This window comes from Contarinia nasturtii, unplaced genomic scaffold, assembly GCF_009176525.2.
Source record: "Contarinia nasturtii isolate CC-2019 unplaced genomic scaffold, AAFC_CNas_1.1 Cnas_scaffold_187, whole genome shotgun sequence".
NCBI classification, from domain to species: Eukaryota; Metazoa; Arthropoda; class Insecta; order Diptera; family Cecidomyiidae; genus Contarinia; species Contarinia nasturtii.
The window spans coordinates 690940-827364 of NW_022197544.1; the positions used below are offsets into that span (position 1 = coordinate 690940).

General features: G+C 33.3%; 19 protein-coding genes and 2 long non-coding RNA genes across 40 annotated transcripts in view; 13 read left to right on the top strand and 8 right to left on the bottom strand.

Moving 5' to 3' along the window:
* Nucleotides 1–5033: 5033 nt before the first annotated feature.
* Nucleotides 5034–10140, top strand: LOC116352291 (RNA-binding protein 1). Of its 2 annotated transcripts, XR_004202279.1 has the most exons (5): nucleotides 5034–5172; nucleotides 5625–5847; nucleotides 5917–6027; nucleotides 6858–8767; nucleotides 9767–10140. XR_004202279.1 is itself a non-coding variant. In XM_031784776.1 (4 exons), the coding sequence occupies exons 2-4, from the start codon at nucleotides 5639–5641 to the stop codon at nucleotides 9852–9854; spliced, it is 408 nt and encodes a 135-aa protein (XP_031640636.1). In that variant the 5' UTR covers nucleotides 5038–5172; nucleotides 5625–5638; the 3' UTR covers nucleotides 9855–10140. The 2 variants fall into 2 exon arrangements, 1 of the variants encoding a protein (XP_031640636.1); XM_031784776.1 differs by lacking the exon at nucleotides 6858–8767 and having other exon boundaries at nucleotides 5038–5172.
* Nucleotides 10141–10727: 587 nt separating this feature from the next.
* Nucleotides 10728–11656, bottom strand: LOC116352538 (anaphase-promoting complex subunit 15). The gene is made up of 3 exons (XM_031785219.1): nucleotides 11397–11656; nucleotides 11239–11329; nucleotides 10728–11116 (listed from the first exon to the last, which is right to left on the bottom strand). The coding sequence occupies exons 1-3, from the start codon at nucleotides 11520–11522 to the stop codon at nucleotides 10965–10967; spliced, it is 369 nt and encodes a 122-aa protein (XP_031641079.1). The 5' UTR covers nucleotides 11523–11656; the 3' UTR covers nucleotides 10728–10964.
* Nucleotides 11657–13783: 2127 nt separating this feature from the next.
* On the bottom strand, nucleotides 13784–23881 carry LOC116352239. 3 transcript variants are annotated; one of them, XM_031784668.1, is made up of 8 exons: nucleotides 23640–23881; nucleotides 22111–22130; nucleotides 19534–19656; nucleotides 18014–18203; nucleotides 17858–17915; nucleotides 17612–17775; nucleotides 17276–17543; nucleotides 13784–16942 (listed from the first exon to the last, which is right to left on the bottom strand). In XM_031784668.1, the coding sequence occupies exons 3-8, from the start codon at nucleotides 19610–19612 to the stop codon at nucleotides 16715–16717; spliced, it is 987 nt and encodes a 328-aa protein (XP_031640528.1). In that variant the 5' UTR covers nucleotides 19613–19656; nucleotides 22111–22130; nucleotides 23640–23881; the 3' UTR covers nucleotides 13784–16714. The 3 variants fall into 3 exon arrangements, with proteins under 3 accessions (XP_031640528.1, XP_031640529.1, XP_031640530.1); XM_031784669.1 differs by lacking the exon at nucleotides 22111–22130; XM_031784670.1 differs by lacking the exons at nucleotides 22111–22130; nucleotides 23640–23881 and adding an exon at nucleotides 21805–21829.
* Nucleotides 23882–24078: 197 nt separating this feature from the next.
* LOC116352238 lies at nucleotides 24079–28875 on the top strand. 2 transcript variants are annotated; one of them, XM_031784667.1, is made up of 11 exons: nucleotides 24079–24182; nucleotides 24622–24927; nucleotides 25023–25605; nucleotides 25685–26332; nucleotides 26427–26568; nucleotides 26629–26882; nucleotides 26996–27773; nucleotides 27900–27984; nucleotides 28055–28244; nucleotides 28334–28608; nucleotides 28690–28875. In XM_031784667.1, exons 2-11 carry the CDS (start codon nucleotides 24777–24779, stop codon nucleotides 28809–28811), a joined length of 3228 nt encoding a protein of 1075 aa, XP_031640527.1. In that variant the 5' UTR covers nucleotides 24079–24182; nucleotides 24622–24776; the 3' UTR covers nucleotides 28812–28875. The 2 variants fall into 2 exon arrangements, with proteins under 2 accessions (XP_031640527.1, XP_031640526.1); XM_031784666.1 differs by lacking the exon at nucleotides 24079–24182 and adding an exon at nucleotides 24235–24477.
* Nucleotides 28876–29248: 373 nt separating this feature from the next.
* On the top strand, nucleotides 29249–31812 carry LOC116352299. The gene is made up of 5 exons (XM_031784785.1): nucleotides 29249–29693; nucleotides 29793–30227; nucleotides 30310–30391; nucleotides 31054–31175; nucleotides 31259–31812. Exons 1-5 carry the CDS (start codon nucleotides 29373–29375, stop codon nucleotides 31463–31465), a joined length of 1167 nt encoding a protein of 388 aa, XP_031640645.1. The 5' UTR covers nucleotides 29249–29372; the 3' UTR covers nucleotides 31466–31812.
* Nucleotides 31813–32829: 1017 nt separating this feature from the next.
* On the top strand, nucleotides 32830–43259 carry LOC116352430 (large neutral amino acids transporter small subunit 2). Of its 8 annotated transcripts, none has more exons than XM_031785018.1 (11): nucleotides 32830–32854; nucleotides 35586–36221; nucleotides 36966–37212; nucleotides 38760–38885; nucleotides 39501–39594; nucleotides 39770–39984; nucleotides 40461–40484; nucleotides 40567–40772; nucleotides 40845–41097; nucleotides 41262–41326; nucleotides 41851–43259. In XM_031785018.1, the coding sequence occupies exons 2-11, from the start codon at nucleotides 35952–35954 to the stop codon at nucleotides 41851–41853; spliced, it is 1503 nt and encodes a 500-aa protein (XP_031640878.1). In that variant the 5' UTR covers nucleotides 32830–32854; nucleotides 35586–35951; the 3' UTR covers nucleotides 41854–43259. The 8 variants fall into 8 exon arrangements, with proteins under 8 accessions (XP_031640878.1, XP_031640876.1, XP_031640875.1 ...); XM_031785016.1 differs by lacking the exon at nucleotides 32830–32854 and adding an exon at nucleotides 33802–34053; XM_031785015.1 differs by lacking the exon at nucleotides 32830–32854 and adding an exon at nucleotides 33802–33970.
* Nucleotides 43260–43926: 667 nt separating this feature from the next.
* LOC116352119 (G protein-coupled receptor kinase 2) lies at nucleotides 43927–52631 on the top strand. 5 transcript variants are annotated; one of them, XM_031784426.1, is made up of 13 exons: nucleotides 43927–43943; nucleotides 47995–48266; nucleotides 48417–48512; nucleotides 48634–48754; nucleotides 49255–49703; nucleotides 49952–50051; nucleotides 50302–50407; nucleotides 50530–50719; nucleotides 50785–51033; nucleotides 51100–51257; nucleotides 51335–51538; nucleotides 51611–51874; nucleotides 51944–52631. In XM_031784426.1, exons 2-13 carry the CDS (start codon nucleotides 48215–48217, stop codon nucleotides 52034–52036), a joined length of 2082 nt encoding a protein of 693 aa, XP_031640286.1. In that variant the 5' UTR covers nucleotides 43927–43943; nucleotides 47995–48214; the 3' UTR covers nucleotides 52037–52631. The 5 variants fall into 5 exon arrangements, with proteins under 5 accessions (XP_031640286.1, XP_031640282.1, XP_031640284.1 ...); XM_031784422.1 differs by lacking the exon at nucleotides 43927–43943 and adding an exon at nucleotides 44341–44684; XM_031784424.1 differs by lacking the exon at nucleotides 43927–43943 and adding an exon at nucleotides 44682–44783.
* Nucleotides 52632–57718: 5087 nt separating this feature from the next.
* Nucleotides 57719–61665, top strand: LOC116352121 (lysyl oxidase homolog 2). Its single transcript, XM_031784427.1, has 5 exons — nucleotides 57719–58286; nucleotides 59778–59924; nucleotides 60062–60315; nucleotides 60404–61106; nucleotides 61204–61665. The coding sequence occupies exons 1-5, from the start codon at nucleotides 58100–58102 to the stop codon at nucleotides 61419–61421; spliced, it is 1509 nt and encodes a 502-aa protein (XP_031640287.1). The 5' UTR covers nucleotides 57719–58099; the 3' UTR covers nucleotides 61422–61665.
* Nucleotides 61666–64547: 2882 nt separating this feature from the next.
* Nucleotides 64548–78818, top strand: LOC116352588 (cGMP-specific 3',5'-cyclic phosphodiesterase). Of its 3 annotated transcripts, none has more exons than XM_031785305.1 (16): nucleotides 64548–65007; nucleotides 65112–65520; nucleotides 70343–71063; nucleotides 71226–71475; nucleotides 71615–71863; nucleotides 72084–72349; nucleotides 72464–72571; nucleotides 72741–73028; nucleotides 73162–73405; nucleotides 74674–74765; nucleotides 75954–76277; nucleotides 76770–76923; nucleotides 77068–77227; nucleotides 77327–77494; nucleotides 77577–77629; nucleotides 77723–78818. In XM_031785305.1, the coding sequence occupies exons 3-16, from the start codon at nucleotides 70569–70571 to the stop codon at nucleotides 78097–78099; spliced, it is 3228 nt and encodes a 1075-aa protein (XP_031641165.1). In that variant the 5' UTR covers nucleotides 64548–65007; nucleotides 65112–65520; nucleotides 70343–70568; the 3' UTR covers nucleotides 78100–78818. The 3 variants fall into 3 exon arrangements, with proteins under 3 accessions (XP_031641165.1, XP_031641166.1, XP_031641164.1); XM_031785306.1 differs by having other exon boundaries at nucleotides 65116–65520; XM_031785304.1 differs by having other exon boundaries at nucleotides 64639–64657; nucleotides 64795–65520.
* Nucleotides 78819–81727: 2909 nt separating this feature from the next.
* LOC116336717 lies at nucleotides 81728–83596 on the bottom strand. The gene has a single exon (XM_031760782.1). It carries the CDS (start codon nucleotides 83594–83596, stop codon nucleotides 81728–81730), a length of 1869 nt encoding a protein of 622 aa, XP_031616642.1.
* A 791-nt stretch (nucleotides 83597–84387) lies between these two features.
* LOC116352392 (dystroglycan-like) lies at nucleotides 84388–87516 on the top strand. 3 transcript variants are annotated; one of them, XM_031784948.1, is made up of 6 exons: nucleotides 84388–84455; nucleotides 84651–84728; nucleotides 85115–85428; nucleotides 85504–86065; nucleotides 86152–86765; nucleotides 87086–87516. In XM_031784948.1, exons 1-5 carry the CDS (start codon nucleotides 84444–84446, stop codon nucleotides 86338–86340), a joined length of 1155 nt encoding a protein of 384 aa, XP_031640808.1. In that variant the 5' UTR covers nucleotides 84388–84443; the 3' UTR covers nucleotides 86341–86765; nucleotides 87086–87516. The 3 variants fall into 3 exon arrangements, with proteins under 3 accessions (XP_031640808.1, XP_031640810.1, XP_031640809.1); XM_031784950.1 differs by lacking the exon at nucleotides 84388–84455 and having other exon boundaries at nucleotides 84677–84749; XM_031784949.1 differs by lacking the exons at nucleotides 84388–84455; nucleotides 84651–84728 and adding an exon at nucleotides 84837–85057.
* A 16-nt stretch (nucleotides 87517–87532) lies between these two features.
* On the top strand, nucleotides 87533–87870 carry LOC116352394. The gene is made up of 3 exons (XR_004202285.1): nucleotides 87533–87635; nucleotides 87707–87797; nucleotides 87853–87870. It is a non-coding gene; the product is annotated as an uncharacterized LOC116352394 (long non-coding RNA).
* A 78-nt stretch (nucleotides 87871–87948) lies between these two features.
* Nucleotides 87949–88355, top strand: LOC116336718. Its single transcript, XM_031760783.1, has 2 exons — nucleotides 87949–88118; nucleotides 88184–88355. Exons 1-2 carry the CDS (start codon nucleotides 87949–87951, stop codon nucleotides 88353–88355), a joined length of 342 nt encoding a protein of 113 aa, XP_031616643.1.
* A 1730-nt stretch (nucleotides 88356–90085) lies between these two features.
* LOC116336607 (ectonucleoside triphosphate diphosphohydrolase 5-like) lies at nucleotides 90086–92214 on the bottom strand. Its single transcript, XM_031760557.1, has 9 exons — nucleotides 92087–92214; nucleotides 92001–92028; nucleotides 91766–91920; nucleotides 91440–91701; nucleotides 91058–91367; nucleotides 90821–90993; nucleotides 90586–90749; nucleotides 90352–90451; nucleotides 90086–90279 (listed from the first exon to the last, which is right to left on the bottom strand). Exons 1-9 carry the CDS (start codon nucleotides 92126–92128, stop codon nucleotides 90200–90202), a joined length of 1314 nt encoding a protein of 437 aa, XP_031616417.1. The 5' UTR covers nucleotides 92129–92214; the 3' UTR covers nucleotides 90086–90199.
* A 1901-nt stretch (nucleotides 92215–94115) lies between these two features.
* Nucleotides 94116–95902, bottom strand: LOC116352557. The gene is made up of 2 exons (XM_031785253.1): nucleotides 95758–95902; nucleotides 94116–95688 (listed from the first exon to the last, which is right to left on the bottom strand). The coding sequence occupies exons 1-2, from the start codon at nucleotides 95822–95824 to the stop codon at nucleotides 94577–94579; spliced, it is 1179 nt and encodes a 392-aa protein (XP_031641113.1). The 5' UTR covers nucleotides 95825–95902; the 3' UTR covers nucleotides 94116–94576.
* Nucleotides 95903–96941: 1039 nt separating this feature from the next.
* LOC116352216 (protein C12orf4 homolog) lies at nucleotides 96942–98710 on the bottom strand. The gene has a single exon (XM_031784629.1). The coding sequence runs from the start codon at nucleotides 98600–98602 to the stop codon at nucleotides 97043–97045; it is 1560 nt and encodes a 519-aa protein (XP_031640489.1). The 5' UTR covers nucleotides 98603–98710; the 3' UTR covers nucleotides 96942–97042.
* A 134-nt stretch (nucleotides 98711–98844) lies between these two features.
* LOC116352217 lies at nucleotides 98845–99991 on the bottom strand. Its single transcript, XM_031784630.1, has one exon. It carries the CDS (start codon nucleotides 99892–99894, stop codon nucleotides 99013–99015), a length of 882 nt encoding a protein of 293 aa, XP_031640490.1. The 5' UTR covers nucleotides 99895–99991; the 3' UTR covers nucleotides 98845–99012.
* Nucleotides 99992–100345: 354 nt separating this feature from the next.
* LOC116352594 (AFG3-like protein spg-7) lies at nucleotides 100346–103566 on the top strand. Its single transcript, XM_031785313.1, has 8 exons — nucleotides 100346–100364; nucleotides 100438–100655; nucleotides 100720–101153; nucleotides 101219–101309; nucleotides 101382–101674; nucleotides 101824–101951; nucleotides 102029–102276; nucleotides 102358–103566. Exons 2-8 carry the CDS (start codon nucleotides 100563–100565, stop codon nucleotides 103480–103482), a joined length of 2412 nt encoding a protein of 803 aa, XP_031641173.1. The 5' UTR covers nucleotides 100346–100364; nucleotides 100438–100562; the 3' UTR covers nucleotides 103483–103566.
* A 208-nt stretch (nucleotides 103567–103774) lies between these two features.
* Nucleotides 103775–104986, top strand: LOC116336610. Its single transcript, XR_004200717.1, has 3 exons — nucleotides 103775–104463; nucleotides 104540–104835; nucleotides 104905–104986. It is a non-coding gene; the product is annotated as an uncharacterized LOC116336610 (long non-coding RNA).
* A 4106-nt stretch (nucleotides 104987–109092) lies between these two features.
* LOC116336591 (probable serine/threonine-protein kinase DDB_G0282963) lies at nucleotides 109093–118278 on the bottom strand. The gene is made up of 7 exons (XM_031760530.1): nucleotides 117977–118278; nucleotides 113005–114734; nucleotides 112222–112534; nucleotides 111293–112081; nucleotides 110577–111130; nucleotides 110473–110500; nucleotides 109093–110371 (listed from the first exon to the last, which is right to left on the bottom strand). Exons 2-7 carry the CDS (start codon nucleotides 113149–113151, stop codon nucleotides 110061–110063), a joined length of 2142 nt encoding a protein of 713 aa, XP_031616390.1. The 5' UTR covers nucleotides 113152–114734; nucleotides 117977–118278; the 3' UTR covers nucleotides 109093–110060.
* An 11960-nt stretch (nucleotides 118279–130238) lies between these two features.
* LOC116352294 (zinc finger and SCAN domain-containing protein 21) overlaps nucleotides 130239–136425 on the top strand; it is a 9093-nt gene continuing 2906 nt past the window's right edge. Inside the window, exon 1 of the mRNA XM_031784780.1 lies at nucleotides 130239–131204. Coding sequence (XP_031640640.1) covers nucleotides 130760–131204 — 445 coding nt within the window. The 5' untranslated portion in view covers nucleotides 130239–130759. The remainder of the gene's footprint in view (nucleotides 131205–136425) is intronic.

Sequence of the window (136425 nt, forward strand, 5' to 3'; positions counted from 1 at the left end):
CAGTTCAAGTTGTACGATGTCATCGACAGCGTGATTCAAAGACGCAGATTTATTCGGTCATTCTCAATACCTTTTGTGTATCGTATACGATACATGTGGAGAGCACATCACGCGCATAAATGACACTCAACATAATGAAAGTGCTTAGTGTTGTGGTTGTTGTTGTTGTATTTTTTCGGTTGAAAACCTTGATTTTCGTTCACTTTTTTGCCTTTGATTTTATTATTATGTCAATCATGGGCAACCGAAAACCCATTCAACTAAAAAAAACGGTTGATATAGCCTCTCTTGAACCACGTGTGCATGTGCAGGTTTGTAAGTTGCGCCAATCAAATAATTACTATTGACAACCGATGATAAATGGAATGAACAATTTTTAATAAAATCAGAGAGAAAAAGAAACATAATTATGAGACAATTCTTTTACGGTATATCCATTGGCCGTTTTTTTTTTGTTTTAAATGAAGTGACGCACATAGGTTTCTGTACCGTAAAGACCTTTTTTTATTAATATATAATAATTTTTAGTTCTCTGGCCGCACTTACAAGGAGCTCAAAAAAGGAATTTTTGATAGTGTACTGTTGCTACTGCCGCTGCTGTAGGGTTTTTATTAACATTCAAGTTTTAGTTGATATTTTCATTGTTCATGGCCATCTCATATTTTTGAGAGTGTAGTAAGAAACGAAAAAAAAAATCGGAGGATTTTTCGCACACCGGAGTTGCGAGTTTGATGAACTTTGTCAAGATTAATGTATTCGATTAACATTGATCATACATGAATAATATGTAAAAAAAAAAAAAATGAAAAACATGACATTTGATCAAGGCACGATAAGCATTCATGGTTCATTTTGAAAAAAATAATTTTATTTGAATTAGATATGGAGGCCGGTTTCAAATCAGCAGCAAAAGTAACTGTACGGATCATGTAAGATAGAAAATCATAAACGGTGTAGATAATTGAAGTCGATTCGACATCGTAAGTAATCGTAAATATGACAGAAATCTTCAAAATCCGAGTGTGGTTGATATGACCTCAGTGACATTTTCCATTGAACATATTCATTTAATTATGGTTATGGTCATCTTTATCTTTAATTATTAAATATCAAGAATAAAACTCCGATTGTCATTTTTTTTTAAATCTCTTGACTTTCTTTCTAACATCACCGGTGCTGAAACCGTTGCATTTTGTAGTGTAAGTAATTTCATCATGGTCCAAATACGCTTATATTTTGGCCGACGATTTTATCAGTGCAGTAATAAAGAAATGATCAATTTATGTATAATTACTTATCTTTTTCTTCTTCTTTTTCAGCCGATTTTTTTTTCTCTGTTCAATCACAACGTGTGTGTGTGTATGTCGCACAAATGTTCAATTTGCACACATGAGAGGCACGAAAAATGCATATGTTGAGTGCATTTTTATGTAACAAAAGTGCAGAGCACAGTGAAGAATAGGTTCAGAAAGCAAATCTCGCAAAAAGATGCACATTTTTACGTGTTTTGTTTTGCTTTGTTGTTGTTGATGTTTTTTTTTCTTCGTAAAGGCGAGTAAGTGTATGAAATAAACGTACACACAGTCATATTAGATCGGCCAATGGCCACTACTGAAAGGTGAACGAACGCTAGACCCTACACACACAAATACACACTCTTCATGCAACATACCATAGCACAGAGAGACGATATGCAGTGCTTGTCTTGGCAAAAAGAGAGAAAAAAAAACCGCCAGCAACTTACACTTTTGTGCTTTTGGTTTTATTTGTGCGCGCTCTGTTTTGTTTTTGCGAACATTAACGTTTTTCTTTTCATTTTTCTTCGCTGGTCCGTTTCATTTCTTTCTCTTCACTCATATCATTTTCCCGCGTGTCAAATGCTCTCTTCGCAACCAAACGAATAAGCGAAATGAGCGCGAGCGCACACCGCCTCACTCGCTCATACCGGCGTGCATACGATTTTACAATATTACTGCATTCAATTGCATTGTCATCCAGCTACAGTATGATTATTTATTATTAGCGCGCGCCACACATATACCGATATGCATTACAGCAAAGCTCTATCTCCCCATTCTCGCTCTTCGTTTGATTGAGACTATGAAAATGTAAACATATATGCAATATCTGAAGATCGGATCTATGCACACAAAGACACACACACACATGGCAAAAAGATATTGCATAACAGCGAATTTCGACTAAAGGCCAGTTAATTGAATTAGCTCAACGCGCTTAAATGCGTGCATACAAAACGGACTGTCTCGAGTTCATCATATTTAAATATGACATCAAACACCATGTGGCCATTTCGGTCATTCAGGACGGTACTTTGTTTTTTATTCTTTCACTCTTTCTCTTGTCGCAGTCGCCGATTTTGGATTGGAAAATGGATTTCCAACGAAATGTTTGTTTGTTTGTTTTTTTTTCTTTCATTTCGAATGAAGAATAACACAAATATACACAATTGATTTCACACTCGACATCAAATCAATGAAAGACATAAAGAAGATTTTACTGCACATTTTTATTTCCTACACAAAGCAAATGCATCTTTTCTATAATTAATCTCAAATCAGTTCCGCACTCAAAAATGAAATTCGAAGTAAAAAAAATTAATGTGCACACTGCACATATTAACAATGGGAAAATGGATGAGTTATTAACATTTTTTTTCGTACCTCTTCAAAATAATTTTATATTATTTATTCAAAATGATTATAAAAAAAAAACATAAACAAAATGCACAACAACACATTTGCAGTGATTTCCTATTCGATCGCGCGCACGCTCTCTTTGGTTCCGAATCGGTGCAGAGTGTGTATGTTTATTTCTCGCGTATCTCTCTCTCTCTTTCTCTCTCTCTCTCTCTCTCTCTCTCTCTCTCTCTCTCTCTCTTCAATTTCGTTCAGCTCGCACTCGAAAATTCACTTTTGTTTTGTGCACTTTTTACAGTTTGCTTTTGCATTTGGTTCGGATCATTATTTATGTCTGCAATGGTTTTTTTGTGTATACACGCGCTCATACACACGATATTTGTACATTTGTTTTTCTCTTGATGCTACTTTATTTGCCTATTTCTTCACGCCTTCTTATCATTTGCCGTTTTTGTTGCCGTTGCCGCGTTTCTCTCTCTCTCTCTCTCTCTCTCTCTCGCTCTATTCACTTTATTTAAAAAGTTTAATGAACTATCAATTGTCTTTGATTATATTGGATCGATTGTGGTTGCTGTTGTTTTTTTTTTTTTGTATTCATTGGCAATGATTTAATGCTGCACAACGCTATTATTTAATTGAGTATTCATAATCGGATCGCTTTTATTTTACAATACCTACAATTTAATTATTTGGTGAGCGAACGTATTTTAATTTTTTCTATCAGTTTTCTTTCGTTCATTGTCAGAAGCGACACACACCGAATCTTTTCCCTTGATTCATTCATGATTTTTGCAATTTATAATGATCATAAAAATGAATTCATCTCATGCACATTTCGGCTATTAGACATTTAAATTGCAATTAATTATTAATTATGATATTATTAAAATGGCTGAAAATTGCGGCAGCAAACAATTGAAATTTAAATATGAAAGAGAAATAAATTAAATTCAAAGGAATTCGCTTCATTCATCTGATCATTTCAATGAATTACTATTATTATTTGTCTTAAGTCTTCTAATTTTAAGCGACAATAAAATTTCAACGTCTTAAAATTGGCTATCGAATCGTAAGGGAGGTTAATTTTTTTCTTCTTTTCATTCATTCAATTTGTGTTCAACATGTGATCGCACACTTTTTTCCGATACTCGAGTTAAATGAATTAAGTGTCTTTTCCAAATTTTTAATAGAAGTTACGAATGAAAACAGTTGTTCAAACAATTCAAATAGACTGTTTATTTTAAATTATAAATTCCACAAAAGTTATAGTAGATCCATAGATCCCCTACCAGTTATCATTCAAAATAAACACTTTTCAACAAAGTTGTGGATATTTTTAAATTTGAACTTTTATAGGTAAAATATTTCAATTAATAGATGAAAATTAAAAATATATTTGGAAAATGTAATAATCTTTGGCGAAAAAGCGCTGTACAGTAGCATTTGAAATTTGCGGTTAGCACGAATCAATTGTACCTAAAGTGTACTTTTATGGACATTTTTATTTTTCAAAAATCAACTTTTTCATAGGTGTACCGATATAATTTCCGGACATTTTAATTTTTGTCCGTAAGAATGACATTGATGATTTATATAAATTTAAATAAAAACCGGTAACATAAGTTGAATTTTGAAAATTAATTATTTGCATGCAAAAAAGAAAAAAAAACTATCTTAAAACAGGAAAAAGTAAAATTAATTGATTTTCAAAAGTTGTTTTTTTTTCTTCTACAAATTCTATCTGCTTCCTATGCAAGAGAAAAAACATCACGGAATCGTTTCCAATACATAAAATAAAACTTATTTGAATATAAATAAATATTTTCAAATTTGGATCGTGAATATTATAAAAAAGTAAGTTGAATTCACAAGTTAGATGCAAAATAAATGGTTGTCACCGTAAAAATAATCCGACAGAAAATTAAAAGAAAAAATGGCGGGAAATATTCAAGAAATTCTGCATAGACATTAAAATATATTTTAAACAAGTGAAATTGTTTGTGGCATTGCGAACAATAATGAAACTGCATTATGAGTGAAATGTATGACTCATATAAACCGACCTTCGTCTAATCCATTCAGTAATTTTTATTTAACATTTCACGGCGGCAATGTTTTTTTTTTTTTCAATTTCATTGATTTATTTCAAAATCTGGTTGATGATTAAAATTGTGATAAAAATAAAATCACAGTAAAAAAAATTGAAATGAATTCGTTATTCACTAAACGACCTCACAATAGTTCAATGGCAATGTTTCAAACCATTGTGTTGAATTTATTGGTGGCGCCAGTGTGTGCTCATCAAACTAAAATGTGTACTTTAGATTTGGAGATGCTCAATGGCATGCATTCTGCCATATTTCAGAAGAAGAAAAAAAAAACTAGCGCAGTCGTGCTTTTTCGATGAAACATTAACATTCATTATCTCATTATCAACATTATTTTTTTGTTCATCTGTGTAATACAGTGTGAATCTATTATTTGGTTTATTTATTATTATTCAAGCTGACTAAAGGTAAATTCTACGTTAAAATTCTTTGCTTATTAAAAACCGATGCGAACCGCATGTAAATCGGAGAAACATATTTTTTTAGAAAAAGTTATTTTTGTAGTGCGTATTCTCCGAAATGTGTGAAGCGTTGACGCCATTTTTATTCTACACCACCAATTAGTGTGAATATTGTTTTTGATGAATAGAAACGTTTTTAAAGTCTTTTTTTTATCTATTTTGGTTCAATAAAATCGTTACAATTTCATTTAAAATCAAAAAATCGTCAAACTATATTTTTTCTAACGAAAAGAATAGAAATTTAGCGAACGTTCAAAAGATATTTCTTCATTTGCCGAGAGTGCATGTGCATGTGTGTGTGTGCCTCATTTTATATAATGTCAATAATAGGCAACCATAACCAAACATATTCTTTTCAACTGAACTATATATGTTTTTTTTTTTCTATTTCATTGCAGTAATTAAAGACGATATGTCACGTTATCGTGAATGGGATTTGCAATGTAAAGTTTACGTTGGGAATCTCGGCTCTTCGGCGTCAAAACATGAAATTGAAAATGCATTCAGTAAATATGGCCCATTGAGAAATGTATGGGTTGCACGAAATCCACCCGGCTTTGCATTTGTCGAATTTGAAGATCGCCGTGATGCCGAAGACGCGGTCCGTGGTCTTGATGGATCGTAAGTTAAATAATACATTGAAAATAGTCAAAATATCTCAAAATTTTATATTATTTTCGATGATTGTAGACGTTGTTGTGGAACGAGAATTCGTGTAGAAATGTCATCCGGCCGATCACGACGAGATGATCGCAAACGAGGTGGTGGCGGCGGAGGCGGTGGTGGCCGTAATCGTTATAGGTATGTTTCAATATTATTTAAACTAATAATTTCTTAATATCGATTGAATATACGAAAACAAAAAAACATTTGTAGAAATCATTCATGGTAATGGAAGTATTTAAGTTTGAATTTTTGTTTCGTTTCGAATCAAAATATTTTCTCTATTAATTTTGTTGTTGTTGTCCTTTTCGAAAAAAAAAAACAATTCCATTTTTTATTTATTAATTTATTGAAATAATAATTAAATTATAATTGTTTGCTTCAAAATGAATATTCTGTGATGCGCGAAAGAACTTAAAATGTGATACGCTTTGTAGCAACATTTTCTTTTTATTCTCCCGTTTTTTTGTTCAATTTTTTTTTTGTTTATTCTTTATTTTCGTTTTATGATTAGCTCAAAATCATACACATGAAAATTGCAAAGCGTCAAAAAGTTCTTTCGACTGATAATTTCATTTTCTTGGTGTGATTTATTTTCAAGTGCCTACGTTTCAAACCAAATTGAAACAGGAAAATTTACTTGTACATCGTGACCCAATCGATACGATGTTGTACAATTGCAATGTGTTGTCAATGTAATTGTTGTTGCTCTTTTTTTAATAATTCAGATACATATACATATCTATGAATATATATTTTATTGATGATGAGTAAAAAAAACCATTGAATCGTGTGATGAGAATCATTTAATTATTTTATAAATTACGTTTGTTAAGTTGTTGGGACGTTTTTGTTTCGTTCTTTATAAAAACAAAACAAATTTTTTTGTATATTTAATTTTTTTTTAAAACACAACAAAAAACCCAAAACAAAAATTTATAAATTAAAATCGAGTGTGGTTATTTCAGGGTCTTAGCTTCTCTCATCTTGAATCATCACTTCAATCATACTACACATCCACTACTACTATCTACTACTCTATGTCTACAAACCGTATTATTCGCCATCTTCGTCTTTCTTCTTCCAATTCGTAGTTTTTGTCGGGATAAAATGGGCAAATCTCATCTCGACTTTGGATCGGCCAACAATTTTAATTTATTGTGCGTTCGCAAGCATTTTATCTTCACTTGAACCACATACACTTCCCAAGGGCCGAGCTACACAATCGCCCGTATATGGTTCATTTCTTTATCAGATCTGAAAGAATCGGTCAAACATTTTGGAAAAATGTGACGGACAGAGTTCAGACGGAATTTCGAATTCAAATGGAACAATATAGCACTTCGTTCGCACTGAACATTTGTTGTTGTTGTTGTTCTGATATGTTTATGCAGAGCAATTCAATTTAATCTACCCACTGACTGTGGATCAATCTTCAACATTTTATGGAGTTTTCACCAAATTTTCGACACTTCAATAAATTCCTGAAAGTAAAATCAAATTTCCATCATCGCTTAAGAGCTCCAATTTGGACCAGTCGATTATTTTTCAACCATCGTTTTGTATTACGACCATTTTTGTGTTTCGGAACATTCCCAGCTCACGAATTTAATGTTAGCCTTCATTAATGTAAAAATGTGATTCCTCACGAATGATGGTTCACGATAGCCATTGCACGATAGCGAACGCACACGCACGCGCACACACACACGTTTGATCACTTTTCAAACCACCGTCTGACACGTATGTGGGAATAGATGAAGTTGGTATAGAATAAGAAGAAGAAAGCCCTTTCCTATTCTCAACAATAAAATGCTTCCTGAAACGAAAAAAAAAAAACTCCAATAGAACAAAACAAAAAAATTTACCGAACCTGAGTTTAGAAAACCCAAAACAAAACAAAATATGGCACTGTTAAAAACACAAAACAAATGATATGATGTTTGTTGCTACTAAATTCATCCGCTGTGCTTCGACTGCCACAACGAGATCAAACCAAATAAAAAAATCCACAAAACAACCAACATCAAAAACTGCACGCCTTCATATCTAAAAAATATATAAAAAAAAACTATAACCCCGATCGCCAACGAAAACAAGTCAACCCATCATACACAGTGGCGTGATTCTTCTCTTCCATCAAAGCTTCTTCGCTTCCATCAAGCAGAAAACAAAATGCAACATTTTTCAGCCCTGCCGCTAAATATCAATTAAAAAACCAAAAACCGAACACATTTTTATGACAAATTAACTCAACATTTTCGGCGTCACAATGACCAGCAAACATCGCCTGCGCCAGATTCCGCTAAAGTGCTTTCACTCAACATAAACCAAAAAAAAAAATTTATGACACAACCACATCGAACTAACCAACATACACAAACACACACACAACCCACACACAAACTACGCGCATATTGAATTTAAAATCAAATAATCGATAAATAAACAGCCAACCAATCTGAATCTGCACGCACGCTTCACGTATTTAATATCGTAGGCACTTAAATCAGTCAAAAATCAGCAGCGCTCGAATTTCCAAAACCAAAAAATCCGGTCACACCTATTAAATGGTACTCCCAAAAAAAAATCGAAATGCCAATCTGCTCAGCTTCACACAATACACACACACATATATAACCCAATTTAAATTTTGAAAGAAAAAGACACACAATACGAATACCCGTTTAGAGTAGGATAGACATCTCAACCGTCTTGTAACTACTACTACCTCTGCTCAACAGCGAATAGAGTTGCCTCAAAATCACAAACCAATCAAAAGAACTAGTTTAAAAAAAACTTAAAATCCAAATATAACCAAAAAAAATCGACACTCCACACCGACCACCACATCGATCAACCACGTCATCGTTTAGTGGTTTGTTTATTCTTTCATTATTTAATTTTTACATTTTAATAAATTAAAATGCGAACAGAAAATATATCATACTATATATACTTTTAAATGCCAATTTTCCAAACAGTTTTTATCCATTTTTTTTTCAAAACAACTGAATTATCTGTTACCGTCGATTTATTGCTTGTTTTATATTAAACATTCAATTGGAAATTTCACGATTTTTTTAGAGGCAACAGAACGAATTTCAGAAAATATAATTTGAGTATTTCATTCAAAAAAAAAAATCGAATTGCGATTTCATAACCATAGTGCGCGATGTCACATCACAAAGCATCGCTCATTTTCGTAGAAATCGTAGATGAAAATCGCATTACAATCGCAAATATTGCTTTATTCGGTAAATGGAATAAAGCGTTCAATTGATTGTATTGTACAATATTCTGAACACAAAAATAAATAAATTGAAATGTTTGAATAAAAAAAATGAAGAAATTGGCAGAAGAAATGCAAATATTTGAAGAAGAAAAATATGGTAAATTTTCGGATTCGAATTTTGCCCCGTTGAAATTTCCAATTTAATGTTAAACATAAATTTCAAAATGACAAACAAAAAAAAATCGATCTATATTTAAAGAAGTGTTTTTCCACTCAGAATAGATGGAAAAAGCTACACTTCTTTAAATATATTCGTTTTGGCAACCAAAAAAAAAAGTAAATCATGAAGTGTGTATATTGTTAGGGATAAATTAAAAACGTAATCAATTGAATTTTCGTTTCCAGAACATTTTAGCTTTTTTTCTGTGCATAGTCAGTGTAGTAAATAGATAAATTTTTAGATTGTAATTTTTAAAAAACTGAAAACATAGATTTTTTTTGTATATTTTATTTTCAGTTAGGAGAAGGAACGAACCATCCTTCTGCCATATTGTTCTATTACTTATTTGTTTATTTATTTATTTCAAATGTTTCTTCAATAATGTTTAACTAAAATTGATTTGTTTGCTTTACGATTCACAGATCACGTTCACCCCGGCGCACCCGATCACGCTCTCGTAGCTTGTCACGTGATAGACGCAGTCGATCCGACTCACGTGATCGCTATTAGAAAACAGACACATAAAAACTCGATCAAATTTGCACTTGGTTTTTGCTAATTACAAAGAAAGAACACAAACACTTCGGTTTTAACTCAACTTTTATTTTTTTTAACGGAGCGATAAAATAGAAAGGTGGAAAGAGACAAAAACAGAGTTACAAAATTATATCGACATACATTTTCCATGTCATTTTATTCAGTTGTTCATATTTAATTTCCTTATTACATCTTCTTTTTTTTTCACTTGTAGAATTACGCAGAATTCAAAAATAACATTTAAATTTAGTTAACCAGAGTTACAAGTTTTTTTTTCTGAACGAAAATCACAAGATATACATATATTCAATAAAACTAGATATTAAAAAAAGATCAAATAAAATTCAGCGTAGTTTCTTTTTTTAGCGTTTACAAATTTGTGGCAGCAACACAGTTGGGTGCAGAATGCAAAAATCTTGTATTTGTTTCAGATATTTTCAATAATTCGAAAAAAATAAGGTGAGTAAAAACAACGTTTCCCAAAAAAACTTTTTCCTGAAGAGTCTAAATTTCGGAGCAACATCTCTTCTCGAAATACCAATTTCACGTCATTCAAATTGCCGAGTGGTTGCAGGTTGCACAGATACGACAAAAATAGGATTTTAAATAGGAAGGTTGTCTCTTGAATTTAAACAATTTCATTAAGATAAAGAATATTATAGCGTTTTTTAACGTTGTTCTGCTCTTCGTCTTTACAATCGAAGCCGGTTAATTTCAGTGCTTCTTTATTTTAAAGTTTTTCGAAGTTTTTTTTTATATCTGTATTATTCAAGAAACAATTCTTGAAAAAAGACTTGTGAAACAAGTTAAGCGCTGAAAAATGTATAAATAATAAAAAAGAAATTCTACAATTATTCTTTTTTATTTCCTTGGTAAATTTAATTTTTTTCTATCTCAATGACACAAATATATTTTAAAGCCACAATTGGCGTATGGTATCAAACTTAATTTTATATCAGTTAATCGACCTCAACGGGCACCCGTTTTTTATTGTACTAACGAGCAAGTTATAGATAAAGCCACAGGTGCATACCAATTCAAGATTATTTCCTTCTTTAATGGCTTAATAGAAATTAAAACTAATTAATTGAAAATATCTGGTGACGATGTATCTATTGTATCTAGTGTGGCAGCACTATTAATATTTGGCGTTTGATTTGCATCGATGGCATCCATTTCATCTTCTTCCTCTTCTTCGTCACGACTTTCTGAATCTTCACTGTCATCGTTTCCAGCTACACACGGAAAGGATTAGAATAAAAGAATAAATTAATTTGATGCATTTTCTCGGAACATTTATTTACACCTCAACAATGGGAGGTGTAAGACGTTTATACATAGAAATTGTATGAGTTACCTTCATCGTCCGTATCAGCACCATCAGGGCCTGATGGTGGCACTTTTCCAAACGGTGCAAGATCGAATGCAGTTTGTTGAATTGATTTAAGCTACTCAAAAAATTCAATACATTACCCACATGAATAGTAGTAGCAGAAAATAACATATGAATCTTACCCATGCAACATGCTCCTTTTCAATTTCCCGTAATTCAGATTCCTCGTCACATGGTGTATCGGCATCTATGCAAATACTACTTCCAACTGTTGGTCTGAGTGAAGGAAACATTGGTATCATCGACATGATTTTTGACTTTTGTTTCTATCGAATGTCCAATTATTGTTGTTTGTGGTATTTTCTTTCAATATTGTTATACTGAGCTTCGTTTCATTGAATAAACGTTGATTCACAAATATTGACAAACAAAATAAATTTGACAGCTTAAATAAAGTATGCGACTTCATATTCTAGTACTTGGTCGCATTCAAGGCCGTTTGCATATTCATGAAATACCATTGTCAATCGTACTTTATTTAAGCGATTGTATGTATTTAAGTGACATACAATTTTCTTGATTTTAATCGTTGCATTTAATGCAAATGTCTTCTGTTTTTGTTTTTTAATAAAGAGTGAAAAATTTCAAGTCAAAAGATATTTGTTTACCAAATTTTCTAAATATTGGGATTAAAACTTAATAACGGGAATTTGACGCTAGTTGTCACTACTTGTAATTGTGTCGTAGTATATCAATGAAATATATGTCATTTGAAAGTGTCATTCAACAGCTGTCAAAACAGTAAAAACAAATATTTTATCTTGAGCAGACGTTTTTTTTTTTCAACTATGGAAAATTTTGAAAACTGGAGAAAAGAACAGCATTTGCGGGAAGTTTTACTCAGCTATTTTTTCGCAAAGAAAACTGCTGCTGACAGTCATAATTTGCTTGTGAAAACCTATGGCAAAAATGCTCTATCGGAAACACGGTGTTACGAATGGTTTCAACGCTTTGAAAGTAATGATTTTGATATCAGTGACAAAGAACGCCCAGGTCAGCCGAAAAAGTTTGAAGATGAAGAATTGGATACATTACTTGGAGAGACGTTGGAAGACGATTTTTCACGTGCGAACAGCTGCTCCAAAGACAGAAAAGGAAAGAAAAGAAAAATCTTCGAAAACACTTCGGATGAAGGTGAAAAAGGGCGAAAAAAAAAATCTTCGAAAACACTTCGGATGAAGGTGAAAAAGGGCGCCAAATTTAAATAAAATATTGAGCTAATAACTCATGAGTCAACAAAATATCGGATATTGAATAAAAAACCGTCTTCGATTTACTTTCGCATTGAATTTTTCATTTATTTAAAACAATATAAAGCACATATCTGTTTTTTTTAATGTGTTCTTTGTGTTTGTTTTGTATGTACTAGAAGAATTGGTACTAAATTTCTTTTGGTTTCATAAATTTTTGTTTTCAGTTAGCACATAAATTCTGACAGTGTTTTGTGTAATAATAAATTAATTTTCTTGTATTGATTTAACGATACAATAATTTTATGTTTTGTTTTTATCTTAGATGTATTCCATTTTTTGGTTTAGTTTTTCAGAGAAACATTTTGAATAAATTTGTGAAGAAAAAACGAACAAAAAAAATGTGATAAAAATTGTTAAACAAGATGGTCTTTGTTATTAATTAATTAATTTTTTGTTTGAGTATATCACTTAATTTAATTCTTTATGTGGGAGGGGATGGCTGTGAATAAGGATTAAGGAGAAAATAGTTTTCTTTTTCTTTAAAGGTCAATTGTTTTGTTGAATTTTATGCAATTTTGCAGTAACGGTTTTGATAGACAGACTTTTAATTTTAAAAAAATACATGTAGCTATCAATTTATATCGCCCGCAATTTCATTCCGTCATTCAAATGACACGTGATTGAGGTGTTTCGATAATATATCATAATAATATAATAAATCATAATTATTTTAAAAATAAATTTCAATGAAACTGTGTTTGTCTTTTTGTGTTTTGATTAAGTTCGCCTTATTCAAAAATTGGTTGCACTATTTCCAATTCTTTTTGTTTATATACATTCCGTTATTGATTCTTTCTATTTCATTCTAGTTGAATATTCTTCATCATTTTTTATTTCAGTCCAAAAAATGTAAACCTACATCAATTTTCATTTGGCTTTGAGTTATATTTTATATAATTCAAAAAAAAAAAAAAAAAAAATCCCGAAAAAAGTATGGGAACATCGATAAAATGTTTCTGTTCTAGGTAAAAATCAGACAATATATTGAACTAACTGCTCAGTTGGGCTGACAGTACGTTAGCCAGCTAAATGGGATAAAACAATAGACGTTAATGTTTTAATGATGAATCACTTCTCTTGTTTTAATAGAAGTGATTGTTCATTATAACAATAACTTCTAATGTTTCAGCTCATTTAGCTGGCTAACGTACTGTCAGCTCAACTGACCAGTTAATTCAATATATTGTCTGGTAAAAATAGACAAAAAATGTCGAATGAATTGAATTGAGATGGAAATGAACAACATTATGAATATTATACTAACAAATTGACTGCAATGAATGGCATATTGATTTGAAAGGTTGATTTCATGATAATGAAATAGATCAAGTCTTTGTTCGTTCAGAAAAAAAATTGTTGTCTTTAAAAACATACCCGTACAATGTTTAATTAAAAATATAAGTGTTTTTTTTTTCGGTTTTCTTTACAAAATGATTGCCGAAATCACATTTGGCCCATTGTTGTTCTAATATTTTTTTCTCACAAAATTACTATTGTATATTTATCGTTGATGAAAACATTTATGAAATAAGTATGCTGAATGAATCAAGGAAACCATTTTTGTCGATAATAATGAAATCGATTTGAGTACTGGATTTCTTTTGCTATGAAAATGTGCATTTTCATTTCTTTGGAGCGGGAAAATAGGAAAGTCAAGGGGTTGAAAGGACGGTTTATGATTAAATTTGATACGTTCAAAGGCGCAGATATTCTTCGTTTTATTTTTCTTTCACAATTTGTTTCAATCGAAGCTTTAACGAGTACTATCGTTTCTATCATGGCAACTAAATAAATTTCAATCATCATTTTGACGATTAAAGTCTATGATGAAAGTTAGTTTTTCACCAAAAAAAATGTATATCCTCGCAACAGCTCGATAAAAAAAATGGTCGGAAAAGAAATTGTTTGAAAAGAGATCGCTGCTATATATCGTGCTTTCATTTCAGTTTTTATAATTTTCTACGTCTTCAATAATTATTTATTTTAATTCGAACTAACAATTGGCAAAGTTATTTGTTGTTCTTTCTGTTCAATGTTTCTCTTTTCTTTTATTTTGGTGAGAACGAATTGATTTTGGATTATATTTAGTGCTTTTTAATTTGTTTGCTTCGATTTTTTTTAAATATTACAATACATTTAGATTAGAAAGTGGATTTTCATTTTTTTTTAATTTCATTTTAAATTAGAACTCTCATTTGTTTCGAAATAGAATTCAATAATTGCTTACAATCAGTCGAAAATATTCTATACATGTATTTTTTTTTGTTTCTTTTCATCGTACTGACAATGTCTCTCAGTACAATTGCTAATGAATGAGTTTTGTTGAATGATGCAAAAAAAGGTAAATGAATTATGACACACACATACATCCATCGTTACAAATCCACTTGTGAATACGTGAATGATTTACTAAATGAGTGTGATGATACATTGGCGATGAAATTTTAGAATTGGCATTTTCTTTATATTTTAAGCTTTTAAAAATAGAAACAATCAAATCCAGTCAGCAGAAGGCTCTCTATTGCTTATGAGTGGAAGTTGTGATAAAAATATTGTTTCTGATTAGATTTTTTTTCCACTCCTTATTTGATTTTTAATACAACTGTTTTTAGATGAGAATAAAGAAAAAAAAGGTGAATGTGTTCACAATATTTGTCATCGTTTTCACCTTGGATTACAATACAATAAGGTTTCTTCTTCTTTTGTTCAATTCATTTCAATTTTATTTTTGCATTTTTTGCCATCTTTTTCCATTGAAATCTATCATTATTTGTATTCGATTCAATTAGATATTGTACTGAAAACCATTGCATACATACCCATAAATATCATTTTCAATTCAGGTCATATAACATAATCATAGGTTCAATTTATATATTGCAATTAAGCCAGAACATTTAACACATTCAACGCATTTGGTTTTATTTCAAACCAATCATAACTTTATTCTTGCAATTTTAATTTTACGGGCACAGCATTTGCAGAAATATTAGCCACATTTTGACTTTATACAAGCAGATATTTAAAAAAAAAAAACATGTTGGACGAAAAATCTTCCAAGATTTATAGTTTTTATTAACTCCATTAAATACTTTAGCCCATCTTGGAGTAAAAGGAGCTCAATCAAACAAAGAATTTTCCAAAAGTTGAAGTTATATGTTACAATGTGAGTATTTATTGTAGTGTTTTTTAAATTTTGACCCGATCGTAAGGTACTTGTCAATCATAAGCATGCAATTTGTTTAAACTCATTTCATCAAGTCTTTTATTCCATTTCGAAAGTCTATGGAACTTTTCTTAACTTTAAAAAATTCCAAATGATAACATGTTGGCTTCCACGTTATGGTGAGCACACAGTAGATTTCTTCAACCATCAAAAGAGTTCAAGAGTTTTCAAAAAATATTTCTATGGATAACAAATGTTTAAACATGAATTTAATCACAAACTCTTTCAGATACTGAAATCAATAAACTGCAAAGTTGTCCTTGAAATTTCCTGTACTCATAGAAAATACGACAATTTCGTTTTTCGATTATATCATGTTTTATATGTTAGTTTTATTCTGTCCTATTTCAAACAGAAAAAAATGCTAAATCCTCCAAAAGGTTTGATCGATTGATTGGTATGTGTGTGGGGGTCGAGTGGAAAAATATACAGGTTAAATTGCAATATAAAATCTCTCATCAACAGTGATTTACACTCGAATTTGTTCTTCTTTTTTTTAATCAAACGACTATAGAAGTCAATAATATTTCGCATTTTCTCTGATTTCCTTTACATTTTTCTCTATCTGCAATCCATTTTTGCAAAATGTTTCAATTTTTCCATTATGTTCACTTTTAAATCGGTATGTGTGTGAGTGCATTTTTACTACATTCCAAAAAATCCATTCTTCTTCTTCAGTTATTTTTGGTTGGAATTTCATTTGTATTTTGGTAAATTTATTTTCAATATTCATTTTTGTTCACTTTAAATATTTGTTTTTTTAAATATATATTTATATATACTCAGATCGCTTAAGGACTGGACAATCTAAACTACAAATTTAAACATCTATTTTTTTAGCATTTTTGTTTTCATCTGTTTTCACTTAAACATGGATTTTCAGTAATAAATTATTATTTATTATTATTATTAATATTAATGAATTTTTTAAATAAATAATTTCAGACTAGTAATCCAAATATCACGATAATTCTTGAGAGAACTGTGTTTCAAGGGTGGGACGTCGTGTTGGTTGACGTGGTTGTGTACGCATCGGTGGGGGTCCCGGACCATAACCAGCTGCATATAATTGCGGACATGAATCTTTGATCAGTTCTTGAGTTTCACGGATTTGTCGCTGTACTTGCGGATTTAGGCGCTGTACACTGATTGCTGGCGGAAAACGCGGCTCGGGCTGCATTTGCGGAACCTGTACATTTACAAAAATACACGCACAATTATTATGATTGTCTTTCAATTTGTTGCATTTTATATCAAGTTTTGTAGAAGAAAAAAAAATGTATTTTATCTAATGTCAGCATAGCTTCTGACCAGTGAACCAAATAATTCAAAGAGTTCGAATAACGGATTTCAATTAAAAATTCAGTCAACTATTTTCGAATTACTATCGAGCTCTTCATCAAATAAATTTGGCACAAGAATAGTGTTGTTTAAGTGTGTTTTGGATAATTTTTTCGCATTTTTTAACGCATAGAATTGAAATAAAAATGTACACATGTTGTTGATGATGTGTATATTTTACCTGCATTGGATGTAAAACATCGTTAAAGTATGAAGTTTGAGGTGCTGAGTGTGTATAATATGAAATTGGAACATGTTGTGGTAACATGTTACCTACAATATTGGGATTATTTGTGGCGATGCCAACATTTGTGTTGGCAACATTGACGGTGGCAGGTCTTTGTCGGTTACTCGCATTCATGGCACTTAAGCGAACTGATGCAATACCACATTGCTGTTGCTGAAGTTGATGTTGTTGTTGTAGTTGGAGTTGTTGCTGGTCTTGAGGCCTGAACGTAAAAAAATGCATATTCGAGTAAAAGCAAATGCCAAAAATGTTATTTAATTAAACAAATACCTCATAGCGGTTTGACGAACGGGCGTTCCTTGCAGTGATCTACTTGCTGACGAACATAGCGATGATGCCGTTAAACTGGCCGATTCCCAATGTTGAACTAACGCATTTAGGCGCGCTTCTTCTAGTGCCATTTCGGTTTCACTCGATGAATCATAATCAGGACCCTATCGAAAGGAGGCAAATCCAAAAAACATTTATGTTATTTTTCGCATTTATAAATTCGAACCATGGTCACATTTTACATACGTCTTCGATCTTTTGGTCCAACATTCGAAAAAAGTTCTGTTGGCTGGACGAAATCTCTCTGTGAAAATTGAATGGAGACACAAAAATTGTTGAATTATTCCATAAAACGATTGAATGTTTTGAATGTGTAATGCATTATAAAAACATGATATTTACTGGCTTTGCAGCAATGACAAATTTTTTGCGCGTAACAGTGATATGGAAATTTCATTATTTGGCTGCTCTGGAGATCCTTGTTCATCTGACAATGTATCATCTTCAATTCGTTCTTTGTCCTTGTTTATCTCTTTTTCATTTTCATTGGAAATATGTCCCTCTTCTTCGTCCGCATCAGCGTCTGGATCAGCTGAATCGAGAAAAAAAATGGAATGAATTAATAATATTATTAATTACAATCGCAAAGAGAGGCGTAATTAAATATTCTCAAAATGCCGGTTCGAATTAAATATGGTTTTTTGTTTGTTTCTATCATTCATTCATTCGCATTTCCATTGCATGTTTGCTGCAGAAAGTTTGAATAACACACACCCACGCACATATATATACGCGCGCTCACTCACAAAATTGTGAAAATAGTATGCAGAGTGCGAGTTTTGCTGCAGAATTGGAGCAATAAAGTTTTTGAAAATTGGATTGACAATGAATGTGTCTATGTTGCCATGTTTGTGTTTTGCTACTTGAGGCTCTTCATTCCATTGCTACATGTTTTTTTTCTTCTTCATCTTCGGCTGCTGCAGCTTCTTTGCAGCACGTAAAACGCAATGTACACTTCATCACTGTGCATACATGCACCATAGGCTTTTCATCATTGATGTGCAATGGAATGAAATGAAGATATTTTTATTCACTCAACTCATTCATACAATGCGAAGTCAGTGTGATGGCTCGACGATGCTGCAAAGCAATGTCATTTCATGTTGTTGTTGTCGTTGTCGTCGTCGTCCTTTTTTACTCTTTTTCATTTTGAAAAGCAAATGCATATTCATGGGATTTCAGCTCGAAATGCTTTATCAATCAAGCATCTTATTATGATGTGCCCTCTTGTTTTAGATATTGCACGTCTCGTTTTTCTCAAGTGCATATCCACCATCACCACCACCGTCGCCGCCGACGACGACTACAACAAAGTTTCCAACGTTATTATAGCTCTCTCTAGCCTATGTTGAATTGGCAAAATATGAATTCATCGTCTTGTTTATAAATTATTCAACTCGCTGTGAGTTGGTATGCGTCCCTCTCTTGTCTCTTTCACACGTAAATTGGCACATCCGGAATCACTTAGGTCGTTTATAACGAGAAAATCATTCGAGGGGATAAAAATGTCGAGAGAACATCATTCTTTTGCAAAATGAAGAAAAACAAAAACGGCAACAACGTCGGAAATGTGCACGCAAATATATGAACAAATATACTTTACTTTTCTCTCCCTTTCTCTTTCTGGGACTTTTTTGATTTTACATTTACGGCTTATCACCACTGACTCGGAATTTCTTGATATATATAATTTTTTTTTCTTCAAATAGTTGTGACAGAAAAAATTCTCTTTTTGTCCCTTTTTTGTTGCTATTGTGAGCGTATGTGTGATGTGTGTGTTTGTTTGTTTTGCAGCGCAAAATTAAAAGAAGCAACGATACAAAATTAAAATGAAATTATCTCTTTATGTATTATACACTTACTGTGTCCGCTTTTCTTTCCATTTGTTTTGCTTTTCGATTTTCTCGGGTACAAATGTATTTTACTTTGACCACATCCCATAACTGACTACGTCTCTGTGCTCCTTTTAGTTCCGTTAACTATTGCTGTGTATATATTTACTTGATTATTATTATTGTTTGTTGATGTATGTTATAAAATTCAATAGATTCAGTTCAATTTACACTCAATCATTCACACAAGATTTTTATTTTTCATCGCACATTCAAAATGAAATGTTTCAAAAGGCGATATCTTCGATCTGACAGTTTTGTGACTGTTGTCTCTTTTTTTCGGTTTGCTATTACATTTGAAAATTTAAATTTATTTCACGATTTCATCTTTCGGCAAATTGATCTGCGAATAGACAAATTGAATAGACATTTGATTTTCAATTATTGGTACGTATTAATTTGGACATTTTCATTCGATTTATAGCGCGTAGGTGTGTCAAATTAGGAAATGTCCATCGTTTAATATCGATTTTTTTTCAGATATATAAATTGCTTGTAATGATTCAATCTGCCCGAAAAAGGTGATGAATGTAATCAAAAATCGAATTGAGTTAACCCCATGTATTTACAGTTATTGTTCGTTATCAACAGTGCCTGCAACATGTTGCCCCATTTCTGAACATTAACAAAGGGCATGTGATGATTTATGTGATATTGGCATTTGATTTTAATCAACATTTCGAGACGAACCACATCGAAATTGCTTTCAGACAACAATCAAACGAAAAAAATAAAAATAAAATCAATGAACTTTCGGTCAAAAATATCGTAGAGTACTATTTTCGTTTAACAATGTGCAGAATCACGTCATGGATAAAAGCGTTGTAAGCACACGCCATCTATGACCATTATTAAATAAATTTCTAGTTTATATGTGCCAAGCCAATAATTTCTAACTTAAAATATATACAAGTTTCAATCTTTCCACTGTGATTACAGCACATTTATACAGTGGAGCCCATAATCTTGTAAGTATTTTTGACTATAAGTCACCAATGACCACTGAACTATCTGAACTCGTATTTTGTTGCAAAATAACAGATCCATATATATATAGGAAGGGAAAAGGATAAAAATCGCATACATAGTGCAGTTAGTTATTGCATCAGAGTCAAGAATGTCATACAACAATTGTAAATCGCGTAAAACGGAAGTTTAAATCAGATAATCCTTTCATTTGTCATTTACTATATAAATTGTAAAGGATCTCTTTTCATATCGTTCGCTGTATTGTCTCGCGACAATGAAAATCGAGTGAACCAATTGACTTTTGTTGGCCCCAACCAAGTCTCACTCTCTCCACCTCTTAGTATCTCTCTGTCTCTATTCTAATGCGATTAATGATCTTGTCGTAAACACATTTTTCTATCATATTCTCAATCATTCACTCATTCGATACAAAAACACACCGCAAACATAATACTGAATGTATACAATACGTATATCAAATAAAAATATATTATATATTATGCATCTATTTTTAGTATGGCTTTTTGTTTTGAAATAAAAATATATATAAAAAATAGAAATCAAATCACACACACACAAAATAGCACACAAATAAAATAGAGAGTTTAACGAAAATAATGAAATTAAACAAGAGCGCGTATATATATAGGAGTCCCATTATCCACACACATATATGACATGAACCATTGGTTACGCGCGCGCGAAAACGAGAGAGCGCGAGTATAATATCATCGTTATGTCGCGTGTATGGCGCATATATAAAACCGTGTCTTTCTATCTCTCTTCTGTTCTATGTTCTTATTGGGGGGATTCCGTTCGATTATCAGAGATATGCATTCGATATAAAAACTTTTCAGAAAATGTTACTGTATGTGCTGTGTATTGTCAAAGAGAGGAAAAATGTTTCGTACAACAACTTTTTTTCTTCTTCTTTTACTTTTATTCGCATCATCTACTTATTCGTTTTCTCGGTGTCACTGTTTAATGGAACGAAATTGTACACTAGAATTTGATGTGGTCATTTTTATACACTTGATTTTTCCTTGTATATTAAGGATAATGATTCAAAAAGGTAATTTTTCTTTGCACTCTATCTCGTGATAGAGCTGGATTGCTTACTGTAGCTACTCAATTTTGTCTATTCACAGCGTCAAATGCCTTTTGATTACAGAGGGTGCAATTTTCACCATCCGTCAAACATTCACATATATAATATACACACACATAATAATCCACACTTTCGAAGCAGGAAAAAATCGAAATGAAACACACTTTTTGCTGATTACACTAATTGCATTTTTGTCGATGTTTGTTTCATTTACAACCATTTGCTCTTTTATCATCTTTCTTTCGCTTTATTTTCTATTCACATCGATTTCTCATTTCAAACATTTACTTTTTTTTCTCTCTCTCTCTCTCTCTCTCACACGTCATTTTCTTCTTATTTGTACACTTCACTTAATCAAATGATTATGTTCATTTTCGTTTGAAGACTACCGAGACGAAAAATCCTCACCGATAAAGAACAAGTCAGATATATGTATATAAAAAAATGTTATGAATTAAATATATACGTACTTGCGACCGATTTCGTTTAACTGCAAATATTTATTGAATGTATGAAGTGCCGTTGAGCGAATAAGCAAGAGCAACACAGCGAAGAAGAAGAAAAAAAATAAAATAAAATTCTTTTCTTAAGAAAATTTATCTTCTGAATAGATTTTTACGCAGATTCATAACCGAATATCACCACACAATAACTGAAAACTGATATTTAAACAAACTAAAAACGACAACAACTGAAAACAGCAGCAACACCACCACCACCACAAGCAGTAGCAGAAGACGAAGAGAAGAGAAAAAAAAAACAGTTAATATATATTGAAAAATTTTACTGGTTCAACGGATTAGAGATTTATTTGATTTTTCTTTCACTCTATCGTAATTATTTTCTTCTTTTTCTCTCTTTCTCTCTCTTTTGATTCCTTTCGTGTACACTTTAATATACAATTCTACTTTGCGTTTATTCTGTGGAGTTTTTGTGTGTGCGAAACGATATCAACATGATTCTCGAAGGAAAACTGAAAATGCGAAGAGTCGCGATGTGAAAAGGGCTTATTCGAGCCAGCGTAAAAGAAGAAAATTGTAGTAGCAATACATACAAACAAACAAGTTCATATATTTTGTATCGAATGAAAAAGGATGGCGTTAAGAGTAAGCATGCGTTGAATAGAGAACGATGTACAACGATGAAATAGACGCCTTTCAATATATACATATGTATTTTCAATAAAAAAATAAAATAAAATTTCGCTTCGTGTGTTCGTTTCACTTCTGATAAAATATACGCGCGCGGACGAAACAGACGACACACCGAATGTAATGATATGAAGGAAAAGTTGCTGCTAAAGAGCTTGCGTACACATTGATTTGGGAAAATTCGCTCGTTTATCTATCTTCTTGTTGTGCGAGCGCAACTGCTTTCCCAACTGAGCGAATGAGTAAGTTAGTTTTTGTGTGTGCGTTTGTGTGTATGTGTGTAAGACCAAGGAAAGCGACAACAAATGGTGTGCACATTATATGAGCCTCGTGTGTATTGTTAACCACATACACACACACTCCGTATGTTTCAAAGCACTAGCCAAGTGTCATCGTACATACTACCAAGGGTTTTTCACATTGTCGACATTTTTTTGCGTATCATTGTGCGTACACATGACAAAAAGAGAAAGAGAGAGCGAGTGATAACTCGCTGTTTACCTTGTGTGCTTTGTTTTCTTTTTCATTTCTCTTTGAGTGTGAAAAAAAAACTGTATGCTACGGCGCTTCGTTCCTTTTTTTATTGTTAATAATTACTTATTGAATTTGGATGTACATAAATGCTTAGGCACGTTCAATACACAAAAAGATCGATCGGTTGATTGAAAACAGTTTCGAAAATCTCGACCGACGCACACGTTTTTCTTTTTGGTCCTCATTTTCCTTGTGATGATGAATCACATTGACTAAAGGCACAACAATTTTAACCGAAAGCCTTAAGACAGTTGGATTAAATTATCATCCCCATATGAAAAAAAAAAAGATTAATTTTTTTCTCTTCCACTTACCGGGTGTTTATTTGTGCAATTGAAAAAAATAACTGACAAATATGCTGTAATTTTAGCCAAAAAAAAGTGTTGATTCATTTGTCAATTCATTTAAACTACAATCGTTGATTTCAGAAACGACGATTTATCGAAACGTCAATTTATTTGATTGCATAAATATCAAATTAAAAACAAAAAATAATAATAATATGGGAATATCTCTTATGTTGGAATAACACATATACTCGAATTGGAAACACTGTGCGATGTCATTTTTACTTTTCACTTTGCCGAACACAAACAAAGTACAAATGTACTTAATACACGAAAAGCAGAAAAATGATTGACATTTGAGTACTTAAACCTCAAATTACTTTCTACTTTATTCATTTTGATTAACGATGGTGTATTGTTTACCTGCGAACAAACACGAAAAGAGAGAAAACAGTTTGTTGCTATAATTGTTGCTGCTGTTGTTGTTTCTCTTACTACGTTCAAGTCATCGTTGGTGTTAAAACTTGGCTGCATGGTGGGAATGCCACTTATTCACACTATTTGTTGAAGGTGAACGTCATGCGAGAAACAGACAGAAAAGAAAGAAAACATTTTAAATGAAGTAGTAATAGAGAAAACAAACATACTCTTTGCTAGCGAAGAAAAAATGTAGCCTCACATTTTTTTATCTTACTTCACCATTACTGAAATTCATTTATTTATTTTTCCACTTTTTATTGTTGTTGTTGTTCAAATAGCCGAATATTTATTGTTTATTTTAAAAGTTATATTAATTTGTTATCGTTAAATATGAATCGAATATATATAATTTTAACAGTTTTATTTTGGCACTTTCACTTCCAAGGTTAGTCCGGTGCATAGAGATAAAAATGATTAATATTTGTTACGATATTTGGCACACAATGCAATATTATGCTCATGCATTTGTTTGGTTTTTATTTTTGAAAACAAAAAATCTCTCTTTTTCTTTTGAATTTTGAAACGATAGTGAATTGTGTGCAACTAGTGGCGTATATTTCACAACATGGATTACACGGTGAATTCCATTTTAATCAGAGAAATGATAATTCGTTTGAAATTCGATCAAAACTTGAGACCACCTTGCAGTATCCCGATCAACTGTGGAGTTGGGGAATTCATGAAATGCCCACTGATTATCGAGAAGTTCGAGCAGATCAAAGATGTCATACGTCAAAAGTTGGACAGAAATTAATCGAATTTGATGATCATTTGGGTTATTTACAATTGCCCGGAAATGAATCGACAACGTGGGAAATTTCACAAGTGATTAGCAGTGAGTAATAGTGATGATGTTTTATCAACCATCAGTATACAATATTAATCGTTATTCAAATTGAAATGAAATTATCTCTCTGTGTGTTTTCATAGAAAAACAAATGATTTGGGGTAAATCGTTAGTGTTGCAAAATTTAGACAGTGGATCATATGCATGTGCGACAATTGTAACAATTGAAGATAATATCGATCATTTGGCCGAAGCAAGATTCCATTCACCGATTGCCGGTTCGATCTATTTCCATTGGCTTACGGCCAAGGATACAATGCATCGATTAAATATGATCACATCAAATTTATTTCATGTGGACAATACAAGTGATCGTTCACCATTCACGACACACTCATGGAAAATCTTTGTAACCGATATCTTTGAAACGAATGCGGAAAAATCACAAATCAATTGTAATGTCTTGCAATTGATATACGATCCACAAAATATGGGCGCTGGAAAATCATTGGGCGATATTGATGGTCGTGTTGGTGAGATAAAAGTGGCCAAAGATGTTTACAGACAAGAAATAAAGCAAGTATTCAATGACAATGAATTAATTTTAATTCCAAGTGATTTGACGGGACCGCATCGGCAATTATTTGTGGTGGTTTATGATCATTTGCATGAAAATCGATTTTTGGCATGTGCCAAAATTCGAAATCTCCGGACACGTATTGCAAAGTGAGTACTGCATGGATTTTTTTAAAGTTTAGATTCATTCAAATGAAGCATGCATGTGTAATATATATACATCTTTTAGGTCGATCTTCAATTCGAATGGTGTAAAGGGTGAAGTGACCATACATCAACGTTCACCATTTGAACCGACTTGGTTAAATTTTACCGTTCATTCGGCCAAGAATGAATTGAGAGAGAATACAGAGTATTTACGTGATTTGGCTGGATTTCAAATAAAAAATTTACCGCCCAATCCAACAATGGCCAATTTGCATACATTTTGTGATAGCACTGGTGATATTTACAATCCAAGCGATATTGAAAATGATAAAAAACCACCGGCCGGCTATGGAACCCAAGATCAGTATCCGGTGGGTGATTTATCGGGAAAATTACAAATGCGTAACAATGAATATCCACATAATTATCTGTTACCAATTACACCGGGCAATGAATTGAATGGCATTTATTGGGATGTATTTTTACCAATGCAAGGTTGGTATAGCATTGTACATCGTGGTTTAACCATCGAACGATATAATCGAACCGATGCAGCAAATACGACACGATCGAACTGGGTTTGTGGCACTTTAACGCTTTATCAAGAAAATCGACAATATCAATTGCCAATGGTCACCGCACAAGTTCTATTTCGTTATCCGATTGTGGGAAAAATTTTATTCAGACAACCAAGAGACGATCCATTGCACGAAACAACAATTATTATTGAGTAAGAAATTCTGGATTTGATTTTTAATAATTTTCTTTTTTGGTCGTTCCAAACTTCTAAATTACGATGTACATATGATTTTTCTTCAAATTAGATATTTGATTCATGCAGATGGCTCATCATTGAATACAACCAAAGATCATCGCTGGGCAATTCACAGTAATCCGCCGGGAAAAGATTTTTATGATTGGCAAAATCGGTGTGTGAGCACAAATCAAATACACAATCCTTATAAGGTACGAAATGCTCGAGAAAATCATGATAAGACATTACTAACCGATAACAATGGCTTTTAGGTGTCATTCAATCCAGATGATCCATCTCGTACGTGTTCAAAAGAGTATGCAACAAGTTGCCGTTTGGGCGATTTGACTCATCGCATTGCTTCGCTTACGATTGCCGGAAGTAAAAAGATGAGGTCATTGACACGTTCTATTTTTACCGATACCACGTTATCACTTAGTGGATATAATAGCATATTTGGAAAATCAATTGTTATTTATGATGATTTTGGACCAAAGGCACGAGGTGATCGACTCGCCTGCACAACGTAAGTAGTCGATTTCTTTCATTTTCTATAACAGTGCCTTTTCATCTAGCATCTCTTACTTTTGTCCACTATAATTAGTTTCTAACTTAATGTCTGATGTCATTTTGTTTTAGCATTGAAAGACACTTTCCACGGAAAGTGGTTGCCAGCGATTGGTATGGTAATGGAGTTTCGATAAGCGTTAAAGGAAAATTGGAATTGTATCAACAGTCAGAGTATGAAATAACCAATATTGATGTAAACCTCAAAGGATTGAATGCAACAAGTGGCTATCATGTTCATGAAGTGTCTGTCCAAGAGAATTTATTGTTTCCATGTGAAGCTACAACAATTTACGATCATTGGAATCCACGTGGTGTGAATGCAAAAACATCACCGATGCCCCGTGAGGGTTCATCGGATCTCTATGAAATGGGCGATTTAAGTGGAAAATTTGGCACATTAGATCGCCTTACCGAGTACATGGCCAGCTTTAATGATACAAACATTCCATTATTTGGATATGAAACGGTATTGGGACGATCGATTGTCATTCATAAAAAGCAGAAAAATGTACGATGGGCATGCTCAACATTGGAACGTGGATATAGTCCACAGGAGTCACGTGAAATTCGAGCAATTGCATCGTTTCATCATCCAAAAGGTTATGCATATGGATATATGAGATTTACACAATTGATTCACAATGATGGCAGCAAAAGTGACACAACGATCGAAGTGAATTTAAGACATCCGGGACAAAATGATCGAAATATGACTCGACATCACCATTGGAAAATCTTTGTCAATCCGATTGGCGTTGATGCCGTTGTACAACAGACCATTACACGATGCGTTGCTGGTGGCTACGTATGGAATCCATACTACACACAGTTGGCCGATCCACTTAATGTAAGCCATTCATTCTTGTTTGCACAGAGCAATTATAGGCAGCGTTAAGGTGCGGCCCGCACTTTTCCGGTGCCAATAACGTTTCGAGTTTACATTTATTGTCAACTAAATAGCTTTATTTTTTAGACAAATTTGTATGAAGAGGAATGTGGAGCAGATAATCCGTTGCGATGTTATGTTGGTGATGTTTCATTTCGCACAAATACTATCGGTACATTTCCGTACATTCGATTTTAAAGTGATGATTTTCATGTATAATGCTTCAAATATTTTCTAACTAGATATCGGCGATAAGCGTGTTATATTAACCGATCAAAATTTCCCATTGGAAGGTGATCAAAGTGCGCTGGGTCGTTCGATAGTACTGTTTGGACCGAATTATTCGCACGAACGATTTGCCTGCGCAAACATCGAACCAGATCATGACATCATTAAATATGTGAATCTTCAACGCCCACCGAAATTCGTTGTGTAAGTTATCTCGCAGTGGTGACACTATATTGCATGAAACACTGGTGACACTGAATGAAATACAAAAAATTTAACAACATATTTTGCAGTGCACAATTTTTGGAAGAAGTTCGACATGTAATGGGCGTACCGGAATGGTTTTTAAGTGTTGATTCTCGTAAAATTACAATTTTACATGGTGGCGCCTGTATACAAATGTTGATCCATTTTAAAGGACCGTTGGCCCATCAAATGGAACTTGATTTGTCGCGTTTAATTGCTGGAGGTCGGCTCGATTCGCCAACATTGAACATTGTCGGTTATGCGATGCCAAAACGAAAGAAAGTTTTAGCGCATAGAGTTTGTGATCCAAATGAGAAAAGTGGTAAAAACAATATTTTCTTTCATCATAAATGTTGATTCTCATTAAGTTATACTTCTATATTTGTTTTGTTTTTCTTTATAGGAAGAAAAACCAGATATGGAGGCAGCCCAACTAGCGGCGTCGGCATGAATGCGAAAATTTCATTAAATTTCATATTGTTACTCCCAGTTTTCGTAGTTACATTGCTGTGTAAATTTTTGTAAATAAATACGTTAGGCTACTTTCAAATAAAAATAGTCACATTTTGTACCAAAAAACAAAAATAAAACTGACAATTATATTTAAACGTTTGTGTAAATAAATCATTATTTTTTTGGTGAACATTAAAAAAATCCTACTTATTATGCGTGCAGACTCACACGATGGCTCTTATCCTCGTTAAAAGTGTTTGTTTGCCATTAATGTACTTTATAGTACTTTATCGTTTAACGTTGATACTTGCGACCATTCAATATTAAACGCCCCTTTTGAAATATATGCAAATATGCGTATTCTTATGTGTGTGTGTGCTCACACTGTACTGGAACTGAAGGTAAATTGTCAAAAAAGTCGGTTAAACATTTCTGATGCGCATGCGTTACACTAATACTAAATATTTACGTGGTATTGGAATTGATTTTTCCATCAGTCATAATCCTTGTTGAATTCGTTCGAGACATTTTTTTTCTTCTCGTAAGCACTTTGACATACAAGGATATTTTCATTTACTAAAAGTCAAAAACAAAAAAAAATCTATCACAACTATACGCAAAGAATAAGAAAAAATGATTGGTTTTTTCATCTTATTTGGATTATTGGCATTAGTATCATCAATTCAAGCTAGTTATAATGGTCCATTTGTTTTGTGGGGACGTGAAGAATTTTCGCATGCAAATTCAAATCCATTAAATCAATTGGATGAAAATTTGCTGCGTGACATCTATTCTGATTCGTCAGCAATCATTTTATTTGTTCGCAATGCATCGAATCATTTGAAAGAGGATAATTTTCCAATATTCAAAGATTTATTGTCGAAAACAAATTATGTCTATTTGGCTCAACAACATCTTGGCTCCGATCCAATGGAATTTAATTTAAATGCAGAGGTACGTACCGTTCATATATTGACAACTGTGATTTGAGTGTGTGCGTGTGTTTCTTCAAAAGTATGGCAGAAATGATTTGAAATTTTCTTTCAAAAATAGGTAATCAATTTGGTCGGACCAATTTCACAGCAAGATGTTGAATTGTCGGCACTGTACCATGATGCGGTCATCACTTATGGCGAAGGGAAAGTATTGGGAATTTTGGCATCTAAAACTAATCATCATGAAATACATAAGAGAGCCGTTGATGCATCACCAGAAAGTCCAGTGACTACAACGGCCACCACCACTACAACAACAGCAGCAACAATAACAACACCAAGCCCAGTAACAGACGAAACCAACCAAACTGATTTTGTCTATTATCCTGATTCGCCATATAAAATTCTATTGTACACAAGCTCGGCACCACGTTTATTTGATGGCACCACAGAAATAGTCTTAGATAATAATACTCCAACAACCATAACAACGGATCAAAAAAATAAAAACGAACAACGTACACTTAAAGTGAGATATAACTTCAAAGATAAGGTATGTCAGATTGTAGTTTTCGTTTTTTTTTTTTCAAATTCAAAGTTTAAACCAATGTGTGAATGTTAAATGTGATTTTTAGTTGGAAATCGAATATGTGTTCAACATTTCGGGAGGCTCATGGCAATTAATAGCGGCAGACATTAATTGGTCGAAGATAACCGGTAAGATAAGAGTATTCGGATGTCCTATATTTAGTTGAAGACTTCTATAATATTCTTTTATATCCTTTATTTTCTTGAAAATCTGCTATATATTTTTTTAAACAAAATTCTATAAAACAAGTAAATTAAAGTACCACATGTATAAAGATCTATAGAAAAAAATATTGCTGAAACATTGAGATTTAGTAGTGGTAGTGAATGAATGTGGAATAGATAATCATGTCGGAACAACGTCGCAAACACCATAACCCATGGTAATGCTCGCTAAATTTGCAGAAAATTTACTAACAAAGGCAAAAGGCAACTCGTGTAAACCTAAAGCTTTGGTCTCATAAACACTGGGTCTGACGTGTATTTGATGTCAATGATGTTGAATTTACGCACGGAATATGAGTTGTAGACTTTCGTCCGATGCTCTTTCACGTATGCGAAAGTTCGTTAAAAAAATTTCTTCCACAGAATCGATTACTTCTAAATCTCAAATTTAAGCAATATTCAAGTGATTCGAAAATCACTGTGTCATGACGTCAATTTGTGGTCATGGCTTTCCTCTTAAACAATGTATACATTAATTATGATTCCTTTTGTTATTCTCTGTCTATAAATGTCTGTTAATTTTTCTCAAAGCTTCTATATAAATGCATTTTTTCTGGTCACTTTAGGTAACAGTACACTCTATTTGACGGACGATAGACCAGCTGCTCCATTGGAATATTCGTACGTGTGTTCAAGACCACTTATTTTTCGAAACGGTTCCATTTATTTGGAGTTGGCTAACATTCAGGTAATTGAACGGTGTTTTCGTTTGTTTGCAATTGAATTGATATTGATGGATTCTTTTTCTTTGAACTTTTCCTTCTATTTCAGGTGCAATTGGATGTGAATGCCAGACGTTTCAATGATTCGTACAATTGTATCGGTTTTACATCGACACCAATTTGGTCGGGTGTATTTGTTAGTTTTGTTATTTGCTTTGCAGTAGCACTTGGTATCAATTGTATAATGGAAATAAAACCACCGAATCGTTTTGAAAACAGCCGCGGCAAACAACTTACATTCACCATTCAAGAATAAACATTTAAGCAATTCAACATATTTATTTAAATAATAAATGAAAAACCAAATACAAAACAAACTAGAAACTACGACCTTTTTTCGCAAAGAGTTTCGAAGCGATTTATCAAATTTAGAATGATTTGTGCATGGAATAAGAATGCTATCGATGGTAGAAATCATTTCTCACAATTTTATCAAACACTACCATATCCATTGAACACTTCACTATTTATATGAGCATATCTTTGGTCAGAATTGTTTAACCCATATAGCTGGTGAACAAGAAATAAAAAGTTTTCTTGGTTTGGTAAAATATCATTGCCAGTTACGATGATATGAACAAGAATTGAGAAAAAAAGGTCGTACATTTTTGTTGTACAATTTTGAATTTCGATCATTTTTGAAGTTATTTAAACAATTTCAGTGTGAAATATATGAAAAAAAAAATCCACAATAACTAAATAAATATGTATAAAAATGATATTAATTTAACAGCCTCTGATTGCTTATTTTGTTACAATTAAATTTATGTTTCGTTATATGGGTAAAGAAAGATATCCTGAGAATAATTTATTTTGTTTTGGAAATTTGTGTTTGGAGGGGAAAAAAGAATATTAAATAAAATTTTGATTTTAAGACACAACACTGGATCATATTTTTTTTCAAATCCACTGTCAAACATTTATATATATACTATATTCACGACTCCAGCCGATTGTAAGCAATGCGACAGTATGTATTCTACCAATGAACGTGTGGTTCAATCATATTATATTTTTCTATTTGAGGAGTTTGCCGAGTCGATTTCATAAATAGAAATTAATACAACCATATTCACTTCATTCTTGTTGTTTTCTAAGCTTTCCAATTTTGAGAACAAAACCTGTTCGTTTTTAGTTGTTTTCTTCTTGCTAAGAAAGTAATTAAAAATCCCATATGTCAAGCGCCATCCGTTAACTATGCATATTAATTTTTATTCGTTTTTTTTTTTTATTTGAACAAACATGAAATAAAACTGACAATAAAATCAAAATCACAATTTGTCTCATTCAGATGATGACTTGACAACAGTATCATATTATCAATGACCGCGAATGTGACATAAATAATCAGATTGTTAATTATAACGTTGAATTCCAGCCCAAATAGTTTTTGGTTACAAATTGGAAACAATTTTTTTTCACAAAACATAAAAAATTTACGGTTGATGGCCAAAAAAATGCCTAATTGCGGTCAATTTTGGAAAAAATATCTTTTCAAAACACGAAAATACAATACAAATCGGGCGCATGATTTGAATCATTAAGAATAGAAACTGCATAATAACAATGATTACGTTATGATAACATATAATATGTGGGTATATGTGCTGCACGAGAAGTATCATCGACAACGTACAATATACAGGTATATTGAATAATATTTTACAAGTAAATAATTCGCGCTCAATCGTCTGTACATCTTTTGGGCTAGAGCAAATTATATGTTTTATCAAATGGATAACTTTTTCAAATGAACAAATGAAAGAGAAAAAAAAGCGAAAAAAAATTGAGGACAAAGTGATACTAGAGCGACTCCATTTTAGCGAATTAAGTGTGTGAGCCCAAAATCAAAGTAAACGGAACGCTTTCAGTTGTTTGTGAACTGAAGAGAAGATTTCGAAATATATACATATCTATATAGTAAACTTCTTGAGTATTCATGTATCTCGTGAAATGTAAATCTATTTCAACTCCAGCGATTCAACAGGTTTGAATACATGCGTACGCGAACCGTTTTTGGTATTTTTTCTTTCATTTCTTTTTGCTTAACTACTTAAAAAAGGTGGTCGTTCATTGTTTGCGTTTATGAAATCGTCGTTCAATAAAATTCAATATTATGTCACGTATTTACACATTTTGTTGCCGTTAACACACCAATTTTACGAACCATTTTCAATTAGAATGAGTTTATATTGTTTGTATCAGAATAAATTCCAACAGGGAATTTCCATAAAATGAACAAAATAAAGCAATAAAATTGATTCCCTTAATTTGGGAACAAATCGTTGTACATCTGTATAAATGGTCTCATTTACCACGCAAATCGTTCTCTTTTCAATGCAAATCGCCATTAAATTAATTTTACGAAATCCAAAAATCAATTTTTTCTTTGGTATCGTTCGGTCTCTCTTTAACTGGATAGTCGATGATGTTCTCTCTTCGCAGCATTCGTAGCACATGCGTACAATTCAATTTGAAAAAAAATGGATGACGTAAAAGGAATCGAATCATATTATTGGTCAGCCAGCATTCGCGCCTCTTCACATTTACTTTTTCATTTGAGAGAGTGAATGATAATAGAAGGTTAAGATAAATCTTGTTTCGGCAAAGAGCAAGAAGACTGACAACCTACGAAAGAACTTCGTGATACGAACGACAGAGACACACATTTCGGCTGCCGTGCACAAGACACGCTAATTACATTGAATATTCAATTTCGGTTTTTCTTTTTCGATTCAAATTAACCAGTTGTCCAAATTTGGTCAGTGTTACCGTGTGCCAATTCAAAGAAGAACACAAAATCAAAACCATTAAATAAATGTGTGATGTGTGAGCCGAGAGTGTGTGAGCGGCTATACTTTTTCTGATTAATAAATTGCAAGAGTGTATGAGATATTTTTTTAAAAAAAGTTATATGGCGTAAGGAAGTAAAGAGAGAAAGAGATGATTAACCATTATCGCGTATATGCTAATTTAATTCATTGATTTCATTATGTGCAATTATATTTGAAAAATTAAACGACGAATTGCCGACTGCAAAGTATATCAGCATTTTTATACATGTGTATCCTTTCTTTTTTTTTCCTTTTGGAAAAAGTAAGCGATTGTGTGAGAGCAAAAAGCATACTCTCAATAGGGATGAATTCATGTGCTCCGCGCTGTCGACAACCACCTAATGTCACATTCATTGTCAAACCAATGCTCATTCCATTGAACTCATAAAAAACGGTCATTCTTGAAATTGATTCAACTACCAATTTCGCAACGTACTAAATTTTTCTTTATTTTCTTTAAAAAAAAAAACGATAAAATATTTCCAGACGTTGTTATGACTATTTTTGGCTGAATTAATCTTTGCATACGGAGACAAATTACTTTGCATACGGCTTTTGAAATTCTGCCAGAAGATTTAGAGGCGACGGCGACATCGAAAAGAAACAGTTGCATGAAAACGTTGACATTGATATGATGATATGATATAAGAATCGCATTTCACACACGAGCTCCATAACCAAAAGAAGAAGTATCATATATACAATGCACAATAAACAAAAAAAAAGCTTGAATGAAATTACGTTCCATACAAAATGCTTGAATAAATATTTGGGCAGTCAATTTGTAATAATCACATTTTCTAAATAACACCGACAAGTGATATGGGGGGCAATATTATGTAGTTAGATTGTGTTGGGCAATAATCAAATAGAATGAAAAAAAAAAATCTGTGGAATAAAAGACAAAAGAAAAGGCACAGAGCGGCAGCAGAGCCGATATAGCAGCAGCCGCAGCATATATCGGCTAGTTCTCGTTACACATCCATATAATAAGGCAAACGCACGACTGTAACGTCTCCGTCGTCATCATCACACAAGAAGAGCAAAAAAAAAAACACAGAAAACGAAAAGAAAAATACCCTGTTAGATAGATGAAAGATCAGAAGCTATACAAAAGCAAGCAAAACACAATACGGCTGAACTCAAAACAGCTCAAACCGAAAAGGTTTTTCAGTCTGCTTTCAACTGTCGTAACAAACGGGTATTCGGCGAATGCGGTGTGTGCGTGTGTTTTGTTATTCGGTCTAGTCACACACGGACACACATACATACATGCACATTCGTTTTTCTGTTGTTTGAAATCATGATGTGCGATCGTTGGAATACATAAAAGAAACAAAACAATTTGATTTTTTTGCAGAAAAAATTTCAAGAATTTTTTCGTAGAAGATGAAGAATAAGAAACCGAAAATTATACCATTTGAAAGAAAAAAACAAACAGAGTGTGTGTTTGTGCATGTGTGTTTGTGTGTGTCTGATTATCATTTAATTTAATACCTTTTGAACATACTTGAATTTCTCCTTTGATTATTTCCCATTTAGAAAACAAGAAGAGGGAAAAGGGTTCCTTTGCAAATAACAATACAAAAAAACCGAAGCTGCCACAGTTCACTACGAATGTGTTCAAACAGCAACAAACATATCGAGAAAATAAGCAACACACTTTCAAACATGAAGAATAATGCTAGCAATAACCAATCATTCCAACCACCAACATTGTAAATTAATCAATTAAGTTATAAAGATAACGAAAATTAGAATACATATATATATATTTTCTGTGCTGTGCAATTGCAATTCAAATAGATTAAGAAAATTAATAGTGATTTGCAGTGAATCGTAATAAAGTGGTGTGAGGATCATTTAATTTGTGAATTCGGGTGAAAGACAGAAAAGAGTGAAGCAAAAATGAAACGTGATGGTACCCAAAAAGGTGGTTCGGTCGACGAAAATGTGCCATTAGAATCGCCGAATAGTCAGCCACCAAATGGCACTGATCATGGCGCCGACGGTGATGTTGGTCTCAAGGCTAAAATGAGTTTGCTCAATGGATGCACTGTCATTGTCGGTTCAATCATTGGTTCCGGCATTTTTGTATCACCCACCGGTGTGTTAAAGTATACAGGCAGTGTAAATATGGCACTCGTCGTGTGGGTCATCTCTGGACTTTTCTCAATGGTAAGTCCATCCTTTGAAATCGATCCCCGATCGAGAACATCTTATATTGCAAAGCTAACGAATAGAAAACAAATACATACAGTTTTTGTGATAAGGAAAAAAATGATAAGATTTAAATACTGATCAGCAAAATAGAACGGACAACTTAGAGTGCATAAACACATCATAAAAATAGCCATGAGTTAATTATTCATAACGTGATGCCAATAAAAATTTGCACGATTTTTCAAATGCGTTTAAGTTCATATTTTGTAAAAGGGGAACAAATCGTAACACAGGCAATATATGTTTGTTGAAAAGAAAAACGAAAAAATTGTTACATTTATGTCCGTTTCGACTTTGAATATATACACTTTTTGCCCTTCGATACCTCATACATACACACAGGGGATTACATATATTCCATGAAACATCTGTCTGTAGCTAAGAAAGTAAACAAAAGATTTCTTTTTCCAATAACCCTCTAACCATTCATATTGTAATTAAGATCATTTGTCTTTCCAAAAATACTTACCCATTCTTCTTTCGGCTGCCGATACGTATACCTTTTGTGTATTTTATATGCACGTTCGTTTAAGTAATTGTTTTCCGTCTTCATGTCCAAAATCTCAAGAGCATGAAGGGATTAATTATCAAAGACAGAGACAAACAAAATATGCTAAATAAACTTAAAATTGATAAGCGTAAACATCGACTAGATTGACTTGATTGCAAATGTATATTTTATTTTTCATTTTAAATTAGGTTGGTGCATATTGCTACGCAGAGTTGGGAACAATGATTCGAAAATCGGGTGCCGATTATGCCTATATCATGGAAACATTTGGTCCATTCATGGCATTCGTTCGTTTATGGATTGAATGTATGATTGTTCGACCATGTTCACAAGCAATTGTTGCACTCACATTTAGTACATATGTGTTGAAGCCATTCTTTCCGGAATGTTTACCGCCTGACGATTCGGCGCGTCTTTTAGCCGTTTGCTGTATCAGTAAGTCACACTTTAAACTCTTTTTTTTTCTCACAAATGTTTGCATGTTAATTGACAATGCCGTCGAAATTATTAAGTACACATAAATAGGGAGATTTCATAAGTCACAAAAAAGATTTTATTGCATTTATTTATTTTTGGAAAGAATTGAACTTTGTTTAGCTTGACCTAGGAACAGTAAACTATGACGATGATGAAATATTATACTGAAATTTTTCAATCACAATTAGATTGAATGCAAACACTGTCTGCTCGATTCCAAATAGCAATGACTGATTAACGAAAACAGTGATTATCATTTAACTGTTCTGGATGCTCTTTATTCAAAATGTATTCAATCCATTGTCAATTATTTGTTCAAATAGATAAGGAAACGGTCAATATCAGCTCTATGAATTACCCGCACGCGGTATTTTCTGTGTAATACTTACTATCAAATTCACATTCATACATCACTCAATGGGTGTACGATTTTCGAAAACACCCAGAACATGAATGCAAAATATACGTAATTAACTCATAATCAGTACAAATTGAGTTTTTTGTTTTCATTTTTTCTTTATTGCCGGCTAATATGAGATCTGCTCATATGTAAAAATTGACGGAGAAAATGTCAGTGCATATGAATGGGTTAAGATTGCATGTCTAATTCATGCGGGTTAAATGACATCCAATAGCGATAACGGTATTGGAACTATTTATTGCCTCAAAATAAACAAATGTCCCACTACGATTGATAGTCAATGCTAATGACTTTGTGGCAAAGATATGTGATTATAGATTGAAACTATTTGTTATATAGGATTTTCGCCAAACATTTGAACTTTGATTCTTTCTGCGTTTGGGCCAAATTTGATTTGGCAGACTTACAAATATATTGAAGAAAAATTCGTTTCATTTATTTTTGTTTGTTCGTTTCGAAAATAATACAAACGGTTTTCCATCGCTTTGTTGCCATAATATTGGCTTAATAATTACGATAATATTGTTCGAATAAATAGACCGTCATTTCAAATCATTTGTACCCAATATCAAATTACAGCCAATCGTTTTATCGAACTAAATATTTGTTCAATTTTCCATCGATGAGATGAAGTTGAGAACATGTCGGTACATTTCTTTTACAAAATGAAGACAACATGTTTAGTGATTTCCACATACATAGGTCATTGTGTAAGCAAAATTGTACATTGAATGAATCAAGTCTATGAAACATTTTGTTTAGCCATGTCCAACTTCATCTAACCGTTCAATTATAATCGTTTGTTTCCAATGTGTCTGAATTCAATTCATTTAATTAGTGACTGAGGTAAAATAATTTATATTGTGTTCATTTTATGTCACTTCAACAAATAGAAATGAATTCAACTCGACAACAATGTCAGTCTAGAAGAGTAATTTATTTGTATTTCTTATTTGGAATAATAAACGAAGAAATTGTATTTCATTTATAAAAAAGCTCAGTGGAATTCACCAGTTGCACAGCATGCTTTCAACGTTCAATTGTCATATAGATTTCTATTAATGCGGATTATTTCTCTTTTCAGTGGTTTTAACGTTTGTTAACTGTTGGGACGTAAAATGGGCAACAGCAGTGCAGGATATATTCACGTATGCCAAATTATTTGCATTGTTTTTGATCATTGGTTTCGGAGCCTATCTTTTGTCAAAGGGTAAGAATCGGTACCAAAATCATACCAATATATTTCTTTTTCAAACAATTAGTGTATCAAAATTTAAAAAAAAAAATCATCTCTGTGCTCTCATGATAATAACTTTCCGTGCCAATTTTCGTTTGCTCGTCGTCTTCAGCGACGGAAAAGGCAAAAAAAAAAATCGTCGATTCTTCACGCATTCGCAAAGAGCATCAGTTAATCACGGTAATTTGTTTTCAATAGAAGCTACTTAGAAAAAGACGACGACGAAGAGAATGGATTAAATTAGCACTTCCGCTAATATGATAATAAAGTAGTGTAGCGAAATATGAATTTAGCAATATAATAGTTTGTATAAGCTTCAATTTATCGCTATGGGCTTGTTAAAATGATTATTATCAAATTTATACGGCTCTGAAGAAAAGTGTTCGCGCATACACACTTATCAGGCAACTGGTTTTGTTAATGTGGGCGAATCAAATATGATTCATCAACATTTGCCGGTTGATTTATGAAGAAGAAGACGAGAGAAAAATAAATCTTAAAGTAGATTTACTTTTGCTGTCATCGAAGATTTTAATTAGATTTTAAGTTTTGATATATATTTTTTCTTCTTCCTTTTGCATTATATAGGCAATGTCCAGTATTTTACCTTTGACAATTCAAAGACCGAAGTAACATCATTGGCCCTATCGTTCTATTCTGGACTGTTTGCATACAACGGATGGTAAGCCAAGCATATAATCGCATTAATTTAAGCCATGAGATCATTAATTATATTTTCTATTTCGTTGCGTTGAGATCATGTCTTCAAGTTACTAGTAACTTTATTTTCAACTTGTCATTGAACCAATTAAAAGTATTTCGCATACTTGTCTTTATCTGTCTTTCGATTAAAACAGGAATTACTTGAACTTTATCATCGAAGAATTGATTGATCCAGTGAAAAATTTACCTCGTGCCATTGCGATATCATGTACCTTAGTGACGGTTGTTTATGTGTTAGCCAATGTGTCTTTCTACACAATTCTATCACCGGATGAAGTGCTAAAATCATCTGCTGTTGCTGTTACTTTTGCCGAGCGTGCATTTGGACCATTCGCATGGACCATTCCAGGTAAAATAAATATTTTTATAATAATCAAAGAATATGCACAAGTATTTATCGGCGCAGCTGATAGATCGCACAAAGAAAAACAACATTTCTGAACGTAATAAATCATTGAGAGTTTTTTCTTCAAGAATTTTATAATTTTTATCAATAATTAAATCCGTTTCTGTTCCGAGAATGAGAAAACGACAGAAAATTTTTCATTCCATCTATATTATTCCCAACGTGAAAAAAAAAACATACAGAAAAAAAGATGCCATCACGTTATGACTGAAAAGGAAAGTTTCCGTCCTAGCGTAAACAATTTCATTCAGTAACAATTTCTTGATCGTGTTTCGTATTTCCCGAATCGATCGACACTTCAGCGTGTTATCTAGCCTTGACATTTATCATCGTGTCAATATAATGTTCGTTTAGAAAAAATGAAATTCATCAATGTTCTTTTTTCTTTTTTTTTTTTCTTTTCAATGTTCGTTTTTTAGTGTTCGTTGCATTGTCAACGTTCGGTAAGTACCTTAAGATTTTGATACATCCACCATATTTATTTGTTTGATAATCTGAATGATGAATTTATTTGCACATTAATAGGTGCAGTGAATGGAATTTTATTGACATCATCACGATTGTTCTATGCTGGTGCCTGTGAAGGTCAAATGCCGGAAATTTTAACAATGATTCAAATCTCACGATTCACACCGACACCGGCTGTTCTTGCAATGGCTTTGCTATCAATGCTATATTTAACCGTTTCCGATATATTTGCGCTGATCAATTATGTTGGATTTGCGACTTGGGTAAGTGAAATCGCATATCAAACAATCTTTTTTAGCATTGCATTAATATTTGTCGTTTCGATTGTTTTACAGTTGAGTATTGGTGTGTCTGTGTTGTGTTTGCCATGGTTGCGATGGGCACAACCAAATCTACCACGACCAATCAAAGTAAATTTAGCATTTCCAATCGTTTATTTACTGGCAACTGCATTTGTCACCATCGTTCCAATGATAGCCACACCAAAGGAAACTGGCATCGGTATACTTATGATTTTGACCAGTGTGCCCGTCTATCTAGTATTTATTGCATGGAAAAATAAACCAAAGTGGTTCCAACACACAATGGGTGAGTATATATTTTACTTCTGCTACTGCTTCTCTTCCTTCCTACTGAAATTTTCCTCTCTTTCCAATGAACAACTCAACTTTTTACATTTCCATACACAAAAATACACATATTTTTCTTTCAAAATACACCATTTTAAACATGGAACACATATATGCTTCTAGGTGGATTAACGCAAACGCTACAAAAAATGATGTTGGTTGTACGCCCGAAAATTAATCAAACGAAGGTTTTTGTTCATTTTTTTTTTCTTTTTTTGCACATTTAGCTTATAATTTAGCACACACTTACCACATACACATTGTCAGAGAAAGAATTGAGCACGATATTTTCTCTTTTTTAATATAAGAGTTTTTATTTTCTCTTTTTTTTAATAAAAGCATTATGATCAATTTTCAATAGTATGAAACAAAATACATTTTGATATAGTTTTGAGATATGTTTTTTTACGCTTTTTTAGTTGAAAGTGAGTTAGAGTTAATTGCCTCTTTTGTTCTACGACTGCAAATCGGTCAGTTTTATTCTGAAAATAATTGTTTTTTGTTTGATGACCGAATAAAAATGCTCCAGATATTTTTGCTTTTTTTAATTACAACACGTGAATATCGAAAATTAGCGATTTTATGAAATCTTGTAGTTAGATCATGTACCTTATTAGTGACTTATTGGCAACCTCTATTGATATTTCTGGATGCATTTCAAGTAATTCAAATTCTAATCAATATTCAATTGGTTTTTTTCATATATTTTCAGTAAGCGTAACAAGATGTCTTCAAAAGCTGATGATGGTGGTTGGGAAGGCAAAACCAGCTCAGGTTTAAATTTTCTCGCCAAAAACACACACACAAAGACAGACAGAAACATAACAAATATCTTCGCAATATTGAAACTGCAATTTGTTTTCATTTCTTTATTTCTTCAATCACTTCACCAATAAATCGTTGAAAGATGACGAAATGTGAAGAGAAATTTAAAAAAAGAGAGAGATAAACATACAAACAAAATCTCATTAGATTACTATCATTTACCATATAAACACACAACATAGATGTTATTCAATTTTAAATTCTTAATCATTCCGGTCGAAGCAGGAATCACATGGAACGAAGCTAAGACCACAGCCAGCAATCATAGAAGATGGAAAGCCTTATCTGAGGCCCTATGCTCCACATGGAGTTATAGAAAAAAAAAATCATTCCGGTGTTTTTGGCATCAATATGTGAAATTATTTTTTTTCATTTTGTTCCTTGAAACTGATGATAATAATGCATTTCTTCATTAATAACATGTTCACAGTGTGATTTCCAATTAGAAGAAAGATGATGCGCTTTAAATATAAGTTTTCATTACGAATTAAGTTAAAAGAATATTTTTGATGGATTAACGCACACACCACATAAAAAAACGAAGAAAGAAACTGACAGATATTTTGAACTTTTGCAGCAACGAATAGAGTTTCAACAGCCATAACTTTTAATCATCATGATGATATCACAATATACAACAAAGTTCAAAATATTCATTTTGATATCAAAGAATACATTTGACCAAGTATCCACTTGACATGTAGTATTTGGTACATCTTAAAACTTGGATTTGCCATTGTCAACACTTAACTTTTTCAATTAATTCTTTGATTTATTAAAAAATAGTTCCGGTTGGTCGTAGTGTTGGTCATTGCAAACTAAATAGCATTATATATGTGACAAAAAAAAAAAAAAAAACAAATTACAAAACTTATATATAAACGTGAGTCGCATGAGAAATGGCGTAATACCATTAAAAATGTTGATAAAAAATGACGATGTTTATTGACAATAATAAATTTTTAAGAAGTTTTTGATGTTATTTTAATGAACAAATGGAAACAGGAACCTATATTTCAATGTTAAAAAAGATGTATTGAAAGCTAAACTATTCTTAAAATCGTTAATAAAATTGGCCGCATGCTTTTTAAGAGAAGAGAATAAAATATATATATAAATAAAAAAAGTGAAAGCTATAGCGAGTGTATGCGATATAGTGAGTGTTTGTGTGCGAGAGAGAGGCCTAAACAATTAAAAAGACATTTATTGAACTGGCTTATTCTAAATGTGTCCAAGTTCTATTGTATTCTATGATATAAAATAAAAAAGAAAACCATTTGAAGAGCTCAGATTATATTCTGGTCTGGTGTTTTATTCCGTATCAAGTTGTATGATTTTTTTTTTTATTTCAGTGATTGATAAAAAAGAATACCAATGATTTTACATATTTAGATGTTTATTTTTTGTCTCTTCGATATTCGTATTATACTGAATGACGCAAAATGTAAATAATCAGTGCATGCGTCAATTACATTATCATTTTCATAGTAAAAAAAAACCGATGACCCATTGCGAATTCCAATCAAAATGTATTTTTAAAACAAACGTCAATCCGAAAATAAAATTGACCGTTGAAATAATTGAAATTATTGCATGCATCAAACGTGTTTTTTCTTCGGTTTTTTCTTCAGTTATTTGAATTTGAATGTTTATGACATTTCACACGAAGATGAAAATAAAGTGTGAGAGTTAAAACAACATTTGACGTTTTCGGTTAACAGTATTGCAAATCATTTCGTTTACATATACACATACAAACACATTTATAAAATTTTGCTTCATAAAAAATATATTTGTTCTGGACAACACAAGCAAGCATTTCTTCGTTGTGATGGGAAATGAAGTGAGCCTTAACGTCATAGATGACAAAAATATCGTTCGTTGTTTGAAAAAAAAAAATGCCGCCATAGTCAATGTACTGACATATCGACGTGAAGGTAGACGTGAGAAAAAATCAAGCGAAAAGAAAAGAGATTTTGTGTATGTATTAGTTTATCTGTATGACTTTTGTTCATACAATATTGTACAATGTGTGAGTGCACTATAGTTTCTTATTTGCATTAATCGAATGAGAAAAAGAGCGCGCGCGATTGAGTTTCTTCAACGTCTGGGATCCATGATGGATATGTATTTGTGAATACAAACACTCGCTCATGGCACATACACACATATTTTAACAGCAAAGAATGTGTATAGTGAGCTAAGCAGAGGCGCTTGTGTGCAACCGTGAAACATACTTAACGAAGAAAAAAGAAATATACAGAAAGAGTAATAGAGAGCGAGAGAGAGAGGAAGACTGAAAAAAAAAACCGAAAAAAGAAGAAGAAAGAAAGACACCAAACTGACAGACCAGATTTTTTTTTTGAAGACTTGAACCGAGTATATTCGATTTAGTAGATTTTGGACATTGCGTATACACATTTATATATTGTGCAACACAATACTATATATACACTCACTCGGGAAAAGAAGAGAAAGAGAGAATACTATATATCTATATATACATTAAAAAAAAAATAAAAATAAAAAATAATACTAAATAAGAACCCGTAGAATAAATGTTATTACATTTTTAGTTTTACATGTCGATGTATTGCTCTATCAAATCTAAATAAGGATAGTGAAGGAATTCGTGTTTTTGTGTGTATTATTTACATCGGTCAAATATATCGGAATTCTTGAATTCGTCGATATCGAAAACAATTTAACAAAAAAAAAAACGTAAGAATCCAATTAAAAAAGAAAAACAATTATTATTTTTCCGCGTTTGTGTTCGTTCGATGAATTGTTTCGGTGTGCACTAGTACGAAAGTTTCGAAAGTAATTTTTATTAAGTATTTCTTCTTTATATTTTGTTGGTTGTTTTGTCGTGTGTATTTTTGTTAGTCTGAACGTACCACACCCCTGATATATTTGGGTTTGATGCCATCACAAATCAACTGAGATACAAAAGAAACATTTTTTTTAAATATATATTTTTACACACATTCAAACAACCCAAGCGCCCAACGAAAATCATAATACGATGAATCGAATTCATGAACAGAATTTCCAAAATGCGTTCAACATCAAATAAGAATTTTTTTTCTTCTTCTTCTTCTTCTTCGTCTTGTACATTGCAAACCAGAAAAAGTAAAAACAACAACAGAGCGTGAATGAGCAAATTTATGTGCAAGGACTATTTTTAATTGGAAGCTAAAATTTAGCACACTTAATGCCAGGAAGATATTTGTTACCATCATCACCAATACAATGTATGCAAAAAAAAAACGTTGTTCCATACAAAATATTGCTCGTTTGAACATAACAAAACATTTCCATAAACCAAATGCCAACCATTTGTTTGTTCAAATTGAATTGAATAACAAAACAAAGTGAAACTTTTTTGAAAAAAAAAAAAGAGAGAAAGAAAAAAATTTCTCTTTTTTACATTTTTTTTTTTGGATGTTCGTCTAGATGTACGTTCCGTATATTTTGCGTGTGCTTGTGTGCGAGTCTGCATCAATCTCGTGTGTAAATGTAGTTTTATGCGTATGTATGTGTGTTTGTGAGTCAACACCATGGTTTGCCTTTGTAATTGTATGTGTGTACTTGTATGAGTGTGTATTCAATCGGGACAACACCGATCCCCCGGCAAAATAGTGAACGGTGACAAGTTCTTAGAAATGTAACAAGTTTCAACAAAAAAAAAATTTCAACTGTGTTTGACGAACTCACAGCTAACCATCAAATTCAATGGAATTCACATACGATACGATCGAATGACGTTGCCAGTAATGCCAGTGTCTCCCCATTCATAAACTTTTGCCCGTTCAACAAATCGACTAAAAATGTAAATATATATAATATATGAAAAACAAAGTTAAACGAAGTGAAGTCTGTGAAGAAGAGAGTTTCATCGTCAAACAAAATCACAAATAAATAAAATTGTAACAAATGGCAGCGGAAAAAAATGGTGACACAAATCTTACATTGTCTTAGGTGACTCAAGTTCAGGTGGTGAAACTATTTCATCGAATTGCATCAATGATTGAATTTCAATTTTTATATTTACATCGTTTTTCGCTTTTTCCTCTTGAATCTCATCATTGTTTGTGTGCATGCGTGTGTCTTGTTTTCGTTTCAAAGTTAGTTCAAATGAAATAATTCGTGTTCGCATAAGAAAAAAGAAGTATCGGTGTTCGCAAACGTAATCAATAAAATTGATTACTAGTGAAAGAAAAGAGAAAAAAATGCGTGTAAATGAAATGTGTCAAATTCCATATCAAATGGATGGACTGGAATGAGCGGAGAATAAAGTTCGACTTTTCCCATCATTCAAAGGTCATATCATAGGGTCATCATTTGAATACCACACGAACACAAGCATACACCGAATTAAATTGTCAGTGATTTAATTTAGAAGATGAAAGAAATAACCTAATTGAAAGGAAAAATTAAGCACATGAACGTATGAAATGCAGTCATACACATACCTTTGCTAAATTAATGTAAATAAATAAACCGTATCGAATTCGAGAGCGAGTGAATGAATAACACACACAAAGAGAGGGATCTCTATTACTCTAGAGAATGAGAACGAGAAAGAGAGAGAGAGAGGAAAGAATACCGTCATCAAGTCCATAGGCGCCAAATCAGCAACTAAAGCATAAATAAAATACATATTGAGCGCAAATTAGTGAGTGAGCGGACGCGCGTGCATACACCGACGACTTCGGAAAACGACAAATTTCTGTTTTGTGTTTACGTTTTATTTTCAGAATGAATTTTGCTCGTAACATACATTGGCTAGTGATGTTTTTTCATCTTCTGCTAATGTAAGTAGCTACACGGCTACTGCTCACTGTCGATTACTTGGTAACATTGACTATTACACCGCCATTCACATAGTTGCGGTGTGTGTTCGATGAAGTCACCTCGTGTCATTTGAACCGAGAGAACCACTCAGACCCATAACTTACAATAAGTAAATTTTTTTTATCTATTATTTATTTGATTCAGATTCGTGTGATATGTGTGTGCACAATAAGCCGCTTTAATACGCTGTTGATGTGTGTAATGTTGGTTGATATGAGTGCAAAGAGTAAACACAAGAAATAATATGTAAGAAGATTGAGAGAGAAAAAATCCAACACAACACACATCAAACGAGAGAAATAAATAGCTGAAATATAAATTATTCAAATCCGTTTGATAAATAGTAAATGCAACAAACTCTTTCTCTCTTTCCATCGGTCGTCTTCTCATTCTCAATAAGATGTACACGATATGAATGCGAACAGAGCAAAAACGCAACATTCATATGACAGTGTTTTGCACTTTGTTTCGGCATGGTGTTTTTTTCGGTTCGTTCTAATTATTATGTTTTCCTAGGCAAATTCAAAAGACGCTCTTCCCACCATTTCGGTTTAAAATACACAACAACAAAATATGCACACGCTTCGAAATTCTTGTGGCATGTACACAGTTTCATCAAGTAAATAGAAACAAAAAGGACAAATCAATTGAATTTGAAAGGGAATTGAAAACAAATATCGATACAATGCTCAGCATGTTACAATTAAGCAAAAAGTTACAGCAACAACAACACACCATATAAAACACCGTACATATTCTGTATGATTGTTGTAAAGCGCCGAACGTAAACAAGACGGGTTCAGTTGAAAGATACTTTACATTTCTCAAAAAATAAAAATAATAATAAATAATGATGATGCATTGCCACCGTTTTGTGCTTGTTAAATGATTTCACGTGAAATTCGATACATAAAATAAATGGTTGACGATCAAATGCAAAGTGAAAAGTGATTTCCGTCAATATTTCATACGAAAACAAAACAAATCAAAATTTGGAATTTATTTTTCCATGACGTTATTACTCAATACGTGTTGAACTTTATGAATAATTAAGTGTGAAATATTCATTCGCAACGATGATAAATCAAACAACCAAAATGGAATATATTTAATAATCAATGTTTTTTTTTTCTTTCTCTCTCCCCTTATTTTTTCATGTATTCATCAACATCAGGTTTATCAAATTGGAATCGTTTTATCGCCGTTTCATCAATAGAATTGGTGCTTCAAACATTTTGCGCGTGTAAACATTGTGCGTACCTCATTTAAATACACACAAAAGCTCACATATTCACTTATCAGCTCCATAATTGAATCTAAAGCATAAATAAGTACGTCTCGATTTTTATTGAAAATACACCGAAAATTAAATAAAAACCGTCAACCTGGAATTAATGGAGTTGGAGAATATTGTGGCCAATACGGTCTACCTCAAAGCGCGAGAAGGTACATTTTCATTTTCATAATTAATCATCATAATGACACAAAATGTGAATTTTACCGAGAACGCGAAAGATTGATGATATTTCAAAGACAAACAAAAACGAAAAATGTAATTACGTTAATTTTTGTGTTGGGTTTCTAATTTCATTGCAGGAGGATCAGATAGTAACAAAGGAAAAAGCAAAAAATGGCGAAAAATTTTACAGTTCCCACACATATCACAATGCATACATCTCAAAGACAAAATAGGTGAGTCATAATTGAATAAAAACACTCGAATTCATTTTTTACATGATTTCGGACATCTTTTCGGGCATTTTATTTATTTATTGAATTATTTATTGAATTGTGTTGTTGTGCTTATTTTCAGATGTAAGTTACGGTTATGTTATAGATCAACAACCCATTGGCAGAATATTGTTTCGATTGTTTTGTGAAAATAAGCGGCCACTCTACTATAGATATATTTCCTTCTTGGATAATGTTACCAGGTTTGTATGGAGAAACAATAACAAAAAAAAAGAATTAATAACAATTTGATACCGTTAATTGTGTGTATTAGAACACAAGAATTAGATCAAAAATGCATAAGATTAATGTTTCAAAAAACGAATCAACACACAATCAGAATTTAAATTTGAATATTCCATACGTCCGGTGAAATTTATTATTATTATGTTTTAGCTGAAAAATGTATGGACCAATTGTTTAAACAAATATCATGACGATGGTAAAGTAAAATGAAATAGCTGGTCTCAAAAGTGTTTTTTTTGCATGTTCTTTCAACGAAATGTCTGGAAAGGTTCAAAATTGGTTGATTCGTCTTTAGAACATATACTGTAAATGAAACTGTTTTTGTGTTTGTAACACCCTAATGCGGACTATAATTATTATTAATCAGGGAACGTATCTAGTTTCTAGTTACGTCAATTATCAAATATGTATGATACAATGGTATATTAACGTTATCGAATTTCAACATTTATGATAGATATGAGCTAGAGTATGATGAAAATCGCTTGGATATTGGCTGGGATATTGGGAGGCGTTTTCTTGGCATTGAATGTGAAAATAATGGAATTAGTGTTACAACAAATCGATGCGATGACGATGTGGTATTACAATTTGCCGACAACAACGATGACCGAAGCAATGATGCGACAACACCAAAAGAAGAAACAACAAATGCAACAACAACATCAACAGAAACAGCAACAGTAACAAATCCAAACACAAAACCAGTCTCAAATACAACAACCAGCACATCGAACAAATTACCCAAAGAAATTGTGAATGCGGATTTGAGCAATAATGATGACGTTGTCAGCAACAATAAAGACATAACATCGAAAGAGACAAATGTGAATGGCGAAAAAGATGAGCTGGTATTAGATGTTTTAAATGACGATCTCATAGAAAAAGTTCGAGTGAAAATTTCATGTAAGTATTTATTCGATAGCAAAATTCATGTCAAGTTTCGCAATAACTTTAGTTATTTAATTTAATTCTTTTTTTTTTAACTTCCTTGAAAATGATTGCGTTGAACGAATCAGAACAAAAAACAAATGTATATTAAGAACAACTCTGACCGTGTGCAAACATTCATACTCCCCATTGATTGAGATTTACGACTTTTTAAATACATATATATATTTTCTCTTCTTGCATGCATTCTCCACACTCCACAGTAGGCAGTAAGGAGGTTTTCGAACCGTGTGTTACCGCAGTTAAATCATTTCTAGCTGGAGAACCATTTAGCGAATTTGAAGCATCAATGTATTTTCATAGGTAAGCAATAATCACATAATTTAACCATGTATTCAATTCGTTCCACAATCACTATGACCAATTGCGAACAAGTTTTAAAATTCGATTTTGAAATAAAATTCAAGATTGTGCGTGTGACAGGGCAATGAAAGAAACATTTATGCACGAACGCAACGCAAACAACATGGACAAAACAACAAAATACTAATAAAATTGCAATTTAAAATTAAAATAATATGCATTGGCATTTTATTTGCAACTCTCTACTTAGGTATCTTCAATGGAAGTGGTTAGAAGCTCAACAAGTTACATATAAAACTTTTCGCATGTACCGTGTACTTGGAAAAGGTGGATTTGGCGAAGTGTGTGCATGTCAGGTTAGTTTTATTTAGTCATTTAACACACATATTTTCCATTTTAATTAATTGAAATGTAAATAAATAACTCAATTGCATTTGACATTTTATTTATCGGTTTGTTTCCCTCATTTTATTTCAAGGTTCGCGCCACTGGCAAAATGTATGCGTGTAAAAAATTAGAAAAGAAACGTATTAAAAAACGTAAAGGTGAATCGATGGTATTAATTGAGAAACAAATTTTACAAAAAATCAACTCAAGATTTGTCGTTAATTTGGCTTATGCATATGAGACAAAAGACGCACTGTGTCTGGTATTAACTATAATGAATGGTAAACAACATTTTTCATCATTGATGTTGAACGAAAATAAAATGTTAACCAAATTTCTGTCGCAGGTGGTGATTTAAAATTCCATATTTACAATATGGGTGGTGATCCTGGTTTTGAATTGGTTCGCGCTCGATTTTATGCAGCCGAAGTGGTGTGCGGTTTAGAGCATTTACATCAACAAGGCATTGTCTATCGTGATTGTAAGCCGGAAAATATTCTGCTTGACGATCATGGTCATGTTCGCATCTCCGATTTAGGTTTAGCGGTTGAAATTCCGGAAGGTGAAATGGTACGCGGCCGTGTTGGCACTGTTGGTATGTAAATCCATTTTTCTTGCGAAAATTCTCGAATATCGATTGAAATATAATGGATAATAATAGGCTATATGGCGCCCGAGGTAATCGACAATGAAAAATATTCATTTTCACCGGATTGGTTCAGTTTTGGATGTTTATTATATGAAATGATTGAAGGGCAAGCACCGTTTCGACTGCGCAAAGAGAAAGTTAAGCGGGAAGAGGTCGATCGGCGAGTTAAGGTATGACCATCATTTTATTTCTTTCGAAATGTCTGGAAGAAAACTCATCAACGATTTCGTTTAACTCGAATGTTTAGGAAGAGGCAGAAAAATATTCGCATAAATACAGCGATGAAGCCAAATCACTGTGCCAACAACTATTAGCAAAGACTGTAAAAACTCGCTTAGGTTGTCGAAATGGTCGTTACGGTGCACGTGAAGTGAAATTGCATAATTTTTTCAATTGTATCAATTGGAAGCGTCTTGAAGCTGGAATGGTGGACCCACCATTTGTACCCGATGTAAGTATTTATGTTCATAATTGAGTATCACATTTCCATTATAAATGTGAATTGTTTATAATTTTATTTTAGCCACACGCCGTCTATGCAAAAGATGTGTTAGATATAGAGCAATTTTCAACAGTAAAAGGTGTCAATTTAGATGCATCCGATGAGAATTTTTATTCAAAATTTAATACCGGTTCCGTGTCAATATCATGGCAAAATGAAATGATTGAAACCGAATGTTTCAGCGAACTGAATGTATTTGGAGTAAATGACAATCCAACACCGGATTTATTATTAAACGCACAACCCGTTGTTGATAAGCCAGGCTGTTTTCCATTTCGACGAAAGGTGCGTATTCTTCGAAACCTCTACAATATTCACAATTTCAACTAAAATTCTTTTTTTTTTTGCACGCAGAAAAAGCAACCAGCAAGAAGTCGACCAGTGCCGATACCCGAACACCTATTAGCAACCAGCGAATCAAGACGGACAGCCAAAGTCGAAAGCTGATAACTTCCCAACGATTTTATTGAACAAAAGAGAAACAAAATTAATTAATACCAATGAAATTGTTGTTTGTTAAAAAGAAATGTCTTATAATGATAAAAAGAAAACCGGAACAAAAAAACTTTTTTCCATTCTATTGAATAAATAAGGAACAAATATTACATTAAAAAGCCCAGCAACACACTGTTTTCTGCACAGAACAAAAATAATTAACTTTAATCAATGTATTCTAAATTCATGTGCATATAAATATATATAGAAATCGAATTTCATTTTCTTTCTCATAAAACATAACAAAGTAATAAATGGAAAGCGAACATTTGGAGAAATATGAAGTCCCACTTATGCATAATTTGTGACTAGTTTATGAGTGATTTCAGACAAACAAATAAGTAACAAAAATGATAAAAATATTAGATTGATTTTTGCATACTTAGATATAAATGAGACAGATTTTTTTCTTTTCTCTCGATTCAACAACAAAATTCCGACAAAAATAGATGGATTTTTTTCGCACAAAGTAAACATAATCATTGCGTAAACAAAATGAAGTTTGGTCACATAATCCGAATTAAACCTATATGCCCAGCTAAACGAACAAACATAGTGTTATTATTTGAATCAATAATTTCCTTTTGCAATATAAACATCAATATTGCACATGAATTAAAATGTTGAAAAAAAAATAGATATTTAAATCAAATAATGAATGAAACACCATAATTCGTAAAATATAGTTCACAAGATGTGAAACATTGTATCGAATTATACTTCATTTTATGTACATAAATCAAATGATCCATTTCCAGTTCAGTTCACTTCGAATAAAAAAAAAAAAACAAAAAACAAAAAAAAAATAGTTTACCCAGTAAAAAAAGGTGTTAAACGTCATGCTTTATTTGGTGTGCGTAGTTCGTATTCTCACCAATTCTACTTTAATATGTATGTTAGAAAGCAAGCAATAATAAGGATGAGACAAAGAAAATAACGAACAAAATTTCTATTCCTCTTTAAAGTAAAAAAAAGTGTATGTCGCATTTGAATTTGTTTTTCTCGTTTACATAAGAAGTGTTCTTGATTATTATTTTTTTGTGGCCAGTGAGCATTTTTTCCATTTTAGATGTCATCAAAGTTACCGAATAAATGAAAACAATTTTAGATTACTTAGCAAATGAAATTTTTGTGATAAAAAAATCCGCACACATACACACAAAAAAAAATTATTTTTTTTTTCAAAGCCTCATAAACAACAGCAACAACGACGACGATCGTCAATTAGAAACACAATATGCATACAGTTAATCCGTGCACTCGACTCAAACCATACCGTTCTATGATTAATAGTCACAGTTTGACGATTTTTTATACTGTGACTCTTGAATCATCATCATATATTCACAAGGCTTGTGACAAATGCAAATAATTTCATTTTTTTTGCTTCATTTTTAACCTTCTGAATGAATTTCAAACATTTTTCATGCGATTGTTGGTCATTTAGTTTCATGTCGCCATTTTGAACATTTTCATTTTATTCTCGATAAGTTTGCATATAAGTTTCAAATGTACCTAACTATTTTAATGTGCTTTGATGTGAAATAGAATCAATGCGACACAAAAATTACTTCAACAAATCGAAATGTATACGCGCACGTACATTATGTATGCTCGCGATCGTCCGTACAATTGATGGCACAAAACAATTTAAATGCGTAATTGGTTTGAAATGACGCATGTGCTTATTATTTCAATTGCAATTGTACGCGATTTAGCCTTGAATGAAATATTCTTGGTGTTGATAGCACATTGTATTCCATACACCGAGAAAAATGTGTCTGTGTGAAATGAAAAGAAAAAAAAAAACAAAAAATTGAGGTAAATGTTGATTGCAGTACAGAAATTATCAGAAAAATTGTAACTGCCGTAAAGCAACACATTTTAAACTGCGATTTGTCAGTGCATATTTGGACCGACAACACAATTGATAGGCCATGTGTTTTTTATGCACATTTGATTACATGCGCGCAATATGTTTAATTCACAAAATGAGGAAAGAGCTGAGATATGCAATAAACAACATGTACAATGATAGACAAAAACTATTAATTATATATTTATATAAATATATCACAACAATAAAAATAGAGGAAGACTCTGTTTCTTCTTCTTAGAAAAAATGAACAATGAGTAAACAGTGAAACTTGTTAACACGCACACACACATACACACATCTTATCTCTGTTGCTTAATATATACCAAATTATACTGTCTATAAAACCAACAACATTTTAGATTATGTGTATGTTATAAAGACATGCATATTATGCAAACACAATTTTACTACTAGATTTTATTGTCATCAGTTTACTTTAGTAATTTTAGTAACTATTTTGATATAATCGAATCGCTGAAAAGCTCAATTAAACTTTACAACAACTTCAAAACGTATCCAAAGTATTGAGTCGGTGCCAAACAGGAGATATGAATTTCAAATCATTGTGAAAATTCGTGTCCAGTTTTCTTTTCGATTTGTTTGTGAAAGAAGCGAGGAAATCAAAATTGCGAATAAAATTTAATTGAGTTTTTCAAAAGAGCTATCTTTTGCGAAAAAAAACCATTTCTAAGAAAATATATAATATTACTATAGTAAAATAAAAGAAGAAAAAAAAAACACTGACGCAGTATAAGAATTCAATTGTCAAATTGTATACATATAAACAAACAAAAAAAGGTCTTATGATCGGGCCAAAGTGGTGATCGCACTCCCACCCCCCAAAAAAAAATAATTATGTCCGAATATCAATAATGATTTTTGACGGAAAACGTGTTACGCATAGACAAGCGCTCAAGCACATGTACTTACCGATTTCTTTTATAGTTCACTCTCATTTAAGGCTTTCTTTTTTCATTATAATTGTCGAATTTCTTTTCTGTGAATAAAACAGCCGATCAACATATTTATTAAGAATAAGAGTTAATAAGACGACATCATGCAATTCAAAGTATTCATTTCACAAAAGTACACCGCTAGGGGCAGAGCAGTACTAGAATAATAATTTTTGTTTAAAGTAATTCTATGGTGTGAGTAGTAATCCATATTAATCCGCAGTAATACACACTTGTGTAAATTCTAACAGCAGTGCAATGACGTTTCATATCGTACACATATCGTGAATTACATTTGTTAGGAATAAAGCGATCGTCGTATATTGCGGATTGAAACAATTTATTCGATATTTATTAAATTAAATTCGATATTTTCCATTTTTTAACAATAAAATGTCTCATCCGAAATATACGACGATCGCTTTCTGCCTAGCAAATGTCATACACAACGTACACATGAAACGTCATTGCACTGCTGTTAGAATTTACGTAAGTGTGTATTACTATGGATTAATATGGATTACTATTCACAACATAGAATTACTTTAAACAAAAATGATTATTCTAGTACTGCTCTGCCCCTAGGTACACCGAGTTGTTATTTTTTTTAGTGGTACATTTACTACGATGATCGTGCATACTTTCCTTAAATGGATTGTTAATTGAGATTCATATACATTTACTCATTTTTAAACATTATTTTTCATCATATTTCATTCATGTTGAACAAAATAAATCGTTTCCTTTAAATTATGATAATGATTCAATGGATTAAACATTTCTCGATGCATTTATATATTATCAAGCAGAAATGAGAAATTTTTGAATTAAGAATGTAACGTATTTGTCATTTCTATAAAATATTCAATTTCATCAGAAAGAATTTCATACGAATAAGTTCTATAGGGAAAAGATATAAAAAAAAATGACGCCTTCAATGAATACTCTAAGGGAAAAAGACGGAATTTTAAATAAGAGAAAAGATGCACACACACAAGTCTATCATTTTAAATATAAGAGAGTGAAATAAAACAAAAAACCATTTTAAGTTTTGTTTTTCTAATTATTATTTACAAATTAACTTTTCTAATTACTACGAATGATCCCTTTAGTATATTTAATTCATTCGGTTTGCTTAAGATTCAATCATTGCTCCTCATTTAAATTCGAGAAGAAAAAAAAGTATTGTAATATTCCCCCAAGTAGTTGAATAGTAACTTCAACAAAGTGTCATATGTAAATAATGATTTCCATAAAATTATGACAAATATTTAAAAAAAAAGAATGTGTTTTTTCTTGTTGTTTCCAGCTTGAAAATGTGAAAGGTGAGAATTATTTCAGATAGAGATCTTTTAACACAGGAACATAAAAATGGTAAAATTGCAATCTGAAATTGCATTCTGAACACTGGTATGGAAATTGTACCACACTTTCTGACATCAAATTTAAACCAAGGAAAAAAAAGAAATATTTAAGCAAAAAATGTGAGTCTGTTTAGTGTAAACTGTATCTCTACAAATAAAAATGAGTTTTTGATTATACTTACATCGAAACCGAATAATGGAGAGGGTGAATTTTGAAAAAAAAAACCCAATCAAATCCAAAGATATTTTCTCTTAAAAAAACCCTGGCAAATCGAAAGAACTTCGAAAGGGTAACATACCGCCAGGGGGAGAATAAGTCCCCTTGTCAGAAGGTATGAATTGTTCTAGCTTTCCATAGAAAATGTGACAAAGCATTCTTTTGTAGAAAGCATAAAGAACATTTGATGTGATACATTCAGTTTGTAATCAGACGGTGACCACTTTGATACGCGATCAATGGAAAAATGACTAACGAGATGCATTAAACCTATTAAACTTGATGTCATCCAATTTTTCTCAGAAACCTATTTTATCAAATCAACATCAATCTTTTGTAAAAAAAACTTCATCCTATTCAATATTTGGTGCGTAAAAAAATGTATCGACCAAATTAGAAGTGGTTCAATTGTTATTTATCAAACCGACTGAAAAAGAAAAAAAAAACAGCTACAGAATGTGAAATGCTTTAATAAAAATTCATTCAATTAAACAAATTTTCAATATATTCAAAGTATTTGAGAAAAAAAGTGTTCACTATATATTTATGAAATGCTTGTTTCACCGTAAACACGCTAGATTTAGATATGTCGTAATAGGTGTTTCCATACAGAAAACCTAAGTCGTCTCGACTTTATTAAAACCGCCAACAAATCTTTGGTTGAACTCACATAAGAGTTGCCTCTTCATTCATAACCGTATTAATTTCGCTTGGTTGAATATCGAAATTCGTTGTTAATGTTGTTGTTGTTGTTGTTGTTGTTGTTGCCGTTACTGGTTGCTGTTGTCCATAGTTCCGTTTTATCTATTTATTACGACGACACAAAGTGGCGTTAGAATGAACTTTGATGTGTAAAGTGTTAATGCTTAACGTGTATTTAGTCACGTAATTCATTTGTGGCCGCTGTCACATCAGATTTTTACGGTATCAAACTATTCACTTACGAATTGAAATAATCAACAGCCAGACATAATTATGATGATGATGATGATTATGATGATGATGATGATTATGATGCAAACGCGACCGCGTACGCCTTCCATGCTTCTACTTCGTCGTTGTCTTCCACACCAAATATGCCAATTGATTTATCGATATTGGATTTTATATTTAATGTGACCATTTTCAGTAAATAGCCCATCATCATTGATTTTACGTGTGAATATCAGTGTACAAAGTGAAATCATCTGAAAAATATTGAAACAGTATGTGCGTGGCTGGTGTTTGGTTCGCGATCAAAATTTATGTGAAGAGCAAACTATGTGCTTTGCCAATCCAAGTCAAAATATATTAGGTTCTTTTGGTGTTCATATCACACGGTGTCGTTGATGCTGCTTATTTTTTTTCTGTCTTTTTTTTTGGTGTCTATAAGCGTATATTTGCAAGAAATAGTTGTCGATTCATTGAATTATAAAGTCATCTGGAAAGTTATTTTCAATAGTGGTGAACAGATACCTCCGAACATGAATTAAGCTCATTCTAACGATTCTTATTTGAAGTAGTGTTTTTTTTATAATTCCTTCGATACATAATCGTGAATTCTTTGTGAATTTTAAACGGAAAATCCTGTTGAATGCACACCAACACACAAAAAATCAAATTATGAAGTTGACCGGTTGTTTTTTTTTATGTACGGTGATTTACTGTGAACTATTAACGATTGTGGTGTCGCATTCAACATTGGAAGAGGCACAACAAATTAATCCCAGTCCAGCGAAAAAATATCGAAAAAAATTACGCAAAGAAGAAGGAGCGATAAGGCTTGTTGGCGGTTCGAATGACTATGAAGGTAGGAATACTTGTACGATTCGAAAAAAAAGAGAAGTGAATTTCATTCGAAGTAAATCAATAGTGATTGCAATTCGAAGGAAATCAATAGTGATTTCGGTAAAATGTGTGTTTTTTCTTCAGTGAAAATTGTGTTGATATAAATTTTGAACGATTTTTGCAACCTAATTTTCGGCTGAAATTCATGTTTTTTGGAATTAAAATTTGTAATATGAAATGAATTATACACAATTGGACTCTTTTAAACATCATTAATTCATTTATTTCGTTTGAATTTCATCGATATTTGTATTTGGAAATGGAATTTAAATACTTTGTGCAAATCATAGATTCTGAATTTTGCGATACAAAGGGGGGGTTAATTTTTAAAAAATGTAAGGGGTAAATTGATTATTCGGATACATGCGCGCCGGGGAGTTTTCTTGGAATAGCTGTTTGACCCCCACCTGAGGCAAATTTTACAAAATTTACCCGGGTACATTTTTGGAGATTTACCTGTTTGACTGAGATTGTCTGAGTTTTTTTTTTATTTGCCATATAAATACAAAACAAATAGCATAAATACACTGATTTTGGAATGGTTCCCTGTCAAACTTGCAAAACTTCGTCTCGCTTTGCTCGCCAATACGAATTTTTAATTGTTTCTCTCATACAAAATTGTAATTTTAATTTTTCCATATAAATACCCCCCATCCCCTCCTTCCCTCGAGACCAAAGTCAATTTGACCCCCCTTGATAAAAAAACCGTGCGCCATGAGTGTTTCTCCGGGGAAGTAGGGAGATTTAATCCGACCCCTTCTCAGAAGCTATGAATTTCATTGCTAAGTACGTCCAGCACTAATTTGTTTCCAGTTTTACTATTCTATGCTATATTGCCACATCAGTTATATAATATTTCTGTTCCACTTTTTCCGATCAATTTTTTTTGCTCTTTCATCATAAACCACAAAATACGTTTTGCTGAATATATATTCAATAAATGCCAGTCATAGCACCCACACAGTTTGAATAAAATAACGTATTCAGTTGAAGATTTGTTTTTTTTTGTCGAAATGGCGAAAAACACAATTCCCACAACATACATACCTACTACGAAAAATATTATGGCATACATGCATATTTTGGATGCGATAGTATTCCGCATTTGGTCAAATATGAGAAAGAACACATTTTTTATTTGCTTTGTCCCGCAAAACGGGATCGATTGAATTTGTGTTTGAATGTGCATTTGAACTAACTGACATCGATTTTAATATGGAAATATATTCATTTTATTGAGAAACAACATCATGCAAAAATGAATTCGTATGATTAACATTTCGAAAATTGTTGTTTTTTGTTAAGTTATTTGAATAAATACCAATAAAAGTACCAATCGTATACTGTATACACCTGTTTCAAAAATAATCGAATCGGATAAAAATGTTTGCAATCTCTCTCTTTCTTTCTTTCTCTCTCTCTCTCACACTCACACATTTATTCACACGCATAGGAAATGTTGAAATTCTTCACGATTCGAAATGGGGTAATATATGCGATGACGAATGGGATGAAAATGAAGGACGAGTTATCTGCAGCCAATTGGGTTTCATTGGTTACGTGAAAACAACGCACAGCGGATATTTTGGGATGGCAAGACGTAAGATGTGCTCAAATTCAAAATAAAAAAAATGCACGTTAGCTTTTGTCGAGCATTAATTAAACCAAAATTTATATACTTTGTTACCTTCACACGGACGCATGTATGCATACACACGCTCACATTTGTGCGAACAGGAAGATTCTGGATGGATAATATGCAATGCGATGGTGATGAGACTGAAATTAAACATTGCCGTTTCGATGGATGGGGTAAGAATGATTGCGAGGCGTCCGAAGCAGCGGGTGTTGTTTGCAAAGGATCTAATGAATTGACGGCAACAATGTCATCGGTTCAGGTGAAAAAAGCATCAAAACATTTACTGAACCGAAAGTATGAGATTGAAATACGGCTTGTTGGTGGCCGAAATAGGTACGAAGGCCAAGTGGAGGTGAGTTTAAGACCATTTTCATACACACACACACAAACACACAAACCGGTAAATGTGCTCAAGTTCATCAAAACCGACTTGTTTTCAGATTCGCTTCAATTCGGTAATGAAGAAAGGTCACTGGGGTGGCATTTGTGGCGATGGGTGGTCGTTATTAGAGGCAAATGTTGTGTGTAAATCATTAAATTTGGGCTATGCCAGCAACGCATTGCATACGGATTTATTTGGTAATGATACGCTGTCGAAAATACTCATCAGTGGCACAGAATGTTATGGCAACGAAACATCACTACAAGATTGTCGGCATCATGAATTGGGAAATGTTATGTGTCCAGGTGACCAGTCAAAAGTAGCGGCCGTCATTTGTAATGAAGAAATGGCCGATCTTGTTTTTGATTATAACGAATTAACGGCGAGCGCACATTTAGAAGATCGACCGTTGGTATTATTGCAATGTGCAATGGAAGAAAATTGCTTAGCATCTCGGGCATATGAAATTCAACGTGATGTTAATGATTGGCATATGGAAACGCGACGCTTACTTAAATTTACCGCCCGTACATTGAATACGGGAACCGCTGATTTTCGCTCAAATATTCCGAAACATCTATGGGAATGGCATTTGTGCCATCAACATTATCATAGCATGGAAGTGTTTGCAACATTCTATATTTACAATAGCACCGGTCATCGTGTTGCAGAAGGTCACAAAGCATCCTTCTGCTTAGAAGATAATCAGTGCCTGGATGGCATTCAACCGCGTTATGCTTGTGCAAACTTTGGTGACCAAGGTAACATTTTCTATTTTTTTTTAAACTTATTTATTATCATTATTCCGTTATGTACTTGATTGAATATGATTTCTATTTGTTCTCACAATGTATGCAGGCATTTCCGTAAATTGCTCCGATATATATCGATTCAATATCGATTGCCAATGGGTTGATATTACCGAAATGGAAACCGGAACCTACACCATCAAAATATCTGTAAATCCCGAATTCAAAATTGGTGAAATGACATACGAAAACAATGCGGCCAAATGTACTTTACTTTATACGGAAACTTATGCTCATATATTTGATTGCAAACATGAGCGCCCATAAAGATTCCACAAAATTGCTGAAAAATGAAATATCGTGGCCTTAAAATGCGTCGTAAATTAAATTGAATGTAATCATCCGCTTTAATGGATCCGTAATACATTACGCTACTTTTTGAATTTAAATTACCTTTTTACCGGCATTTTGAACATTTATCCGACATGTTAAACTATGTAATTAGATTAAAAACTGTATATTAAGTATTTATGCTCATAAATACTGAATTTTGCGCAAAGAGATAGACCTATTAATATGTGTTTAGTTACTTTCGCACTCTCAATTTAAATAGGTTCTTGTTTTTTAAGTGTTTCCTAAAAAAAATCCCAAACTTTCAACGGTGAATTAATTTTGACAATAGCACCGCTCTTGTCTTCATTAAAACCATGGAGTTTGCATGTATTTTTTTTGCTTGCATATTGATTGTTGGTAAAAGGTTTGTTATTTTATTCAATTTCGTTATTGCTAATTATTTACTCTTCTCTTAATATTTACACACATTTTAACAAAAAGAACGAAGAAAAGAAACCACATTCATAAAACAAAATAGAGAAGCTTTCGGCACCTGAATTAATACATTTTACATTTGAATTGTAATCATTCCATTGAGATTCTTAAGTGTGATTAAGTGAGAGCAAATTAGCGAGAAATGCCGCAAACGATGGAATACAACACACGTGAATGGAAATGATAAATGATAAATGAGAGAATAAAAGTGTCCAAATGATTTGAATTTCAACATGAAAATGATGGAGGCGTGTGTAGCACGGTAAAAGATAACGCTTAAAATCATCATTCATTTGTCCCCGACAACGAATTTCAATTGTAGCCCAAAGCGTATGGATAGAAAATCATAAACTTTGCTGTGAAACATTCACCACTTGTTCAGGTTTTAAACGTGCACAACAAAAATTCTGTCGTGTGTAAGCTGTGCGATGGTTTTATGCTATGAAATACATATCATTGAATAAAGTGATATTGGTTGTGACGGTGAATGGGGTTGCAAAAAGAGGCGATTTGAAGAACAATGACACAAACAAAGTTCTCTAGTAGAAACGACCAGAAAAGAATACAACAACAACAACAACAAAAAAATACCAACGATTGAATGTATGAATATTGCATGCAACCGAGAGCCATTCGTATGTTATTCACATCAATTTTATTGCTTTCAAGATGATTTGCAATTCAGAAGGACTACAACGAAAGCAAGCACAATTTGGTGCTTTCGAGATGATATTGTGAAACGGTTTTTTTTTTCGATAGAAAACACATCAAGTACTTAAGTTGCTTACAAACATATAACAAAACGATGACGAAGAAAAAGGGTGGAGGAAGCGAAAGAAGAAGTAGATGAAGAGAAAAAGAACCATAGACTCATCGTTACGATAAAGCTCCAAATAATCTCTTTCATCCATATAGAGTACAGCGAACCATGTATATATCCACGGCAACGTTGACGGCTGCTATTTTGGCGCCCCCGTCCTTTTAATAGAAAAAAAAGTACGTAAGTGGCAAAATGAAAGCGAGAGAATGAGAAATAACAAAGTTTGCCGAAAAATGGAAACCAACAACTCGAAAATAATTACATTAATTTGAAATGTGGTAAACACGTTACATTTTTATTGAAAATGCCAGATAACAAAAATCAACATAATTCAACCGAACCATCACATAAATATAGGGAGGATGGGAGAGCTCTTGAGCAACTTGACATTTTAGTCGGTAAATAATTTTTCTTATTCTTCGGAAGTTGTTTCTTCATTTCGATCGCATTGGCTGTTACTGTTCGCTTGTCACATTCCACTTTTTGTGTGCAAAATAGCCTTCCGGATAGATATACAGTGTGCGTATTGCCAAAGGTCTGTAATGTTTTTTTTCTTTTCGATCGTTTGGTTTCGGTATGCGCCTAGGGGCTTTCATCATTCGTTCATACAAATTTATACACAATATTCACGTCCTATTCATCATATATACGATTAAAATTTCTCGCCTATACCAGTGAATAAGATGTATTTCAAACTTCAGTGTACACACACACACAGTATTGCTTCACAGAATCGAAGAAGATCCGCACAAAAGAGAATGAAATAACATGCCATAGACGAAATATACACGAAATATACACCAAATATATGCAGTTATGCACATTTATTTGCGCGTATTACAGATGATTTTGCAATATAGTTCACTATTTACAGTATAAATCGTATACATTTGAAGATAAAAGCCCCTAGGTATGCGCACTACTTACTACTACTAACGCATACAATTTCCTTCATTGCCGACGATTGTGGATGTGTATGCATATGTGTTTGTATGCGTGTAACTCACACACATATTTTATTTTCCACAGTGAGCACAGAGAGAAACCCTTCAAATTTCCAGACAACGATAGATAGTCTATGTATAAAAGTCTATGTGTATTTTCTCCATCATTTTTGTTGCTTATTTTTTTTGAAAAACTTGCAACATAAAGCTATTCAGATACTATGCTTTTTTTCGTATTTTTAATTTTTCATCTTTTTTTTCATACATTGGTTTATGTTCAGTTCAATAAATGAAAAAAGAAATCAAAATGATGTTTGACTGAAAATGATTCCTCTCAGCAATAGACACGCAACTAGACTACTCTTGAAATGTTTCAGTTTGGCCACCTTATGTGTTGCAGAATATCCGCTTAAACACCTTATAATACAGAGGCATAGAAATATACACAGACACAAGCACATATACAATCACAATTCCGAAACTTGGAAAGCATCCATCGCATAAAACTGGATGTTTTCTTTTGTATATATATATATGTGCGTGCTTGTGCTTACAGTGAAAGCGTGCGATTGAGTAACTGAATTTTGCTGTGAGCAATGCTTGTGTGCGTATGACCCATTAAGCAGCCACACTCTTATCCATACACATGTACGGTGCTGCCGTTTTCCACTGTTCCGTACATGTTTGGTAGTTTTTTTTTTTTGTGAGAGAGAAAATCGTGTTTGTTAGAGAGTTAGAGTAAGAGAGAAGGAGTATAAATGAAATAGCACACATAACAAGCAATGGTTCTCATGCTGCTTCTCGCATTCCGTTTGCTTGTTAAACAAATTTTTAAGTTCAGTTTTATGCTAACAATTGAACGAATCAAAACCCTTGTTCGGTCGTTCGTAAACGCTTTTTCACATTTCGTGTGTACACGTTTGAATACTGAAAGTTGTGCGTGTATATGTGCGCGCGTACTATTTGCTGTGGTGCACTTCATTTGCTTTCGATTACGATTTTCTTCTCTGTTTTCTTGTATTTATTTTTTTTAGCAAAAATATAACATTTTAGATTGTTTTTTTGTTGTCAAATGTTCGTTTTTCTTTTCAATTTGCATTTGATTCAGTGGACGTTTTGCGATTGATATTCATTTTTTGTGACGTGCGTGTGAATCAATCAACCAACGGGACAAAAAGTGTGCGATATTTCTGTCATTCATTCCTGATTTTTCGATAGTTTATTTAATACGAAGCCACTTGACATGTGCTTATATCCCTTAAAAGCAATAATCATTAAATTCCCAAACAAGTTCCAGCAAACAAACTCAAACAACGCCAAGGTAATCAGAGTAAAAAAGCCTTAGGTCACATCAATTAGAAAAAAAAAAACTCCAAACCGAACAAATCATGTTAATTCAAAACAATTTGTCGTTTATTTATTAAGAAAGAAGAAAAAAACGCCGAAATGTAACTTGTTTTGTGAAATAAAGTGGATTAAAAATGGTTCAGTCAAATAAAAAGCTCTTCATTAAGTGAGATTCTGTAAACATTGGCACAGGAACAAACGATAGACCGAGAATAAAGAAATTAAATTACTAGCCGTGCAACAATCACAGTGTGTAAAAGGCATTTAAAATGAACGTGTGCAATAGACAGCCCAACAAAATTAATTCAACTGTAAAAATTTTGTATTGGAAATAATTGCTCGAATCGAAAAAATAAAAATAAAAGTAGAGGCGAGAAGCAATCAATTCACGTACCGCACATCTAATAATTTGATGTTAATTGGCTGCACTTCATCGATGAATGGAAAGATTTTCGTTCCGATATTTTCGACAACGACTCATTATCAGGTAATTCATTTGGAGCGGAATATTTGAAGCCAAAAACAATATTTTTTTCACAAATGTATGTATGTGTAATGAAGAGCCCAATTAACATTTATAATTGAAATAATAGATTTTGAATATGTGTCTATCTTTTGGAATCTTTATGAGAAATTTGTCGAAGCCTGCTACGAACAGTTTGTTTTTTGATCCATTTTATTTTCCATCAATATTATTAGCGATATCATGTTACCATGTATAGCATGTGCAGACAGTTTTCAGAGAACAAGATATGTGCACACATATCGATACTCAAACATCAAAAAGCTCCACTTGAGACAATGAGGCAGTGTGCAAAGAAGAGTGTGTGTATATTTATTTGACGAGAAAACATTCGATCAGAGTAGCATTTGCAATGTTGTTTTATTAGGTTCTTCAATTTATCCACAACATTTGAGTATAACTTTATTTATCCGAAGCGATAAAACACTTGCTATAATGATTAAAAGATAGTTAACGAATCGAAGGTTTATGCATTAACTGGTTTCTATATAGCTTAAAGCTAAAATTAAAATTATGAACATTGAATGGATATTCTCTGCATTAACTGCATACACCAGTAATGTACGAGGAAAATTGTTCAGGGGGGGTGGTTTTTCGAAACCAAAAATTTCTCTAGCAAATCAGACAAATTTTCGTTTTTTTTTTTTTCACTTTTAGAATCAAAAACCCTAGCAAATTCGAATAATTTTCGCGAAAAATTTTTTTTCATCCAAATCACGGGGGGAGGTAAACCCCCTACCCCCCCTTCGCACATTACACATATCATAACGGTTTTCCATTCATTTGAAAAAAAAAAAATGCACTGTGTACAAACATTATATGTTTTGTTATTAAACTCCCCCGAATATCGGATGCCCATGTGGGGGCCGCAGGGTCAACTATTGCATATTCACTCAACGTGTACTATTCACATTTATTGTCCATCAAAGTGCCAATATTGCCGAAGGTGCTACTTACTGAATAGAAATAATGTTATTTATATCGAAACAGGGAGAGTGGGAAAGAGAAGAAGTGTCTTTGTTGACGAAGAGCATAACAGTTAGAGAAAAAAAAGCAATGTATATTACGGTGCCCATAACAAAACAAACATCAAAGTATGCGAGAAAAAAATGAGTATATGTATTAAGCCGCACTCATGTGAGTAATGGAGTGCAATTAATTTAGCAATTGCATTTTATTGGAAAAAATAAAGTGAATTTGGTCCGTTCTCTCTCCCTTTCTCTTTTCTTCATCCAGTATATTCATATAAAAGGATGCGATGTTATTCCAACTTTTATCTTTGTGGCAAAATATTGCTAAGTATACATTAACAAGTTGTTGTTGTTGTTTTTTTTATTGTTCTTCAATTGCTTTTAGACTGGCGCACATCAAATTCAGAGATTTCATTTCACATTTTACGAGCCAACGTTAAACCTGACGAATACATTTTCATCACCTACGCATTTCATATTCGGTACTCTGTATCTTCAACCCTTCACTTTCACTGTTTAGTTTAACTTTAATGCATAAAGCGAACGGGGGAGATAGAGCGAGGGAGATAGAATGAAGGTTTCGTTTGATTTGAAATTCTAACATCAATAAACGTTGCGTTTATGTGTACACAAAAACCGATTTGTTGATGTTTGAGATTTTCTGAAAATTACCACTTACCTTTTGGTTTTTGATCGACCACGCACCGAAAATCTTGTTTTTTCTTGCTCTGGAGTTTCCAGACTAACACTTGACATTTTCCATAGAAATGACAATGAATTGTGAAAGTCTAAAGCCAAATAATAAAAGTCAAAGTACTTGGTCAACACTGGTTTTAGAATACATTAAGCCGGCTTATATTAGCATGTTCGACTTATTTTCCACTTCGATGGATGAATCGACACATACACACAAACAGTTACACCAAAATGAGATAAGACTCTTGAGAATCGATTTATTACATGCATCCCACACCACTTCACAGCATCAAATCCATAATTAATCTTGAATGTGTTAAATTCATATTCGAAAACGTTTGAGATAGAGAGAGAGAGAGAGAGAGAGAGAGAGAGAGAGAGAATGATTTGTAATTCGCAGCAGTATATCCACAAAGATTGATGCCTATTTAAACGAAAATGTGTTCGCACATGTGCACAATACAATATACAAATGTAACACATCTACATGTACACAACACCGAATATTAATTATGAAAATTCAATTACAATGGAACATGAGCAAACAAATTGGGCTACAAATTCAAATACAACTGCATTTTCGATTTGGTATTGTATAATAAGCCCGTATTATTCGAAATGGTACGAAAAAAACGATACAATGTTGAAGCTCATTATTTCAAGTACAAGTTAGAGAGCTGCTTTTACCTACTTAGAAAGTGGGTGTAATTTCCAAAGACCATATAATTTCCAAGAAAATCGACAGATGGAAATATTAATGTTTAATTTGCGTACCTTAATTTAAAATGTCAGTACAGATGTAATGTACGCTTTAATCAAAGCTTTCTCTCTGAAATACATCCCCTTTAAACTTTTTTTGTAGCCACTTTCCACTTGTTCTCGTTCATCGAAATAGTAAAATGATTTACAGTGTTCCAACCCCAGGCAACAATTAACGCAAATGTATCAATTGTTCCATGAAATTGATGACCTCCATATTTGGTATGTTTCAGATGATACATTCGCTAATGTTCTCTATATGTCGACTGGTTTAACGTTTCAATTCAATATATCACTTGCCTTTAAAATAAAATATCATTTTATACATAGAGATGTAAGCAGTTGATAACTAATCAAATCACTTATGGAAATTAAGTTTGGAGAGTTCAATAGCTGGTGCACATAAGATCGAGTGAATATGTCTTATGCAAAGCGATTCATTAGAGGATTGCGATATGTTGATTTTAAATATAATAAGCGATCCACAGCTTCATTATAAAACTTTGCGTTAAAGTGTACTACTGCCATTCAAGTTGAGCATTTAATAATGTATTTCTGTTTCTCTTTTTTTTCTGAAACTCATTATATGTACACATCTCACTCATTGAATATGATTATGAGGTGTACTCCCCGTGTTATATTTTATTCACGGCAAATTTTCCGTTTAGAATAATAAATAAACGCAAACAAGAAACATACATGGTATATTTGATAGCAAAAACTCTACTTACTACTCGTTTCTTCTAAAGTAGATGAAAAAAACCCCGAATAATTGCATTACTTTTGATGAAGATGATGAGGGAAAAAATTCATTTCAATATAATATCTGCCATGCACGAAAGAGACTTTCTCTCTACCTTACTTTTAAGCTTGGTCTTGAGCTGAACTTACGGGGCGCAATTCAATTAAATGAAAAAAAAAATCATTTTTCAAAACTTGACTTTATTAAAAAGGATTATCAAGGTACCGTGAAATTGAGATTGTGAAATCCAATGTTTCAACAAAGAAAAAAAAGATTATTAATGATTTTGTGTGCATGTTGGTGTTTTATTTTATTTTTCGGTCGTGCACTTCATCCCGAAACTAGATGATTGAATGCTATTCAATCGTTGATGGTGAAAACCTCATCATCGACTGTGATTATTTTGGGGTTGGTGGCAGACACGCGTTCTGGGAATAAAATTGCGTTCAAACACATATTTCCGAGACACAATTTTGTATCGCTTAAGCTTTGTGCGTGTTGGGGTTTTGTATATGTTTTGTTTGAATGGCGAAAAATTTGTTGCCAAAACAAATTGGTTTTATTGATTCATTTCTGCTTCGTTCTGTGAATCAATCATATTCACCAGTACGCTCTATGACGTCCACAATTTTATTTCGCAATTTAATGCATGGGACTTATGCTGGCTCGCTTGTGTGTGTGTGCGTGCCATGTGTTGTTTGTTGCATATGTTGTAACTGCTTTTGATGCTGTCACTTGTATATTGCGACAATAAAAGAAGCGTGTGGTGCGTTTATAAAAGATTTACAAATGGTTGCCACGGTGAACGATAACTCCTTCTCATTCTCTGCTTATATATGCTTGTGCACAACTATTAGCTTATCGCCGATTACACAAAGTATTTACACATGTTCCCGTTTTCTCTATTCATTTTACTTTTTCTCTTCTGCTTGTACTGCTGACGTTACCATTAATATAATATAGAAAACTTCAAGGGGACACTTATAAGATGTATTATGACATATTGTTTTGCGCTCATTCGCGTGCATATCCTCCAGTCACGACCTGCTTACGCGATTCAAGCGTACACCGATTTTCGGACCGTAATTATCATTTTGACGTCACAGTTTTTGCACAATATTTTCACATCGTTACAAAACTAAAGCTTTGCTATTTTTTCATGAGGCTTCACTGACAGGACAGAGACTATTGAGTGTTTTTTTTTGAACTAACAAAAACCATTTTGAAGCTCATTGTTTACATTTCAACGAGACTTAAATAAATAATGTTGCAAATCCAGTGTTATTTCGTCAATTTGTTTTAAAAAATTAAACCAACTTTGTGCCACACAAGCACCATCCAGTTAGTCGGGTCCTATATAAATTGCATGTTTATGCCATTTTAGACAGAGATAGATAAAGAGATTAATTTATTGTTGAAAATGTATTGAAAGTTGGAAAATGGACACTTCACGAATGGGAAAATACTATCGAATATTCAATTGAAATCAGTCGATTTATGTTTATTGAATCGATATTTTGCACGATGAAAATATATTCAAAACTGTTCCCATTGTATTGTACGATTTTTTCCCATTATTCAAATTTGAAATATTTAATTTTTCACATTATTTTTGTAGGTCTTGAGATGGAAAAAATGAGAATCGACCAAAAATAGATGATCAAGTTCCTACCGTTCTTTCATTTTTCCACTCGCCCTGAAAGCAATCACATATAGAAACGTTTTAGTATGATGTACAATTCCCAAATGATGTATGTTAGTTGAAAATAGTTGAGAGTGGTGGTGATTATTTTCTATGACAAATCCATGATAATAAATACGAATTGTATCGTATATGAAACAATATGTGTCAACGATCTGAGGAATTAATGGATTTGTCAATGGATCCAAATGGTGACAGTGGAAAGCATCATAATATTGTACTTCAAACGAATGATGTAACGATTGAACCAACGACCGATATCGAAGCAAATAATAGCAGCAGTGAAACTACGAACGGCAAACACAACCCGGCACCTGCCTTATCACCATCATCAATAATCTTATCATCACCATGTAGTGATAATAACGAAAATCCCAGCAACAATATTAGTAATAACAACAATAATAACAATGGCATCAATGACACCGCCGATGATGAATACGATGAGGTTAAACGATTTTTCGATAAAAAATTGCACATCATTGAGAAATGGTTACGCGATCGTGCATCACCTGAAATTCAATCAAAATTATATGAAGCCGTTAACGATATTGCACCAAAGAGTCCAAAAGCTTTGCGAACACCATCGGTAACATCTGATCTATTTCAACAATGGTTATCTACATCACCGATTCAAGTAAGTAATGTTAAAAGCTTTGAAAAAACCATTTTGATTTGCCTTTCGTTTTTCTCTTTTAACCTTTAATTCTTCCGCCATTATTCACATTTTTTTCTTCCTTTTTTCACAACATTCGTTTCTAATTATTTGGAATGAAATTAAAAAAAAAAAACTGAACAGAAGCGATCGTCAAGTTCACGAGTCTCGCTAACTAGCCGACAATATTTGGCAAATTTGGACGAGGGTGAACTATTTATGGAGCTAATACGTGATATTTCAAATGAATTAGATATTAATGTATTGTGTCACAAAATATTGGTAAACGTTTGTTTGCTGACACACGCTGATCGTGGTTCGTTGTTTCTGGCGAAGGGAACGAATAAAAATCGATATTTAGTTGCAAAATTGTTTGACGTAAATCAAGATACCGGTAAGTAATCCAATGGTTGTTGTTTTTTTTCGCTTCGTTCACGTCCACGTACATTGTACAGAACCACAGTACGCCTAGATGAAGTTAAATAATGCGGTTGGTGGTTTATTATGGCTTTTTTTTGTTTTTCGGTTCGTAGTTTTAGATGAAGCGACTGTTGGAAAAGCAAGCGGCGAAGAGATTGTAATACCGTTTGGTGTTGGTATTGCGGGTACGGTTGCACAAACAAAAACTATTGTCAACATCAAGAATGCGTATGAAGATCCACGATTTAATTGTGAAATTGATCAAAAAACCGGCTACCGAACGAAAAACATTCTATCGATGCCAATATGTAATTATGAGGGCGATGTAATCGGTGTGGCTCAAATAATCAATAAAACGAAAGGTAAGCACAACAAATTCATTCATTTTACACACAGAGAGACCGCATGAAATACGATGTGTTTGTGCATTGTGTTTTTTTTGTTGGTTTTGTTGTCGTTGAAATGTGTGAAATTGAAATTTTCAATTTGTTTGCAACGGAAATGAGAATTTAGTTTTTATTTTGATGTTTGCTTCTCTCTCTCTATCTCCCTCCCTTCCCCTCATTGTGGCACACACTTCAGCGCCAGGTGAATTTACTGAACATGATGTTGAAGTGTTTCGACGTTATTTAACATTTTGTGGAATTGGCATACAAAACGCACAATTGTTCGAAATGTCTGTGCAAGAATATCGTCGCAATCAAATTCTATTGAATTTAGCACGTAGCATATTTGAAGAGCAAAATAATTTGGAATGTTTGGTCACCAAAATCCTCACCGAAGCCCGTGAGCTTTTGAAATGCAAGCGATCAACAGTATTTTTGCTCGATTTGGATTGCTGTGAATCGGTGAGTGTGTTAATGTGTTTCAATTTTTTTGTTGTCCTTTCTACCTCTCTCTCGCTCTCTTTTTTTTCTTGAATGATAAATTTGAATATATATCAATGTTAATTTGTTTGGCAGAGTCACATCGAAAAAATTATTGAAAAACCACAAACATCCGGCCTTCATCAACCGTTGTCACGACGCCAAAGTCATAATGTCAATGTCGAGGATATAATAGCACAACAGGTGAGATAGACAATGGCCAAGCCGCTCATAAATTTGCATTTTATTTGCAACAAAAGTGAAAATGAGTGGAAAATAGTGCGAACAGATGTGTATGTATGTGTTATTGACATTTCATTCTCTTTCTCTTTCCTCACAAACTGTCGCGTCAATTGATTTTGTGTTTGAATAGAACTCACGTGCGCGTTTCACATTGATTTTTGATATTGCACAAGATAGTCACACACCTACAATTGCACGGCCAACCATAAATGATCTGAATACATCGTCTTTAGCGCAAATAGCACAAGTGGTTGCAGCGACTAGTCAATTGTTTAACATAATTGACATAATACAATGGGCGAGAGAACATCCAGAAATTCCAGTTGACGACGAACTTAAAGAAACTCAGGCTGTGCTTTGTATGCCAATCATTAATGCACAAAAAAGTGTTATTGGTGTGGTACAATTCATAAATAAGGTTTGTTATATCCAAACAAATGAATTTTTTTTAACGACGTCGATTTACGACCAAAAATACGAAAAATTGCAGAGAATATATGTGTGGTGAGGGAGTTATTAATTTAGCTTTTTATGTGGTTTTGTTTGTTTAGGAAAACGGGACCCTGTTCACCGACTCAGATGTTTCGATAATTGAAGCGTTCGCCATATTTTGTGGTCTCGGCATACATAATACACAAATGTATGAAAATGCATGTAAATTAATGGCCAAACAAAAGGTAGCACTGGAATGTTTGTCATATCATGCGACAGCGGCACCATCACAAACTACCAAACTGGTTCAAGATATCATCCAATCCGCTGAAGACTATTGTCTGTACAGTTTCAAATTTATTGGTAAGTTGTAAAGCAATAAAATAAACAAAAACACTGATATTGAATGTCCGTTTTGTTTACAACATTCATTTTTATTTCTCTTCATTTCGGTCTGCCCTTTTTTCAATTCAATTTCGTTCACTTTTTTTACATTTTCATATTATTCTTCCCTTTTTCTTCTTCTAATTTCATCGTTATTTTTTCCTAATTCCAATTCATTTTTTTTATTCTGGCAATGAGTAATATCACTGTTCCAAATTTTGTTCATTAATTTTACGACTAAAATTATTAATGATTTCAATGGTTGAGCGCCTATTATCGGTTATAAAAACAAAAGAAGAAAAACAGAGAGAACTTCCGACAAATGATCGATTTTTTACCATTTCTGTACGTACATTTCCCGACAACGGTAACAAATTATTCCCAGTCTCAAAACCGAAACAAGCATTACAATTATCATGGATATGTTTATCATAATAATAGTTTCCTTGTTTCACATACATATATATAGAGAGAGAACGACTTCGATCGAATTTATTGTTATGCGTTGATGTTGGTTAATGACATTTGACAGGCATAGTTGTTTGTCTTCCCGCACTCAAAGTGATCGGCTTTTGTCAACTCATCTCAATTACTAGAATAAATGACATTAATATTTTACTTTAGAGAATTTGTATTTTGGTAATGCTAACATGAGCGTTACATATATCGTTGTGGCCTTGGCTATTGATTCGAATCGTATCATTTTTGTTGTGTAATCACATAAAATGGGGGAAAAAAGTGAACCAAAATCTCATATGATACTCAATTTCATTTGCTTTTTCCTTCGGTTTTATCTAATATAGGCAAATTAATTGAAATGCTATGACGTTGCTCCACATCACCTATTGCTATTCGTGAAAATTACCTAGAATCGCGCGCGTGTTCAACGAAATGAATCGTTAGTTGTAGTGGGAATGGGTGGGTGCTGGCACAACACAAAATGTTGCTTGTGTTGTATTTTGGTAGCTTATGTTACGAAAATTGCGAAAGTAACTCGTTAGTCGCACAGTTCACAGAGAAAGAGAAAACAAATTAATTATACTTTAGCAAAATCTTTGAAAGTTCATTAAAATAAATAAAATCTACGATGACGACAACAACGTAGATGACGATAAAGTCAAACAGAAAAATGTGAAAAGTTGGAATGTCGAATGACGAAGGAAGAGAAGATAGATGATTGAATGCTGAAAGTGCATGCAATTAAGTTGAATTGAATTTTAATTTCATTTATAAACGTATATTTTCAGACTTTGATCTTGACGATGAGGATACATGTCGTGCAGCTGTTCGCATGTTTTTACAGTGCAATTTGGTTCAACAATTTCACATACCATACGACGTAAGTAATCAAAACATATCTTTTTACACAAAAAAGCATGTCCCTTTATCGCACAGTTTTTTATAACAACGACAAAGATAGAAATTTGAATAAGTTGTTGTTCGTTTAAAAGTTTCACACAAAGCTTCAAGCGAATTCAATGTGTGTGTGTGTGTTTTTTTTTACTTTAAACTTGAATTGATGATAATCAATCTGTCTGCCTGAATTTGTCAGTCACTTTTATGCACAGTGCATTTTATTCGTCGAAAATGTTTTAGCAGCTCGAAAAGTCTATAAATAAAGCCAATTTTAGTCAACTCCATTATAAGTTGTCGTATCTTAATGTATTCATGATGAAAATAAATCTACAAAAGGGATTAATAACATATTGATTATGCACGGTATTGTTTTAATGTAAGAATTGTTTCAGCGTTCGGTCTTTCTAATAATGAACAATCGACAGTCTCGCACCGACAGAATGATTGAATATCTGATGTATGATTAAATTAATACCGGTCATATCTCCGGAGAAATTTTCTATCCTTTTATGCTCCCTTCTGATTACATTTCACAAAAGGAAAAATTCAACCACGTCTTCAATCTGAAAACACCATTAAGCTCACGATTTTACCATAAACTGAACCCTTTTACGTAACATACAAGATTATTTAAAATTATTTATTCGATATGACATATTATTCATGCAACATCAGGTTCTTTTTAATATGAATCAGCCACTCTGATTTTGGAAGTAAATGACCATGTATTCGAACTTATTTAATGAATGAGATAGCTTTGAGGCAATAAAGTATTACATTTGTGTTCATCCCTCGAGCCTCATAATCATTGAAGTGTTGTTATTTGGTCAAATCGTCCTTTTTGCTCCACCTAATACCAATATATATACATATTTCAAATTGAGTCGAGAAAATGTCCATAGTATTAAACATGAATCATCTACACGGTGACCGAGCGTTTGGAGCGACAAAGATAGGATGTCTATAATTTCATATGAAATCCCTCAATTATCCTCCCAATAACAAATTTACCACAATTGATGACACCCGTCATCTCTCCCATCTCATTCTCTCTCTCTCTCTCTGTTTATGTGTCTTACTCGTTATGAGTGATGGACACGTTTTTCTTTTCATTAAATATCTGATTTATATGGTTTGTAATGTATTCTCTTCGACTTCATGTATAAAATAGGTGTTGTGCCGTTGGATATTGAGCGTAAAGAAAAATTACCGTCCCGTTAAATACCATAATTGGCGACATGCACTAAATGTCACTCAAACTATGTTTGCCATGATGAAAACTGGAAAAATGGAGAGATTTGTGACTGATTTGGAAATACTTGGATTGTTGGTTGCATGTTTATGCCATGATTTAGATCATCGAGGAACAAACAATTCATTTCAAACAAAAACAACAAGCCCATTAGCCATTTTATATACAACCAGCACTATGGAACATCATCACTTTGATCAGTGTATTATGATTTTAAGTTCAGAAGGAAACAATATATTTCAGGTAAAATGATATTCGATTGAAGATTTACTTCATAGTCCATCATTATCTATAACATATATTTCATCATGTAAATTCATTTTGATTTGTTGTACACGAATAAAGCGTGATAACATTCACATAGTTCATAGGTTTTGACAGTGGTAAATCTCGAGGGATTTGACCCAAAATCGATGGGGAATCCCTACCGAGAATAGATTCTAACTCTAAGTCTAAAAGTTCTCGCTACAAAAATTGATATGGGATTTTTGATTCGAGATCAAGGTAGAATTTGGCTCAAAAAATACTAGCAAATTCAAAGAATTTTTCTCAACAAAAACAGTAAAAATCTCGAGCGTAAATTGCAATTTTACAAATTTAATGTTGGGGGATTCAATCCAATTGTACAGGTCAACCAACGCCAGAACCTATGACACTGTTTGAAGAAATTCAAATAAATATTTCACCAAATAAATGGTTTATATGATAAAAAATGATGTGTTACTTACAAAATAGGCACTCTCACCAGACGATTATAGACGCGTTATGAAGATTGTCGAAGAAGCAATCTTATCAACTGACTTGGCAATGTATTTTGATAAATACAAAAAATTCGCCTATTGTGTGGAAAATGGTGAATTTGATTGGCAGACCGAGGATAAAAAAGAATGTAAGTCGATTTCGATTGTTGCATGTGAGCATTTTGAATATACATCCGTCTTCACCTCTTTATTTTTTTCATTTCTCTATGCGTCTTTTATGTTTGGCTAATTATTTAATCGGTTAGTAACGAGAGCTTATTTATATTTTCTAGTGCTTTGTGGTATGATGATGACGGCATGTGATGTGAGTGCCATTGCAAAACCATGGGAGGTACAGCATCGTGTTGCAAAATTGGTAGCCGATGAGTTCTTTGATCAAGGTGACCTCGAAAAGCTGCAGTTGAACACAAAACCAATTGCTATGATGGATCGGTAATTTCAATTTAATATTATTATTTATACATGTTTATTGTATATTATATGAATGTCATTTGTATGGCCATTCAATATATGTTATGATGATGGTTACAGTGAACGGAAGGATGAATTGCCACAGATGCAAGTGAGCTTCATCGATATGATTTGTTTGCCTTTATATAAAATGCTGTCGGATACATTTCCATGGATAAAACCACTGTATCAAGGAACGTTGAACAATCGAAACCATTGGCAAGACTTAGCCGAAAAAGTTGAAATGGGGTATGTTATATAATATCAATTGTTTTCACCTTTTAACGTATGTGTTCATCATTCGATTTTTCTCTTCCCCATCTGTCTTTAGTTTAACATGGATTGATCACGATACAATCGATAAACCCGTCGAAGAATTTGGAGGTATAATATTGACACCATTTTTTTGGTTTACAATTCAATTAAATTGCTCACACCATCTCTATCCATTCTCTCTCTCTCTTCGTTTCTTTTCAGCATGTGCCGACGAAGTGAAAGGTATCGAATTCAGTATTACCACATTGAATTGTGCACAAGATCAAAATAATGTTGTGCCAGAGCAACGACGAAAGTTTAGTAGTTTACGAAAAACCGGAGCATTATCAAAAGCAGTTCGATCAAAAATTTCAAAGTCATTTTATAGCAATTCCAATAGTAGTAAACAAGATAAATCGACAACGGGCAATGTTCAAGTGAGTGATTGTGAAAAAATTAGCGATATTCAATTTAGCGGTAAAGAAAAGACAACGGTGTGCACGGAAGCGACAACAACTATGGAAAAATTGCCAACGAACAAAACAAATGAAAAATTTGAAAAGCATAAAAAGCGTTCAAAACTATGCCAGTTGCTATGACCAAAGTTTAAAATGACCGAAACATAAATTAAATCAACAAAAAGGACATTGAGAAAAAAAAGAAGAACGAATTGTGGAAAATGCGGTTGGAGAAGAGATGGCTAAAGTAAAATAAAGCCAAAAAGAGTGAGAGAAATGCGACATTTAAGCAATAGTTATACGTATTTCAACTTTTGACCGTAAATAGTTGTACCACAATTGGTTGGGTCGCCTTTTGATGTTTATTTTTGTGAATGGATATCAAATGTGTCAACGAATACGTTTGCATTCGATCGGTTAAAATGCTTTTTGAATTGCGAACAAACATAAAAATGTTCGTTCCATTCTATTTTGTTGTTTGCATCGACTATGTCATCATCAATTCCTTCGTTGTATCATTCACACATTTTTTCAGGATAAGAACTTTTGCTTGGCATCCAACCGATTTGTCCTTGATGCTAAGCGGCTTTCAGGAAAGTATTTGAACTCTATGTGTGTATAATCAACGTCTATTTTGCAACATATATTATGAGTGTACTATCGTTCTTTGAATGTTTGCTCGTTGAACCAAGTAAAGTAACAAGTGCACTGCGTTTTCGATTCTAAATAAAATGTATAAAATGCATATTTTTTCTTAACTATTTTAGTTTTGTTTAATTCTAAATTGGCAATGCAGACGAAATTTTGTAAATCAAAACGAATACTAGTTGAAACGAAATAATTATGTGAGAAAAAAAAAACAATCTTTAAAATTCAAACTTCGAACGACGAGAAAGTCTAAGCTATAGCGTTTAATATAGCATAATTTGGGCCTATTGTTTCTTCTATCTTATGATTCTTTTAGAACGTTAAACTATTGATAAATGAGAGTGATTTTAAGCCAATTTTTAAGTAACTTTGACATTGAACAGCATACAAACAAAAAGAAAATGGATAGGAAAGTTAAGCAAATGATACGAAACAAATTATTCTAATCTCAGCATGTGTGTATACAAATTTTGACCACGCTCTGTGGTTCGAATAAAAATCTAAACAGAAATATTCACAAACATTTTAATCCAAAAACAATGTTCACTTATATGTTTTTCATTTGTAAATGAAATAACTGACTCAAACCCCAAAGACATTAGAAGATCCTAAAAGCATACTGTGTCGCACGTTTTGCATTGAATTATAAGTACCAAACTTTTTGGTTTTTCCATTTTTTTGCAGTCCAAAAGCGATCGTACATCTATTCCAAATGATCTCCATCATAGTTTTCCGTAGTTCCAAAAATCGTGATTTTTTTTTAAATTTCTTTGTCAATTTTACTTACTTAGTGAAACCAAAATGAAAATAGCAATTTTTTCGCCATTCTTTTTACAATAAATGTGGTTTGTAATTTATTTTACTAAAAAACAATTCTTTTAAACAAATAAAAGTGAAAAAAAAAACTCACTAAAGCAGATACAAAATATTTACAATTATATTATTAGATTTAAGCATAAAATTCAAAGAAATTTGCATTCGAAATTCTTTTTTGGGCATCACACTCTTCTTGATTGCATTCACAGTTTTTGTCTGAGCATCCGCTGTGCATTCCAATCGTAAAAATCATTTTAAAGTTGCAAAATAATTTAATTTTCTTTTACATTTTTTTACATCCATTGTCTGTTGTTATGGCCAAAAAGATGACAACCACATCGACACTCGGACTAGTCTTATTTTTGACATTGCATTCAATTATCATCTACATGAGTTCAATTTATAGTTAAAGTCTAAAAACGAAAATCAATGAATGAGCGTGTACCCTTAAGAAAATTTCAAATCAAATTGAGGTTAGTGATAGAATTAATGTTAATGCCTCTTTACATTCATAAACACCATATATATGTATATGTGTGCGTGCATTTTGCCAAGCAAAATCGTCCAATTAAATAAGTAGCATATTAAAATTAAGCCAAATGCATTTCCAACCATTTTACTCAAACATTTTATTTTTCTGTTAGCATAAAAATCTTTCATTCGTTTGTTGTTAATGTAAATGTTGTTAAGACTTCCTAGTAAAAATCAATGTCTTACCAACTCCAATATAATAATGCATAAATACAAATCTCCTTTTTTCGTTGCTCGGCGTCTATATATTCTCAGCATTTGAGTAGAGTTGCTGCTCAGATTACTGCCGCACATATACGTACAATAGTCAGAAGAATACCGCAGGCCACTATTAGTTTTTGACTTGTGTGTTTATGTGTATGAGGCATCAAGGTGGGCAGTAACGCATTTACAGATGCTGTGAATATATAATCGATGGGCCAGTAAAACATAGTCTTTGGTGAGAAATTCCAAAGATATATTTTGTTTTTCAATACCATCCACTCCCAATTGCCTTGAACAGACTGATCGGTTTGAATGAGCAATATAACAATTATGTTCTAATAAATAACGTGATGCCAGATCGAGTGAGGAATTGTGAATCTTTCAAAAATTGGTTGTTTTTGTCTCTATCCAAACAATTCAAACACTTTCTCCAGTTGTAATTTTGAACATAAATTTCCATACCATTAAAATATTGTGATCGATTTTGGTTGCATTTGGCTCGTGCATATGTTCTTATTGAAATATAATCAAACAATATAATGTAATGTGTTTTGGTTTTCACTGATTTTTGCCAAAAGAAAAAAACAACTCTGTGAGTAGATTTAGCATATACTAACTGTTATATACACGTCAATTGTGATTTTATATTGAATGAATGAAGACAATTAAAGTGTTATTTTATTTGGAAGAAAAGCACGAAAGAAGGAAGGAACAAAAGAAAAAGAATATAAACGTTTGTAAATTCATATTAGCTATTTCTAAAATTGAATATTTTAAATAATTTCGCATTTTAAATATTTGGACATTACAGTAGTATGTTAATTCGTTGCAGATTCTGCATTGAAAGAAATATTTATTTTACAGTGTACATTTACACAGTGAATTTGATTCGGTACGATAATAAATATTCAGAATTAGTATGCCATGAATTACTATGAGTCTGGCTGATATGATAAGTGAAACACACTGACAACATATTTAAAATAATGGATTAGATTTTTCATTCAAAATCGAACAATTTCTTCTTCTTTTTATGTATTGTGTGTATTTATTATTATTAAATAAGATGGACATCATGCATTTTTGTACATAAACATTTTCAGCAAAATATAATTGTTATTTTATGCTAAGTGAGATTTATTTAATTAAAATTCAATGAAGAAAAAAAAACATCACCCAATTTTACATTTCGTCACTCAGAGTCAAATATATATTTATGGTTTTCGTTATTTGTGTGTTAGCTAATGGCTTTTTTGCTATTTAAATAAAGACAATTTTTAAAAGTTCTTACAATATAGATCACACTGGAGTTTTATTTGAAAAGAAATAACCCTTCTGTCTACCCTGTACTCATTTCACTATTTAATATGATTTTTTTTATATTTAATGACATAATAATGATATGAAACTTATCGTATCATACCTTTGGTGTACCCGGGTACTCGCATACATTTTGTATGAAAATGAATGTAGTGGAATGACCAAAAACTAAAAAATAAATTCTTTTTATTGAAATAGACTCATCTGTGATTTGAGACAGTTGAAAATGTGTATTTATTTGACAAAAAATTTATTGTTTACATTGATTACAAAAATGTAGATTTGTTGAATGTTCATCACAAATTGGGTGATTACACGCAGAACAGGCTTTTCTGGTCTGACGACGTCGCTTATTTGCTTTGCAAGTAATGCAGTAGCCCTTTTTCCTTTTGCGACCGCCAACAGCTTGTGTTTCTTGTTGTGATGATCGGGGCAAATTGATTCGTGTTCCAAGAATACTCTCAATTCCAAGACGTGTGCCAAAATGGCCAATTGTTCGTGGACATTGTGATCTTTGTTCAATTTGAGGCAATGCCAATTGCTCTCCCAATTCCTGTAAAAATTTGCGACGCTTGTAAGTAGCAAGCTGGCTCACCGGATTATTCTCGAAATAAATTATATATGCGGCGAGAGCGCAAACATCCAATATATTATAAAACAGTGCCTGTGGCCATCGTTTTGTTATTCTTTTTGTTGAGTACTCTCCGAGCATTTTATCCATATTATCAACACCACTTTTGTGTTCGTTATAAAAATGAATAGCCTCTGGTTTTTGTTTAGCACCTATAATATTTTTTGTGTAATGCATAGTTGAAAGCAGAATAACTGACTTTCGTTTTTTTGGTACATACGAAAACAAGGACACTTTTTCTCGAAAACCAAATATAGAAGAAAATGGGGTACGATACGGTGATGCTTGCATTTCCGATGGAATGCATATTTTTCGTTTGTTCAGTGTTCCAACAAGAGACAATTTCCACTCCATTAGCATCTTGGCCAATGGTAAAGAAGTAAAGAAATTATCTGTGATAATGCAGCGACCAGTGCCGCGATATCTTTGAGCAAATTCTTTTACAACTTTCTCACCAACACTTTCGTTTGGCTCCCGTGGTGCATCTCCATCTTTGCCAGTATAAATTTTTCCTTGGAGTGGATATGAATTTTTTGAATCGCATGCCCACCATATTTTTATACCATACTTCGATGGCTTCGAGGGAATATATTGTAAAAATTTAACGCGTCCACGAAAGGGAAAAAGTTGTTCGTCAATAGTAACACAAGATCCTGCTTTGTAGTTCATGCAAAGATTTTTATTCATCAATTCCCATAAGGATGATATTGGTGCAGCTTTATCAATATTAAGACGCTCTTGGCGATTATAAGCATTGTCGAAACGAATGACACGAGAGATCACCCAAAAGCGTTTTAGTGACATCGAAGCACGATAAAGCGGATAAGCATTAGTTTGCCATAGGTCACGCGTGTGTTCGAAATTTGAACGATGCACCCCAGCTGTAATAAGAATACCCAAATATGCATCTAACTCGATTGCATTGAGCGGTGACCAAGTACGAGGCGATTTGGTTGGGTTTTTCTCATTGTAAAGTGAACACATCTGATTACCTTTTCTATTAGTTTCTCGAATAATTATTTCGCACATTTCATAACTGAAAATTCTCTTAAAGGTTTCAACCGATGTTTTCATTGCCGTTTCTTTTGATGCACCTCCGTATTCTCGCAGTATATTATGCACATAGGGTTGTGTTTTTTTTGGTGGTTCTTGACTCCAAATTGTTCCATCTCTACTCGTCAAAACACTTGTCTGAGAAATCTGATTATTGTTTACACTTTCTTCAATTATTTCTTCGTCAATGTCACTGTTTTCTTCTTCATTGTGTTCAATTGCGTCATTCTTGATTTCATAATTTTCAATATCCGAATCATCTATTAAATTAACAATATCTGCGGTCTCACAATTATCATCATCACTGTCACTCAATTCGATGGGTGAAAGTTGATCATAATCAGTTTCAAGAACTTCAAGTGTTTCACTAAAAATCCTTCCAAAATTAGAATTATTGTTGTCATTTACTACACGATTATTTATGTTGGAATTCATGTCTTTTTGCTTTGATACGTCCGCTCTCAACGAATGCAAATAAACAAATGACGCAGAAAAAAAAATTGCGACGCAATCTTGTATTGCTGTATATACGTTCAAATGCGTTGTTTACTATTTTTGTCTTTAGTTCGTTCTGAGCTCATACGCACAAAACGTGTGTTAAAATCATATATTATTATTATTATATCACATATAATAACCGGTTTTTCATACAAAATATATGTGAGTACCCGGGTACACCAATGGTTGCAAGTGCGATAAACAAATCTAGGTAGACAGAAGGGATGATTTACAAATTGTGCGTCTCAGGTGAAGAATACGCGTTTTCAATGCAAATCATCCAAAACTTTTTCAGTTATTGTACTACAGTGAACATTGCGATTATCATCGGCATTTGCAGAGTCGAAACACCAATCAATGTTATGAAATCAACAAAAATCATTATAATTTGTCAGTTCTATTTCACAATCAAAATATAGATAACAAACTAAAACGAAAAAAAGTTTTTTTTCACTTGGCGTACCAATCTTATCTGAATAACGGAGATCGTTGTGCACAAAGTTGTATAATTCGTTGTTGTTGTTATTTTGTTATTTCCGTCACTATAAATTAAGGCGGTATATTAGAAAAATGATTCGAATTTGGTGGAGTTTTTTGAAAATTGTCCTCGTATCTCATAACCTTTCCTATGGACGCCCCTGCTGTTTCAATTTGCCAGTTTGACTTTTTTGCTATCGCAATCTCTCTGTTGTTATAAAAGAGTGAAAAGTCTTTACATATTTTACAGTATCAATTTTGTTTTCGTACACTTCAATATATTGACGAGAGAAATCAAACGCTCAAAATGAAGTCTCTTGTAAGTATTTGTGGTTTTTTCGTTACGGTGTGACGAAGCATTCATAAAATTTAATTTACTTGAAATGTTCGTGTTTTTTTTCAAATATAATTTATTTTGAATTTTTCTACCTTAATTGGATTTTATGAATGTACATTTCGAATTCAAATCATTCAGTGCGCTTCGACTAAAAAAATTGTATTGTATTTGATTTAGATGGAATTATGTATTGCCGTTGCTTTGATTGTTCTTTCTGAAATGGAAACTATCGCAAATCCAGTAGCTGCGCATCAAGTAATGAGTTGATCGCACGATGTATTAAGTATTTTAAAATATGAAAATTCCTATATTCCTTGTATATTTATCTAATATCATTTTGGTTGTTGTCGGCTGACAAATATCAAGGCACTATTATTAACTGAACCCTCAACTGACTCAATTGTGTCATCTTTTTTATTTACTATGGCTGGCTTCTAGATACTATTTTCAGTTCCCAAAGTATCACAAAAGAAAGCGATACGAAGAGGATATATTTCCCCTACTTTTAAAAATCAGTCAGTTTTGCTCTTAACATTTTTAAAATTGGCAAATTACCAAAAAATCACAAAAAAATACTCCATTGTGTAAGCAACTAACATTTACTTCTTTTAGAGTAATTAGTAATTCCAATTGAATCTCAGGAAACAACGATACCCGAACCGACAACAGCACAATTCGTTAAAATGTCATCGACCACCACATTGGCAACGACTACAACGACCGAAACATATGTTGAACCCGAAAATGTTAACAATGTACCAGTGATCAAAGAAAGATTAGCAAAAATAGCTGTCACCGCTGGAAAGCCATTCAATAATATTGTGCCGTTGGACATATTCTACATTACTGAAGATGGTACAAATTTGAAACTTGAACTATTAGACAAATATGAAAAACCATTGGAAGCAAAATCATGGATTCAGTTTAATGCTGAAACAAGAAACATTTATGGATTGTAAGTATTCATTTTCATCATTCGCTAACTAATATGAAAATAATGCGTGTGTCGTTGGTGATTCTTGTTTAACAGGCCACTTGAAGATGCTGTATCCAAATGGCAATTTAAATTACGTGCCACGAACAGTGCAAATGAGAGTGTATTTGAATCACTGGATATTTCGGTGCAACAGCACAAATCATATCGCAGCGTAAACCACGAAATTATTATTGTTGCCAATTTATTGAATGAATTTGCAAGCAATGTCGATTGGGAAATGCGTTTGATTAAAGGAATTGACGATATTTTGGGTGATACACAAAGCGTTTTAGTTCGTGACATTTGGTATGACATTCTAGATCCAAATCTTGTCACATTCATCTATACAAATGAATCATTGCCAAAAGACATTTGCCCAGAAACACAATTAAATGAAATCATTGAACATTTAACACCGAATGCATTGAACAATGCTGTATCACCGCAAATCTCAATTAAATCAATTGAAGTTAAAACAATTGGCACATGCTCAAAACCAGAAACGGTCAAACAAACCGCCCCACATGTTATAAAAAATTATCCGCCGATTGTACGAAATCAAGTTGAGCTTGTTAATGCAACCATAAATCAATTGCTCGTATTCAAAGTACCGTCGGTAAGTGCCATCGAACATTCAATTTTGTTTCTTTTTATTTTCACACATATACACAATTCAATTGGAATTTTCTATTCTCATATCAGGATACATTCTACGATCCCGAAGATGGCACCGACTTAAAACTGAGCTTGCTAACCTATGAACGGATTGAATTGGATCCAAAATATTGGTTGCAATTCGATTCGAAGACTAACGAATTTTTCGGTGTACCGAAATTTGGCGATGCTGGCCAACGTGAACATGTTTTGGTAGCCGAAGATCGTGAAGGATAACAAGCAACCGATGCTCTGATTGTTGTTGTCAGTCAACCATCACATCGTGAATATAGTACGGCATTTGAATTTACATTGAATATACAATACGATGAATTCAATAATTCGGCGGCACAGCGTCGTTTCATCGAGCGCATTGCACAAATTTTCAACGATACAACTACCTCAAACATTCAAATTAGTTCAATTCGAAAAATTCAAGAAACTGGAGCAACGCATGTTACATTTTTCAATACCACATTGCATCGGCCGCATAATGTGTGTCCAAATGAAGAAATTGATACGTTAAATTATATTTTGGTGCACAAAGACAATTCTATTCGACAGCGTGTCAAAGATATAATAGGAGATGAATTTGATCTCGTTAAAATAAACTTAGCATCAAACGGACCATGCCTTCCAACCGATTCCAAATAAAATTTACGGTAAGAATTTTCTGTTAACAAAAGTGAAAAAAATAAACAGTCATTTATGGGTACGCATAAACTTTGCTAGAAAATTTGTGAATTCATAAAATCCCTTTGATATTGGCGTGCTTCTGTCTTCATTCAATGGATTCACTTATATCCATACATATGCGAAGTTTCTAAATTAAGCGCTCCGGCGACTTTGAAACGCAAAAAGTTAAATTTCCGTTTAAAATAATTTTCACTGAGAACTGCATCCAAAATAATTTATTAAACACAGAAATGAAATATGTTAACATGATATTTTAATTTAATGGAACTAATATTCTTTATTACAGGCGGCCAGAAAATGTATATCAACATCAAGGATATCCCGATAGCATACGAGAATAAACTTTAAATAGATTATTATTTGTATCTTATTTGTTTTAAATGATCTTGGTTTTTAATGAGGGCATTTATTCTACTCATAAATGAATTTTAGGATAGGATATTAATGACAATTTATTTGCAATATTTTTTTTATTTTAAACTTCACTTCCGATTTCGCATGATAGATGGCGATGGTGATTGTGTTTTGATATTTTCTGACATATGACTTTTCACGTAACCTATTTTAAAAGAAAATCTTTATACACAATAATAGCCTATATGTTGAACCGAATTCGAAATGGAAGCCAAAGAATTATCAGGAATCAGTATTCATTGAAGCCGATAGTTGAGCTTGTGAATGCCAATGCATCACAGCCATTCTCATCGCTGTCAAATATAAAACAACCGGTGAATCAATCCAGATTAGCATGTAGTCAATGGCAAAAGCATTCACAAGGTGTACCGAGTTGTAGCTTTTATTCAACAGATAACGAGCGGAAATCAGAAAACGAAAATGTTGAGAGTACCTTACCGAAACTATCGGACGAACCAATTATATCGACTCCAGCACTTTTTTCATTTTTTAGTGTTACATTGAATGCGATCAAGGTCCGTAATCAGTTGGATGGCGAGTTTTCTTTAGATGATTTCATAGATGGTAGCAAAAGAGCCGTTGCAGTGAGTTAAATAGCATAAATGGTAATGATAAATTGAATAATCATCTCATTCGTAGGTTATCTCCAATAAATTGTCATCGGCCGATTTTGATGGATTGCGTGGTTTGGTGACAGACAAAGTGATTGACGATCTACAAAACCCTATTGTGGCGATGACCGAAGAACAACGTTCGCACCTTCGTGTTTTGGAAGAAGATATTGCTGGGCATTATGTGTCTTCGATAGATATTCGCGAAGATGAAGATACCAAATTCGTTGATATTTTTACGATTTTTCAAGTGGTGCATGGTTATAAACAATTAACTGAGAGCAAAGCCAACGTGTAAGTCATATTTTAGCAATGCAATTCAAATAGAAGAACAATATTCACATATTTTGCAATTTTAGGGTTGCTGACAATGATACTTATGTGCTGAATTATAAATTTACCAAGGAATATTCAGAAAATTCAAGTGAAGATTGGATGGTGTCTTTCATAAATTATGCAAACTTTGAAGATCATATGAATGATCAGATGAACTTTTTTAAAAAGTCATTTGAAGACAAAGGGAAAAAATAAAAATATATTTTACTAAAAAACAAATTTATTTAAACGAAAACGAATGTACTGTAATATAAAATATATGAAAACACATAGAGAATACAACAGGTAAGAGATGATGCGTGTTTCACGAATGAAATCAAAACGATTAAATAATTTGACAAAAATACTCAATCTGCATGAAGATTGTTCCGATGCTTCTGATAAGTTACATAGTATAACTCCATACAAAAAAAATTATGTAACGTTCTTCAGATTCCGTTTTTGTATTGCCATATTTATTCTTACGGACACAAATGAACCATCCATTGGTAATGCACGAACACTTTCCGTTTCCAATACACAAAACAGCATTGTGCCCAAAAGGTAAACAAAATCAAATTCCAAAAACCGATTTCGTTTTTTTTTTCATTAAAACTAAATTGACACCAATCTCGTGTAATATTTTTTATTTCTGTCAAATAATTATTATCTCCATTTATCATTGAAATAAAAATAGTGATAATGAGTTAAAATAATTAGGAAACAAGTTCGCGTTGAAAATAAATCTGATGCTTGAACGAAATTGAAAATAAAAGTCAAATGTATCACATTTATTTTACCAGAATGGTCGGAGGACCATATGGCGCTGCTACTGGCACACAATCTGATATTGCAGTAGACGAAGAAATAAAATCATTAAAGAAGGGAGAAGAAGAATAAAAAATGCATTCTTTTATCTGTGTATGCACCACAACAACTAAAAACACATAGTTTTCAAACAAAAAAAATGTTGAAGTTTTTATTTTGACGAATAAAAAAAGACAGTTTTAACATTGACAAATCATGTATGTAAATAACTGCACCTAAAATTAATGCCCAATTGGGTTAATGCCCAATGTTATAACACATTGTACATTGCGTATATATTTTTGAAAATATAGTAAAACGGAGAATATTTCGATATCGGCTATTACATCACAATTCGGAGATTACGAATAAATGTGTCTACCCCCTACTAGGGGGCCCCTAGACCTGTAATGCTCGATTCATAGATTGGTTATAGCTTCTGATGGTGTCGATCCAAGGGAGTGGTGCTTCCAAAATTTTCCAAAAAAATTTGATGAGATAAAAACAGGTTCTCAATTTTTTGGCTCAAAAGACCCTAGCAAATCGAAAGAATTTTTCATCAATCTCATTATTCCTTCAACGTTTTACCGCAAATGTAGAGTTCTATTTCGTATCATTTTAAATGAGTAGTCGGCGTAATATATTGTCTACAAAATTGTGACAATGGAATGAATAAAGTCACACTTTGCAGTATTACATTTATTATGGATCATGAAATCCACACAAAATGTAAAAAATAATAATTATAATTATGGAGATGGAAAATAATAAACAAATACCTTTTTCATTCGATCTCTGTATTCCACTTCGATCAAGTGTTTATGAAAGAGAGATAGAGAGAGAGAGAGAGTTGTAATTTTGAATTCAACACAAGTGTTTCGATAAAAATGTAAAATAATGGAAAAGTATAAAGATTATTAGGTTGATACGTACACGTTGGCATATTTATTGCATTTTTCAGAAGAGTCTTGATCATCGTAACGTAACAAAATTAGATGATTTTTTTTAATATTCATTGTTTTTTTCGATAAATATTTTGCAAACGAAAATTTCGTTCACATTTAGAAAACTTAAAAGAAAAAACAGAAGATTACTGTCTCGATTTTAAGTCATTGATATAAAAAAAATAAAACAACATATTTCTTTAGACCGATAGCTGAAATGCTTTTATTTTTTTCGGTATTATTCAACAGGGTAGTTGTTAATATTGTAGTGTTTTTTTGGTTCTACAAGCGGTTTTCTGTTTTTTGCCCCTAATGCTTGGGTTTTTTGCCACTACCGCTTGGTTTTTTGCCACTACCGCTTGGTTTTTTGCCACTACCGCTTGCCCCATCTAGAAACATATGAATTTTGAAATTTATTGAATTATGTTATTTACATTAAACAGCAACAGGTATTAACGAACCATTGCCAACCGGTTTTTCAGCGACTTTCAAACCAGACAATTCATCATATCCAACACCAAGGGTAAATGACACATCATGACCATCCAATGTTTGCTGGAACTGCGTTGAGAATAAAATCAATCGTATTTTAAGAAAATAATCAAGAAGGAATTTTTTAAGAAAAAAAGAAATTGTAAACTTATTGTAAAAACAAGAGTAAATGTAATTTTATATAGTGTGAAATGTATATTTACGTTGATATTGGTACTAGGTTTCAGTCCATATCCTTCGCTCAACAAGACATGCATGTAGATTAAGTCAAGACACAAGAACGGAGCACCGTCTTGTTTGACACTGCACACTTTTTTCGCACTCGTAAGTATGTCTTCCACAGTAGCTTTTCCACCTTTTTTTCCATCTTTTTTGAACAAAAGAAGAGCATTTGATAGGTCATATATATTTAAAAATATAAATCTCATTTACACTTACCAATCAGACCAACTTGCGGTTTGCTGAATCTGAAGAAAAAACCAGAGAAAGCATAGATATCTTTCACATCTTTCAATGGGCTGGGCCTTGGTTGAACCAAGTTTAGTGTTTGGTCTCTCACTAGTTGTGTGCATGCGTCGAAATCGACCTGTCCTTTGTCATTTGGTATACCTCTGGAGTTTATAAAAAAGAACATTTTATTAAAAATGTTAAAAGAAAAATTTAATTTACACTTACCGAACTTGGTATGTTTTTTTGCCGAAGCCAATAGTAGATGGTACGGTGTCTTGATGCATACAAATTGTCTTCAATTCTGTAGCGCCGTCAGGATTATCATAAGTGAAAACAGCCTGTCGAACCGATTCAGCGCCCAAATTCATATAGCTCGTTGAAAATACTTCAGCTTGAGATTTTGGAAATGGTGTTGACACAGTGAAAACGTGATTGTTTAACGAGACATCATTCTTTTTTACTATCGCCGTCGTAATTTGGGTACTCGCGCCACCCAAATCTAAAGCAGCTACTGTATTTTTTTTACCCCAACGTCCTAAAGTCACAAAAAAGTTCAATTTTTATATGTATTAGCTATGGGTCACAATGCAGACAAAAAATTTCTTACCTAAAAGATAGTTAACGGAAAACCACGAAAAAACTGCTTCATGGGTACCGCTTAGGACTTGAGCAAAATTGCCATGAGCCAAGAATCCAGACGACTTGATTACTTCACGCACTGGTGCTAATATACGATCGGCTTCTTCTTTGGAAACCTTTCGAAGACCTCCGGTGCCTCTCAGTATCACTGGCGTTTGTGCTGCCAATTCATCTGTAAGTTCCAGTTTTCCCTTTATCTCTGTCAATAGTTCAGCTATTTTTGCAGCTCCCTATTGTGTAAACAAAATTGAAAGATTTCTTTTTGCAATAAAGTTAAATAAGTTTTCATTGTACCTCAGCGACATCAGGTAAAGTAGTTAGACCGCCCTTGTTTTTCGTCATTTCTTCACGTTCCAATTTGAGTAGCCCTTTCGATGATATACTGTATTTATAGCCAGCTGCTCTGTTGCCCGTTGAACCAGCATCAATTACAACTACATATTTAACAGCTATATAAAAAGTAATTTAAAAACAATACAAGTGTTATATTTCATTTAATTTTCAATGTTGAATTATGTCAATTCAGTACCTGGAGGAGCTCCTGCACAATAGAGAACCTATAGTTTATATCGAAAGTTAGTAATTTTTCACATTTTTCTTCAGAAAAAAACTCACCCAGCACCCAACCAGTAATGTTGCGAATAAGATTGATTTCATTTTTCAAGAATATCGAATTTGTCAACTCTAAAGAATCAATTGTTTCTCGTAGCCAACTGACTGTTCTACTCAATAGTAGTACTATTTATACTGAGTTTTCAAACAAAAAACATTTGAAAGAATGTGAAATGTGTGAATTCATAGATGATGACGGAATTTTTTTTAGAGGGGGGTGATGGCAAAATACCGTCCCTGGAAAAAACTATGGGGGGTTCCTGACGATGTCAACAATTTGTGAGAAATGAGGATAAAATCGTTTTTTTTTTTGCTCTTCACTTTTTTGGCGAGCAACCCTAGCAAATCGAAAAAAAATTCTCGGTCAAAAAAAGTGAAAAGCAAAAAAAAGGTCCTCATTTCCAAAATTGTTGAGGGTTCCTAAACATATTTTAGAGGGGGGTAACCCTCGTCATCACCTATAGTGTGAATTTGTGTTTGAATAAATTTTCGAAATTCGTGGAATGAATTTAAAGTAAAACGTGGAGGATTAAACAACAATATTTACAAACTGTTATTACAAGAATATACAAGACAAAAGCGTCACTTACAAGAAAAGTGTAATCTTCGCGGTGCCTATAACAGATCTTCGTAGCTTAAAACTTAAACGAATATTGTTCATTAACTCCATGGGAATGGCGTGGCATATTATCGTATCGATTTTTCTTCTTTTTGTGTGTATCTCACTCACAAAATTGTACGATATTATCAGGTTTGTTTTTTAAAACGCAAGTCGTCACCTAAAATGATCTCCACCGTTTGTGCTAATACATGTTCATAGCTTTTTCTTATTTATGTATAGCTTCAAGCTTTAAAATATTTTTCGATTAGTTTTTGTCAAGCATAACTCAAGCAAAGTATCAGCTATCAACTTGAAACCTATTTTTGCGGATTCCTGAGTCAATCCGCAAAAACAATATTTTTCTTTTCGTTGCAAATGAAGTTTTTCCCAAGAGTTTGTATGGGAATCTGAAAATCAGTTGTAGCTGTTTAGATGCTTACAAAAGATGATTACAAAAAAATACCCAGAATGATCGATCTTGTGACAACTAACTCTAGGACAGCAAACTACCACATTAACCATGGTTAATTTTTCTGCGGACTAAAAAATTTGAATTCCACTCGTTTATGCATCGATACATCAAGCGCCACTTCCAAGTACTTTGGCAGTGTATTTTTATTACAATAATAAAATCAACAAATTTTTCACCCTTCGCATTTTTTCAACTTTTACGAACTTTTAATGATGAATTTCAAATTTATACAAATTATCATCACAATACTATTTACCTTCGCACACATTTTTTAGTATAAATAACTCTGTCCCTCTCCAAACAAAGCTGGTTTTGAATAAATGAATTCACAAAGCGAAGATAAAAAAATATATATTGTAAAACCCATTTAGACGAGTATTTTTGTAAAAATGGTATTTATTCCTTGAAAAAAAGTTGCATGGACATTACATACTTTTACGTCGATTGAATTTATTTGATTTCTTAAAAAAATTCTATAAAATTGTATTGTAGAAAAATCTGAGCAACCAATTCCATTTGTTTTACACTCAATGAGCGCGTATAACTAGAGTATTAAAATTATAAATTTCAATTTAATATTTATGATCAACTAGATTTTTGTGGAAAATGTTCCGTTTTGGGGAAGTTCAATATCCAAAACTTCGTTATTTTTTTATTAGTTGGTCTGCTATATTCGATTTGTTGGTAGCGGAGATGATATACTGCCCCAATCTGATGTTGATTCAATGGACGTTCGGGCAAGCGATGAACTGTTATCGTTTAAAAGTACTTCAATGCGATCTAAAATATGATTTAAGATTCAATTAACATCGAAAATACAAAAAAATGTCAATTAAATCCTCTTCAATGCTATTTTTTTTCCATCAAAAGCGATACAAAAAACAAAAACAATAAAAAATGAGCAGAAAATAGCATTCAAACTCAATAAAATTCTTTATTTTAAAATGTATCTCGTTGGAGTGAACACATGAAAAGAAAAAAAATGAATTCATCTTAAAAACTTAAGTTTGTTTGCCTAGTGTTTAATAAATGTCTAAAACATGATGATTAAGTATAAAATGTTAATTAAAATGAGCAGAAAACTATTTTGATTGTGTTTAAAATGATCAATAGTTGATAGTTTCGTTGAATTTAAAAGCACAACATGAGATTTAAGAATCCGATTGTAGTTCTAAGAGATTCGTTGTTCAATAAATTTTTCTAAAAATCTAATTGCGAATGTAATACGTTGCAACCCATAACTAATTTCCATAGCTAACTACCAACCAGTTTATATATGTTCAAAAAGCGAGAACGTCCAATTCAATTTCTTTTCATATATTTTTACTAACTAAGGATTTTTTAAAAAAAATTTACGGATTTTGAAAGAAGAAAAGTTTTAATTCACGTGCCATATATGGTGATTCAAAAAATTATAGTATTACGGAAGACATTGCGATATACCAAAAGCTGCTAAATAGCTCTCCCATATTCCTCTACATATGTATTGATGTACATTGGGCACTTTACCAGGTTTAGAGGCTAAATATAAATTATCAGTATAAAGTTTGATAGCCTCAAACGTTGTATTTAAACAAAGCGGGTCTAAGCTGTTCGTTCCTGAAGAAACTTTGTTTTTTCGACGGAATTCCTCATGAGGTCGGTGATTGTGATGGGGCGGTGGCGTGGTTGTTGGTCTTGTTGTTTGGATTTTGAATTGACATTCCAATTTACCTTTTTTCTTTTCAACCGGTTCGAGTTCTTCCCAATATCCCAGGTTAAATTGCCCATATCCGTTAGGTGCGTTTCCTCGAACTACATTTAAATTGTCAAATACAAATTGTATAGATTGCAACGGAATAATTGTCGGATGCTGCGTCCGTATTTCATCAATTGCAATCATTGTTTCGTATGCGTCATGTAGTCGAACCGAATTTTCTTCACCGATTATTACATACGCATTATCTTCAAAATTTGGACCGGGTTCGTCGGTACGATACATTCCACTGGGCCCCTCAAAATAATTAAATGGCATCCATGTCAATAGAGATTGGAGTGTCATTTGAATTCTGACCTGAGCAATATTCCTTACGAGTTGTGTATTTGTTAGCTCGGTGAGCGGTAGATGACGGAATGCCACTATGTTTTCTTGAAAGTTCGGTAAACGAAATGTTCGGATTTCTCCCTGCACTGTATCACCAAATCCAGCACCATCAAAGCCTTGAAATAAATTGCGAATGGATTGTAAAACTTCGGTTTCCGTCTGATCTTGAGCGCCGGGAGCGCGAACCATTAAATCGACAAGTAGATTCGACAAGAATTGCCCAAGCAAAAAATGAATTCTTGAGTTAGATTCACCCAACTCCAATACGGTATTAAAAAATTTATATAACACTTTATAAGGTATTATGTGATGTCGCGATAATGAGAAGTGTAAATCTGCATTTCTTGTAGAAGGAATATTGTGCACCAAGTTATAAAAAGTAGAATCTTGAACTGACGGCCTGTTCCGTGAACCGGCAAGCCATGACATGCAAGTCCAGTCCAATGGACCTGTTGTACGTACACAATAACAAATTATATAAAAATTCAATAAAATTTGGAAAAAAATAAACAATTTACCGCTATCTAAAAAGTTGGTTTGAGACAAATGCGTAAATGCAAGAGCCAAAAGTATACATTTTAACATTTTTAAATGTTTCCGTATAAATCAAACACTATATTATAATATTTTTTCTTTCTCAAAAGCAAGCGAAATTTAAAAAAAAACAACGACCAAAGTTTATTCAATAAACATTGGACAATGACTGAATGTCTGGTCGTACAAGGCCTTTTATACCATAGGGCGCATGCTGTTCAATCGGAAAAAAATGCTTTGGTAAATCGTCGTGAAGATAACTAATTTGTAAATAAAATGTAAGAAAATATCAATTCGTCGAAATAGAATGTTGTTTGTAAGCATTGATTGTCTTACATAGAACAAACACATACAAGAGTGGTTGAGACGACAACTTGCTAAGCGCGATTTGTGTGACAAAGAAAAGCAATGTTCATGCTTCGAATGACCGCTCTGACAAATTGATAACGTTGATACAAACAATTTTCTTGTTTATTTTTGTTGTGCAGCCTCCGAAAGTTGAATGTAATGCTCTGTTGTAGCGGTCAAATTACAGCTATCAAATATTCGATGATTTGTAAATCGAAGAAAAAAAAAAATAAATATTTTTTTTTTAATTTTTCGCAATTTTTCACCATCAAGACAAAGGGAAAAAATAAAAATATATTTCACTGTATATACACATAAAAAATAAAAGAGGTCTATTTATCGACACGCAAAAATCATTAAACAAAGTCATGTTGACAAATTTAATGAATTTGAAATGGTCCGTTGAAAAATGGTCTAGTTTAATGGAACAATTTAACCCTTTGATGAAACAGGATAAGTACTCCAAGGATATGTGATAAGTTTTCAGTTTGTTTTAACATCTGTAAATCTCAATGCGATCCGCCAAATCCGAAAATATTTTTTGGTAATTTGTTAAATATATCGAATGGATGGGAATTGTAGTTGAAAATAAAATATAACCATATTTTCTTATATATGAAGTTCCTTTAATCTTCACCCGGTCATATGTATCATTTGTACTAATGCAATAACGCTGGCAGAGTACAAGAATTAAATTATAAAATAATTCTGCTAAAACAAAACAAAAAAGACAAAGTTCTGATAAAAATTTCATTTATTTAAAAAAAAAAAATCCATTTTTCACATAAATGTGAAAATATTTACATTGTAATTAGTGGCGATGATTACTAAACTGACGATCTATCGTCTGCTGTAATTATTATTCCTACAATTGTTTGGTTAATATCAAATGATTTATTATTATTGTTATTTCTACTGAGCTTATGTAGAGAATATTTTAGCATTAGCGAGTCGAAACACCTGTGGCACGGTGTTCGATAGCAAAGTGAAGAGTTCATAGGAAATATCCTGTGGTAGTACCAATTGTAATGTATTCAATTCCGCGCCACCCCATGATGCTGATTCGATGATAAAACCTTTGGCACATTTAAATACTAAGTCGGCACGTCGATTACACCATGGCACTGTCATGTCTTCGGACATTTCGTGTCGCAAAAGTGCCGGTATCGACAAGTTGGTAACGTCATATCGGCTTGCAGTTTTCAATATATTTCGTAGGCCCAATATCACAGGGTGTCTCGACGTTATATCTTCAGGACTGTTTGATGCTTCGTCCGATATCAAATGGAATATGACGTGAGTTTGTGATAAATTTGAATGTTTTGTAATAAAAAAATCACCGGGTTTCAATTTGCAACCATTGCGTTCTTTAACCGCTTTTAATTCGTTTTGAATATCTTCGATTTGTTGTCCGATCGAATTGAAGTGGAATTCAGTTGTCATGGAAGCATTTTTAGTTAAATCTCGATTTGCTTTCACTTGACCGGATGGTGTGAGTAAAATGATGCCAGATAATGAAGATGAATATAGGCCAAGCGCTACATTGGCACCGCTTAGACTTTCGTTCAAATGAAGTGAATCGCAAAAATCGTAAATATTTGCTGCAATCAACCGCATATTGTGCATATGCTTTAGTTGTGAACCCAAGTAAATGGTGAAACTCTCTTCAAAAGTGGGCGTGTGTATGTTAAACATTGAAGCATTATCGGATTCACTGTGATTTGAATTGCCGCTCGCAAGCGATTGTCGTTCATCCATTGAATACAGCATTTTACCAAGCAAACTAACAATCCAGTTGCGAAAATCGTTCTTTTGATGGCCCATTTTTGCTTCCAATTCCGATTCCCATTGTCGTTGCAGTAAATTTTGCCGGCTATAGTGTTGACTTAATAGATTGTTTATGTCTTCGGATGTGGTGCCATCGTCTAGTTGGTCGATTTTTTTCTCCATTTCCGTTTGTTGTTCGTTTATCAGTGATTTAATTTGTTCATCACGTTCTCGATTTAATTCAATGATTGACTTTGCGTACGATTGTTCTTTCAACAGAATCTCCATTAATTGCGATGAATGAACAAGCCGATGAAATGATTGAGCAAATATCTCTTCGTCGCTTGGACCAATTTTTGTTGTACACTCAAGAATTTCGTCTTTATGCCAACTATCAATTTTACTAACCAAACTATCAATATCAATATTTCCGGCTTGAAATGATGCCAAGATCTTATCATCAGCCTCACACCGTTGCCGTCTCTTTTGTTCCAAAATAAACTTTTCCAGTTCTTCACGAACTGACAAATGTGCATCAAGTTCACGCATCAATGGATTCATACGTTCGGTGACAATTCTATGGGCCAATTCACCGATTGTTTCATTTGGCATCGGAAACAATATCGGATATGTAATTGTTTTATTGGTTCCATCCACATCGGTATAACTATATTCAAATGTTTTTGTTGTTTGTGGATGAATTACTGTATCCATCTTGCATCCAGTTTTGTTAAATTGTTTTTAAAAATAAAAGAAAACACAATTACACACTATGAATGTTTTTTTTTCTCTTCCAAAAATAGAAGTAATAAAATTTTATTTCGAATTTCAAAGCTCAGAAATTAGCTAATTTTTTACGTTTTTACTGTCGTTAATGAGACATTTTTGACATTTTGTTTGATAAATAAAGTGAGAGATTGCTCATACAATTTTAGATTAATATTAGTTTCTAATTGGTATGAAGTTGTTTACCGAAATCGATGTATGTATGTATTAATGGAGACGGTATGTGAAAATTGTCATTTGTCAAACTACCTGACTACATAAATGAATGTAATGAATAAATATTAGATAGAACCATCGGTAATTTTGTTTGATTCAAAAAAAAACCGGAATCGTGCATTTTAAAATGCATCTTCCAAAAGATTGGCTGGCGTACAGGTAACGGTGTAACGATTCGATGATTTTTTTGTCTTTGAAACGCCAGCACACTGTCCAAATAAAATGCGACGAACAAATTGGCCAACGGATTTTTTCGATGTTTTTGTGTGGTCCGTAATATTACCGAATGGAACATTCTCCAAGTCGATTGGCGATGTGTTTGCGATATCAAAGCGTAATACACGACGTGCTGATGTTGAACGCTTCGCCGACGTACTGTTTTTAATGCGACGAATGCTGGACGATGACGGTGAACTAATGATGCGTGCTGATTTTGATGCCGATTTTTTTAGTATACTCTTGAGTGGTGTTCGATCAATGGTAAAATCGTCATAGTCACGCGTTGAAATTCCTTCAAACATTTCACTTAAACCAGGCGAATATTTGGCATACATCTCTTTTGAATCGTTTCCATCCTTTTTACAAATATTTTCAATGCTCGAACTCATTTTTTTGCCAGATTTTGGCTGTTGCGTTCTCCATACGGCATAACAATTCGAACCATGATAGTTGATGATATGTTTGGATATCAAACCGTCTCGCATAAACATTGCCCCACACAAATCACATACATGATTGAACTCATTGAGAAATCGAATGCGCAACGATTCATCACAATTTGATGAATTCATTTGACTATCACTGGTGCACACATTTTTAAAATGCTTTTGAATCAATGACGAATGTTCACGTTTCAAATGATCTTTTAATGTGAATTCAAATAAATAGAAATCAGCACAGAATGGACAAAATAAATGATACGATACTAATCCAGCATTTGTCACAATTTTATCGGCCACAACACTTAAATTCAATTCGGCTTGTGAAATTTTACTCAAATTCATCGTGACAGAATTGATTTAAATTGATATTCGTTTATTTTGTATCGAATTTTCTTTGTGTATCACCTCTTGTTCGTTCAACACTTCGTTATCCTTTGGGCGTTCTGTTACAAACGGTCATATCTGTCAGTTTTACATTCAAAGTGTTTCAAATGTACCGGCACTATACAGGTGCATCATTTGAAAATTTAAAATCATTATTTTCACTTAAATTCCATGCCCTATGTATTTCAATTTTAATTTGCGGTATATTATTTGAAATGGGATTTTATAATGAACCTATTTATAACAATTTCCCGAAAAAAAAATTGTTGCATTTAAAACAATATGTATGTCGCTTGATTTGCAGCCAACTTCACATTGGTTCATTTTATAAAAGTATTAAAATAAATCAAATGTCATCTGAATGGATCTGGCATTTGACAAGTGATTACCGTCGATATTGGACTTTTTCTAAATAGAAAAAAAGTGAGGTTCGATAGTAATAGAAATTGTCTAAATTTTTATGAAATCAAGTCAAGAGATGTAATTTTTTCTTTTCATTAGACTTCAATTTATTCAAACGACACGAGATTAAACTGAACTACGAATGATAGCATTTTGGCATCTTCATTTTATTTAGAAAAATTAAAGTGATTTAACCATTTTAAAGTATAAACATAAATTCAAATATGTCATCTTATCGAATGTTAAAAGCGATATCAAGACTGGAACCGAAATCATCGCACTGTTTCCGACGATATTCATCAATAACAGACAAATCTGTGAGTATTTATTCATTCAGCGTCAATATGACAAGCAATGACCACCCTTTTTCTTATCACGCAGTTAAAATTAAATAGCACGGAAACACAAGCCCGAGCGCAGTCATATGCAAGTGCACAATTGTTATTGAACAAATATTTGACACTATTTTCCGAAAAGCCACCAAAGGGTTTTGGTAAATTTTTTGGGGAACGTAGCTCAAATGAACCGCCAAAAGAAGACAATGAAAGCAAAAGTAAACCGCCACCAAAACGCGAAAGACCAGCACGCGATTCAAGTGAACCAAATCCGTTTAAAAAGTTTGGTTTTGAATTCAAGTTTGGAAATAGTAGTGGCGGCAGAGAATCAAATGACAAAAAATCATCATCGGGCGGAAAAAATAATTCGGATAGAGAAAAATGGTTTACATTCGGTATGATTGGTGCAGCTATTGGTATTGCTGTCTGGTCGTATTACGGTTATGCATACCAAGAGCTTAGCTGGAAAGAATTGACAAAGTAAGTGTGTTGCCGCAGAGTAAAAGTTTATGTGTAATGAAACATTTTGTCTAATAATGTTTCAGTTTGATTTCCAAAGGGAATATTGAGCGCCTGGAAGTTATTAATAAAAAATGGGTTCGCGTTGTAATGGTACCTGGAACTGAAGCAACAACAGTAGGTGTTCAATGAAATTTTTTGTTTGAAATGCTTGTTTGAAACGAGTGCTTTGATCTTTCTTGTTTGTAGAAAACTTGTTGGTTCAATATTGGAAGCGTTGATTCGCTTGAAAGAAATTTGGAGAACGTACAACTCGATCTCAACATCGATCCAAATAACTATGTGAATGTGCTTTATAAAAATCAATTCGAAATGGAAAGTTTGTCTGGTCTTATACCAACTTTACTCATCATTGGCTCCTTTTTGTATATGATGCGCAAATCGTCATCACTAATGGGCGGAAAAGGTGGCGGACTTTTTGGTGGAGTCATGCAATCAACGGCAAAGCTCGTTAATCCATCTGAAATTTCCGTTCGATTCAAGTGAGTGCTTTGGATTTTTTTTTTGTCTTTTGGTAGTAAATATGACATCATTAATCACCGAAGGTCATAAAAATCACCATTCAGAATGGTAATCGTAATTTTATTGAGAATCTGTCATTTTCAAGCATAATTTTTTAATAATATTTCAGAGATGTGGCTGGATGTGAAGAGGCGAAAGTGGAAATTATGGAATTTGTGAACTTTTTAAAGAATCCAGACCAATACATTAAATTAGGAGCGAAAATTCCAAAAGGAGCTATGTTAACCGGCCCACCAGGTGAATATTTTCAAATTTTCCACGTTTTTCCATTCAACTTTCATAAACGTTAACGTGGTCGATTCTTGCTACTTTAGGTACTGGCAAAACGTTATTGGCAAAAGCAACAGCTGGTGAAGCCAATGTGCCGTTCATTTCGGTGTCTGGTTCGGAATTCTTAGAGATGTTTGTTGGTGTTGGTCCATCACGTGTACGTGATATGTTTAAACAAGCACGAAAAAATGCCCCATGCATTTTATTCATCGATGAAATTGATGCGGTCGGTCGAAAGCGTGGTGGTAAAAATTTTGGCGGTCACTCAGAAGCCGAGAACACATTGAATCAGGTAGAGATGATAGTTTGTTTAATTAAAATAAATGTTATTAATTCTCGATATGTTTTTCGTTCAAAAAATATATATATATAGCTTTTAGTTGAAATGGATGGTTTCAATACAACGACAAATGTAGTCGTATTGGCCGCTACGAATCGTGTCGATATTTTGGATAAAGCGCTTTTACGTCCTGGACGTTTTGATCGGCAAATTTATGTGCCAGCGCCTGATATAAAAGGACGTGCAAGCATATTTAAAGTTCATTTAGGTCCATTAAAAACCGATTTAGATAAAATGGAGCTATCACGAAAAATGGCCGCTCTAACGCCTGGTTTCACTGGTGCCGATATAGCAAATGTTTGTAATGAGGCTGCATTGATTGCGGCCCGTGATTCATATGAATCCATAATATTGAAGCATTTTGAGCAAGCAATTGAACGTGTCATTGCTGGTATGGAAAAGAAAACGAATGTATTGTCACCGGATGAAAAACGTACGGTTGCCTATCATGAAGCTGGTCATGCAATTGCCGGTTGGTTTTTGGAATTTTCCGATCCATTGTTGAAAGTTTCAATAATTCCGCGTGGAAAAGGTCTTGGATATGCACAATACTTACCAAAAGATCAGTATCTATTATCAAAAGAGCAATTATTTGATCGAATGTGTATGACATTGGGTGGACGTTGTTCGGAGGAGATTTTCTTTGGTCGCATTACAACCGGTGCCCAAGATGATTTACAAAAAGTCACACAAAATGCATATGCTCAAATTTCTGTATATGGTATGAATGAAAAAGTTGGCAATGTTAGTTTTGATACACAAGAACGAGTTACCAAACCATATTCCGAACAAACGGCCCAACTCATTGACGATGAAGTGAGACTTCTTATCGATTCAGCATACGTACGAACGAAGGATTTACTTCTTAAGCATAAATCGGATGTAGAAAAGGTTGCCGAACGCTTACTTAAAAATGAGGTATTGAAACGTGAAGATATGATTGAATTGCTTGGACCACGTCCATTCAAAGAGAAATCCACATATGAAGAGTTTGTTGAAGGTACCGGCTCATTTGAAGAAGATACCACATTGCCAGAAGGTCTTAAGAGTTGGAATAAAGAGAAAACTGCAGATACTACTAAACCACCAGCATCCGTAGAAAAACAAACAACGGAACCAACGTCAACAAATACCGAAAGTCAGGAAAAGAAATCATAATTCTGCGTTTATTTTGTTTTTTTTTTTTCTTTCAATAAATCGAAACTGTTATAGCATCTCTTTAAATTAAAAAGAAAAGAAAATTAGAAGAAAAAAATCATTTAAAAACCGATACAAAAATTTGTATAATTTTTATGAAAAATAATACAAAATGTTGACCATGGTTTTTTTGTGTTCTGTAATCCAGATAGAATGTTAGTATTTATAAGAAAAAAATAAAAATAAAAAGCAATTAATTGTGTTCATATTTATCTGTTCCGAATAAACTTCTGTTTCTGACCTGAATGTGTTTCCAGAAATCGATCTGCATGACCTCACGACTGACGAAAAACATTTGTTTAAGGCCATGCTAATGTTCCTATCTATGCAAAGAGAGATAGAAGAGTACAATTTGACGTGGCCACATCAGCACCCAAACGGAAGAAAAGAAAGCGCAAAAAGTCAAAAGAGACACGCAAGCGATATCTCAAGCGCAAACAAATGCTCGACAATCCAAAATTTCGGTCATTCATACGGAATTTAGCAGTGGTGCCGATATGTGATTTTCGCAGAAAGCACTTCAAAATCGACTGTTCAAGCATGCACCAGGTGTTGTCTTCTCAAAAATTGCTACCAAAAGTAGAAATCGAGAATAAAAACGGAAAAACAAGCATAGCAAATATTTTACCAAAGGATTCCAATCAGGCGCGTGAGTATTGGTGGAATCAGTATTTCTACATGCGGAAAATTCGGCGATTCGTGCGCGGAAAAAAGAAGTTTGACTTTTCCATAAACACCGATGGAATCGCTGTGTTTCTGCAGTACTCGGCCAAGAAGAAGACAAATAACAAAGAAATCGACCGTTCTCACATCGTTCAAATGATTATGGATTGCAAATTCAAAAATTTTGCGGGCACTGATACAGGCGTGCGGAGTTGGAATACCACAGTAACACTCAAAAAAAAAAGTGGCAAAGAAATAAGTTTTGTATACATTTATGTTGTATGTGTTTCAATGGAAAATACACTGCGTAAGTGCAGAAATTCAATAACGATTCATTTTTTTTAATTTTTTTCAGATCAACTTTGTAATGTCGAGCAAGCAGTTCCACTGGCAGACAGGTCAAAATGTGTTGGACAAACACACCAAAAGCAGTAGTGTTGTCGACAATTGGGTGGAAAAGGTTACCGATAAGCAACCGACTTTGTCTTTTTTTTTGTGCTGATGGCGAAATACCACCTGACAGCCCAATAAAAATCAAAAAGCACGTGCGGTGTCCGGGGGCTCGTAAGACTTTTAGGTCAATTAAAAAACGTCAAAATTGTGTCATAGATCTGGTGGACGAATGGGGAACATCTCAAACAGACGCAAGATGTATGTGCCGATTCCAAAACCAGAGCAAAGAATGATTGTTTAAGAAGATTCATTTGTTTGATTTTTCAGGACTATGGACATTGCTGGGACTTCCGATACCGGAGGCGATCAATAGATATTTGTACAAAGCCCGCGAAGCTGTCGCTGAGGCCGCCGAAGTAGCCGCTTCTGTCGCTGAAGCAGCCGCTGCTGCTGCCGCCAACGTGGATATTGATGTAGAAATGTTCGAGTACGACCAGCAGCCAGCTGATCATGCTGTTTAATCAGCACAACGCAAACAAAAAAAAACAAATGTAACATTAGTTATTAAGGCTATCTCGATCATGTGGGATAGTAGCGTAGCAGAAGGTCGACACCCCATTTGGTTGATGATGACTACGCAGGAGTACAAACGGAGCGTTTTTCATTGTAAGTATCATTCGATTTTGAAAAGAGTTTTTTGCTTCGGGAAGTGTCGATATCAATCGATGCTTTACATTAATGCTACGATTTGAAACAGAATTTTATGCTCTTAAAATTGAAACATACCATTTTTTTAATTACAGATATGGGAAACACTCTATTGTACAATGCAAAAAATATTTTATTAAATACGTAATTTTAAAATGACTAGCGCTTGAAATGACTAGTGAAGTTTTAAATATATAATTTTATGTATAATATATTCGTTGCACAATTGTCCAGTATTCAGTATGTTTTTATTGCAATTATTTCCGTTTTTTGTTCACGCGCGTGCGCGACTAATTTTCCGTTTATTTCTGTTTTTTTTTTTTAATTTCTTCAAATAATTTTTTTATTCATCTCCAGTCCCCTCACGGTCTCTTCATCGCCCGCTTGAGCTCTCTCAATTAAAATTAATTTTTTTCCCTTCTATTTTGTAAATAAATCTATTCGCTTTGATGAATCTCTTGCAAAAACGATAATATTTTAAAAACACGATTGAAATATATGTGAACATTTTCAACGCGTTTTTTTATTAATAAATGGGAATTATTTTCGAATAAGGTAAAAAAATATCATTATTAATTTTTTTTTTTGCAAATATCCAAAAGAAAATAATTTAATTAATTGAATTAATTAATTGACCAATGGCCTCATTTTTTTATCAGGTTGAGTATTTTTTTCTCTTTAAAATTATACAACTTGGTTTGCAAACAGCTGTTGTGATTTTTGCTTTTTTCGGTGTCAAGCAATCGTCATTCATAAAATATCACCGATGCAAGAGAAAATGATATGGCTTGATTCGTATAATTTAAAATTGTTTTTCTTCATTTTAATCATTTTAAATATTATTTATTGGTGGCAAAATGTCATTTTAATAATAATTAATTTAGCAATGAAAGGCTATATGTTAGGCATCCAAGGCTAGATGTTACTGTTATTCTCATTCACATACACAATATGCAGACTTTTGATAGCCTATGGATTATTATCTTCCGTTTGATTTGATTCGAGAGAGAACGTAGCTGTGTGTGTGTGTGTAAATGATAAAATGAGTTAAATTTAAAGGGAACAAAAAATCAGACACACACAACAAAATCATTTTTTTCTCTCAAAATGGCTTTATCACATAACTTTCTCCTTGAACGAGCTCTGAATGAGGGAGAGATCCAGATCATTTTAACAATTTTTTTCAATTATCGAAAAGAAAATGATTCAATTGGTTGGAGGGCAGTGTGGATTATCTCAAAAATACGATTAAAGAGATAATTAAATGATACAAGTGTATATTTTTGGCAATTGACAATTGGTTTTATGCAACACTTAAACAACATTCATTGTTTCAAAGTGCACATTTATCGTTATGTGGAAAATAATCATTTCGCCGATACTGTTATAAAATTAACATAACAACCATAAGAATGTGCATATTTGGTAAAAAACGGTAAAAAACATAAATTTTTCTTGGATCAAAATAAATGGTTCGTAGAAATAGCAGGTCATATAAACTATTATCCAATAATTATAGAATTCTAGTTTCGCTCGCCGATTTCTCATATCTCGTACGGTACATCAACTATGAAATGTGAAAGCTGTCGTGCACATACATATATTGAGATTTTACCGAGAACAATCGCATTATTCAGAGTTGCTATAGGCAACGCGGAAGTGCGGCACATGGAAAATTATATGAAATATAATAATATGTGTGCCTGCACTTCTTCGATGACAATAACAGCTCTGAAATTGTTTGTTTGAAACAACCAGGTGGCTTAATCCACTGTCAAATTCTAGCCAATTGTAAACAATGTTATTGTTGATGTATACAAGTGACAGTGTAAATATTCTGTTGCTGGGCCAACCCTTGGTTCTTTCACATTTTCCGAAAAGAATCGAAATGTGCACTGAATCCCACTACCCACTAAAAAAAGTGTATTTTAATGAAGGAAGAAACCATCGCCTTGATGTTCAAATGCAAACATAATTCATACACTTGTGTAATTGCAGATGATCTTATCATCAGCATGGAAACTTGAAGAGAATTTTGATTTCTACATTTTTCGAATCCGAATGAAAATTGGGCGCCGTTTCATATAAATAATTGTTATTGTTGTCATTTCATCGCTTCTTGTATGTGGTATTGCGTGATTTTTGTTTTTACTTTAAGATAGAATCATACATTTCTAATTATTTAAAATGCCTACAATTTTTTTAGCTCAATATCGCTAAATAACTACATTTCAAAACGGTTTTAATGTTTGTTTTCCTTTAGACAATTCATTTTTTTGTTGTTGTTGTTGTTATTGTTGTTTTTCATGTTCATTTGGAGATAAAATTCTAAATTGTGTATAAATAAATAATTTGTTTTCGCACTGATCGCGAGCTTTACGGTTCAATAAGTGTTCAGTCTATTTCAGAAGTATTTTTTTAAAGTGCAACAAATTGAATTGTGACGCAATTGACTGGAAGGTTAAATATTTGTGATGGAGAAAAATTTGATTTTTTGCGTATGATTTTTGTATCGTTCTTTTTCTGGATGGAAGTGATGTTGTGAGACATACACCATTTGCGTCACAAAAGAAAAATACCGCCAAAAAAGATGTGAACACTCATTTCACTCGTCTCGTTCAACCTTTTCTCATCTTGTAAATTTGTCTCTTTCAATAAAATCCATTAGGGCAACCATTCACATTGTCTTTTTTCCACCACTATAGTTTGCTTTTTTTTATAAATGCTTGAATATATTTTAATACGTATAATGTGATTTCAGTAGATTCTGCTTCATTCTACATAATATCATAGAAATATCTCAATTATTTCGGTAATGTGACGTGAGTGTTGTGTATAGCATTATTTTCCTATTCTCTAATTTCTAACAATTTTTTTTAGTGTTTTTTTTGTTTGTTTTTTTGTTGTTTTAATTCTGATTCCTACGTTCTTCGTTTGCATTCAAAAAATCTTTGTGTTTCTAAACATATTTCTTATTCAATAATTTAGTATTGCTTTGAATTTTGTCTTTTTTTCTTAATTAAATCGTCTCCCCTTCCTTTTTGCTTGTTGCTTTTCGCATATTCGAAAAATAAAAAACGAGAAAGCATAGAAAGAAAAAAATGCATTATTCGAGAAATTATGATAATTTGGTTTCTCTTGTAAACTTAATGTACTATTCCTTAATGCTGAATTTAAGATATGAAAAATGGTATAAATTAAAAGATGACAATTCAATACAGCCTCTAAAAATCACTTATATTTTTCATAGGTTTTTTTCTTCTTCTATTTTTTTGTCGGTTGCTAAATCTTTTGTTTTCGTTACTAAATTATGTAAATTGCCTCGAATCATGATGAATGCTTAGGTTTTTTTATTGTTCAATAATAATAATAATTAATAATTAACTCGAATCTTCTGATGCTAACAGCACTGGGCACTCTTATTTTCACATCCCAAATAGATAGAGAATAATATATAGATCAATTGAGAATGTCACTTTCAAGTGGTTGTTCCAGAATTGTAATTTACAACTTATAAATGATGATAAAAAAATGAAACTACCAAAATGTTCAATTGATGGGGAAATATCGAGAAAATTATTTGGAATTCGTTTTTGCACCATTGAAGATGACGTAAATTTTTTTAGAGGGGGGGTGATGGCAAAATTCCGTAGGGGGTCCCTGGAAAAATCCATGGGGGTCCCTGACGAAGTCAACAATTTGTCTGAAATGAGGATAAAATCGTTTTTTTTTGCTCTTCACTTTTTTGGCGAAAAACCCTAGCAAATCGAAAGAATTTTCTCGGCCAAAAAAAGTGAAGAGCAAAAAAAAGTTCCTCATATCCAAAATTGTTGAGGGTTCTCAAAAATATTTTAGAGAGGGTAATCCGAACCCTAGGAACCCTCGTCATCACCCATTTTTTGCACTGATTAAAACAGAAATTGTTCATGTTGCATACACTTGGTTTAAAGTTGGAAAATAAGTCCCTACTTTTGGCGAAATAATAAAAAAAAATTGAAAGTCAGAAAGATTCGAGTTAAATGTCTAAAGATGACTTCTACTAAATATGCGCAGTTGAATCTAATGGCTATTAGGAGCTAAGCACTAAATATTATGTATAAATCAAGAAACTGGTATTCATTTTCTTTTTCTTTTTTGTTTCATAAAAAAATATTCCTACAGAGTTTTTGTTTTTTCTCTTAAAATACTATCCAATTTCCGAAAACGAAACACTTTAAATCTTTTTCTTTTGTTTCTTTGTCAATATCAAAAATGAAAATTTGCAACACGGGCTTTTGTTTGCCGTACTTGTGCAGCGCGTATAGCGTGTAAAAGTTTATTTTCAATATCAAAAAACACGAAAACTCCAATAAACACGAGCCAATTTAAACAAAAAACGTTCGTTTTCAAATTTTATAATTTGTTTTCTGTTTCGTTTCACTTTTTAATAATTGCACCAATTGTTTGTTTGTTTTTTTTTATGTTTAAAAAAATATGCTTTTTTTGGTAATTGCCTTATCATTGATCGAATTTATACACACAAAAAATCATTCTGCTTGGTAATGTTTACTTCTACGAGAAAAAAACGGTTTCAAACTGGTAAATGTCTGTATATAATTTTATATAAAAGTGGTAGTCTTCTTGAGTCGTTTAAGATTCTATTTTGCCGCGATTTTGGTTTGACTAATTAGAATATTGCACATATTTTGCAATCGAAAAAAAAGAACATTTGAATTCGCACGCGACGTGTGTCAATATTATCATTACCATTTTCAAATTAAAATTGAGTGTATATTTTATGTTACGATAATATCTTCGTCTTCATCGTCATCGTCAAAATCATCGGCTATTGTTTGCGGTGAACATTGGGTCACATCAATCGTATCATCGTCCATTGAAATATCGGTCGTATTTTCTGTGGATTCGCTCTTCTTTTTATTGTTGTTGTCGTATGATTTTTTGAATTCATCTCGTAAACAAGACGACTCCAAATGTTTATTGAGATAAGATTTCAGTGCAAATGTTTTACGACATTTTGAACATTCAAATTGCTTATTTACGGAATGTGTTTGCATATGAGCGCGCAAATTTGACCGATCAGCAAATGCTATTTGAGTATTGGTTTTAAATAAAGATTAAATTATTTGCAATTATTGCAGAGATATCAAGTGAAATTGTTTATTGTTTACAAGAATAATAACAACCTACCTTTGCCACAATGAGCACATCCAAATGGCTGAGTTAAAATAAAAAAAAAATAATAAGGGCAATTAATCAATTGAGTCAGTTAATAAATATATAGATTTGGGTACCTTTTCGCCAGTGTGTGAACGCAAATGGCCTTGCAAAAGCCATGGTCGCGAAAATAGTTTCCCACACACATCACAACTGTGTGTAAGTTTATGTGTTAGCAAATGCATTGCTAAGGCCGGCATCGAAACGTACGCTTTTCCGCAAGTATTGCATTTTTTGGCTGACTGTGAATCTAAGCTTCGGTGTGTTTGCTTGTGTCGACTTAAATTGCTTGACGTTGCATATTGTTTACCGCACTGTGGACATTTATATCGTCCTTTTCGACGTTCTTCAATGTGAATCACCTCAGCATCACCGCTACCCTTCTTCGATCGGCCATCATTTATCATAACCGCATCGAAAATTGTCATTCCAAATACTTGGGCGGATTTCGACTTTTGTGGTTTTTGATTTACATTTTCCGTATTTCGTCTTGATGGCGACGATGATAACGACGACGATGACGACGATGATGATGATGATGACGACGATACCGCTTCCGATATAAATTCAACATCCGATGAAGACGATTCAGATGTGGGCGGTGTCAATGGCGTTATTTGCGGATTTACATCTGGACAATTTTAGTGAATTGAAAAACAATTTACATAAATTAGAATTAATTTTGAGATCTTGACCAAATAAATGTTCGCCACAACTTTGATTCAAAATTTCAAATTAAATCAAATTTTGAGGTGAAACAAATTAAGAAATAAGTGTTAAACCGAAAACTTACCGGAACTTGAACTGTCATCGGGAAGCATATCGGCATCAAATTGTGTGCTAACATTCTTTTTATTTCTGCCATAAATTTCGGTTCGTTCCGATTGGTATTGAATGTTTCGACCATTTGTGTACGTAATGTATTCTTTTGATGATGGTCGACTTGGTGTGATTTCTTGAACATCCGGTGAATTGACATTGTAATTTGTAACTGGATGTAAAATGGTAACAACACATGGAGCTGGAAGTGGTGGTAGGCTTTGTGATAGCGATAATAGATCATGAGCAGCTTCGGTTTCTTCAATGCTTCGTTCACGATAAACAGACGATTGATGATGATGATGATGATGTTGATTATTATTGTTGATTGCATTGTCATCGTTGGCCGATGATCGCAATACATAATATTGATTTGAATCTTTTGTATACTGATTATCATTGCTTGGATTTGATCGCATTGTGATCGAATTAAATGATGATAATTCGCACGGAACACTTGTTGGAGCTGTTGAAATATGACCAATGGTCGATTGAATGACACTTTGTATTGGCTTATACACAACTGCGGATGACATTTGATGTGATGGAACGATTGAATTGTTTGTCTGACGCATCGATTCACCGGTGATAACTGTCGAACACGACGTTCCATTTTTTATAGTAATTGACATTTGATTTGTGATCGATGATGCGTCAGATCGAACAATCTCTGTTGATTTTTCGGTAACATTTTCCGATTGATAACTATGTCTTGTCGATAGTCGTTCGAATTCATTTGTCTTTGAAGAAATGATTACGCCTTCTGAAATAAAAATGAGATTGTGTGGTTTCTTTTTTGTTCAAATTCCCTTGAATCGCTTCAAATGGACTCATATACAAAATGAAAACAAAAAAAAATTCGACATTTATGTTGTCAAAAAAAGGAGAGAGATATATGCTCACCATTTCTTGAATCGTTCGTATTGCCATTGTAGTAAATTGGAGCGATAGTCCCTTCGGTTGGACTAGTTGGACCTGTAGCTTTTGTTTGTTGTTGAGCAGCCGCATTGGTTGAGTGCATGAGCTTTTTTCGCTGCATTACAGTTGATTTCCATTCACTGTTCGTGCCATTCGATCTGTTGCTCCTATTAAAAACTGAGTCGGCTTTGTGGTGTTTGTTATTGCTATTGTTGGATGGTTCGCGAGAATTGCGTCCATCGGCTGTATTTTTACTTTTCGATTGTGGTTTTTTGCTTGTTGTTCGCACCGATGCTTTCTGCAGTGGATCCGAATAACAAAGAAGCACATTTTTAAAGAGGGAAAAATGAAAAGCCTTAGCATTTTTTTTTCTGATTTTCCGAAAAGAAGATTTTACTTTGAAATATCCAATGTGTTCAAAAATATAATAATAAAAACAGATTCGTTTTGGTCGTGGGTTTTCTTCGTTCGTAGGTGGATAGGGAAAAATGAAGATAAAAAAAAATGTAACACCGAATGTTCGGTGCTCGTTATATTTTCAAAGATAGGCAATTACTGTTCAATGCGGGCGTAAGCTCGTTGTGTGTTATTTATGACAATTTCAAGCTTTGGCTTGCTATAAGTGTGCTTAGGAGCGAGTGAGACCAATGCCAACGATGTGGCGATAAAATAAATCCTCATATTTTATATAGGAACAGAAGCAATAAGAAAAAAAGTGCACGAAAAAGGAAAAAAAAGGAAGAAGAAGATGGAAACTGCTTTTCGTACCTGTATAACAGCTACTTTTCTGTGTGGTTTTTTGCCATCACAGTATTCGCTGCTTTTTTCGTCAGAGCTGGCAGCGATTTTTCTGCTCTGCGGCTGGATCGAATTGTGCTGAGCACTGTGTTTTCTTATTGTAAAACAACGAGGCATGGTTTTTTCTCTTCTTCTTCTTGTTGTTGTTGCTGTTTTTGTTGTTGCACTGGTATCCTTCGCCTCGTTCGTCGCCTTTACCTCTCACACCCTTCTTCTATCTCTTCCTTTGCGCACGTAATTAATTATGTTAAGTTTTTCTTTGGATTTCTTTTTTTTCTGTATCTTTTTCCTCTGATAATTTATTGTTCGCTGATGTCCTTTGTTATGGTTTCGCCACTTATTTTCTGCACGAATTATTTCATCTCATTTTGTCTGCCAATGCAAATCCTTACTGACGTTAAGTGCCTCATCGAAATCACTTTTCGAGTTCTTTTTTTTCTCGCTCTCTCCCCGTCTATATATTTTGTTGATGTGGCCACTGCTACACTGCAATCGTTCAGTTTTTCAATCTCCGCGTTTGTGTTATTCTGTTGTTTTTTTTTTTTGCTCGGAACGTCAACAAAAGATAAAGAAGATTAACAAGCAATAGTTCCTTTTGTAGTGTTTTTGTTCGGTTCGCATCGGTATGAAACTTCCATTAAAATTGATAATATCACTTGAAAGTAATTTTGCTTCCATATATTTTGGTATGTATATATATATTAATATTTTTTTTTCTCACACACACTCACTCACGCTCACTCTTTGTTTTTATCTTCATTCGAAATAGATGAACTTTATTAGTTGGGTTATTTTATTGAGTATTATAAAAGTCCTTAGATAAATTTGAATTGGATTAACGAAAAGAATTGCACAGGATGGGTTATATTGCTTTCGTTGTTTGTGTTTATTTTGTGTATGTTTTCTTTTGTTTAGTTTTTGTTTTCATTTGACATTATTTTTAAATTCTTAACCATAACTCTTTGTTTCTTTTTTTTTGTTTTTGTTAAATATATTGTTTATTTTTAGAAAAATAGGTTCTGTGAAGTCTTTATTAATAACTTGTACAATAAACAGTGTATGTAATCTCAACTCTTCTTTCATTCACTTCGACCGAAAGAAGCGCAAGAAAACGCGCGCGCGGTTAGAGAACACGTTATCTTTTCCACCATTCTGATGCAGACGAACCGATATGCAGGACATGCACACCGTACATGTATCACTATGAGACAATGCCTCTCTTTCTCTGGTTTTCCGTATTTTTTTTTTGTATTCTTCTCTCTTTTATTTCGTATCGGTTTTGCTTGTAATACTATGTATATTAGTTATATGTATGTAGTAAGTGTGTACTTTATTTCTTTTCACTAATTATTATCAATGAGTGAGATGCTTTCTTTTGAGTATCGCTTTATGTCTTTTATGCCATGAAAGGGCCACTGGTTTAATTGGTGTTTCTTTGTATGCAAATACAGTGTCATCTCTTTTTATTGTATTTTCTTTTTCTTGCTTTGGCTTTCTTTTTGCATGTTTTTTTATATTTCAAACAAGAAAAAAAAACAGATATCATACACGATTTTTGTTGTTGTTGTTGTAATTGCTTGTCTGCTTTGTTGTTGTTATTATTATTGTATGTATTCAGTTTTAGCTTTACTTCTATCTGGACTGGTCGTATAGTGTACGTGTGAATGTGCACTGCAGCCGACGTTTAAATCAACGCAATTCTGTAAAGGGGAAAATATACATTTATGCATTAAACATTTTCTGCTTGCTTTCTCTCTCTCTCTCTATTTTACACCGCCTCCAAACATCAATAAGAAATTTAAGTGATTGTTGGGTAAAAATATGCAAAAAGAGACTTGATTGTAGATTTCTAGGAGCTTTTAATTTCACCTTATACACAGGGGATTGCATTGAATGCAGCGTCTCGCCATGTTTCCCTTTGTATTCTATTTTAAATTGTTTTCATGCACCTGTTTGAGTTTTTTTTTCATACCTAGCACCTCGATGTGCCAACATTTTCTCACATCATATACCTAAATCGATTACTCATTCCATTTATCATACTCGTTTCTAATTTTCATAGCTCTTCATTCATCAAAATCAAACCCCGTTCTATTCTATATCCCGCACGTTTTCTTTCCCGCTTCAGGTTGAAAATTTCGATTCGAATGGTTTGATTCGAAAAAGAAAGTTTCATAACCATATAATTATTTGATGGGTAAATAACTTGTTAACCGCCATATCATTCTAAATATACAATTATGCATATTATATGTAGAGAAAGAGAAAAAGAGAGAAAGAGAATGAATATCAGAGCATTGCGTTCTATTTTCTTCGTTTGTGTTAGTTGTGTCTGTTACATTTCCGCATACAGATAGTGTAAAAGTCAAGTATTGTAATGCGTCACCCCCATAAAATTTAATTCCTTTAAATCGTTTTTCTATGTATGATATTTTAGGCAACACAAATCTTATTTGACAAGGTGGTTGAGTATCGAGGCATCGGCTTTGAGCTATTTATGATTTTGGGTGAACCTTTAATATAGACCCAATATCTAATACCTAGCAAATGGTCATTTTTATGCATTTTTACAGTATTAAATTCTAGATCTTTTGCAATAAAAAGGATTATTTATATTGCAAAACTGAATACCAATTTTCGGTACTTTTTGGATGAACAAGTTTTTTCAATCACCGTAAATGCCATTTTCTCCGAGTATTTTGACATAAAAAACATTTATCACATTTTTGTAAATTTTGTGAATTCAGATTTCTTTGGAAAATGATACCCTTTTTAAAGAAAATTCCCAGAAAAAAAAAGAATTCATTTAAGTGGTTTTCACTATAAAATAATGATAATTATCGTTTCGTGCATAGAGCTTTGATATGTCGAATGGAAAAGTTCGTCTTACGGTTCATTTTTTTCTCTCTTTATAAATACACCTTCCAAAATCGATAACTATTCTTGCGTCATGGTGGAACCGTTTAAAATCAATATGGAAAATGCGATTGGTAATGCTGCTGTTCCAACTACTACTATTATTTTACATTGAATTGAAAACCGGTAGTTAATGCCGTATTCAGGCAATCGTACTAAGAAGAAGAAAAAGAAGAAGAAAAAGAAGAAGAAAACAACGAAAAAATCAACAAAACGATGAAGCCAGAAAAAAACGTATGTGAATTGAGAACGAAAGTAACAGTAATAGCAACAGCTACAAATCATAGGGTGACATACAGATTTTCTATAATCAGTTAAAATTGATGTGCGGATTTACAAGATAAATGAGATGTACTTTCGCACATTGAATCCTTAATGAATGTTATTAATGACAAAAATCGTTGTTTTTCCTCCCACTAATCAGATTGATTATACACAGTACACACGATGTAAGTGAGACAACAGCACATTATTGCGCAACATTTTTCCACTAGGAAATTAGACAACTTTGTATCTATATTATAACAACAAATTGTATTTCATTTTTTTTTTCATTGGTTTGAAATAAGGACTTTTGTATGTATGGAAAATGGTCTAAATATATTTCTCAAATGTTAAAAGTTCAGGTAAAAATAAACTTTTTTTTTGTGTTCATTAATAAATGATTATATTGATTGTGGGAGGTAGGTTTGTAACATGGATGGCATGTAGTTGAATTCGATGGAATGACTCGAAATAAGTTGAAATAAAAACGCACGAACCATGTATGCGACATCAAATATAAATTTTCCGCATAAAAATGGAATGGAAAGAAATGAGATGAAAATATATATGGATTACAAGTTGTGATGCATCGAGATAACCATTGAAATGATGCCAAAATCATTCTGTCTCATTCTTTTTGGCATAAAATCAGGAGCGCATTACATCGAAAATGCAACAGCCAATGGAAAATGCGATGTGTGACTTGAAATAGTGCATTGGAAAATGCGGAAACAGGATTGGGAATTATGCTGTGTGCGAAAATGTGGAATGTGTATACGCAGACAAAATAAACAAACAAGCGGATGTCAATACGGACGCACGCATACAAACTATATCGCATACATAAACACACACATACACACGCACACCAACTGAGGGGATCTCACGCAAAATACACCAACGCTGTTACACGCAAACACTTATTGACACAAACACATGCTCGTATATGATTTTATTCACATGCGAATTGAAAACACGAAGGTGTAAACATTCGCAATGGGATTTAATGTGTTTTTGTTGCATTATACGGAGGTTAATATCCCTTTCTATGCTCTTCCTGTTCCTTTTTCTCGACTCCGGGCGCATTCAATTTGTATGCGTGTGCCGTATATGTTTGGGTGCTTGTCTTTTATATTCATTAATTTATGAAAAGAAAATATAAGACGAATAAATAAATAAAAAACGATCCCCTAACAGCAACAACAACGTCACTACGTGAAGTTGCATTATCGATTGCGAAACGTTGTAAACGTATTTAAAATATTAAGTATCAAATTACTTTGGTATTTGTAACACATATCACATGCCTAACGTTTTATAAATGCCTAATGTTTGAATGCAATTTGAAAAGCGAAAAAGAAAAGAAGCTAAAAAAAGAATACACTCACAATGTTGACTGTGTTTATTTTTCCTTTAATTAAGAGCCGTTTCAATTGATTTTCGACATTCACACACACACACACACACACTCGCACCCAACAAATCAAATCACTTACAGATGATACCGTACCAAGAAAGTGGCAATAAAACACCGACCGTTGCTGTTATGTCGTCGTCATCGTCTTCACCGTGGTCGCGTTTGTTATTCAAAATTTACACAAGCACATACATGCACACATTTTATGATACTCATTTTGATTAAAGTTGTGAAATTAATGAAAATATCGCGATATAACAATCAAACATTCACATCACATGAACAAACTAGTGCTAATTTCGATTCTATTAATCAAATTGATCTTTAATTTTACGTTTCGCTTACATTCTTCGGCTATCGGTTGTTCTCACTCTCTTATTTATTGTGGGCCGTGTTTTAGTTTTACTCGGTTGTTTGGTGGTTGGTTTTCTTTTCTTTTTTCAATCTCTTTTTGATTCTCTTCGTCGTCGTCGTGGTCGTTTCAATTTTCCAATTGACGTAATATTCGCGGCATCATTTTATTTGCTTTTAATCGAATAAAAGAACACGAAGAAAATGAAAAAAACTAACGAAAAAAACAAAAGAAAAAAATAAAGAAAATTATTCTGAATAATTCGATGACGATGTGATGTGTGCGTCAGTTTTGACATACCACTCCCTAGTTACTGACTGAAGAGCATTTTTAGTGAAAACAGTTGGTTGTGTATTGGATGCTATATAAGCTATGTGAATTTCTCACAATCTTTCGGTCGGTATATTGGTTGTCTGTGGCTTTTCCACCGTAACGCGCGTACACCGAATTATACTCTATCTCACTGTCTCTCTTACTCTTTCACAAATACACACACACACACAACGACAAACACGCTCTACTTCATAGTGTATTATTTTAAATCGGGGTTGATTTCACCGTGTTTTTCCCATGCACATACATGGATGGTGTATGGCTTTCCCTCATCATCTTTATAGTTTCGGAAAATGTGCGAATGTATGTGGTAGTATGTTTTGTGTATAAATTACGTTTGTGTCGCATACTAAAGAGCGGGAGGACAAGCGAAAGAGTATTATGAAGAAAAAAGCCGCCAATACGTATACACATCAAAGCAGAGCCAAAGTATTTCATGCTTTTGATGTAATCTTGTTCCCATTTGCTCTCCACACATAAATGCCTGTAGCAGCAACAGCACCAGCAATTATTCGCGAAACACGACACCACCACCGTCTTTGATATTTGTACCGAATTGGCTCCGAATATGTACGGAGTATTTGCATTTTGGATGAATATGATTTGAAGTGTATTTTTACGTGAAAAGCTGGCGTGAAAATCTTCTAATAAGATTCACAACATTCAATGATGATACTTATGCAGTTTCTTTATAAAAAATGCATTTGATATAAACATAGCTAGATTGGTGTCTTATTACGGCTCCAAGCTATACTCACATTTGCATAGAAAAACTATAATTCATGAGTCACTTTGAGCTACAAAAATGAATTCAAATCAACATCATCTCTGTGTAATACTCATACACATTTATGCTAATGTTAAAATAGCAAACGATGTCAATTCCATACGTCACATCAGATTACCAATCGAAAAAAAAACACGAAAATACATACACATACAAACTGAGGGAAATAATAAATGAAAATATCCGTATTTTCAATTTCAAAAATCCCATTATCATAAATAACTACATTAGATCAGCGAACTTGTTATGTTTTGCATTTTATGTGTATGTGTACGCGTCTATGCTGGTGTTTGTTGTGTATGTGTGAGTGTATGCATGTATGTGCGTGTGTGTTGACGTGAATGAGATTGTATTTAAATGTTTCGCATTGCACGATAGTGAATAGAGCACACACTTGTTTGACTGTTCAACAGATTGGCATTTGTGTGCAGTGCATCATCATCGTTTTTGGGGTTGAAATATAATGGCAGTTTTCCCTATATCGAAATTGTAATGGGAGTGATAGGGAGAGAGAAATGCAGAGAGTAAGGGAACAGAATATGCGGCTTTTGCGCAGATACAATCGCATTCGCATTCAGTCATATGGCAATGTGATTGTGTGTAAAATATAAGCAATACTGTAGACTGGCGCAACATGAAGTTTTTATATGAAAAATTGCATAACACACAGTGTATGTGGTGTTGCTGTTTCTTCGCGCTCCCTTTAACATGCAGCACTTTTATGAGCTACTTCCAATTTTCGTCGCCGTATTATTTTCCTTTCGGATAGTTAAGTCGTTTACCGATTTACAGCGCACACAAACGTCTGCCGATTCTCGATGATGGTTTCGCTACAATATCGCACCAGCATTTCTTTTCACCGTACAGCGTGAGCAACAGAGTGTTATCACTATAATCGCTTATTGTGTTTGCCATTTTGGTTCGCACGGAATTATATATGGTGCGTATATCAAGAATATAATGTCGATGCGGATTCCTGTGTCTCTTTGTGAAAACATGAAGAAGAACGGGTGCACATCATCCATTTAGTTTCTATCTCGTGTTTTTTTTTCTCTTTTCCAGGAAGTATTTCCATACAAATTGTTATCAAACCGTTTTTCTTTCCTTTTGTATTATATTTAGTTTCGTTTGCACATACCGGGGTATGTGCGTATTCTCTGTACGTGTATGCCAACAACATGACAATTGATGTATATACACATCGATTCGATCATTTTGCTTCGAATGGACTGCGATTCAATGATGTTTAATAAAAAAAAATTGGCGCAAATTTACATTGAATGTTTACTTTGTTACTATACTTCACATTCATTCAAACATTTGCTCTCTTTTTCTCGCTTCTCCGTCCACACACTGTCATCATATCGTGTCATCGTCAGCCGATTGTGTGTTCGTCTCTCCCGTGTATTTTTACATTGTCTGCTTGTAATTTAAAACGTAATTGCATTGAGAGCGACGAAAGGGTATTATATGTTTGATTGCGAAATGAAATGACGACTCTTCTGGACGGGCAAAGCAAAAAAAAAAACACGCACACACATACACGAAGAGAGGAAACAACAATCAGAACCCATCTATATGAGAGCATTATGTGAAGAACGCCATCAATTACGCTTAATTCATTATTTAACTTCTTGAAATCTTTAATCGAATTTTGTTGTTGTCTTCGTTAGTGTATATCTCTGTTTGTATTACAAAAAAAAACAATGCATATTTCATTCGATTTCAAATGAAGAATGTTCAATTATGGAACATTTTCCACACGCGTTACGAAATATTTCCGTTGAAAACTATATAAATTGCCAAATTTGCTCGAATTCATCGTTTGCCCCAAAAATCCAAGTTATAGTTTTGGCATTCAAAGTAAACTTTGTTGCGGTTAATTGATTAATATTATTTGTTGGTAAATATTTGTTGAGCGTGTTAAAACCTCAAAACTTTCGACATAAAACACAAGAACAGGCAATTTATAGTGGCGCTCAGCCATCGACGACAACATTCTCGATCAAATAGTGTACAATGCTCTGGCATTATTGATTTGTTGTTGGCCATTAAGCACGTGATTTGCATATTTGCCGATGAAATCAAAGAAAACATAAGAACGATTAATTATTTCCACTTCCAATTCCATACTCTCAGCAAATGACTTAGTACTTCATTTACGTCGCCCTTCATCACCGCCAACACTGCAACATTTGTGCTTATAATCACGCAAAGGCTCATCACCTTGAAGAACGAAAGAGAGAAAAGCTGTTGTTGCTGCTGTTATTATTATGTTTTTTTTTTGATTCGCTTAAAACCAAAAATTATGGCTATTATCCTTAATTTATTTTTCCAATTAGGGTATTTTGTATGGAGTAATTAAGCAATTACAAACAAATTTTAAATGAAAAATATTACACAACCATCAGCGTGAATGAATCAGCGTAAAAGAGAAAATGAGAAGAGAGATTAAGAGAGAGAGGGAGGAAAGAGATAAAATGAAAGAGCAATACAAGGGCTTTTCGAGCACATGTTGAGTTGTGCAAACACGAGGACTATTTTCATTTTTGGATGGACCAACAATGATGCGTTTAATTTTTCGTTCTCTTTTTTATGCAGCCTCGAGCACACATTATGTTGAAGCGCAACAGAATAAATGAAAAATGTATAAATCCATACAAAAATAAATTTCATGTTGTCTACCATGAAAAATCTGCATTCATTAAATGAGATAGAAGAAAATGCCCGTCTTAAAACGCTTTTGAAATGTTGAAATGAAAAAGAAATAACGCCAAAAAAAGATGACTTCAAATGAATGAGAGAAAAACAAATGAAGTCAAGAAAACATTGAACATACTGAAAACAGCATGAATAATCTGTGACAGTATCTATGAAAGGCGAGAAAATGACGACAAAGTAGCAAGAGCGAGAAAAGCACTGAACAAGCCCAAGAAAATGCTTGAGAAAGAGATAGATTGACAATGAAGGCAAGTAGGAAAAAAAAAAGTAACGACACACATAATCTTGTATTTTTCTTATGACAAAGGTCACAGAACTGTATATATCTGCCGGATAACAGCGGCAGATTCAATTCATTTGTATTTCTATCATATAGTGCGCAAAAGCGTCAGAACTGAAGCAACAACGATAAAATCACACCAAAAGACAGCGGTAGCAAAACGGACCAAGTGAAAGGAAGAGAGAGAGAGGGTGCAAGAAGCACATACCAATAGCAAAAAAAAATCACACATACAGCAATTGGTAGCGACCGAACGCGCTATCCACACTGCAGAGGAGCCAGTACTGCGTTCAGAGCATTACCCATTGAATTATATAAACTTGTCGAGCTGGTGTGGTGCACAAAAAAGATTACGGAAAAGGCAAAACCGATTGTGATAATACACACAGTTATACAATTGGTTCAATCTATGATTTGTTTATATGTGCACGAAAATAACGACCACATTTGCAGAATATAATTTCATACACAGTAAGAGAGGGGGAGTGAAGTGAACGGGGGAAAGAGTGAGTCAGAATTGAACTGTACACACTATTTCGTTTCGGGTGGTCACAGTGAGACCGCATCTAAATCGATCCCTTGGCACTTGGCTCCCGATGAATAATCAAACAACACCGCAATGAATTGAACCAACTGACAAACCAATGAGTCTATCTGAATCTCTTGCGAAAATTTCGAGAAAACTTATCTATTGCCTTAAAATGGATTTTTGATGGATATTCAATGCACATACAGAGAGGGAGAGAGAGAATGACACACCTACACACATCAATAAACACGCATACCAGCAGCCACCATTTGCATCTTTTGCGTAGCAAATGATATTTTGATGTGCTTGAAAATGTTCGATCGAAAAATGACAGAGATCAAGGCAGCATAGGTCCAACTGTATTTTGTATTTACACACGGAATATGCCAATAAATTTTGGTTCGCTCTCGTTCTCGGTTTAATATGTCCTTTTTCTTTATCAACCATTTGACTAATACGATGTTCGCTGATAGCTTTGGGGCCATTGAAAAACCTGTATTTAAGCAATGAAATGCACAGGAAAAGGTAAAAATAACAATAACAATGGTGCGCGCTTATTCGCTCGCTCAACGCTGTGTGGCACATTTTATACGAGAGCAAAATATCAATGCCAAAAATATATAACGATATAAGTAGGCCCCGTCACTTTGATATTCGGTCTCGCGCAAAATAAATTGCGTATCATCTCCGTTTTCTGTCTCTCATTCCACTTTCCATGTCCTTTGCTCTCTCACCATATTCCATTCTCTTATGGTTGTCGTTCTTCTTCTTATTATTATTCTATTTTTATTCGTGTTTTTGTTCTATTCAGCTTAGCAATAAATCAAAGAAATGTATTTGCTAAATTTGTCTGAAATCCGTGTTAGACAACTTAACCGAATACACGTTGTTTTGAATTTGATATGCAAAACGTTGTTAGCATTTTCGTTATCGTATACCGGCCTGGCGTAGAATAGGCGGAGATGTAGTGTTTTTTTTCTTGCCTTTTTTTCGTCATTTATTTTACCAGATACGTATACATACGTAATCCAATAAAATTTACCGTTGTTTTAACGTTTTTCAGTTCTGGAAAATGGTGAAAAAATGCGACTGACAGAAGAAAATAAAACACAAAAAAAAGAAAACAAAACAAATCATGTCATATGTATATTAGCTGCTGTTGATAACGTTGGTATTCGAACAAGTGTGAAATTCATTGAAATAATATGAATGACCATTGTTGTGTGTATACATGTATGGTCGAAATCCACTCTACCTTCGACCGTTGCACGCTTGTCACTTTCTTCAGGTAGAAATAGATGTCAAGCATTATGGATTTATTTATTGTTACATCATTTCGCCGTTCTTTTCTTCGTTTTCATCCTTTTATATCGTTTTCGAAAAGAAGAATAAGAAGTATACCATGATATTATTATTTCATGTCACTCAAAATCATTGTCAATCAAAAGAAAATCCAGAATTAGATTATGTGTGTGTTTTTTTTGTCGTTCTGCTGTTTCTGTCATTTCGTGAATGTCGAACTGCGAATTGTCGAACTATCTGTAAGTAATAGTATTAACAAAGTTATTTTCTTTTTATTTCCTTGGACTATTTGGTGAGGACGTTGGCTTTTGCCAAGAACATCGTCACATACACATACACACACAAAGAGATTTAGTTGATGAATAAGTTTTCCGCCTTTTGAAATGCACTCGAAGCGCATATAAATGGGAACAGATAGAAAGAGAGAAAGAGAGAGCGAAAGCAGATTTTCGACATCGTTGCGACATCAATTCAAGCATATTCAACGACACGAATCGATAATAATAAAAAACGGAAGAAGAATAATAAAAATCTATAGATAGCAAAGGCAATGAGTACTTCTGATGCAGCTCTTGACTATGACAAATGAATTTCTGCATCCATGCATTTTCAAGAGAAAGACAGGCCAAATTATATTCGACTGCATTCATTTATTCAATCGTTTGCTTATTATACATGCCATTCGACAAACAAATACACACACACACACACACAAAACATACAAAACGAAAAACGGAACCACTCAGCACAGTTTTTGGACACAAAGTAGACATCCATTTGTCGACAATTATACGCCATAGCGAAAATGTAACGAGAGAGAGAAAAAAAAATGAAAAACCGAACCGAATGGGAATTGAACAGAATCCGCGTACAGTACTGAGACAGCAGACTAAAAGTCATAAACTGCACTTTTGCAACAGTTCAACGGAATGAATTAATTTATTACAAAGAAAACAAGCACCGGGATACGGTTTCGTTCGCAAGTAAATGGCGCACAGTGCAACAATGAAACGAACATAAATTATTTACATTCTTTCACAAATCTGTGTAAATTCCAATTTGAAATGAATGAGGAAATATGGGTGGAAGAGACAGAAGGAAAGAACGGAGCGAGTATTTCACACGATGGATCTGCATTATGAGTTTTGGAATTTGTTTATTATTTATAAGCAATCAAATTGGACGACATTTGCATAGCGCTCGTGTCGCAATTGATTTCATCTTCTGAATCGAAATGTTCAAGATTCCATTTCGAATTGCGTGAATAAGAGATCATTCTTGAGAGATGGAAGATTTTAGTCCACAACACAAATCACTACAAAATGATAATAAACACATCAATAATTCATCTTCGTCATATTATGAAGACTCGTTAATTTTTAAACATATCGAACCAATAATTTCATGTATTTCGGCCACACAACACATTATCATTTGTGTGTAACACAGACAAATGAGACTAGACTATGAATCCGTCCAAAAATCTTTTAATAATTGGCAATTATCAAAGGATATAATTACAGCTAATCAATTTTCGGTTCGGCCAAATCTACAATAATTCACGCATTATATTTCTTAAAATATTGCGTTTATCCATTGAATTTATAATTAATATAAACCTTTTACAAATTGTGCTTTAATTCAAGTCAATTAATTTATCAATTATAAATGAAGAAAAATACGAGAGAAACGGATCCACTCAACGAATGAGCGTGCAAAAGAATGAAATCAATGAAATTCATATTTATTGAAAGTTTGAGGGGAAAAAAATTAACATCAATTAATTTGCGTTACGTATTTACAACGGTCATTGTGACATGGTTTATTTTTAGCGTTCAGTTATAAAGCAGCGATAAAAAATGCACCGAATCGATCGATTCCATGTGATTATTCATGTATGCAAACCTACCTGTTGCTGGGCGCTTTAATCCCTGCAGCCACGGCTGCATCCCAATTTTAATACGTATTTAACCGAAAATTCTTTTCTTAAATAATAAAAATAAAAAAAATTATCGAATTTTTTTCCATTCGTTGTAGCTATTGTTTTTGGCCAAATTGGCTCGACTAATCGCAAACTGAAGCATATCATGGTAGTAAATGGATTTGGTCGATGTTATTGATGATAGGTAAGTTGTTGTTACGTAACATAGCAACTGTGAAACCGAAAATAATGGATATTTAATGCGATTGAAATCAAAAAAGGAATGGAAGTGAGTAAGAGGCCGGTGTCTATGTTTATAAGGATTTTTGTATATGTATGTATGTGTGTGTGTGTTTCTATGTCTAAAGTCAGGACTGGATAGATCAGGAAAGAGCCTCTCCCTCCCCGAAAAATAAGCAGCCATAAATCAAATTGTATAATTATTCAAACAACATTGAAATCATATTATGCAACTGCAGTGGTTTGAAACAGAAACGACAATAACAACACCATTACCAACAGTTTGATGTATATCAGAGAAGGATACACGGTTTACGTAAAACGATTCGGTCGAAAATGGAATGTTGGAGGGAAAAAAAGAAACGAGAAAGACGGAACAAGGAACGTGCAAAATGATCGAAAGGAGGAACACACCGAAACCGAACGGAAACAAAAGAAAATCCACAAAACTGAAACGAAATCTGTACAAAGTAACTGAATATGGTCTGAATAATACCTGCACCATGATAATATATCAATATATTCAAAATATAGACAAGTTTAGTTTGGGTACTGTTGCTGCCGTGCTACCATCACTGCCACTCATACCATTGTCGCCGTAAATGCGGACCTGAAATGACGGTGGCAGTGGTGTGATGGGTGCCCTGCCATGTTTATCGGCTGTACGTCTTGTAGTTGGCATAAATGCTGTTCAATGCAATAAAAAATGATAGCCGTATCGAAATGCGAAAGATCGAGGGTCGCTGATATCGAGGTTCGCTGTTTAGTTTGCTTATGGCGATATATGCGTAATTCAGTATTGTTTAGTCGATGTTCAATGTGCATGAGCCAACGTCAATTGAAGTCGCGCGTGATACAATTCCTTTCAAACCAATGAATTCTTGGACGAATACTGTGTGTATATATAAGGATTCACACACGCAATACACGCATTTGGTCAAATAGAAAACGCAAAAAAGAAGCGAGAATGAAATAAAATACGAAAAAAAAGAGCGTAAGAAAATATATGAGGCCCAAACGAATAAATCGAAACATAAACGCAAAACTGAAATTAATGAAAGAAAACGGCTTGAATCGCACAATATTTGCCATATAGTGGATACCATATTCCATTACAATTTGACAGCAGGCGTTTTGTGTGTGCAGTCGTTCGATTGCCATGCTCGCATTTGTTTAACGTTTTATCGCAAACTTAAATCCAAAAATATTTACAATAAATCAATCAATTGGCGAGAGCGGGAGAGAAAGAGAGAGAGAGAGAGAGCAATAAAGAGAGCAAAAAAATTGAGAAGTGAAGAAGTAAAACAAAAATAAAAGCCATTAAAACTGAAAAGATTTCAAGCGCAATGTATACACAAGACTATAATGGTTTATGCGCAATCACACGAATCCATCCCCACTAAAATCAATTTGGCGCGCGCGAGAGAAACTGTATATGTATGGTATAGATATACAACGTACACAAGTGCGAACGCACAAACACACACACATATGAACGTTGCCAAAGCAGACACATGCTCTCTCTCGTTCAAATCAACAAATCCACACCATTGATTTACACACGGTGCCATTGCGTGCATTCATTTCACATTTCACTTTATTTGCGCATTCAACAAGAAGCTTTTAAGGGCTGAAAATTTACGGTTAACACTTATTTTCGAATTTACTACATGTCGATGATCGCATGAATCGGCCACCCAAAACATAACCATCAAACGATTCGATCCTTCTTTTATATGTATATTTTGCACATACAAAATGGTAAATTTCCAATAGGAACTACGATATCAAATGTTATGAATGATGCATTTCGAATGAAATATCAAATGTAAGAACAATTGTGGGAACTCTGTCTATGATCTTTAATCCAAAAGTTCCATTTCTGAATATGAATAAACAACAAAAAAAAATATTAAATGCAGAGATTTGTCAATTGGCAAACAAAGACCAATGAAATTGAAACGCTTCATGAGCTTTTTGTGCAACAGTAGTTTCGTGTATTTCATGTGTGTTTTGCCATTTACCAAATAAAAATTGTCGAAATGGGGGAAGGGGTGTCGCATTCACTTTATTGTTATTCGGAAAACAGACATCATTATGCGATGATAATTTCCCAAAAATCAAAAAAGAAATTTTCTTCCTTTTGTGGATAAGTGTGTTTATATATATGTATTTAGGTGTGTATGTATGCTCCCCATTCATAGTCGAGTAATTATCAAAGTGCATTGTTGAATGCGACTCTACAATCTACATAGACATTTACTGTTCATGCCATTGTATTCACTTTATAAGCAATATACAACAGGCTTGTGTGTACATGGAATGAAGCGAGGAACAAAAAAGGCGAACACGCAACTAACAGCAATAGCAACAGCAACAGCAACAGCAACAATATCAACAACAACAAAAAAGAAAACAACAAACCATGAAGCAACATCGGCAACAGCACACGATTCAACCATAGCACGCGCGCATTTTTTATTAGTGCGTGTTTCTGTGTATTGTGTAACACCGAAGGGCATCTATACATGTGAGTTAGAGAAGGAGAGCGTATAGCTCATCATACAAACTGTATTCGCTTACACGCTACCACTCCGCTTCGTTTAAATGTATGCGAATCGTTTATTCCGTGTCTCTTTACCCCCGACGGGAACTATTGGTGGATGAAATACACGATTTGATGTTTGTTATAAGTGTTTCTTGCGTACATGAACACACTCACTCTCGCACAAACACACACACACACATTACAAGAACGAGAGAGAAAGAGAGCAAAGATTGGGAAAATGCGAGCAAGAGCTGCTGAAACAGCAGCAACAGCAGGGTGAATGAATAAAAAAAAACTGAAGCAGCGCATTTCACATCAACCACCCCGACACGACCACTCAGTTTGCAATATCGAACGAGTCCCGCAATCAGAATCAAGTCGGATGTGAAACAATTCGATTGTCACCTCTCGCATTTACTTACACTATACTTTTATTTTTTTTTCTCGTCGTTCAGTTTTATGTATCTCTCACTCTTTCTTCTGTGTGCGCTGTTGTTTAAAAACGATTTTTCTCACAATATTTCAATTAGCAATATATATGTATAAAATATATGTATACACAATTAAATACATTCATGTATTTTCAACGATTTCAACGACAAAAAAAAATAATAATAATATAATAATATTGAAATAATAAAGAATATCAATGATATCTAATAATAATAACAAAACACAAATCGGTCAATAATAATCATAATAATAAAACCAAAATAAATGAAAGGAGTAAAATCCAAAAAAGAGCAAGTTATATTTGTAACTAACATTATAAACTAAAAAAATTCGAAAGATAAATATCATTCGACTTTTTTTTCTGTTCTGTTGTCGCGTGTGTACCTCAGTTTTCAGCAACTTCTATTCTATTTCCTTTTTTCGTGCTCACCTCTTGTTTTTCCTTTCATTCATTTTTCAAACAAATCAAAACAATTATAAAAACGTTTAACACAAAAAATATAAACGAACATACAACGAAAAATCATATTTTTAAAACCAAAAATAACACACACAGACACACACAACCAAATAAACAAACAAATAAAAATAAAACGAATCGTTTTTAACACACAAAAAGAAAAAAAAAAAGTATTTATTTTTTTGGTGGATTTGAAATTGTTTTTTATATGCATAAATTGAATTTAAAGAAGAAAAAAATGCCCCCAAAATAAGTGAAAAGAAAGTCTGTGAAGATATAACACAAGTTTTATATATATGTAAAAATAAGTCAATTTTGTTGGTCAATTATTATTGTTCGGAGAAAAACTAAAGAAAACAAAACAAATTGGAATTGCCCAAGCGAATTTTTCAACGCGAATTATATACGATAAGCGAGAAACGAGAGATATTTCGACTTTTCGACCACGATTCAAAGTGAAAACCCAAAACGAAAAGAGAAACAAAAAAAAAACACACAACAAAACGTTCTCTCTCTCTGGTGAAAAACAACCATCGCAACAGATACGCACATGAAATGTGAACGTCATAATCTCCGCGTGCTCGAATGAAAAATCACACACACACACTCACATCCAAATAAACCAAACAAAAAGCAACAACAAAGAATATTAAAAAAAAACACACATAAAACAAAAAAACTCCAACAAATTTTTTAATTATTTAAAAGTGCCATTTTTTTTAACAAAATCGAAACATCGAAAAAAAGCAATATTACCCTTTTATATTTAAGTTAAATTAATATAAAAACAAAAGAAAAACCACAACAAAAAAATTATTAATAAAAGTGTTTTTAAATGAGAAAAAACGACATTGTTTGATTGCAAAGAGCAACAAGAGAATAAACAAACATACACAAAATCTGTAAATCTGCGAAAAATCTTTATGTAAATAAAAGAGACCTTTCATGTACTTTATGTAAGAAAAAAAAAGAGAACAAATCCTAATTTGGATATTGTGTGCATTGTGCAATTGGACTGTTATTTTGTTTATGTTAAATTTTTTCGTGCGACGTGAACAACGAAAATTCAAACGCCGAAGACAGTTTTTGAGTGTGACGAAGACGACGACAACGAAGACAAATTGTGTGGGTGCGTGAATGAGAGAAAGTGTGTTTTGCTATTGAAAATTTGAATCGAAAATTTGATTTGAGATTGAGAGACAATGCCTCGTTGTTTAATGGCAAAAAAGTGGAAAGCTTATCCGTGGCAAGATCGTGCTGAAAATACCGTAGTAACAAATCAACAAATCACCGACATTACAGACACGGTAGTAATAACAACTACCCAATCGAATATCGATACCGTTGCAACATCTATCATTGAAGAGGACGAAGAAATTGACGTTGTGGGCGATTCACCAACAGCTAATGCTTCATCATCATCGTCATCGTCGCCTACGATCAATAATAATAGCAACAGTAATAGCAACAGTAGCTACACGACGAACAGTAACGCACAACAGCAACAAAACACAAATTCTGTAATTGTTGGCAAAACGTCGGTTATTCCAACTTGTTGGGGACCATCATCGCCCACTGCTGGCACAACAGCCGAAGAAGCTCATTCCTCTGAAGGAGCAACACGAGGCTCAACCATTTTATATAACGGTACGTTTCAAACAATTTATTTTCATCTCAATTAAATGCTAAATACATCTTCACTGATATTGATTCACTGTACTTTATCACGCACTGCCGAATATTGACGAGGCAATTTCACCAAATGAAATCACATTATGTCTCACATAAAGAAGGGGAAAAAAACAACCTTCAATCAACACGTGAAATAAGCAAGTCCAAAAAACACTTGTATGCATATAAAAAATATCGTGATAAGTGCTATGATTTCAACTTGTTTTTGAAACTCAAGCAAATTAAAAGCTACACACTTTTAAGTTACCAAATATTTTCGCAGCGATGCGAAAACTTTCGTTTTGACGAAAAGTGACAAGTTTATCTTGTATCAAGATCATTAGGATTTTAACGATGCATTATGCGAGAAAAAAACACGACTGGAATAAACCAAACGACAATGACGACGTCGACGACGAAACTTTAGCAGATTAATATTTCATATTGAGCGCCTGCAATGTTTGCGTGTCAATGAAGTATATAAAAAATTCATGCATTCGGCACGGCGGGTTTTTTTTTCTCTTTTCATATTTCGTTGCCTTTCAAATTTCAAAACGAAAAGGAAGAGAAAAATATAATAATACGAGAACATAATGTTAATCCATTTGCGTATCTGAATATATTATGGTTTCGGTTTCGGTTTCAATGGAATCCGAAAATTGATTGGATACCTTCGGACTATTGGTGTCATTTTACATAATCATAGGAGATTTAACTGAATCAATTTTGATTGCGATGCAAACTTCGTAAACGCACGTACCATGTGTGCATGTGTTTATGTGGTTGTGCCAATCATCTTTAAAGAAGATAATTGAGCGATTATGGCATAATTCATGACGTAAATCCTATTGATCGTATTGCTTGATTACCTTTAAAAAAAAGACGAAGATTGGAATATACCGCAAATTCTTATGTATGCGCGCCCACAGCCCCCATATACATAAAATATTCCTCCTCAATTGATGGATATATTCACATACGCATATTATACTTTTTGCGTTTCGTTCGCTCGTTTACTCGTTCGTTCGTTGCCATCGATACATTTCTTGATGGCAGGCAACGAAAAAAAAAGAAACGGCGAAACAGGAATTATTATTCAATTTTCGCATTTATGTGCCTATTTGCCTGAGCATTAACCGGTTGAATGTGTGAAAATTCATGTGTAAAATTTTCCGACGATGCGGACACAGACAATGGAAAAGCGAGCAAGCGAAAGTGAATAATTGTGTGTGATCCTCTTTTCCCCAAAATTGTTTTCTTTTTCGAAAAAAAGTGATACAAGCAATTTGCAATTCATTACATTGCAAGGCGGGCGACAAGCGGTGAATTAGTTTTCTCTCGTAATTCAATGCGGCGCGAAAGAGAAGGAGTGTGTATGTCGCATTTAATTCAAAGTACATCAAATTACAATGAGCTCAACGATTACACTTTGAATTAGTTTGCGGTTTTCAAAAGGTGTCTACGGTTTTTGTTTTCGAACACACAAAGCGAATGAGCGCACGCCGACGACGACGACGATGACAATAAATAAATAAAAAAAAAACCATACAATCATTCACAACATATAACTTATGGAAATGCGTTCTAGTTGAGCAAATGCAAAAGGTGCGTTGCATTTTGATCGCATGCTGATGTGTGTTATACGATATTTATATTCTTAATTCAAAATAAAAGGAAGAAACCCGTACAAATAAAACAAAACAGTAAAGAGAGGAGAGAAAGACATTTTAAAAGGAACGAAACGAAGCGGATATGGGAAGTTGTAGCTCCTGCATATTGCACCAAAAATGAAACGGAAAAATGAGTAAAAAGGGAAAAAAATGTTTTAAAAAAAAGGAACCTTTTATGCAATATGGCAATGAATGTGTGTAGTTTCAATCTACTATTTCACTTTTGTCTCTTTTAATGTATGTACAAATATACATAGAGATCGCGTGCACGTCTGCGCGTGTGCGTCTACGATGTGTGCATTAAATGCTCTCAATATTGTGTGATATGCCAATATAGAGACCGTGTGTTCTATCGCTCGCTAAGTACACACACTCGATGTGAGTGTGCATGTGTGTGTGTGTGTGTGAATATTAAGAATCGAATATATAGTAACATCCACACCGTGTTGACGATGTACGTACGATATTTTGTTTTTGTTTGCTTTACGCTGCACATTCATTTCTATCGCTCGTGTCAGTTCACAAAGTGCCGTTCAACATTGTCGCCTTTTGCATGGACATGAAAACCGAGCAGTTAAAACTTACCCCAGTCGTATTACAATACAGCAATATTTCAACGATAATGTTTCATATAAACGCCTGATGTGCATGTCTTCATGTATGTGTATTATTTCTTCTTGGTTACACAGCCACTGCTGCTGTTGCTCTGCCATTTTCTCGCTGTCTCGTTGGTGTGCTCTTGTCGCCATATACCACATATGTTCATGTGAAATTGTTGTAATTCCATTGTTTTGAATGCTGTTACTCTTTTTTCTTTTGTTCCTTGTCGATTACAAGAAAACTGCGTTGTTTCGAATTCTGCACATTATCCCTTGAAATACCGTCGGATTTTGGATCTCGCTTTTTCTATTTAAGTTATTAATCCAAAAAAGTCAATCGCTATTGCTGTGCTACTGCTGCTGCTGCTAGTGGTGATGGTGGTGGTGATGGTTTTTATATTCTTTTCTTATCCTTTGCGTTTTTGCGAATGAATGAAGAAAATAAATCGCCGAGCGATTCAGTACGAAATCAATTGTTTTATCAATCGAACGAAGATTGCAAAATTTTCGATGAAAGCAAGAAAGATAAAAAAAAAGAAACGAACATAGGAAGAAAAGGAAAATGTAACAATGGTCTCTTTTGTTTTATTTTTGTTATACAAGCATAAATGCTTTTTCTCTCGCTTATAATGCACATAGTATTTCAAATGCAGAAGGCGTTTAAGGGTTATTACTCTTAGACACTTATTCGTTGAAATTCTTCACATTGTTGCTACATTCAGACGGATTTGTCGATGCCAAAAAAAAATTTGAGCCGCACTACGACAACGTGCAATACAATGATAAGTTCGTTGTGTATTATATATTGCCTATGTGCGCTCCCGCTTTCTCCTCTTTTTCTCTTTTTAACTCGTACAGAACAACCGACATACACACAATTCCGTTCGTAAAAACATAACCACATACTGTACTGACTGTGTGTACGCCATATAACGTTAATGACAACATTTATTCTTGATATTATATTTTACGCTGTTGCACATTGCTACTATATCCATTGAGTAATATGTGTGTATATATAAACATTGGGCAGCAGTAGTAGCTTGCGCGCGAGAGAAAACAAGAGAATTGCCAACCGAAGAAGTTGAAGAAGAAGAAGAAGAGGCACACACGGTCTCATGACCTGCTCGAATTCGTGTGTAGGTAGCAAACGCGCAACAATGTATATTATTGTATGTTCATTCGTATGGCTTTTTCCTATTTTTCTTTTCTCTCTGTGTGTGCTATGATGTTTTTATTCGAATTGAACCTTCGGATTTGCGTTTAGTCCTTTTTTTACATTTACTCTTTCTCGTTCTCCCTATCCCCGTAGAAATGATAGGTTTCCGGAACTAGTTGAAAACATGTTTTGGTTTTTCTTCTGCTTTACATTCGTTTGGGGTGTTCGTTTTTTTTTTTTTTTGCTTTTCTTCGCCCCATTCCGAAAATGATTAAAATTATTTATTTCTTGTTTGTTTTATACATTAGTGTAATGTTTGGTGCTACAACAACAATGCACCAATGAACCCACGATCGAACGAATGACCGAACCAATGCAATCGGTAAATGGAATCGAACACCGTTATTCGAATCGAATTTCAATTGCTCTATTTTGGATAATAACGCCATTCCTTCAACAACAACAAAAAAACCAAACACACACGATACTTTTTCATTGTTTTTTTTTTTAATCCACCCAACTAACGGATCACCATTTCCATATTCTATCGAAAGAAAGGAACAAAAAAAAACGAAAAAAAAGACAAAACGACTACAGAAAACCAGTAAATTAATTTTGTTTTATTATGGACATTGGACATTACCGTATGCGTGTGCCATTTGTATCAACAGACTGAATGCCAAATGTTGTGTCGATTGTGAAATTAGTCATCCAAAAAGAAACACCGAGTGTAACTGGTAAATGCATGTCTGTTATATGTTGCCTCTCATGCCTTTCCTTATGACTAACCGCCATTTGGTTGTCACTATCTAGAATATACACACATAAATTTATAAATAGAAACAAAAAGAAATCCGTTTGATTTTGAGTATTTCTTGTTTATTTTCCATCACTTCCATCCATTTTGGCCAACAAACTTTGAGTTATTTCAATTTCGAATAGCAGAATGTTTGCGTTTGAAATGTGCCACATTTTCAAGAAGTTTCGTTTTTATTCCACAAAGAATAAGAACAAGTAGAATGAAACAAAACAAAGAATTCTTTAAATAGAGAGCGAGAGAGTGTGTGTGCAAGAGGGAAACTTTGCCAAATTACTAAAAATTCAACGAGATGGGAGAGAAAGTTTGTTTCCTTTTAACAGTATCAATTTATGTGTGTTTTTTTCTCTCTCTTTCTCTCTCTCTCTCTCTCTCTCTCTCTCTCTCTCTGTTTGTGTGTGTGGGCATACAAGGAATTAACTAATGAACGAAGCCACTGCCTACGTCGGAGTCGTTTGTGCAACAAAGAATCGATTGTGTAACACTAAGTCGAACGAAAAAGTTTACGTAACATCCAACAGTTAGCTGTTGCACGATGATAACGCTCGGTTCGATGTCACTGTTGCTGTTGTTGCTGCCGCTACACCACCATTGCTTCAATTATATACATTTTCCTGGCCATTGCCAAACTCAAACTCAGTTATACAACTCGGCACAAAATGAAGGAGAGAGAGAGAGAGAGAGAGAGAGAGAGAGAGAGAGAGAAAGAAAGAAAGAGCAGGAGTCGAAAAAAATAAGATTGTATAATTTTTATCTTGAATCCTGCTAAACGTACTTGATAAATATATTTGTTCCTGTATTATTTTACATTTGCACTATAATATTTCACGTTGTTTGATACGTGTGCGCGTGAGCGTAATTTTAGAACAACACAAAGTTCTTGGCACACATGCACGCAGAGAGAGAGAGAGAGAGAGAGAGAGAGAGAGAGAGAGAGAGAGAGAGAGAGAGA

Excerpts from the sequence above, each read along its gene's own strand:
- LOC116352291 (XM_031784776.1), top strand. The coding sequence starts at position 5,639 with ATGTCACGTTATCGTGAATGGGATTTGCAATGTAAAGTTTACGTTGGG. Across the intron at positions 5,848-5,916 it reads GTCCGTGGTCTTGATGGATC|ACGTTGTTGTGGAACGAGAA; the intron begins GTAAGTTAAATA and ends CGATGATTGTAG. Across the intron at positions 6,028-9,766 it reads GGTGGCCGTAATCGTTATAG|ATCACGTTCACCCCGGCGCA; the intron begins GTATGTTTCAAT and ends TACGATTCACAG.
- LOC116352538 (XM_031785219.1), bottom strand. The coding sequence starts at position 11,522 with ATGTCGATGATACCAATGTTTCCTTCACTCAGACCAACAGTTGGAAGT. Across the intron at positions 11,330-11,396 it reads AAAAGGAGCATGTTGCATGG|CTTAAATCAATTCAACAAAC; the intron begins GTAAGATTCATA and ends TTTTTTGAGTAG. Across the intron at positions 11,117-11,238 it reads TGCTGATACGGACGATGAAG|CTGGAAACGATGACAGTGAA; the intron begins GTAACTCATACA and ends TTCCGTGTGTAG.
- LOC116352239 (XM_031784669.1), bottom strand. The coding sequence starts at position 19,612 with ATGGGATGTGGTCAAAGTAAAATACATTTGTACCCGAGAAAATCGAAA. Across the intron at positions 17,916-18,013 it reads TTGTCATTGCTGCAAAGCCA|AGAGATTTCGTCCAGCCAAC; the intron begins GTAAATATCATG and ends CAATTTTCACAG. Across the intron at positions 17,544-17,611 it reads GTTCGTCAAACCGCTATGAG|GCCTCAAGACCAGCAACAAC; the intron begins GTATTTGTTTAA and ends TTTTACGTTCAG.
- LOC116352238 (XM_031784666.1), top strand. The coding sequence starts at position 24,423 with ATGAATCGAATATATATAATTTTAACAGTTTTATTTTGGCACTTTCAC. Across the intron at positions 24,478-24,621 it reads TTGGCACTTTCACTTCCAAG|TGAATTGTGTGCAACTAGTG; the intron begins GTTAGTCCGGTG and ends TTGAAACGATAG. Across the intron at positions 28,609-28,689 it reads TGATCCAAATGAGAAAAGTG|GAAGAAAAACCAGATATGGA; the intron begins GTAAAAACAATA and ends TTTTCTTTATAG.
- LOC116352299 (XM_031784785.1), top strand. The coding sequence starts at position 29,373 with ATGATTGGTTTTTTCATCTTATTTGGATTATTGGCATTAGTATCATCA. Across the intron at positions 30,228-30,309 it reads GATATAACTTCAAAGATAAG|TTGGAAATCGAATATGTGTT; the intron begins GTATGTCAGATT and ends TGTGATTTTTAG. Across the intron at positions 31,176-31,258 it reads TGGAGTTGGCTAACATTCAG|GTGCAATTGGATGTGAATGC; the intron begins GTAATTGAACGG and ends CTTCTATTTCAG.
- LOC116352430 (XM_031785018.1), top strand. The coding sequence starts at position 35,952 with ATGAAACGTGATGGTACCCAAAAAGGTGGTTCGGTCGACGAAAATGTG. Across the intron at positions 40,485-40,566 it reads CGTTGCATTGTCAACGTTCG|GTGCAGTGAATGGAATTTTA; the intron begins GTAAGTACCTTA and ends GCACATTAATAG. Across the intron at positions 41,098-41,261 it reads GTGGTTCCAACACACAATGG|GTGGATTAACGCAAACGCTA; the intron begins GTGAGTATATAT and ends ATATGCTTCTAG.
- LOC116352119 (XM_031784426.1), top strand. The coding sequence starts at position 48,215 with ATGGAGTTGGAGAATATTGTGGCCAATACGGTCTACCTCAAAGCGCGA. Across the intron at positions 48,267-48,416 it reads CTACCTCAAAGCGCGAGAAG|GAGGATCAGATAGTAACAAA; the intron begins GTACATTTTCAT and ends ATTTCATTGCAG. Across the intron at positions 51,258-51,334 it reads AGGTCGATCGGCGAGTTAAG|GAAGAGGCAGAAAAATATTC; the intron begins GTATGACCATCA and ends TCGAATGTTTAG.
- LOC116352121 (XM_031784427.1), top strand. The coding sequence starts at position 58,100 with ATGAAGTTGACCGGTTGTTTTTTTTTATGTACGGTGATTTACTGTGAA. Across the intron at positions 58,287-59,777 it reads CGGTTCGAATGACTATGAAG|GAAATGTTGAAATTCTTCAC; the intron begins GTAGGAATACTT and ends TCACACGCATAG. Across the intron at positions 60,316-60,403 it reads GGTACGAAGGCCAAGTGGAG|ATTCGCTTCAATTCGGTAAT; the intron begins GTGAGTTTAAGA and ends ACTTGTTTTCAG.
- LOC116352588 (XM_031785305.1), top strand. The coding sequence starts at position 70,569 with ATGTGTCAACGATCTGAGGAATTAATGGATTTGTCAATGGATCCAAAT. Across the intron at positions 71,064-71,225 it reads TATCTACATCACCGATTCAA|AAGCGATCGTCAAGTTCACG; the intron begins GTAAGTAATGTT and ends AAAACTGAACAG. Across the intron at positions 77,630-77,722 it reads ACCCGTCGAAGAATTTGGAG|CATGTGCCGACGAAGTGAAA; the intron begins GTATAATATTGA and ends GTTTCTTTTCAG.
- LOC116336717 (XM_031760782.1), bottom strand. The coding sequence starts at position 83,596 with ATGAATTCCAACATAAATAATCGTGTAGTAAATGACAACAATAATTCT.
- LOC116352392 (XM_031784948.1), top strand. Across the intron at positions 84,729-85,114 it reads ATCCAGTAGCTGCGCATCAA|GAAACAACGATACCCGAACC; the intron begins GTAATGAGTTGA and ends ATTGAATCTCAG. Across the intron at positions 85,429-85,503 it reads ACAAGAAACATTTATGGATT|GCCACTTGAAGATGCTGTAT; the intron begins GTAAGTATTCAT and ends CTTGTTTAACAG.
- LOC116336718 (XM_031760783.1), top strand. The coding sequence starts at position 87,949 with ATGACCGAAGAACAACGTTCGCACCTTCGTGTTTTGGAAGAAGATATT. Across the intron at positions 88,119-88,183 it reads ACTGAGAGCAAAGCCAACGT|GGTTGCTGACAATGATACTT; the intron begins GTAAGTCATATT and ends TTGCAATTTTAG.
- LOC116336607 (XM_031760557.1), bottom strand. The coding sequence starts at position 92,128 with ATGAAATCAATCTTATTCGCAACATTACTGGTTGGGTGCTGG. Across the intron at positions 91,702-91,765 it reads CTTTACCTGATGTCGCTGAG|GGAGCTGCAAAAATAGCTGA; the intron begins GTACAATGAAAA and ends TTTACACAATAG. Across the intron at positions 90,452-90,585 it reads AACCTAGTACCAATATCAAC|TTCCAGCAAACATTGGATGG; the intron begins GTAAATATACAT and ends TTCTCAACGCAG.
- LOC116352557 (XM_031785253.1), bottom strand. The coding sequence starts at position 95,824 with ATGTTAAAATGTATACTTTTGGCTCTTGCATTTACGCATTTGTCTCAA. Across the intron at positions 95,689-95,757 it reads AACCAACTTTTTAGATAGCG|GTCCATTGGACTGGACTTGC; the intron begins GTAAATTGTTTA and ends TACGTACAACAG.
- LOC116352216 (XM_031784629.1), bottom strand. The coding sequence starts at position 98,602 with ATGGATACAGTAATTCATCCACAAACAACAAAAACATTTGAATATAGT.
- LOC116352217 (XM_031784630.1), bottom strand. The coding sequence starts at position 99,894 with ATGAATTTGAGTAAAATTTCACAAGCCGAATTGAATTTAAGTGTTGTG.
- LOC116352594 (XM_031785313.1), top strand. The coding sequence starts at position 100,563 with ATGTCATCTTATCGAATGTTAAAAGCGATATCAAGACTGGAACCGAAA. Across the intron at positions 101,154-101,218 it reads AGCTGGAAAGAATTGACAAA|TTTGATTTCCAAAGGGAATA; the intron begins GTAAGTGTGTTG and ends ATAATGTTTCAG. Across the intron at positions 101,675-101,823 it reads GAAATTTCCGTTCGATTCAA|AGATGTGGCTGGATGTGAAG; the intron begins GTGAGTGCTTTG and ends ATAATATTTCAG.
- LOC116336591 (XM_031760530.1), bottom strand. The coding sequence starts at position 113,151 with ATGCCTCGTTGTTTTACAATAAGAAAACACAGTGCTCAGCACAATTCG. Across the intron at positions 112,535-113,004 it reads GAAAAGTAGCTGTTATACAG|AAAGCATCGGTGCGAACAAC; the intron begins GTACGAAAAGCA and ends GATCCACTGCAG. Across the intron at positions 111,131-111,292 it reads CGATGACAGTTCAAGTTCCG|ATGTAAATCCGCAAATAACG; the intron begins GTAAGTTTTCGG and ends AAAATTGTCCAG.